At 37.0% G+C, this 144,179-nt stretch overlaps 1 protein-coding gene and 2 pseudogenes across 2 annotated transcripts; 2 read left to right on the forward strand and 1 right to left on the reverse strand.

Annotated features, from left to right (window-relative positions):
• Positions 1–12,847: 12,847 nt before the first annotated feature.
• Positions 12,848–14,422, reverse strand: LOC116859693 (annotated as a pseudogene).
• A 17,102-nt stretch (positions 14,423–31,524) lies between these two features.
• Positions 31,525–107,476, forward strand: PJA2 (praja ring finger ubiquitin ligase 2). 2 transcript variants are annotated; one of them, XM_032845201.1, is made up of 10 exons: positions 31,525–31,641; positions 54,180–54,297; positions 55,607–55,807; positions 57,255–58,308; positions 67,744–67,929; positions 79,895–80,080; positions 85,068–85,179; positions 97,841–97,955; positions 98,569–98,690; positions 106,914–107,476. In XM_032845201.1, exons 2-10 carry the CDS (start codon positions 54,267–54,269, stop codon positions 107,037–107,039), a joined length of 2,133 nt encoding a protein of 710 aa, XP_032701092.1. In that variant the 5' UTR covers positions 31,525–31,641; positions 54,180–54,266; the 3' UTR covers positions 107,040–107,476. The 2 variants fall into 2 exon arrangements, with proteins under 2 accessions (XP_032701092.1, XP_032701102.1); XM_032845211.1 differs by lacking the exon at positions 67,744–67,929.
• Positions 107,477–142,360: 34,884 nt separating this feature from the next.
• LOC116858776 lies at positions 142,361–142,614 on the forward strand (annotated as a pseudogene).
• The last annotated feature ends 1,565 nt before the right edge of the window (positions 142,615–144,179 follow it).

Genomic DNA, 144,179 nt, shown 5'->3' on the forward strand with positions numbered 1-144,179 from the left:
AACTGAATCTTAACTTCGCTCATTCCTTCAAATTAATTGCACATTTGCCTAACATTGATCATTTATCTTCCTTCTAAGTTATCACCATCTGAAAGACAAAGGTGTCAGTCTTACTCATGCAAATGACTGCACAATGTAGGCGCTTAGTAGATATTCTTGAATGTGATGGAGTAGATGGGCGAATACATTCCTTCCTAAAAGCCTCCTCTAGTGATGGTTATCTACTTATCATGTTACTCATCAGTTAAGCCATTTTTTGCGGGTGCAACACCCCGCAGATGTCAAAGCCAGGCCCAACCTCTACTCAGAAGACACTGAGGAACCTCTCTCTCTACACGTGTCAATTATGGAATAATCACTGACAATGGACTATTATGAAGACACTAGATTATCAAATAGCTACATCTGTGTCAGGTAGGCATTATAGTTTTTATAATACCTCAAAGGTTTTCTAATTCATATTTTGGAAAATAGGCAAATAGTAAAATGTACACTGAACCATCAATTTAGGTATAGGCTATATATATAAACTATATAGGATGGTCTATGAAAATAATATGTCTATTGCAGATACAGTCTTATTAACTATTAACCTCAATTTACCTGGAAGTTATATGACTATAATATACATGCACATATATACATTTTTTTAAATAATAAGTGACTGGTGTGTCTTCTACTGATCTTTAAAGGGGTTACAACCTTGGACCACCAGCTAGAAGATCCATGACTTTGTTCTTTAAGCCTTACATTTAAGGACACTTCCAGACTTCTCCTAATCTTTCTTATCACTCTCATGTCTTTTACCATCTTCTTTTATCCTATCTTGACCAATGGCTATGTTCACCACTGGAAGATTTAAACCACTTTGGTCACACAGCTGGCTCTCTCTTGGCTCCCCGATCATTGGGTTTAATGATTCCTGTGGCTTATATTTGAGAACATTGCAGATAGGTGTTTTCTGTTCCTTGTTTTGAGGCTAGGAAGAATAGCTTACAGAAGAGAGCTACTTTTTCTGAGTTCTTTTCCTCTTTCATGCAACAAGTTCCCTAGGACCCTTGTTATGACTTTACAACTAAAGGCTGCAGGAATTAAACAAAAATCTTTATCCTTTTGTCTCCCTGTTTCTCAGTCAATAGGAGCTAAGAGCTCAAAATGTGCTTTTTCCCATGTTTCTCCTTTCTTAGTTAGCTTTTGTCATCAATGTTTTTAATAGTAATGTGAGATAAGAAATCTCTTTTGTGGAATTTTTTAAAAGGTTTATTTTCTTGTTTCTTCCTCTGTGTATATATTTATTATTTTGACTAAAGTAAAACTTTGCATTACTTCCAACAATAAAGTTACTTTTTGGGATTTCACCAGTTACTTACTTGAGACTATAAAGAGTCTAGGAGCAAAGCTGGAACTCATAAATATTATACCAATGCTCAGACCTGCCAGGCCAGCTACCATATATAACCCTTATGTGGTACCCAGTAGGTCAACCCACAGACCTCAAATGACAGCTATATGGTTTGTTCCAAGTACCCTGTGTGCCAAGGAAAAGTCTAGGTAGGTTAGATATATAGCTCTTGATTCTCTTTTGTGCCCAGGATGTCTTCGCATTAATACAGCAAACCAACATCAAATATTTCAACCTTCTCAGACTACACTTTAAAGTTTGGAAAGTAAATTTTTGCTTAAAAAAAAAAAAACTTTCTGGTAGAGTTCAAAGTAGCTGGAAACTATAAAATTCGGGGACAATTTTGGTTCTTATTTTATATTTAAAATGCTCCCAGAAGAGAGAGAATTTTAAGTTATGAAAATACCTCATTTATCTCTGTGACATTTATAGAGTATTTTTATTAGATATAATTTCATTTTTGTTAATGTAGGCTCTCAACTCCATCAAATGCTTAATGCAATAAAACTTTTAAGACCATATTTATTATCAGAGGCATGCATCAGTTTTGATGGTAATATTTTCAAAAGGGAAACTAAAGCCATGATGAGAGACTCTCTCTGCTTGGCAATACTATGAACTGCTACATTCTTACATCTCTGTTCCCTCCTTATTTGCAATATCCAATCAAAAAAACAGAGGTTGACATTAAATCTTGTAGGCAGTTATAAGCCAGGGATGTTCACAAATCCCATGATTGGATGGCCAACTGTATGTAAATACATGGTCACTGTAACATTTTCCATCATGAAGAGAAGGAATCAGAGATGAGTAACAGCTATAATTTGGTTTCAGTCTTGGAGGTTGTTCTTTTCCAAGGATATCTGGCACTAGAAAGAAGTACTCTCAAAGGATTTACACTTAAAACTGCAGCAAAGGTGATCTTCATGTTCATTTTCTCTTCCTGAGCCTCAGAAAAATAACATTTTATAACTTTCCTTATAGTTAGATTGTGGGTGTGGAACTGATTCTGGTCAATGATCTGTAAGTGGAGTTCAAGGTGCCTCTGACATAGCAATCCAGGCCACATGTTGAGATGGCAAACCCACAGGATGGAAACTGCCTGGATTAGAATTTTCATAAACAGGAAATAAACCTTTGTTGTGTTACATTACAGAGAGTCCAGGATATATATATCCTGTTACTGCAGGATAGCACAGCCTGTCCTAACTCAATTGGGGAAACAGATTTTCAGGATAAATAGTATAAAAAATATTTGACTGGGACTTCATCTTAAAAAGAAAAGCAAAATCTGAAAATCAGTTTATTTTCTCTTTTGGTTAATAAAATGTAGATTATGCTGTTATTATAATTTTGTTTGAAATAGTGAATGACTCAAATCTTGGGTTTTTGATATGTTTTTTCTTAAGGACTCATATATGCCCACTAGGCTTTACAAAACTATTTGAAGATGGATTATCACCATTTGGAATTACTAAATTGAAATCTAATACACATCCATTTATACACCTGAAGGATTTCTCTTAGGTAAAATATGAAATTTAACCATCTGATGAAAATCTTACTTTTAAAAAGTTAACTATTAGGGTCTTAGAAAATCCTTTTGGAAGCCTTAGAAAAGTCAGTATAAAAAAGAACATTTTATATACTTCTTAAAAAGAAGAGGTACTAGATTTTTACTGAACTTCAGGGAATTTTACAAATTTTGGATTTTTATAAAAAAATTTTTTAAATTAGAATTTATTTCAGTCTCCTCAACTAAAATCAGTGAAAAACAATCTTCTGTTTTGATATAGATAAGCCCCAAAAGGAGATTGGATGGGTTGGGTGTCATCCTATGACCCCACAAGGGGGTCTCGATACAGAAAGCAATATCAACTAAAACAAACTGAATAAAAACATGGTGAAAGCTTTAATACACAGAAATTACCACATGTACCCAGCACGTTGAAAGAAGTTTTTCAATAGGCAGTACTAAGAATTCATAATCATAGAATACACCACATATAAACAAGAAAAAATCCTTAGCTTATCTGATGGGATCTTTTGAATGCAAACATTTTGACAAACATATCTTGAAAAGCAAAAAATTCTGTATTTTCACTGCTTCCCTGTCCCCAAACAGAAAGCTGTCTTTTTTAAACTTCTTAATTTTTAGACAAACTCCATGAAGAACATAAAGTTTTGATCACTCATTAGCTATACATAAATCTGATATTGCTGGTACACTTCACCAATTTTTACAAATGAGTCATTTCACAAATTTCATGTAAGTGTTGCTTAGATCATTTGACCCATTAAACTCAATTTTAATTTCTTATGAAAATTTTGGAAGTTTGTATATTTTGCTAATTTGCTATGAACATTAATAAGAGAGTTATAGTTAGTCTAATCAATGTTAATTTAATTTACTGAATATGTATTACATTCACATAATTCAAAACTCAAAAACTTTAGAAGGTATAAAAAATATAAAAGTCAGTCTTCTGGGGTGCCTGAGTAGCTCAGTCAGTTAAGTGTCTGACTCGTGGTTTTGGCCCAAGTGGTGATCTCAAGGTCATGAGATCAAGCCTCACATTGGGCTCCATGCTCAGAAGGGAATCTGCTTGATTCTCTCTCCCTCTTACTCTGCCTCTCCCTCTGTCTGTGCTCTCTCTCTCTCTCTCTCTAAAATAAATAGATAAATCTTAAAAAAAAAAAAAAGTCAGTCTTCCACCCATATCCCTCATCGGCTCAGAGTCTACTCTCCCCACAGATAACACTGTTCTTAGATTTTTATGAATCATTCCAATATTACTCTATGTGCTTACAAGCAGATACAGACCAATGATGGTTTTCACTTCCTAACTTAGTTGTCTTCTCCGAAGCAGTGAAAGGGCTGACCAAGCTCTGCACCTGGAAACAGTCCTTCCTTGGCTTTTTTCCTGGCTTCTTTCCTGCATTGCTAGCCCCCCCCTACTCCTTCTCCCTGGCAGGCATTCCTTCTTTCATGCATCCCTTACAAACCAGTTCTTCTGTTTTCATATGACATGTTCTTCCCAAGTGATCTCACCTAGTCCCATTGGGTCGTAAATAAAATTATTGGCAGCAAAGTACTTCTGTGTGCTAAGAAAGTCTTTTCAGAGAAGAGTATACAGGCTAAGGAGGAATTAGATAGGAAAGAAAGAGGGTGGGGAGACATCTAGAAGGAGGGAAGTGTACATAGAAAGACACAAACTGAAGAAGAGGGTCAAGATTCCTTTTTTTTTTAATTTATTTTTAAAAGATTATTTATTTATTTATTTGACAGACAGAGATCAGAAGTAGGCAGAGAGGCAGGCAGAGAGAGAGAGAGAGGGGAGGAAGCAGGCTCCCAGATGAGCAGAGAGCCCGATGTGGGGCTCAATCCCAGGACCTGGGATCATGACATGAGCCGAAGGCAGAGGCTTTAACCCACTAAGCCACCCTGGCACCCCATAAGAGGGCCAAGATTTCCAAACAGTGATCAGTTCAATGTGTAACTTAATAAGTATTTGTTGTGAATACCAAATGAAGGAATGAATAATATCTCAGGAATTTGTTTTATCGGGTTAAAAGTAATTACTTTGCTAAATCAGCCATGGAAATTGTAGAACCTGGATGAGATCGAACTAAACCTAAAAGAACTGGGTCTCTGAGTAATTTGAAGTATGAATAGAAGTGAAACCCATCACATGTTCTAACCAGTACACTTGCATCTCAGTCTGCTGGTTATTATGAACACAGTACTCTGCTTTACGTTGCTTTAATGTGGCAAGGTCATCCAGACAGCTTTGTGGGTTGAAAATCTATGAACCTGTCTCCAGATGCTTTAAAAGATTTTGCAGCAGAACTTGAAAGTACACTTCTCCGTGGGGTGGAAGACCTTCATTTCCAGTTGTACTGCTTTTTAAGTCTATCAGCCATAATGAGGGCATGTCAAAACCCAGTTGCTTTCTAATCTAATACCCCAACGACACATGAAACAGTATGAAAAGCATTTGTTCCCTTTTTGGAAACAGTTTTAAAAAATAAACATTTTCATTTTCTTATACCAGCTGAGAGAATAAAATAGTCTTCAAAAGTTACAAAGTTGTGCCCAAAAGCTAGAGTGAAAAGAAGCCACTCAGTAAATTTAGCTGAAGAACATCCCTGCCTCTGTGAGGACAGCATTTTGACAGTCTAGGTGATGGGATTTTTGCCCTTAACAGAACACTTTCTGTGGCTTAATCTTTATCTTCTTCTGAACTAATCGTTTTTATGTCTGTAGGATCCCCACAGCTTCATCAACAATAGACGAAGGGCCTGAGGAGTGGTTCCTCATGCAGAGCCAGAACTGTGATCAAGCCCTGTCACTTCATTTCTCCAGGCCTCATTGCCCTCATCTGTGTTAATGTCACAGAACCAATAAGAGACTCACATGAAATAAAGTTACTTTTTACTTTTTTAATTTTTTTGAAAGATTTAGTTATTTATGTGAGAGAAAGAGAGAGACTCTCAAGCAGACTCCCCACTGAGCACAGAGCCCAACATGGGGCTTGATCCCAGAACCCTGAGATCATGACCTGATCGGAAATCAAGAGTCAGCCACTCAATTGACTGGGCCACCCAGGTGTCCCTAAAATTGGTTTTGAATTCATATAATTCGATCACACAGTGGTTGTAAGGCTCTCTTAACTCCAAACTTGGAGTTACTTCCCGTTTGGGTTAAATTTCTATTTATTACAATGAGAAGGAATTAACATGACACTGTAGACCATTTCATACTTCCTTCAAACCTTGTGAATTCCCAATCAATAGCCACATCACCTCCATTCCTCTCCCTGAAGGTGAGAATCTTCATCTGTCTGGCTGTACTGAGCCCAGGATTGAGGTCTCTTAGCTGACAATCGGGGAGTATATGACAGACAATTTTTTCCTTGGTTTCTAAAACCAAGTCTCTGGGACCTCCACATAAAAAAAGGGTGTATCCTGACCCACTAGGCAAAACTGTGACCTCAATGAGATACTCAATTACAGCTTCATTGCAGGAGATGCACGGATATTATTCATGTACCCTCACTGCGGACATAAAGCCTCCTTTTCAGACAGGGCCCATTGACCCTGGCATACTTTGCCAAGGAACAATGGTCACGAGCTAATAATTCTATGTTCCTATAAGAGAAAAATATCATTACATGGAAATGCCAGAGGTCTCGAGCCCATTTGGAAGTTTTCAGGAAGCTCTCATAAGTAGTGTGGTGTGTTTGAACAAAACGGCCCCAAAGCGAAAAGAGCTGGAGGCTTATAATCCCATTTTTGTATTGTGTAATCCTGACAAGCCACAGCCTTTGTAGCACCTGTTTCTTTACCAGCAAGTCTATATGACTTCCAAGATCCCTTACAGCTCCAACATGCCAGGAATTTTCTCATTACAGCTTTCTTTAAATATACACATCCTGATGTGACATGTTGAAGGGGAAAACAGAATGGAGTTTGAGTCTCTCAGTCTATGTCAATGAGTTTTAAAACCTACAGTTTTTAATCAGAGAGGCAAAATCTTTAGTGGTGCTAATAAAGTCCTGATAACGATTTTCTCTTATTCATGCAAATGTGGAAAGATGCTACCTGCATATAGGCTAATTTTGTCCACCACTGAACCAGAACAGATCCGATGACTGTCTGAACGTCTATCTTAGTGAGACTGCAAAGGGCATTGATGAGAGAGATGAGAGGAGATGAGGCCTCTGTTTTGAATAAATTATCTATTTGCATCAAAAAGCTGTGGTGCCTATTCAAAAGCCATGTTTCAGAAAAGGGCATCTATTCTTTGGCTAGTCCAAGAACTATGAAGCAAATTTGGGGTTTCTATTCAATAGAAAAAAAGGCAAGAATCAAGAATTCTAACTTTGGTCCAGAATTGGAATACCCCTGAGTGTCAGCATGCTGCTAATATTGCTAAATGCATGACTTCCCAGGCATCACTATGTCTCTCAGTTTGCTCATAACCTTGAAAAATTAATTTGCTTTAGCATCAAAGATTTACTTTAAGGTAATGAGATCAGTGTTGAAGTATAGGAGAACTCATCTCACAGAAAGGTTACATTTAACAGCCAAAACGCCTTGATTTCCTGTACACAAAAATGATCTTACTAAATTCAGATAAATAAAAAATAAAAATTTTTAAAAACTAAAATCACCTGCAAACCCACTAGTCCATTACTATTTTTATGAGTCTTCTTAAATTCTTTTTCATATATAAATGGGGATTCTTACTTTTTTAACAACGATGGGACCACAGTGCATCTACTGCTTTTTAACTTGCTTTTCTTACCAATACTATATATTGAACATTTTGATCTAACCCTGGATTTTCATGTATAAAGAGACTGTTTCAAATGGGCACACTAAGGAGACCTAGAGCTTCCTGTGAGATGCAGAAGGGATTTTCAGGGTTAGGAGTGTAGCTGAGTGGGCAGAGTTCCATTCTTACTTCTCCAACCCAGATCCTACCTTCATCATGTGGAGTTTTTTGAACAGTGTGCTTTACTTATGTGCATATATATGCATACAGTTATTTTACTTTTTGAAAAAAATATAGTAAATATAGTAAAGAAATGGCAAAATATACAAGTATATTTTACTTTTTGAAAAATTCATTTGTTTAAAGATTTCTGATAAAGAGAAAACTTGAAAAGTAAGTCTCTATATTATTTTTAATGTCTATAATTTTTGGCACACATATACATACTATAGTCTGATTCATAGTTCCTTTTTGGCATAGTAGGTAAGATTCAGACTCCCCAGGTTTGAATCACAACTCTGTCACTTACCACCCATGTGACCATTGTGGTTTTAAAACACCAACAAATTCTTTGACACTCCACAAATATACAGACATAGATATTAACCAAGAACCTACATTAATCAGAATGCCTTCAAGTGCAATGACAGATAATCCAACCCAAAATGTTGTTTGTAAAAAAAAAAAAAAAAAGAAAGAAAAGAAAAGAAAAAAAAAAAAGATTGTATTTATTGGCTTACACATCTATTCATAGCAGCTTCAAAAAAGGTCTGGATCCAGGCACTCACCAAACCTCAGCCGGTATCTAACTCTTGATCTCTCAGCCATTCTTTCTTCTATGCTAACTTCATTTTCAAACAACCTATTTTCATGTCAGAACCCCTGAAATTCCAGGTCTATATCTACAGTTGTACATTTTAGTCAAGAGTTCTTACTTGTAACTACAGACTCTGACTCTGAGGATTAAACAGAATGGAAGTTTCTTAAAGACACTGAGGATTAAACAGAATGGAAGTTTCTTGTTTGTGGGCTACAGAATTGTTTTAAGGCTGGAGAACTAGACCCACAGCCAAACTTGCAAGAAGAATGGTATAAAGAGACTAACACCAGTTATCCCACCACCACCAACCACCAAGACCATCTTCCCTACCCAGGGACCCTCAGAGTGACTGTCCAGGAGTTACTGGCTTAAATATACAGCCAGTTACTATGTGGACCCCAAAGCATAGTTTTTCTCCAGGCTGCAGAGTCAGAATTTTGGTCTGTGTGAACCAAAAAACAAGATAGAAGGATGTCTTCCTTTCCAGGACCCTTCCAGCAGACAAGCTATATTGTACAACTAATATATTGTAAGCTTTTAGAAAAATGTTCTAAATAAAAGCCATGTAAGAAATGAAGTTAACTTGGCTAATAGTCAAAATATAAATTACAAATGAATTGATGGCACTTCATAATTTTAAGCTTTGCTTAATTGAAAAATAATTGAGATTTGGCCCTCTTACATGAGACTTTAAGAAAAATGATATGCAGACAATATCATCCAAATAGTTTTTAGTTGATAATAAAGTTTCTTTTATACTCCTAATGTGTTTGGGTCTTTCACTAAAATACAGGCCATGATTTTCACAAAAGGTTTTTAGGACATTGTTCACTCATTCTAGAAACAAATTTAACTTTATCTAATGCTAATCACTACTATACACTTATTAAGATAAAAATGTTTCTAATATTTAAAATCAGTTAAACCGCAAAAATACATGAGGAATGTTCCAAAGGATTTAATGCCATCTAGACTAGGAACAAATGTCTGCTTTACTTAACATACATATCTTTTGTAATTAAACTTGGCAACTCAACATTTTTGCACCTGTCTAATGCATTTCATGATATAAAGATAAAATTTTAAGGCTATTTTCCATCAGTTTCTTAAAAGTTTTTCTCCATATGGCAACAAATTGAAAGTGCTGTGCTTGTCAGAAGCTGGATGTGGTGCGTATTGAGAGCTATATATAGAAGTGGCCCTCAAGAACTTAGAAAATGAAGGAAATAGATTGCCTCATGAGAAAAATTGCAAAATGAGCGTAATTACCCTATCTTTGGTGGGCAGATCCTTCTGCAAAAGAGACAATTTTCTGGGCCTTCAGAGCTATAATGTAAAGGTGATATTTACGTATATACCCGACAGATCAGCCAAGGAAACCTAGACAAGGAGAGCCTGAGAGGGTAGTTTGAGGTTCCTCACAGCAGACACAAAGGAAAGTTATAGGGAATATTGTTGGTGGTATCCATCCCAACAGGTTCTTGATGAGAGGGAGTTTTAGGCATCATATTTTGAGTCCCTTGGTAAAACTATGTCTATGGAGACATGGACACATCTGCCCTGATAATAACAAACATTTGACTGATCTACTGACTCTTGTTTAAATTCCTGTGTTCACCAGGCAACCTTTTAATCACATGTACCTTGACTACAGAGGGAGAATAAGTTCTTCATTCCGACTGTGGGTCTTCTATTTTCTATGACAATTATTTTTCATCTGAAGTTAATAAATTCGCATTCTGATATCTCCCTCAGTCTCCTGGGTGGCTTAGGTTTAATCAGTGTCACAGGCCTTCTAGAAATTGACTGTTATTAGTGGCCTTTCCTTGAGACTACTTGCAAAAGCTGATCTATCAAGAGATTTCTATGCTGGAATCTAAGACTAAGCCACCATAGCTAGAATATTAGAAATCAAAAAGATGCCTATAAGCAAAGTGAGAAACCATAATTCACTAAGAAAAAAGGAACTGGGATGATGTTGTGAGTTGGACTTCTGCACCCACCGCCAGGTAGATGGCTGAATTCTGTGAAACCTACCAATAAGCATCTTCTCAGGGCCTAGGACAGAGATGAATGTGGCCCAAGCATCCTTTGAAGTGAAATATTCTTCCCCAAATATGTCTTAAGTTTATGGTGAACAAATTGTATGTGAGAGAGGGCAGAGACAGAGGTAGAGAGGAAGGAGGGTTGGGAGGAAGTCTTTAGTAGATTTTCCCAATGGCTGGCCTATAAATCAAATACCAGTCTGAACTTTTCACGGTGGTGGCCAATGTGATAGGTATCAATCATGGGAACAGGAAAAGGAGAGCAGTGGCAGGTGCCTCACCATGCAGTTGCATATCACATATCCTGGGCTTGATCCAATATAGCATTCCAACATATTATATGTATAAGAGAGTATGTCCTAGTATTTGTATAACTCTTCTGCCAGCATTGCTGCCTCCATTATGATCGTTCTAGTGACTATTAACCTCTTTCCAATCTCCCAGCCCTAGGAGGAGGGCCATGTTTCAGTTTCAAGCCAACCATGAATAGAAATTTTCTCAAGTGTGGATTCTGCTACAAGTCAGATAACAGTTTGTTAGCCAACAATGACTGAGTGCTTACTATGTTTCTAGTGGTTATGATAGTTTAAACTAGAACCACAGGGATGCAGCTGGGTAGAAGAACACTTTTTTTAACAAAAGGGGCCATAGTCTCCAGAAGAGAAAAAATGTTCTGAGAAGACAAAATAAGAAATGTTTTAATTTGCATTTCTCTAAACATGAGTGGAATTGAACAGCTTTTCATATAATTAAGGGAAATTTTTATATCCTCTTTGAGAGTTGTCTGTTTCTATCTTTCCCACATTTTCTAGTGATTTTGATCTTCTTCCCCTCTATTTTTTATCTTTTTCTTTAAATAGACTTCATGTTTTAGAACAATTTTAGATTTACAGAAAACTTGAGAAGATGGCACAGAGCGTTCTATACACCCCATACCAAGTTTTCCCTATTATTAACATCTTACATTAGTATGGTACATTTCTGACAGTGAGCCAGCATTGATATGTTATTATTAACTGAAGCCCATTGTTTATTCAGATGCTTTTAGTTTTTACCTAATGTCCCTTTTCTATTCTAAGATCACATCCAGGGTACAACATAACATTTTGTTGTATATTTTCTTAGGGTCCTCTGAGCTGCGCAGTTTCTCAGATTTTACTTGTTTTGGATGACCTCAACAATTTTGAAGAGTACTAGTCAGATATTTTATAGGATGCCCCACTATTATTGTCTTCTATTTTTCTTTCTTTCTCCTTCCTTCCTCCCTTCCTTCCTTCCTTCCTTCCTTCCTTCCTTCCTTCCTTCTTTCTCTTCTATTTTATTCATAGGACTGGGGTTACAGGCTTTTTGGAGGAAGACCACACAAGCAAAGTGTTATTTTCATAACATTGTATCAAGGGTGCATACTATCAGCAAATGATCTATGAATATTGATGTTGAGCTTGATTATCAGTGTGAGTTAGTGTTTGTCAGGTTTCTCCATTGTAAAGTTACACCTTATTCCCCACTTTCTGTGGAGTACTCTTTAAGAGGAAGTCACTGTGCATAAGCTACACCTAAAGAGTGGGGAGTTATGTTACCCATCATTGAGGGTGGAACATCTACATAAATTGATGAGGAGAACAAAGGTTAAAAAAAAAAAGTCATTTAAATTAAATCTCCTTACAACTTACAACCCACTGATAGATACCTGAGACATGCAGAACATGACATTCTTCAAGGAGTTCATGACTGTCTTAATGCTTTAATGTTTCTGTTTCATTAAAGACTAAAGGCAACCTTATCCTGATGATAGCTAAATCTTCATGGTGCTGTAAGACCCTGCTTTCAGCATACAGAAGTTCCTTAGAAAGCTATACTATCTCTACCACTCCTCCCTCCACAAAACTGAAAATATATAATGAGCCTCGCCTCACCCTACAGGTGCAGGTCTTTCTGCCCATGGGTCCTATCTCCGTACTATAACAAAAACACCTCTTTTGCACCAAAATTGTCTCAAGAATTCTTTCTTAGCCATTCCACTCATGAACCCTGGACTTCCAAATTTCATCAGAAATTGTTTGGAATTCTTCTGCACAGATTTGTCTATTCTCTCCCACTTACTACTTTATTTAATCATTTATTATTTCAATATGAGCTCAGATATTTATTTTATACTCTGAACTATAAACAATACTGCTTTTTTTTTTTGACCAGTTTAAACTGCAAACTGCAATTTTATTAACACTATTTTTCTTTCAAACCAAGTTCTTCATGCTGACATTCCCAGTGTTGGGAGGCACAAATACCATTAACCATCTTCATTCTTTGCATCACCAAGGAGTTCTTTCCCCATCTTGTTCTGAAGGATGAACAAAAGCTTGAGGTGTACGTTTCAGAAGATAAACTGCTGCATGAAGACCCCCTATGTTCACCCAGACAGTATGTACCTTCCGCCAAACATGTCCCATTCCAGATAATGCCTTGGTAAAGCATTTCTTGTCTTGAGTAAGTAGTGCAGCTCGGCCTGTCCCTGGTTTACAGACACGGCTCATCTCCCGTAGGCAAGCTGGATAAAGGTTCCAGTTTCTTTTTTTGGAGCCCATCCTTTTTCCAAATGGCATGTCTGTCACAATAATGTCCACAGAGCCAGTTCTCAATGGCAGATTGCAGATATCCCACTGAACAGCATCTATGGGCAAGCTCCAGGACACTTTGCCTTCTTTAATTTGGCTCTTGGTCAATAAAGATGAGATGTTATTTGCTGCTCTATTCACAGCCAACGGATTATTATCACCAGCAATATGATAACAGTTAGACCATTCAGTAGCCCCCTCTATTGGTATTGCTCCCGTTCCACACATCGGATCAACTATTATATCAGTAGGTTGAGGAGCACAGAGCCTAAGCATCCCATAGGCAAGAGTAGATCTAAGAGTTGTAGGTCCAAAATGTGTGATATTTCTTCGGTGGAGACTCTCTTCTGTCAATGCAATACCCACAACAATTTCATTATCATGGATGTTCAAAAGAACCTCCACATCAAAGTTGGTCATGTCAGCCTTCCACTTAAAGTAATCTTGAACAGCACCCCCAAAATCTCTTGCAGCCTCATTTGAGGAAAAGCAGTGTTTCTCTCCAGCCCGGTTGCATGTGACTCTAAACTTCAGCACTTTAGGATGAGTTTCTTCTTTTTCATCCTTCTCGTCTTTGGAAGATGCCAAATCATCACCTACTAATGTTGATATCTCTTCTTTGATGGCTGGATTTTCATAATAGTCTAAGATATGGGAATCTAAGGTATTATTAGTGAATCCTTTTTTATCCTCTTTCTCATCTGCTTTGTCTCCTTGTCCATTATCAACCTTTTCTCTACCTGAATTCTGATTTATCTTTTTGCGCTTTGTTTTTTTTTTTCCTTGAAACTGGTGTTAATTTTCCATACTTTTAAAGGGTCTGACCATGGAAGCTTCCCAGCCAGTTCTTCAAAATCCTTGAGAACTTCTTCCTTTGTTTCTTTGAACTGGTAATCTTTAAACTCCTTAACAACCACAAATAAGTTATCAACTGATCTCAGACAATGAACCTGAGCCAGACTTTCCACTGAAATGTCAAAATATATCTTGCCCCGGTCTCCGCTGATTTTGCATGATGACCCCAATTTCTCTCTCACTTCATCTGCAGCTGTTTGCTCAAAACCAGTAGGTACAGTGGCTCCAATAGTAACTTGGAGGTGCTCAGACTCACTTCTGGGACCACTTTCTGTCACTTGTATAGCTCTCCAGTTCTCATGAAGGTTCACATCCATAAGCTGCTTAGTGGCTTCTTGAACATCAGACATGTTGGCAGTGCTTCAAAGATGCCTACAGTCCCCGGCCACCAGCGCAGACCCTTCTCGCTCCGGAACCCCGCCAGGCCCCTGCTTTTTTTTTTTTTTTAAATTATTCCAGCTTTGGCCATTAAAACCATCTGACATGGAGGTTTTGGTTGTGGGGGGGAGATTATTTAAACTATTAATTCAATTTTTTTAGTAGTTATAGTACTGTTCATTATATATCTCATCTTTTAGTTTAAGAAATTGTCCATTTTATCAAGTTATTAAATTTACATGTGTGGAGGTTTTTTGGTAGTGATCTTCTATTATCTTTTAATTTCCACAAAGTCTGTATCTCTTCTCTTGAGTTCCTGATATTGGTAATTCATGTCTTCTATTTTTCTTTGTCAGTCTTGGTAGCGATTAATCGATTTTATTAATCTTTTTAAAGAGGTAGCTTTAATTTTCATTGATTTTTCTCTATTGTCTTATAGACAATATTATATCTTACAGATAATTAAACTTTCAATGTCACTCGTTTCTTGTCTTAATGTGATTGTCTTATGTTACGATTTATTTCCTCATACTTGCTTTGAGTATTTTGTTCTTTTTCTAGTTTTTTGAGGAGGAGGCTTTGATTATTTGAAATTTTTCCTTATATAAGTATTTGATACTATTAATTTTCCTCTAAGTACTGTTTTAGTGGTATCTCACAGATTTTGCTACATTGTATTTTCATTTAGTTTAATATTTTTTTATCCCCCTTGAGAATCATTCTTTGATGAATTTAGAAGTGTATTTTAAATTCCAGATGTTCAAAGATCTTCCTGTCATTTTTTCTTTTATGGATTTCTAGTTTAATTCCATTATGGCTAGAGGATGTATTTTGCATGACTTCCACTCTTTTACAGTTGTTCATGTTGCTTTATGAGCCAAGATATGATTTTCTGGGTAAATGTTTGTGCACTTCAAAACAATGTGTATTCTGCTGTTGATGGGAAGAGTGCTTTATCAGTGGCAACTGGGTTCTGTCAGTTGATTGGATTCATGTTCCCTTTCTCCTTGATTTCCTTTCTACTAGGTATATTCTAGGTATATTCATTCTCCTTTAATGAAAGGAGAATGTTGAGATTTCTCCTGTTTTTAGAAACAAAACTTCCAAATTATTGCTGGGCCTTTTTCTGCTGAGCTTGAGGTCACATTATCTAGCTTCTTTACAGTTGAGTGTGAACTTGTGGTTAAGTTCTGGCGATGGGATATGAGCGGATGCAATGTATGTCATTTCCTAGTTATACCAAAAAACTGATGGAACTACCTTACTCTTATCCTTACCAACTTAGTTGTCTGGGAAGAGGGGAAGAGCTAGAATAGGGCTGTCTTCATCCCACAGATGGAAATCACATGTTGAAGAGGTGAGAATAGCCTGTATCCCACCTCTGGATCATCATGTGAGAAAAAAATTATACTTTTACTTAGCTGTAAGCCTATTTATTTATTCATTAAGATTTTGTTTATTTGAGAGCTTAAGAGAGAGCGCAAGCAGGGGGAGGGGCAGAAGGAGAAGCAGACTCCTTGCTGAGCAGGAAGCCCAATGCAGTGCTCATTCCCAGGACCCTGAGATCATTCCTGTTCAAAGGCAGACCCTTAACCTACTGAGCCACCCAGGGGCCCAAGACACTCTATTTCGAGGGTGTTTGTTACTGCTATTTAGCTTATATACTATCATATACCTTTTTTTTTAAAGATTTATTTATTTATTGGAGAGACACAGAGAAAGAGAGAGAGAGCACAAAGAGTGAGAAGGAGAAGGAGAAGCAGACTCCCCTCTGAGTAGGGAGCCCAGTGTTGGGCTCGATTCCAGTCCCTGGGATCAAGACCTGAGGTGCAGGCAGATGCTTAATTGGCTGAGCCACACAGGTGCCCCAGATATCAAAATTTAAAAAAAAAATTAGTTTTATATATTTCATCATGAATAAAAGTAAAAAATACAACTTCCAGTGAAAAGAAGTAAGTTGCTGAATGATCAACTGACAGGTTTGTAGAGGTGAAAATGCGAAAAAGTTACATTGCTTAGATATAAATAAAATTAAGAAAAGTATACACAGGAATGTTACATTCAGTTTAAGAGATACATTTAGGGATTTTGTTACATTTTATTTGTTTCCAAAAATACCAAGCAAATATTGAAAATTTTATAATTTGGCAAAACTGGGTGGTAAAGATGTATATTCATGATAAATTTCTCTCAATTCGTACAGATGTTTGAGACATTTCACACCTAGAAAATAATTTAAAATAAAAGACTTCATGGAGAAAGCATTATTTGCCTTGAAAGATATATAGGTTTTATATATACATATTTTATCAGTCTTTATTAGTTTCCTACTGCTACTGTAATAAATTACCACAAGATTAAGTGCTTTAAAACCATGCATATTTATTATCTTACAATTTTGAAGGTCAGAAGTCCAATATAATTCTAGACTAAAATGGAGATGTCAGCAGGGCTGTGTTTTTCTGAAGGCTCTAGGGAAAAATCCATTTTATTATCTTTTCCAACTTTTTTAGAGGCTACCCACATTCACTAGCTCATAGTCCCCTTCCATCTTTAAAGTCAACAATAGTGGGTCATGTCTTTCTCAAGATGCATTCTCTCTCTTTTGGGCTCTTCTGCTTCCCTCATCCCATTTTAAGTACTGTGTTGTTACATTAGTTTCACTGGGAGAATCTCTTCATCTTAAAGTCAGTTGAATCCTAATTTCATCTGCAACTTAATTCCTCCTTGCCATGTAAAATAACATATTCACAAGCTCTAGGGATTAGGACATGGACATCTTTGAGGAGCCCATTATTCTGCCTATCATTGGGTCCATCATGTATTCTTTATTTACAAGCAATAGAAATTGTCTCTAACTTAAGCAGATAGGGAATTTATTAGGTGGATAAAGGTTTAACTGATAGAATTACAGAGAAGCTGAATAAGTTTGTGTTGGAAAAGATGTGGAATAACAGCTTTGGGTGTCTAGAAAGTGGGAGATAATAGACAATCTTTAATAGACACTATTATCTTAATGAATCAGCTCAAACTGTGTTTTATTCTTATGTTGCTTGAGATTCAAATTCCAAAATCTGACTGGTTTACCTTGAGTAGTGTGTCCACTCCTTGACCAGAGCTGGGATGAACATCTTGACTGAGGAACCCACCAAGTTTGTATACAATGAGGGGTGGTTCTTCCCCAATAAAAAAGAGATATTATTATTAGAAGAAGGAGAAATAGATGTCAGGCAGACAAAACAGGAGACGCCCACAATAGTACAGCAGTGTCAGCTATGTTGTTTATAGAATCATGAAACTTTGTATGTTTTATGAAAAAGTTTAGTTTGGAAGCACCTGGGTCATGGTCAGTCTGTTGAGCATTCAATTCTTGATTTCAGCTCAGGTGATCTTAGGGTGATGGGATTGAGCCCTGAGATGCTCAGCAGGGAGTCTGCTTGAGATTTTCTCTGCCTCTGCCCCTCCCCTCTCAAATAAGTAAATCTTTTTTTTTTTTTAAGGTTTAGCTTATCTAGCATAGAACATGAAATTGTACTCGCAAAATAACAACAGGAAAGTAGGCTCAGCTGTGTAGCACTGCTCCTAAGTGCACAAGTGAAAGATTTTACCTAGTGTTCCAGGGAATATATAGCAATGGAATGTTTTAGGATTGAGGAGTAATATGATTGAAACTAGTTAAGGAGGCTCAGGTTAATGGATTTGGGACCAAATGGAATAGGAAGTCAGATTCAGAGATACAATTATGCCATTAATAGTACAGAACAAATCCTACTTAGTTATTTTTACTTTCTCTTCCATTAGAAGCTGAATTTCTAGTGAAAGACGAGTCTGATTTCCTAGAAATCAATTATTTTTTTTTTCAGATCTTGGGAGAAAAATTCAAGATTTTCTGTGATGATATATCTAAAAACTCCTACAGACAGACTCAGCATCATCTCCTATAATAGCAACCAAAAAAGCAAGCATACACCAACACCTTCTTCATCATTCACTCCTCATTTTTATCTATCAGATTCCATAATTATTTACCTCATTATTCTACCTATCCAGTAGTCACTTTCCCCAGTTATTTAGCAAAAGAATTACACTTTCATCTTAACCACATCTTCAACTAGAATATGTTCCACATAAAATTTTAAAGATGATTTTCAAGGAAAGTAATAAAGTCACACATTTGAAGGTTGATGGCTAGGCTTTAAAAAAAGAAATTAGTAAAGTAAGTTGTTTGAAAGTCAAAAATGTTTGCAACTTACATACGTGATGAATATAAAAAGAATTCCTGGTCAGAACTACCAAGGAATCCTAGAAGCAATATGAAACTCATGCTGTGAATCTGAAAAGGAATGTAAAGTATTAACAAGTACTATCAATGTACCATCATCGCTGCCTAGAAATATTTTCCCCTTGCTTCTGAAGCATCATCCATTTTTATCTGGATTATAACAGCTCCTCTTCTATCTCCCTTGTTTTTCTGGCCAGTGGAATCGATGAGTCATTTCACCATCTGGGCTAGAGGAAAGGGAGATGTATGGCTGAATAAAGCTCAGTATTATCTGCGTAATGATGGCCCTGCAGTCCAAAATATCTCTCTTTCTCAGTGTCCTCATCCACACTTAGTTTCTCTCCAAAACAAAATTAGGGGGTATTCTACAAGAGCAATTTCTGGCTACTTATACCCAGTTCTAAGTCAACATTTCCCAACTCTTGGTAATAGGAAGAGTATGCAACATTGACTTCTCAAAGGTTTGGTAATGGCTGTAAAGGTTGGATTAAATTAATTTAGCAAGATATATAGCACCATATTTTTTGAACTGCCTTTCAAAATTCGAAATAACACCACTCCCCAAAAATAAGGTCAACACTTGAAAAGGAAAATGCCAGTCTTTGCTTAGAGGTAGAGTTAGGGTTGCCCAAATGCTGCAAGTTTTCAATTCATCATATGTGTGTGTGTGTGTGTGTGTGTGTACATGCATGTATACTCTGCTAAATACCAGGGTACAGTGGTGAACAAAGTTGATATTTATCTTGTCTTCATGGAGTTTATAGATGAGTGGGATCAAACATATAGACTATATATAAAATATATATGTATATATATCAAGGAATCTAAGACCTTTATTTAAAACATAATGGGGGTGCCTGGGTGGCTCAGTAGGTTAATCCTCCCACTCTCAGTTTTGGCTTGGGTCATGATCTCAGAGTTGTGGGATGGAGTCCAGTATCAGGGTCTAATGCTCAGTGTGGAGTCCGTTTCAGATTCTTTCTCCCTCCCCCTCCCACTCTGCTCTTACCACCACACCCCGCACTCCCTCTTTCTCTCTCTCTCAAATGAATACATAAAATCTTAAAAAAAAAAAAAAGATGAAACATTACAATGCCAATTGTCAAATTTTGCTTCTGTAAGATTACTTTCTTTTCACAGAGAGTTAATGCTTTATACTGCTATATTTCATATGTATGGTCTTATGCTCTGTTTTGAATTTTTAAAATATGGATAAGAATTTTGTAGAAGAAAGAAACCTACTAATAAAATAATTGGCTGAACACTGACAAGCATTGCTGAGGAAAGGTGATAGAGGCTATGGTACATCTGTTGATCAAGATACATGAGGTATAGTTGATGATACTGGTAATGTTTAGTAATAAAAACAGATGACATAGTGCATATAGAGTTTCAGAAATTTAGAGCTGAAAGGGATCTTATTAAGAAAACTTAATCCAAATATTAAGTGACTTCTTTTAGGTTAAGGAATCAGTCAGTGGTAAAATCAGAATTACAACTATTTTTCTCCAATATCATTCTAAATTTCCATGGCAGCTGATACAATTTCAGAAGGGCTGTTGTTATTAATCAATCAATCATTATCATCACCCACATTTTTTGAATGTTCACTATGTGCTGGCTACTGATTTAAGCACTAAATTATCTCCTTAGACTTTATAATAACTCTTTAGGGTAGATGCTGTTATAATCCTCATTTTTCAGATGTAGAAAACAAGAATTAAAGAGGTCACTCAGTTACTAAGAAACAAGGCCAGGATCAAATATTGGTCTGACCCCAGTAGTTAAAATAAAACCTTTAACTACTCTACTCTGTTCTGAGTAACTAGAGTTATCAGATCTAGGTCTCATGGGTGGATGTTATAAGAAGGAAATTTTCATCTTATATAAGGAGGAAATTTCTAATATTCCACTTCTAGTATTTTAGAATTGAAATGAAATCCTATTTCAATGAGCTCCCCCAATACTGTAAATGTTGGAATGGGTCTTACAGAAGGACTTCTGCATTAAGTAAGAAGCTGAACCAACTGGTATCAACTCTTCCTTATAAACCTTCAGATTTTTTATCTTTTCACTAATTGTGTGACAGTGTTGTAGATCTCAAAGCCCATTTGTTTATTTTGCAACTACTAAACTTAGAAGAATATATTTCTAAAGGTATCTAAACATTCACATTTCTGTAAGTTATACTGAATGTTGGTTCTGAATATTGGATATGTTCTCTGAAATGTCATCTAGTCTGAAGTTTCTGTGTCACTTCTTTTGGATGCCTCCGATCTCAACCTGTTTCCTGTTTGAGGAATTCCCTACTATACAAATCTTAAGGGAAGACAGAGCTTCCTATTACACTCACAGAAAAAGACAGAGCTTCCTATTACACTCACAGAAAATGCCAGAGAACTTGCTTTCCAACTCTCTACTGGCAAATGACTTGGGCTCTCATAATCAGGTGCCCTCTCCAGGGACTTTGACTCAGAAGCTAGTAGTTGCAAAAAAAGCAGTCAAGGAAGAATTTGTTTGGCAAAAACAGCAGTCAATTCTGAGTGGCAGAATTGCCACAAGCACCATTCTGTGCTGGCGTAGGCTGTGTCATACAGTGCTCAGTGGGGTCATAGCAGTGTCCTCACCTGGCTGGTTACGTGGCATGCCTCAGGCTATGGTTCTGCATGCCCAGCCTCTGTTTGTTCCCACCAGTTTCCCAAGCTTGCTTCTGCAGTCTTCTTTACAAGTCTCTATAGCTACCCAATGTTTTTTTTTCATAATTTTCTTTTTTTCTTTAATTAAGCAGTTTTTGGTCAATTACAATTGTAATTTAATGATATAGTCTCCATCATAAGGAAATAGTATTCATCACTTTCCATTTAACTGTATCGTTTCTTTCTTTTACAAGTATGAGATTCATTAGAAACTGAATCTCTACTGTTTTTAGTGCTCGGTGCCAAGCAATACTAAGGGCATACCCAGGTATATGATCTAGAGAATGTTCTCTAGGGTGAAATAATGTATTGTGTCAAAGAGTATGTTCAAACCACGAAGATTCCTCTCATGAATCTACATGAAAGTAATATTAAAGAAATTTAACAGTGTAAACCACAAATTATAAAGATAATGGGAAGAAGGGCGTCAGCACATGTGAGATCTCAAAAATTTTTAGAAAACAAAGATCAAATGGAGGAATTAACTGACTGGAGCCAGGCAGGAAAAAAAGCTAAGTACTCAAGGATACTTGGAAGGAGTTATTACAGCTGAGCTGGGAAACGAGCACACTTAAAGAACCTCAGAGACACTTGATATTTCAGAAAGCTAGGTATGAGTACTATGAAGAGCAGAAGATACAGAACTGAAGAAAGATCATTGAAAACTCTCTGTAAGGGCTGAATAGTGGAAATACACTTTGAGCCAAAGTTACGATTTTGAATATTATCAAAGACAAATTAAAAAAATAAAAAGAAACAGTGAAATTAATGTTGATGTATTTTAATTAACCCAACATATCTAAAATATTACTTCAACATGGAATAAAGATAAAAACCTAACAATTTTTGAGATATTTTCCTTTTTATTGAACTCTTATCTTTACAAACTGTTGGGTATTTTACCCTTCTGTGCATCTCAAATCAGAGGAGCTACAAAGCAGGTGTTCGGTAGCCATGTGCGGCTAATAGCTCCTATATTGCACAGTGTCGTTCTATATGAAAGCTACAGGATGAAGAAAAATAAAATAGTCAAGTATCTCTTCAAGATGAAAAAGTTAAATATGTTTTCATTCCCCCTGAAGAAACTGGATGGCCCTGGAGCAAAATTTTGGCATCTTAGTATTTATGATTCTTTCAGCAAAAGAGCTAGTGGCCCTTAAGGTGAGGTCTTCCCCTCAATGGGCCCCACTCAGATTCACTTGACTTATAATTTACTTACTACTTTCAAATAAGAACACAAATCAAGGATTATCGTATACATGAAGAAAGCTCATGTTAAGAAGAGTTGTACTGATTTAAAAATATTGTACATAACATGGAAGGAAACAGAGTTACTTCAAAGAATGGAAAGAAACTTTAAAAACAACAAAATAAGCCTCTAATTAGAATCTTTAGGATCAGTGAAATGGCAGAATAGCAGTTTTCTATTGTCATTCACCCACATAATGCTGATTTTTGACAACCACGCACAGATCAGAGTACTTTGGTAGGAGTCCACGAGTCCAGATAAGACGTTGAAGCAAAAAATCCAAGAATGTGTTGTGTCTCTTGAAGAGGGTAGGAAGAACAGCTTCATTTTACCTGTGACATCCCTCTCCCAAGGGAGAGCGCAGCTCAGGGCCAAGAGAGATCTGTTTAATCCACAATTTCTCCCATTGGGGAAAGTGAGAACATAGTGAATGAGCACCTCTGAAAATGGAATATTATTTTGCATAAAAAAATACAGAAATCCTGCTATTTGTACACCATGGATGATCTTGGAGAACATTATTCTAAGTGAAATAAACTAGATATGGAAAGACAAATATTGCATGATCTCACTTATATGTGGAAAGTCAAAAAGTCAGTTCATAGTAACAGAGAGCAAGATAGCAGTTATCAGGGTGAAAGAATTGGGGTAAAAATGTCATAGGGTACAAATTTCTAATTATATGAACAAGTCCTGGAGACCTAATGTACAGCACGGTGACTATAGTTGATAATTTTTGTATACTTGAAATTGCCGAGAGGGTATATATCAAAAAAAGAAAGAAAAGTTTATTGTATGATGTGATGGATATGTTAATAAGTTTGTGCTAATCATTTTACAATGTGTATGTATAGCAAAACATCACATTATATACCTTAAATATATATGACTTTGTCAGTCATAAAAGTGAAGAGGGGGAGAAACTTTGGAACGATTCAAGAAAAATTGTATCCCAAAAAAATAAGAACAGTATGGCAAAGGGAGAAAAGTTAGAAATTAAAAATGCGATGGCTGAAAAATTAATTCAATAGAAGGAATTAAGGATAAAGTTTAAGAACTCTAAGAACGTGGAGAAAAATAGAGAAGATGAAAGGGTGAGAGAAAAGAATTGGAAGAGATCTAAAAAGCAAAGAGAGGGGAGGAAATCAGCAATCTAGTAATATAGAAAAATTTCCCGGGACTCAAAGATTTAGTTCTCTATACAGAAAAAATTTACTGAATGCCTAAACAGATGAATCAAAATAGATCCACACTTAGAACAAATTGTTACAAAATTTTAGAACAAAAAAAGATACAGAAAATGTGCTAAAAGCTTCCAGAGAGAAAAAAACAGGTCACCTACTGTTATCATTCAAAATCAGTTTCAGAAAACTTAATACACTCTTGCAAGTTTAAGCAGAAAAAGGATTTATTGTATTCCACAAAGTGGCTGGTAGAGCAGATGAAATAGGCTCTAATTTGGGCATCCAAGAATGATCTCCCAAATCACACTGGAAAGCTGGACCACCAAGAGAACTTCTGCCATTGCCATCAGAAGAAAACAGAGCATCAAGAGCTGTTCGGTGAATCAAGGAAACCATCACTGTAGTTCCCAGCTCCAGAACCCCAACCTATGTTGGAAGGTTGGAATGAAGGCTGAAGAAGCCAGTCTTTATTGTCCATTATAGTACAGCCCACATTCACGATTAAAGTTTCACAGCTGCCATATAACTGTGTTTATTCTCTCTGGGAAAGGAGAGAACCACTATCTTTATCAATCACCACATCCACTTCTTAGTCCTATGTTGATGTCCTGAAACCCAGTGGTACTCAAATCCTAGCCTGCATTAGAATCACCCAGAGGGTTCATTAATCACAGTGCTGGGCCCCACTCCCAATGTTTCTGACTCAGTAGGATTAGGATACAAAATGAAAATTTCCATTTAGTTCCTAGGGAATGTTGATGCTGCTCGTGAGGTTTCAACAGTATGAGAACCACAGGTGTAACCCATAGAATAATTATGTCACAGGCTGTAACTGGTTAAGTATTTATATTTTCTTCTTTCAACTACCTATTTCATGTTCTTTGCTCTGTCCCTCTCTTTTAATTTAAAGTTAACTAATTGGGGCACATGGGTGGCTGAGTCACTAAGCGACTGCCTTCCGCTCAGGTCATGATCCCAGGGTCCTGGGATTGAGTCCTGCATCGGGCTCCCTGCTTTGCCCTCTGCCTGCCTCCCCCTTCCTGTGCTCTCTTTCTGCGTCAAATAAATAAATAAAATCTTTAAAATAAATAAGTACATAAATAAATAAATGCAATTAATTAACATATAATGTATTATTTGTTTCAGGGGTACGGACCTTATATAGTAACCAGTGTTCACTACAACACATAACTTCCCCTGTGTCCATCACCCAGTAATCCCATCTCTCCACCTCCCTTCCCTCCAGCAACCCTCAGTTTGTTTCCTATGATTAAGAGTCTCTTACGGTTTGTCTCCTCTGGTTTTGTCTTTTTTTCCCTCTTTTGTTCTCTTGCCTTCAAGCAGGACACAGCTGGTTAAAGTTCTTTAACTATTTGGTGGGGATTCTCAGCATAAACTTGGAACACATGACTGAAGATGGCTCCTCCTCAGCCAGCATGGGTCATTGAATCCCCCTGTAAGGAAGGACGTCTCCCCCATCACACCTCTCTGTCACCACTAGGTGGACCTTACTTCTTCAAGGAATGTACTTCCAGTGTTTCATAACAGTTTAGTCTTTGTCTGTTACATTATCTAGGGTTGCATAATTAATACATGATTTTTTGTAACAAAATATTGTAAATACATGGCAGTGACTTAGTGGTTGGTCAGTGAGTGGTGAAGCAACTGATTTCAGATGCTGGAAAGATAGAGATCATTGCTTTGCAATGTCAAAGCATTTGGTTAAAAAACAGCTATCACTGTAGTAATTTGGGAGGCGGATAAAGTGTATGCAGTCTGTAACTCCAGGGGAAAAGTTTTGAAAACAGAACGTTAGAGCTGTATATTGTTGGTACTGACTGTTTGGCAAAGTATGAGATCAAAGAGATGAGGATGGACAAAAAAAATGGTTGTATGTAAATAGAAATAAAATAGAGAAATTCCAGAAACTTTGGGGCTGCAAATGACTGGAAAAGTGGACTTTCACCAGACCCTAACCTGTAGATATATAACTAGGAAAAATTTTGATCAACACAGGACAATTAAGACTAATCTTTTGGGAGAAAAAGTCCAGTTAAGAGTATGACTTTCTCACCCAAACCTGATGGTAGTCACCATTAAATTAAAAGAGAGGCATGGAGGTTAAGATGCAAAGAATTAAACCAGACTTGAGAATTAAATCTGGCACAGAACTTTGGATATGGCTAATCATAAAACTGCATGGAAGAAAAATATCAGAACTTTCATTAAGATTTGGAAGGAATTCTATTGATAAAGAACTATGAGTTTAGACTAGAAAAACATTTCCCTGTTCGAACTTTAAAACAACCGTTTGGTAAACTTTTGGTTGCAAGCACAATGAATTAACTTCCATCCGACTAACCTTCCCACTGAAAGCAATGATGAAAACTGGGGAAACATGTAAAACATATCTTTGAAGGCATTGAAGAGTTAGCAAAGCAGGTAGGACTTGGTAGCCTATGATTCTTGAGAGAAGTTAAGCACAAGGTTAGCTTCACATTATTCTGTCTTTTTTCCTGAGTGTATACACCAAACTGTGGTACCAAGGACTAGAGTTCAAGCAGAATGTGGTATTCTTAGTACATGGTGAAGACAAGAAGTCAGAGTACAAAGTTGTCAAAATGGCTGAACTATAGTGGAACATCCCCAGGAGGAAGGAACGGCATAAAAGGAACCTCAAAACCTTCATATAAATTCCCTTTAAGTTGTTGGCTGATTCTTAAATGATGCAGGCAAAGAACAAGACTCCAAGAAACCCAGCAGAAAACAGTGACTGGGATTATAAAGAATGAAGCAGAGGTTTCAGTCCTGCCAAGAAGAGGGATCTAAGTAAATATCCCAAGTTTCCAGTTGAGACCCCCCCCCAAATGGTCATGCCCTAAGAGTCAGAACCACATCCTAGGTATAAGGTCTATATCCTAATAGTAAGGACAAAACCAAAGTAGAGTAGTCTAACAGAGCCTAAAACCAAGCCTCCATAAGTTCAAGGTGACCTGCCAGTAGATGATGATCTCTAATAACTAAGCTATATCCACGCTAGGCTAATGAAAAACCTCAGAAATCCTTCACATTCTTTCCTCCATGTTTCCTTTATTCTATTAGGTAAATGTTGGCACTCAAGCTTAAAATGAAAGCCTGTATTGAAGGTGATAGAGCTCGGGTCCTTAAATGTGAAGCAGAGCTTCCCGCCCATCCTACTGGATGTAAGTAATTTCATGTAGGTTCTATCTTAATAAGGACTTCAGTTGTTTCAATGGCTAGATTTTCTTAATATACTTAATATATACCTAATATAACCTCTCTATTACTTTATTTAAACATATGGCATAGTTTTTATTATATCTGTTTTTTAGTTGAATAAAATAAGGCTCAAGACAATTAAATGACCAACCTAAATAAAGGTCATTCAGTTCATAAATGACAAGGCAAAGGTTAGATTTTCTATTTCTTCTTGAGTCAGTTTTTGTGGTTTGCATCTTTCTAGACATTTGTCCATTTTTGTCAAGGTTTTCTACCTGTTAAGCATACAAATGTTCCTGTTTTCCCTTATAATTTTTAAAAATTTCTGTAGGCTAGTAGTTGTGTATTAGTAATTTGAGTATTCTTTTTTTCTTGTTCAGTCTAGCTAAAGGTTTGTCAATTTTGTTGATCTTTTTGAAGAAGCAACTTCTGGTTTTGTTGAAAACCAGACATTTAAAAGAAACATAATGTAGAAACTCTGGAAATCAGATTCTTCTTCCTCCCTGGGGTTTCTTGTTGTTATTGTTTGTTATAGTTGCTTTTTGTTTGTTCAGGGTTTTTCTGAACTATCTACATAAAATCTGCATTCTTTGTTGTGTGTGACCATGAAAGATTCTACTTGGTTAGTTTGGTGCTCAGCTTATGATTAGACAGATTTCCTTAAATGTCTGGAACCATTATGTCTTCCACTGTTTACTGAAGGTCTGGGTGTGTTGGGACATGACATCAACACTAAGCCATGCACTGCCAACTCTCTCTTAGCCTTCATTTCTGGCTTTTACAGAGCCTCAAGGTCAGCCTATGGTAAATGCTTCTGGCCTCCTTGGGTTTTTCCTGATCTGATGTACAGGTTAACACAGCCCTGGGTGTGTGGGGGTTTCTAGATTCCTGTGAATACACTGGAGTTTTTCAAAGCCCCTACAGACATTCTCCAACTTTTCAAGCTTTTTGTTTACTCTATTGTTTGTCCCAAATATTTCCACTGCCTAAAATGACTGGAAAGTCCATCAATTCCCTCTCATTCATTGTTTTTGACAAGTGCTTCTGGAGTAAAGGCTTTTTGCACTGGCTTGGCTCTGAATCAAATCAAATGAAGACAGCCTTGCAAGTGAGATCTTCTAGGGAACCACCAGTTAGGTGAAACTATTCTCTTAGAATTAGGTTTTGAAAGCACTCCAATCTCATTCAGCCTCCTTCGGTGGCTGCCAGGTGGCTGGTTTTCACCACGATTGTGTGCTACTGTTTTTCAGTGCAACAGCCAAGCTGGAGCTGAAGGGATTGGGTTAAAACAAGTCAAAACATCATAAAAGCTTGCTGTTCTTACTGAAAGATTCAGCTGTTTTCTTGAAAAAAAATACTTCCTGGATTGCTGCAAGCCTTTGGTTAATATCCAGCATTCAGAAGAAGTTTATTCTGACAATTTTGCCAGGTTTTTTCTCACTACTCTAGTAGAGGAAAGAATTTTCAGAGGTCCTTATGTCTCCATTCTGCTGATGTCACTGTAAGACTATATAATTAAAACTCAGGCCCTCTCGCTCCTTGACCAATCAGTCCTCTTTCTATGTTATCTGTGGTCATCAAACTTTATGTGCATCAGAATCACCTGGAAGGCTTGCTAAGCTACAGGTTGCTGGGCTCAACACTTAGCATTTCCAATTCAGGACCTAACTGAGAATATGCATTTTTAAGAAGTTCCCAGGCAATGCTGATGCTGTTGGTCTGGGGATCACTCTTTAAGAACCATTCTTTTACACCATACCTTCAACCCATTCATTGCCTTAGGGAGTGTTTCTTAACTCTAGAATCAATAATTATTATATGTATAAGCTAATAATACATATTATCTCTATATACACATAATAAAATAATACATAAGCTAATATGTATTTAGTACTTACAAGATGGTAGGTATGATATGCTTTACCTTTATGAGGTTTTTTAATCTACTCAAAGACTCATGAGTAGACATTATCACTTTTCCCATATTTAAGTTGGAAATCAAGGCCAGAGAGGTAAATAGATTGCTCAGAGGCACAAAGCTACAAATTCAGGAATTATTATAAAGAATATGGTCTGTTTGATTCTAGAATACATGCTTTAGGCCTTCACAGCAGTGTTTCCCAAAGAGTAACAAGATCATTTCTGGTGCCTTGGACGACTTCACTTGGGGCATGCATGCAGGATTTTAAAAAGTGACTCACATAGTGAGAAAGTGATTCCTATTTTATTTTATTTATTTTTTAAAGATTTTATTTGTTTATTTGACAGAGAGAGATCACAAGTAGGCAGAGAGGCAAGCAGAGAGAGAGGGGGAAGCAGGCTCCCTGCTGAGCAGAGAGCCCCATGCGGGGCTCAATCCCAGGACCCTGGGATCATGACCTGAGCCGAAGGTAGAGGCTTTAACCCACTGAGCCACCCAGGCGCCCAAAGTGATTCCTCTTTTAGCTCTAATTTTCTATCCTTTGATTACATCACAATAAAAACACCATTTGCATGCTTGATCTTTAATGTGTCTAATGCTTGGTAACCTCCCCTTTTAACAGGCTCAGAGTTTAGGCTGAGACATTAGTAGGCAATTGTTTCTAGCTATTACGTTAAAAATGGTTTTGTCAGGGGCGCCTGGGTGGCTCAGTGGATTAAAGCCCCTGCCTTTGGCTCAGGTCTGGGATGGAGCCCCACATCGGCTCTCTGCTCAGCGGGGAGCCTGCTTCCTCATCTGTCTGTCTCTGCCTGCCTCTCTGACTACTTGTGCTGTCAAATAAATAAAATCTTAAAAAAAAAAAAAAGAAGAAGAAATGGTTTTGTCTACTTTTCTTACCATTGCTTTCAACCTAGGATAGATGATGGAGATTTTCCATCATAGTCTTTTTATAAAGTTTCCCTCTTAAAGAAATTGAAAGAAAAAATACATTTAAAGAACATAGTAATACTGTTAGTAGTATACACACAGAGATATGGTATGAAAAAGATTGAAATTTGAGAAACCCTGCCCTAACAAATTTGTCAGTATATCCAATTGAATCAATACGCAACATCCCAAAGGGAGATTAGAGAAGTGTGATTAAAGTATGAATTATCTTTCAAAGAGGGAGAGACTTGGATGGAAAAGAGCCACAGCTTCTAGAGCAACATGTGTAAAGCAGAGAAACATCAAGTGAGAAACGATTCCTTGGTAAAACATGTACTACAAGGGTGGGCTGAGACTTAGATTTGATTTCACAAATGTCTATAGCAAATTCTTGTAACTGAAATTCCCATAGTAAATTTTGGATAATTTGCTCCAATCTACAGGAAAAAAAAAAGTAAAGTCTCAGTTCACTAGCAGATTTTGCAGTTGCCAGGGACAGCACAAGAAGTGGGGCGCTTAATTCTTGGGGGAGGGACGCGATAAATATATCCTAGGCACTGGGCGTGTAAGTGGAAAAAGAGTTGAGGGGGTTGGGGAATAAGGTGGGAGGAGAGCAGGACTGTAATCAGAGAAGCAGACATGTTCAGGATGGAAAAAAAAAAAAGGACATGTGTGGGACGAAGAAACAGTTTAGCATCACTGACATGATTAAGTAAACTGTTACCCCTATTTAAATTAAGCAAGATGTCCAGGGACTACAGGGGTTGTATTTATTTTGGTTGCATGTGATGGGAGCTGTTACTTCTCGGCTTGACTGCGGATTAGTCTCTAGATGCAAACTGGAAGGTTCTGGTCAGGCCAGGGCTCTAGAGAAGAACCACAGACATCTCCCATCCCCCGCGCCAAGAGAATGAGAAATGAGGATGCAAGGGTCTTACTGCAGCGTGGGAGGGGAGAAGACACTAGATAGTGTTCAGAGTCAGGGTGGGGAAAAGTGCCCTTCTTCTATTTTTTCTTGTCCCACCCATATCTGAACTGCAACGGATTGAACCTTATGCCAGGAGACAACCTTGTTACTCAGGTTTCCAGCCCAGTTAGGATTGATTTTAATGCCTCCATTTTGGTTGTTGCTTTGGGATTTCTGAAAAAGTCTAGCTGCGCCAGCCTTTTCCTTAGTTCTCCACACCCCTTTCCCTTTCCCTGAAACCCCGCCTTTTCTCCCAGGCAAACCACAAAAGGCCGCGCCGGTCCCAGCCCCAGCACGATGCTCCGCCCCCTACCCGAACGTCGCAGTGCTGCAGGGAAAGGAGGTGGACCCAGACGGGGACTCGGTTGGGGGAGTGTAGCTTCATCCTTCCGCTCTTCGGCCAATCGGTGGAATCCTTCTGAGCCAGAAGGGGTCCGGAGAGTAGACACGGTCCAAGTATATTTCCCTTTTTCTGCCACGTCCCAACCATTGACGTGAGCCCACTCCTCGGGTTCCGATTGGATAGGTGGATTTTTCCCGCAGAGGTCCTTTGAGTCTATTGGTCGGTGCTGTTCGAGGGCGGGGCTTGAATGTCCTCCTCCTTCGCCTCTACCGCGGCGCTAGGGGCGGGACGCGCCGCGGCCGCCGCCTCTGCTTCCGCCGCCGCTGCCGCCTGTCGCTACGCGTTCGGCGGGGGAGGAGTCGGAGGCGGAGAAGAAGGCGGCGGTGGCGGCTGGAGGATCGAGCGCTGTTCTCGCTCCGGAGCCGCTGCACGGTTCGGTGAGGGGATTTTTTTTTTTTTTTTAATTTAGCTTGTTCTGATGTCAGGAATGTGAGGGTCGGAGCGAGGAAATTGCTGCCTCCCCCCGCCCCTCCATTTCTTAATTTCTCTCCTCGAGAAGGAGCAGGGCCTGTCCCTGCCCGCTGCGCCGGCCATGGTGGGTGGGGTTGATGGCTGTGAGAGGCCTTCTTCGCGTCCTGGGCCCGGTCCAACCCGGACCTGAGGCAGCGCTCGAGTCCGTGGCCGCTGGGCCCGCACACCCCAACGAATGGCATCGATTGATCTGGGGGTCTCCACCGGCCGCTGTTCCCCGCTGCCTCTTCTGCTGTCCTTGGTGCCGTGGCCAAGGACCCCGCTGCCTTTCTCCCGACACTGGCGGCTGTATGAGTGTGCCCCCACCAAAGCCTCACAGCCGCCTTCTCAGCCCATTTCCAGTCATCCCGCATAGAGCTGAGCCGTCTTACGCCACAGGCCTGCAGCCCCCGTCCCCCGAGAAACCTTCCGCTGCGGCCGCTCTCTTGGCCGTATTTGCATTTTTTCCGATTGTCACCGAACCTCGGGCACGCGGACACCCAGTTCAAACCATAGCAGTCGTTCTCCCGATATTAGCACCATTCCATCAATGCTGGTGCCAGTTAGCGATGTCAGGTCAGAGCACTCTAGTACATCTGCCTTCAGTTTCGGCCTCCCTCAGATTACTGCCTGTTAAACATTTTGCGCATATTCAAAATGGTGAGTTTAAAGTCGCCCAGACCAAGTTGCAAAAAAAAAAAAAAAAGGGAGGCGGTAAATACCCTTTTTGCAAGGAGGAGGAATAATCTATTTAGGAGATTTCCCTCTCCAGGCATAAAAAATTTTTGCGTATGGATGGACGCTGCTTTGAGTCTGGTGGTTCTGTGAAGTTTACGATTAAAAAAAAAAAAGGGCTTACTGTATTCTTATTTTTATCATGACCTATTTGGTCAGTTAAATTTCCTTAAAATGGCAGTCACCTGTGCTGAACACTATAGATCATTTGAAGAGTATGTAAATAAATACGAAGATAACAAATAAACGTTTTAACTGTTTTTTTTTTTTTGAGAGTTTTTTGTCTCCTAGAATTCATGTCATTTTTATATGAAGTAAGTTTAAGTTTTGAAAATTAACCACAGACGTGCAGGCGTGATGTAAAATTGAACAATATAGAAAAAGGACTATTAGGTAAAATGTGAACATTTCTCATCCTCCAGTCTTAATTCAGTGTCTAAAGTTAACCATTTACTGTGCATCTTTATAAATGCGTTTTTAAGCACAAATATGAAGTTGGATTTTGTGGGGGAGGGAGCGCGGAGGAATACCAAACACATTGGTATATCACTTGTTTCTTTCTCTTGTTTCTATGTCTTGCACATCTTTATTATGTATAGGTTTCTCTGATACTCTATAAAGGTTAAATAGGATTTCATTAGTTTGAATGAGAGCTGTAATTATTTAACCTATTGAAAGACATTTAATTAGTTTCTTTTTGCTATCACGAATAATGCTTTATTTGAAGTCAACATTAAATTTGATTAGTTTTAATTACAAACTTTAAATCTTAAAAAATTTTTAAGAAAATTGGAGGAATGTAAGGTGAAAACTGCAGCTCTCACTTCCCCCTTGTAGTCCTACCTTTATTTTAAAAGTCGACTGTTAGGAAAACTTCCTCTGATTATTTCTGGAGCATGGATTCCTGCAAATGGAATTGCTGGGTTAAATGTTATGCATATTTTAAATTTTGATAACCATTTCTCCCTCTTTTCAGAATTATACTTGACTGTTTCTTATACATTCTCCAGATAAACTTTAGACTCAACTTAGAAGTTAAAAAAAAAAAATCCTTTGGTTTTTTTGAGTGATGTTACATTGAAATTTTAGATTAATTCGGGGCGAACTGACCTGTATGATACTGAGTCTCTCCCCTCATTGCTGTATGCATATATGGTATGCCTTTCGCTTTTATTCACATCTTGCTTTATATTATTTGGTAGAGTTTTATAGCTTGCTCCTCTCCCCCCCCCCCATATGTGTGGCATTCCTTCCTAGTATTCCTAGCTATCTTTTGATTTCCTCTAGTGGATGGAAACTTAGTGACATTTTCTCTCACTCTCTTTCTGGTTATAGGAAAACTTTTGGATTTTTTTGTTTATCATGTATCTGATCACTTGAGCTGATAATTATCTGAAAGTATTCACAGCTTTCTGGTTTACTTTTCATATTTTATAGCTTAAGTGTTTTCCTCATTGCTTTGGCTAGTATACTTCCTATATAATTTTGAAGAATAGCAGTGATAGCTAAAAATGTGTTGTGTCTGACTTTGAGAGAATGCTTCTGATGTTTTAGCATCAGGTATGATGTTTTCTGAAACTTTCTGGTAAATGGAGAATACTAAAATACTTTCTGTTCTTGGCTTTCCAAAATGATTTTTGTTCTTTTTTATTTCTGATGACATTTTTAAAAACTATCAGTGGATGTTGAATTTTATTGATGTTTTTGACTTTTTAGTGGTTATATAAGGGCATCACCAATATTCCCTGGTTAATATTTTCCCAAAGAGCTCCATTTTAAAGACTCAACTTTATAGAGGATAATTTAGATACAATAAAATGTGTTTTTAAAATACACAGTTCAGTATCTTTTGACAGATACATACATCCCTGTTACGACCACCACATTCAAGAGTAGAATGTTTTCATTACCACAGTCAAGAATATCTGTCATTCCCAAAAGTTCCCTTTGCCATGTACAGTAAGTGACATATCTTCAGCCCCATGAAATCATTGTCCTCTCTCTCTCACTATAATTTGGTTTCATTTGTTCTAGAATTTTATGTACATGGAATTACATGATATGTACTCTTATGCATTTAGCTTTTTTCTCTCAACATGATGTTTTTGAGAATCATACATGCTTTTGTGTGTTTAACTGATTCATAAGTTTTTAATTTTGAATAGTAGTCTATGGTGTTGATTTAGTGCAATTTGTTGACCATTTCACCCTATTTATAGATATGTAGACTGTTTCCATTTTGGAACAGTCTTTTTAATTTTAGCCCTTCTAGTGAGTATGTAGTAGTATCACACTGTAATTTTAATTTGCATTTATCTGATGATTAATGACACTAAAAATTTGCTCTTGGTCATTTGTATGTCTTCCTTTGTGAAGTATCTGTTCAAATCTCTTGCCCATTTTTAAACATTAAGTTGTTTGTTTCATTGAGTTCTAGGAATTCTTTATATATTTTTGTGTAAGTCCTTTGACCTACGCAGACTTGTATGTACACAATGCAGTCTGAGGCTTACCTTTTTGTGTTTCCTAACTTTTCAGATTAGAGGATCTTTTAATTTTTATTAAATTCAGGGGCACCTGGGTGGCATAGTCCATAAGCATCCAGTTCTTGAGTTTCAGTTCAGGTTGATACCTAATGGTCATGTGATCCAGCCCCTCACAGGCTCTACACTCAGCTGAAAGTCTGCTGGAGATTCTCTCTCTCCCTCTTCCTCTCGCCCTACAACGTGGGCTCCTCTTTCTCTCTCTCTCTCAAATAAAATAAATCTTGAAAAAAATTCAGTTCATCAGCCCTCCTTTTATGGTTTGTGTCTGTGTTCTAAGTTTGGTCAATGCAAAGTTATGCAGCTCTCCTCTTAATGTTTTCTTCTACAGGCTTTATAGTTTTAGCTTTTATGACAAGGTGTATTATGCATTTTGGGTTAATTTTTGTATATGGTGTAAGAAGAGTTAAGGCTCATTTTCTCAGTTCTAGCACCATTTGTTAAGAACACTTCTCTTTCCTTATTGAATCAACTTAGTCAAAAATCAGTTGACCAAATACAAATGAGTCTATTTATGGACTAACCCCTTGATCTTTCCACATATCATTTTGTCAATACCACATTGTCATGATTATGTTGTTGCTTTATAGTAAGTCTTGAAATCAGGTAGCGCAAGTCCTTGAACTTTGCTTTTTTTTTTTTTTTGAGTATTTACTTTTTTTGTTGTTTTGAAGTTTTTATTTGAATTCTAGTTAGTTAACATATGGTGTAATAATTAGTTTCAGGTATACAGTACTATGATTTGACGCTTACATACGTCACTGGTGTTCATCACAAGTGCACTCCTTAATCCCCATCACCTATTTAACCCATCCCCTCCCCACCTCTCTTCTGGTGGCCATCAGTTTGTTGTCTGTATTTAAGAGTGTTTCTTGGTTTGCTCTCTCTTTTTTTTGGTCCCTTTGCTTGTTTGTTTTATTTCTTAAATTCCACATAGGAGTGAGATCATGTGGTATTTGTCTTTCTCTAACTGACTTACTGTTTTTCAAAATCATTCCTGCTATTCTAGTTTCTTTGCTTTTCCATAAAATTCTTTAGAAGTGACTTAGTGGTTTCAGTCTTTCATGATTAAATATATTAGGGCCTTTCATCAAGTTATTATTATATATTAAGTATTATTTTGTATATATTACCATGTTAAGTATACTAGGCCTTTTATCAAGTTAAAGATGTTCTCATTCCGTTCCTTAATGTTGGGAATTTTTATGACGTGGACATGGAATTTTACCATATTTATGGAGATGATCATATGACTTATCTTCTTTGGTCTATTAATAAGTTAGATTACATTGCTTTATTTTCAGATGTTAAATCAACTTTGCATTCTTTAGATAAACCTCATATGGCCATAATGTATTATCATATTCATAAATTTGTGGATTTGATTTGCTCAGTTTGTTGAGTACTTTTTGTATTTATGTTCAGGAAGGTTGCTTTTTCATGTGATTTTTTTTTTTTTTTTGTATTAGGATCATGCTGGTCTTAACAGAGTTTTAAAGTGTTTCTTAACATTTTCTGAAAAATTTCGGATGAGTGGTATTTGTTTCATAAATCTTTGTTAGAGTTTGCAAGCTAACCCATCTGGGCCCAGAGTTTTCTTTTTGAAAGGTTTTAAAGTATTAATTTAATTACTTAAATAGTTTTAAGATGATTAGGGTTATCTGCTTGAAAGCTTTTGGTTTTTGACTACGTGAATCACTTTTATTCACTATGTGAGTGTTAGTGGTCTTTGTCTTTGAAGGAGTTTGTCTTTCATCTATTCATCTCCATAGAGTTGTTTCTTTATTATCCTTTTAGTGTCTGTAGTTACTGTAGTGATGTCTTTTCATTTATTCTTTATGTTGGCAATGTGTCCTCTCTTGTCTTTATTAGTTTGTGGCGAGGTTTATCAATTTTACTAATTTTTCCAAAGATCCAGTTTTTTGTTTTATTGCATTAAAAGAAAAACAACTTTTCAGTTTCATTGATTTATGGTCTTTACTATTTATTTTTGTATGCTTTTGGGTTTAAATCCATTCTATTAGAATTCTGTAAGGTATAAGCTTGGACCATTGATTTGAGACCTTCTTTTACTTCTAACAGTGCTTTAGATAGCCACACAAATTTTCTTAGGTTGGTATTTTCTAAGTTGTTTTTTTTTTTAAGATTTTATTTATTTAAAAAAAAAGATTTTATTTATTTATTTGACACAGAGAGAGAGCACAAGTAGGGGGAGCAGCAGATAGAGGGAGAGGGAGAAGCAGGCTCACCGTGGAGCAGGAAGCCTGATACAGGGCTGGATCCCAGGACCCCAGGATCATGATGTGAGCTGAAGGCAGATGCTTAACTGACTGAGCCATCCAGGTGCCCCAGTATTTTCTAAACTCTTATGTGACTTTCACTTTGACCCATGATTGTTTGGAAGTGTATTGTTTAATTTCCAAATACTTAGTGATTTTTGCTTAAATCTTTTTGTAATTGATTTCTTTAATTTTTTTGAGGCAGATAACATACTTTGTATAATTTCCTTAAGTTCTTTGAAGTTTGTTTTATGGCCCAGAATATGTAAATGTTTGTAATGTTACATATGTATTTCAAAATAATGTGCATTTTGCTGCTTTTGAGTGGAGTATTCTATAAGTTCTGTATTGCATATTATATATTTTACATTAAGTATTCTATAATTGTCAGGTCAAGTTGACTGATAGTCCTTATTAGGTTTTATGTTTCCTTACTGAGGTTTTGTCTACTTGTTTTGTTGATCATTGCAAGAAGAGTTGAAGTCTCCAAGTATAATTGTGGATTTGTCTATTTTTCCTTTTCTAACAATTTTTGCTTCATGAATTTTGAACCACTTTTGTTACTTGCATATATATTTAGGATTCTTATGTTTTCTTAGTAAATCGACCCCTTTATATAATATGCCTTCTTATTTCTTACCGTATTCCTTCTTCTACAGTCTGTTTTATCTGATGTTATTTGATATCACCAGTCTATCTTTTGGTTAGTGTTTGCATGATAAATCCTTTTACTTTACATCTTTGCCTTTATATTTAAAGTAGTTTTGGTTTTGATAACCAACTTTTTTTTGATCCATCCTGACCTGTCTGGCTTTTTAATTAGGTTGTTTATATTTAATGTAATTATTAATGTGATTAGGTATAAATCTACCATCTTAGTAGTTGTTTTTTAGTTAATCTATCTGCTGAATGTTCTATACTTTTATCTTCATTATTAGCTTGCTACTTATACTTATTTTGCCTCTTTAAAAGTTTTATTCTGGTTTCTCTATGATTTATATTATACAATTCCACTCTATATTCAGGCAATGTTATACAACTTCTTATATATCTTAGAGCTCCTCAGCAGTATATTGTCAATTTCTTCTTAACTATTTTTTGCATTATTATTGTCATATATTTTATTTTTCATGTGCCATAAGCTCGTAATACCTTGCTACTATGATTGCTTTAGACCTGCTTTGTCACATCATGTCACTAGCCAGTGTGACTATTTAATTTGAATTTAGAATAGTTAATATTAAGTTTAAATTAATTTTCTCTGTGTACTAGCCATTTTGTAAGTGCTTAGTAGCCACTTGTAGGTTTTAGCTTTCAGATTGAACCACCTAAGAATGTTTCCATCATCTCAGAAAGTTCGATCAGTGAGTGCTACTTCACACACTTCTGTTTTGAAATAATTAAAAAGTAAGGCAAAAATATGTTTTACATTTATCTTCACATTAAGTGCAGATAATTTAGAGTTCTGCATTTCTTTGTAGAATCAAATGTCTGTTTTCTACTCTTTCTGTAGTTTCGGTCTGTTGGTAACAACATCGTTTGGGTTGGCTAAAATGTACTCTTTTTTTTTTTTTTTTGCAGAGTACTTTGCTAGGTATAGAATTCTTTGTTCACAGTGTTTCTTACATTAAAGATGCTGTATATAATCTTTTCTTGATTGCATAGTTTCTGATGAGAAGTCCGTTGTAATTCTTCATTCCTCTGCATCAAAATGTTTCCTTTATTGTTGGGTTTTTATTGCAGGTTGAAAATGATTTATATTGAAATGTGCATGTTTTCTTTTTGTAGGGCTTTTTGTGAGTGGTTGCTGAGATTTTCTTAGATTTAAGGTATGATCTCTTAAATCATATTTGGAAATTTCTCTAGATTTTCTCTTCTAATTAATTCTTCTGCACCACTTACTCTCTCTTCTTGTGAGAATTCCATTGCATAGCTGGTAGTTTTTGATAAAGTCCTACAATTCTTGGAGGCTCTGTTTGTGTCTTCCCCACACTTTTTCTTTTTTTTTTTAATTACTTTGTATTTCAGTTTGGGTAATTTTTCATAACCCCTCTTGAAGTACATTTGTACTTCCTCCCCCCTGGTCATTTGATGAGCCCATAAAATGCTTTTTTGGGGGGAGTATCACTATTAATATGTCTTTTATTTCTTGCAGTTGCATTTCCATCTCTTGAAATCCTTGATCTGTTTCCTAGCTCTATTCCAGAAGCATTTTTTTTTTTCTTTTACTTATCCCCTAACCACAATGGAGAACAGTGATTGGTGTCCTTCTGTCACTAGTGTAAGGTTTTTTCCCCCATATGAGTGAAAGGCCCAGGTAGGACTTTATTCTTTTCTTTGTTGGAAGGCAGTATCTTCCTTCCCTTCTGAAAGATACCTCCTTAGTCTCCAGCCTGGTTCCCAATTTTTTCAGCATCCCTGGATAAGGGCCTTTGAGTGGGTGCCAACTTTCTGTGTTTCTGCAGTTCTCAGGGATTTTGTACTCTAATTCAACCCATACTTTGTCTTTACTTGCAGTATAATTACCTGAGATGAGAAAACGTAAAACACTCTTTAGGGAAGGTAAATTATCCTGATCCTCTAGGAAATAACATTCAACATATAGGAAGGATGCATTTTGTAATTTCAAGGGGAACCATTTAAAGATTGGTACCAAAAGGTACATAAAACAAGCTAATAGGTGAAGTAAAATGGAATAGTTACCAAAAAAAAATTTTTTTTTTTTGACCAGTACCAAAGTCAAGAAAGGAAGGATAAAGGAACAAAAAACAAATGAGAAAGATGATACTTAAACTCAACTATACTGATAATTATATTAAATGTACATGGACTGTGCACTTCACTGACAATACATCTATTGTTAGGCCTTATAAATAAGACCCACTTATATTATGCTTATAAAAAACACTTTAAATGCAAAAGTACAAATAAGATGAAAGTAAAAAAAATTGAGTATTATCTGCAAACACCAAAGGAAAGCTGATGTGGCTGTATTAATCCTGTACAAAATAGATAGAGGGCAAGATGTATTATAAGAAATTGAGGAATATATTATAAGTGGGTCAATTCATTAAGAAGACATAATAATTCTAACTGTGTGTTCACCTAATTATACAGCTTTTGAATGTAGAAGTTAGCATAAATAACAGGAAAGATGTATATGTATTCATAGCTGAGATTTTGAATATACATGTAAAGTCACTGATAGAACAGTTACAAAAAATATCAGTAAAGGAATACAATTGAATAATCACTTTGACATAATTGACATTGATAGAACATCATATCCAACAACTGAAGACCATACTTTTTTTTTAAGTGCACATCTGACATTTGACAAAGTAATTCTTAAAGAATTATCACATTTCAGATTGACATTACATAGTGTATGTTTTCTGATCATTGAGAAATTAATTACGATTCAGTAACAGAAAAATAACCAGAAAGCTCCAGATGTTTGAAAGTTAAGCAAGACCTTTCTAAATACTGCATTAATCAAAAACAAAGTCACAATAAAAATTAAAAAACATTTCTAAATACTGCATTAATCAAAAACAAAGTCACAATAAAAATTAAAAATCATTTAAGTCTGAAAAACAACAAAAATGTTCTATCAGAACTTACGGAATGAAACTGAAGCAGTACTTTACAAGAACTCTGTAGCTTTCTGTGCATATATTAGTAAAGAAAAAAGGTTAAAAATTATTACTCTAAGCTTGCAACTGAAGGGAACAACAAATCAAACCCAAAGAAACTAGAAGGAAATAGTATATAGAAAAGTAGAAATTAAGGAACTACAAGTTTTATAGTCAGTTTGTTGAGAAGACTTTTTAAAAACAATAAATGTGTAATGAACTGATGAAGGAAAAAATGGGAAAAGACACAAGTTACCAATACCAGGAATGTAAAAGGCGTTAATACAGACCTTTTGGATAGTAAATTGTTAATAAGAAGAAATTATGAGCAGCTTTATTTTAATATTTGATAAGTTGAATGAAAGATCATAATCTTTGAAAAACACAACTTACCAAAACTGACATGGGAAATGGAAAATGAGTTGACTAATGTCTATTAAACAAGTTGAGTTTATTGAAAACTTTTCTATAAAACCACAGGCCCAGATGGCTTCACTGGTAAATTGTAAACATTTAAGTAAGATACATTGACACTTTTACACAAATTCTTCTGAGAAAAAGTATAAACATCACCCACAATATTTTATGATTTTAGTGTAATCTTGATAGGAAAAGCTACCAAAAGCATGACAAAAAGGGGAAAATTATAGGCTAGTATTTATCATGAACATAGATACTGAAATAATCCAGTGATATATAGAAAGGATAATATAGATCAGAAATTTGTTCCAGGAATGCAAGGTTGGTTTAATGTTTTTAAAATTAATCAGTGTAATTCATCTCTTTAACAGAACAATATAGAGAAACAATAGGATCATTTCTGCAGATAAAGAGAAATAATTTGAAGTTCAACATCCATTCATGATAAAAATCCTCATCATCTTAGCAAATGAAGAAAATATCCTTTATTTCCTCAAGATAATCAGAAAATGGCAGCACCTGGGTGGCTCAGTTAGTTAAACATCTGCCTTCTGCTCAGGTCATGATCTCAGGGTCCTGGGATGGAGCTCCATGTCAGGCTCCCTACTTAGCAGGGAATCTGCTTCTCCCTCTCCCTCTGTCTCTCCCCTTCCTATTCATGCATGTGCCCGCTCTCTCTCTCTCTCTCTCTCTCAAATCTTTTTTTTTTTTCTTAGAGTATCAGAAAATGTACAGTTAACAGCATACTCAATGAAAAGTCTTGTTTCATGTCTAATATCTTTCCTTCTATTCACTGTTATATATGTTACACAAGGCCAGTATGCAAAAATGAATTTTAAGGTGTATACTAGCAACAAAATGTGTAAAATAAAATTAGAAAAGTATCGTTAGAAGAGCATTATGTAGCACCTGAGTGGCTCAGTTGGTTAAGTGTCTGCCTTTGGCAGAAGTCATGATCCCAGGACATCGGGCCCTTTGCTCAGTGGGGGTCTGCTTCTCCTTCTCCCTTTGTCCTCTCTCCCAAGTAAGTAAGTAAGTAAGTAAATAAAATAACATCAAAATATGTGATATCTCTAAGAATAAATATGATAAAAATTGAGGAAAACTTCTATGCCAAAAATGATAAAACAATGCTCAGAGACATCTTATTTTATTTTTAAAAGATTTATTTTAGAGACAAAGAGTGTGGGGGGTGAAGGGGCAGAGGGAGAGAGAATCTCAAGCAAACTCCCTGTGCTGAGCATGGAGCCTGACTCAGGGCTCAGTCTCTCTCAGCCCTTCGATCTTAACTAGAGCCAAAATCAAGAGTCAGATGTTTAATTGACTGAGCCACCCAGGTGCTCCTAGAGACATCTTAAAATACTTTAATAAAGAGAGAAATATTCCATCTTTATGTAGTAGGAAATTCAGTATTGTTACCATGTCAGTTTCCCTCATGTTGAACTATGGGTTCAATACAATCTGAAAATTCCAGATCTTTTTTTTTTTTTTTGGTCAAATGGATTCCAGAATTTATATTAAAATGTAAATGTCTCAGATGTTATGACTTATTGTGAACTTATAGTCATTAAAACCGTGTGTATTGCGGCACCTGTGTGGCTCAGTGGGTTAGGCCTCTGCCTTCAGCTTGGATCATGATCTCAGGGTCCTGGGATCGAGCACTACATCAGTCTCTCTGCTCAGCAGGGAGCCTGCTTCCCCCTCCCCCTCTGCCTGCCTCTCTGACTACTTGTGATCTCTCTCTTTGTCAAATAAATAAATAAAATCTTTTAAAAAAACCCCATGTGTATTAGAACAAGGTAGATAAAAAGGTCAATGGAAGAATATGAGTGTCTAGAAATAGCCCTTCATATAAACTGTTCTTGGTTTATGACAAGAGCTCCATGAAATTAAGAAGAGAATGCATTTACTTTTAATAAATTGTGTTACATAAAGTAGATATCCACATGATAATGAAATGAATCTTGATTTATACTTGATGCTATATCTTCAAAAGTTCATTTGAGTTTCATCATAGATCTAAACGTAAAAGCTAAAATTATGAAGCTTGTAGAAGAAAACCTAGATGAATATCTGTATCACCTTGGCAAAAATTTCTTAAGTAGAATGTAAAATTAATAAATTAGACTGTACAATTAAGAATTTCTATTTTTTGGGTGCCTGGGTGGCTCAGATGGTTAAGCGTCTGCCTTCAATTCAGGTCGTGATCCTGGGGTCTTAGGATCGAGTCCTGCATCAGGCTCCTTGCTCAGTGGGGAGCCTGCTTCTCCCTCTGGCTCTCTCTCTCTGTTTCTCATGAATAAATAGAATCTTTTTTAAAAAATTCTATTTTTGAATCTATCATTAAGAAAGGAAAAGGCAAGCCACAGACTGTTAGAATAGTTGCGATAAATAAGTCGGGTAAAGGACTTGTATCAAGAAAATACACGTAAATTACAAGTCAAAAAGAAAAAGGCATACAGCTCAGTTTTTAAAAACGTGCCAAAAAGTGATCAGATTCTTTACAAAAGAAGGTATACAAAAGGCAGTGTACACAGGTAAAGTTGCTCTATGTTATTATTCATCAAGGAAATGTCATCATCACACACCTACCAGAATGGCCAGTGTTAGAGACTCACAATAACAAGGGTTGCTAAAGATACAAAGCAACTGATATTACTGTATGTTGCTAGTGAGGACCACTTTGGAAAACTGGTAACAACTCTTACGGTTAAGCATGGCTGTGTGTACTATGACCCAGTAATTCCAGGTCATACTACCCAAGAAAGGTAAAAAATGTGTATAAGAATATTTATAACAACATGAATGAATCCCAGAAACATTGTGTTGAGCAAAAGTAGACAGACACAAAAGAGTTCATACTGTATGATTCCACTTGTTTAGTTTAAAACAGGAAAAACTAATCTGGGGTAGAAGTCCAGAAAGTGGTTGCCTATGGTTTGAGAGAAGTTTAATCAGTTGGAAGGGGTGAGAGAGAACCTTCTGAAATGATGGCAATGTTTTATATCTTGATGTAGGTGGTAGTTATTTGGATATATGACATAGGAAAAAATTCATTGAACTGTATAATGCATGCTGAAGAGTTTTGTACTTTTTAAAAAATAGTTCTTCAACAAATGATTGCAGAGAAAAGGAAAATACTTGAAAAGATTTTTTCATGAAAATTTCTAAACAAATTTCTGTGGAGTACAAGGAAACCACATTTATACAACATCTTGCATCAACATTTTGCCATGCTTGTTTCTTCGTTTCTCCAAATCCACTCATATAAGCTTTTTTTTTTTTTTTTTTTTTTTTTTTGTAGTTAAGACACTTCCAAATGTCTAAATATCATAGGTATATTAATTTGTTTTGGACACATTTTGTGAATTTTTATCATCACGTCAAGTTTGCTACATTTAATATGCACAACATTGAATTTTCTATTTTTCTTTTTTCCTGTACTTTTTTTTTTTTTTTTTTTTTTTTTTTGTTTCTTGGCTTATTGACATGGAAATAATTCTAAGCTGTTTCTTTATTTGGAACTGATTTGACTTGGCATCCCAGAGGAGGGTGGGTTGAGCAGGGCCCTTCTTAGTTAGGTCGCATTTAAATCAGATCTTCCTATCTAAATGAGAGGTAAATTTGAGGAATAGCCTTCATCCTGTTTTTTTTTAATGGATTGGTATTTTATTCTTCCATCTCAATTTGTCTTTGACTTTAAACTTTTTTTTTCCCCTTTGCCAATTATATTTGCAGTAAACCATAAAAGGTCTTTATTATTCTACTATGTTGGCTATATGCCTATTTAATTCTTTCTTCACAGATTTCTCTCTATGGATATTCATTTAAAAATAGCAGTTTGTAGCAGTTATTTATTTATTTTAAAGCTTTATTTATTTGAGAGCAAGAGAGTGCTCACATGAGAGAATGAGAGAGCATGAGAGTGTGCAGAAGTGTGGGGGGCCAGCAGGCGAGGGAGAAGCAGAGTCCCTGCTTAGCGGGGAGCTCGACATGAAGCTCCATCCCAGAACACTGAGATCAAGACCTGAGCCCAAGGCAGACCCTTAACTGAGCCACTTAGGTGCTCATTTGCATAAAACTTCTTAAAACAATTTTTTAAACAATTTTTAAGACCATTTTTGATGAGATAGAGGCTTTTCCATAACAAGTTGGAAATAGTTTTTTATCTACTTAAATATAAAAATTTTGGATTATCTAAAGGTCTGTTTCCAGTTACATATATTTTATGTTTTTTAGTGGAATTTTGACTGTATCCGTGCTGAGTTAATTAAAGCTTTTACAGTAATTGACAGAAAAGTCACGAAAATTGGTATTTAAGTAAGCTTACTAGCCTTTTATCAGATTATCTCTTTGTGTTAGTAGGGTTAGTAAACCCATTTGATCTCAGAAGTTTAACAGTTGTACTTTTAAAATTTCTCTCTGAATTATCTATTGTCATTTCTACAGTTGTTCATTTACAGAATCTAGTAGTCATGTACCGAAAGTTCTCTTGTGTATCAGCTTGTAACTTCGAAGTCTAGTGGCTGATAGTACATATTTGATTTGCTACAATTGAATCTTCTTGTTTGTAGCAATATATAGGAATAATATCACCTCAGTCCTTAATTTTTGTGTATCTGCTAGTTACATTTAGTAGAATATTTTGCAGTTGCCACTATGTACGAGCAACCTTTTGTGCTTGTGCCTAGAAGATACGAAAAATCTAGAGAAAAATTAAAAAGAATATGTAAGTATGAGAAATCATTTAAGTGTAAGCTTAGATTGTTATTCAAAGTAGATACTTTATTAATCTCTTGGAATGTTTACTTTGCCTTAGCAGCTAAAAATAGAAAGATGAGATAATGTTAGTAAACTAAGTTAAGGAGCCTCTGAGTGGCTCATTCGGTTTAGGGGTCTGTCTTCAGCTCAGGTCATGATCTTGGGGTCTTGGGATCAAGCCCTGTGTTGGCTTCTCTGCTCAGCGGTGAGTCAGCTTCTTCCTCTCCCTTTGTGATCTCTCTTGTTCTTGCTCTCTCTTGATTTTATTTTAAATAAAATCTTTAAACTAAGTTAAAATGTAATTGGTTCTATCATACACAAAACAGATTTCTGGCAATACTTGTTATAGTTTGTCATAAACTCATTTTGTCATAAAGTTTGTATTATTGGATTTATAACTCAAGTTTGATAATAATTAACCAAAATTTTGTATGACTAAGTAATTATTTTACTGAAAGGAAATACAGGCTATGATGTAATTTTAGAAGTTTGTTTTATGAGGAATTTTAAGAAACATTTTTAGGGCATTTTGTAGGCATTTTTATAAAGGCAAATATGAGAGAATATAAAACAAATTTTCCAGTGGGCTTGGAAGAGTAATCAAGACTTTGCCTTTCAAATAGTTGGATTAAATTATATTTGTTTCTCAACTTACTTTTCTATTTCTAGGAAAGATAGTTGGACAATGAGTTATTTATAAGCAGCCTGCTAATTGAGAAAAAGTAGTTGCAAATTATATACATGGTAAAGGGTTAGTATCCAAAATATAATAGGAATCATGCAACTTAATAGCAAAAATCCAATCCAGTTAGAAAATGGGCAGAGCATATGAGCAGACATTTTTGTAAAGACAACATACAGGGGCACCTGGGTGGCTCAGTGGGTTAAGCCTCTGCCTTCGGCTCAGGTCATGATCTCAGGGTCCTGGGATCAAGCCCCACAACGGGCTCTCTGCTCAGCGGGGAGCCTGCTTCCCCCGTCTCTCTCTGCCTGCCTCTCTTGCCTACTTGTGATCTCTCTGTCAAATAAATAAATAAAAGCTAAAGACAACATACAGATGGGCAGCAGGTACATGAAAAGATGCTCAGTGTCATTAATCATCAGAGACAGGCAAATCAAAACTACAATGAGATATTAACTCATATCTGTTAGAACGGCTTTTATCAAAAAGAAAAGAAATGACAAGTGTTGGCGGGGATATGAAAAGAAAAAAAAAAACAAAACCCTGTGCACTCTTGGGGAGAGTGTAAACTGATGCAGCCACTATGGAAGACAGAATGGAGGTTTCTCAAAAAATTAAAAGTAGAACTACCATATGATCCAGTGGTTCCACTTCTGGGTATTTATCTGAAGAAAACAAAAATACTAACTTGAAAAGATAACTATACCCCTATATTCTTTGTAGCATTATTTATAGTGGCCAAGGTATGGAAACAACCTAAGTGTCTATTGATTGGTGAATGAATAAAGAAGATGTGGCATAAAGCCAGGGAATGCAGAGGTTTGCTGGCATTCACCAGAAGCTAGAAGTGAGAAAGGATTCTCTTCTAGAGCCTTTGGGGGGAAATATGGCCCTTGACACCTTGATTCTGGACCTTTAATCTCTAGGACTGTGGGAGAATTTTTTAAGCAAAGAAAGAAAGACAAGAAGAAGGGATTTTCCTAGGGAAGGAAAAAGTTGCAGTGTGTGTGTGTGTGTGTGTGTGTGTACACGAACGATGGAATATTATTCAGCCATGAAAAAAGAATGAAATCCTGCCATTTGCAACAATATGGATGGACCTTGAGGGTATTATACTAACTGAAATAAGCCAGACAGAGAAAGACAAATACTGTTATGACCTCATATGGGTAATCAGTAAAAGCTCATAGATAAAGAGACCAGATAGGTGGTTGCCAGAGGTGGGAGTGGGAGGCAGGCAAAATGGGTGAAGAGGGGCAAAAGGTACAAACTTCCAGTTACAAAGTAAGTAAGTCATGGGAGTTAATGTATATCGTGGTGTCTGTAGGTAATAATACCATATCATATATTTGAAGGTTGTTAAAATAGATCTTAAAAGTTCTCATCACAAGAAAAAAATTCCTTACTATTTATGGTGATGGATGTTAACTAGATGGATGTTACTTTGATTATCATTTAGTACTGTATACAAATATCAAATCATTATGTTGTATACTCAGTACTAATATGCCAGCCAGTTATACCTCTGTTTGTTTTTTGTTTTTTTGTTTTTTTTTTTAAGTGAGTTATTTTTGGCTCCCAGCAAATATGTCACAGGGGTATAGATCCAAGCTTTTAGTTGAAACTCTTCTGGAAGTTCAGAGGATTTCTCCTTTCCTTTGCCTAAAACTTCACTTAAATCAGCTAGATTTAAATTCTGAAAGTAAGTGTTCCTGATGCAGTAGGTATGTAGTGAATATCTGTTAGAGGATAGGTAGAATATAGGAGCTAAGCAGCAGGTCTGACATTGCCCGCCAGCAGAACACCAGTATAATTCATTTTGGTACTGTCGATCCTAGCATGGCACTACCTATGCTGTGAATAAGCAGATCTTTTAAAAGGGAGAAAATATGCTTTCATGAGTTGGCGGTAGGAAATCTTTGTTCTAATAATAAGTAGAAGTATAAGAAAAATTCAGTATCTTAGTGCATGTAATCTAAAGTATTTGTGTTTGTTATTTATTGCAGGATAATTTGTTATGCTTCAATAGAACTAATACCTGGGAACATTTATTATATCTCATAGTTTCTGAGTCAGAAATTCAGGAGTAGCCTGTCTGGGTGGTCTCAGGGTCTCTCACGAGGTTGCAGTCAAGGTACCGGTTGGGACTACAGTCATCTGAAGACTTGATTGGGACTTAATGAAGATGCTGCTTCCTGGGTGATTCATTCACATGGCTGTTACCAGAAGACGTGAGTTCCTTCTGGCTCTTGGCAGAAACTGCCAGTTCCTCAACATGTGGACCTTAGGATTGCTTGAATGATCTGTGTAACAGCTTGCTTCTCCCAGAGAGAGTGAGCTGAGAGACAGCAAGGAGGAAGCCACAATGACTTTTATGCCCTCATCTTGTACATTATACATTGTCTTCGTTAGAAACAAGTCACTAAGTACAGCCCACACTGAAGAGGTGCAGATTTGGCTTTGCTATTTTGAAGAAGTATCAAAGAATTCGTAGATCAGAATTGTTTGTTCATTCATTCATCCTTTTGTTCAACAGACATTTGAATTCATACTGTGTTAGACAATGTGTTAGAACCAGTGCTTTTAATAGATTGCATTAATAGTGCATTCAAGTAAGAAGAAAAAAGCAAGGTCTTTGTCTTTAAAATCACTACTCTTTATTTATTTTCTTTAAAGATTTTTTTTATTTATTTGACACAGAGAGAGATCACAAGTAAACAGAGCAGCAGGCAGATAAAGAGGGGGAAGCAGGCTCCCCGCTGAGCAGAGAGCCCGATGTGGGGCTCCATCCCAGGACCCTGAGATCATGACCTGAGCCGAAGGCAGAGGCCCAACCCACTGAGCTACTCAGGAGCCCCTAAAATCACTACTCTTTACATTCTGCTGTGGGAGGTGTGTATCCCATAACCATGCTTTCCCTTATATTCTTTTGAAGGTTGTTTTTATTGTCTCTCTGTAGCTGCTGGCATATCTTTCCTAGTCAAAATGATAAAGTGATGACTTCCAGGTTAATAAGATCTAGAACTAATACTTTGCTGATTCACTCTTTTAATTCTTAGACAGCAGCATATTTATATAGTTTACTTGATGACAGTTCGTAAGAAATATATGAAAGTCCCAAAGCATTTGAATTGAATAATTGAATCATATGTTACTTATTACATGACTAGTACAAGGAGCAAGAGACTAATTCAGCAAAGCAAACATCTCTTCAGAAAGAACTGGGACTGAATGTTTCTGATTTGCTTGAGATACAAGTTTGGGACTGATGAATTAACTATTTTAATCTATTTTAATCTTGACACACCACTGTGGTTTTTATTTCTTGCTCTTCATCCTCTCTCCTCCCTGTTCTGCTTTTTTTTTTTTTAAATTTTCATACTTTTTTATTTGGAAACGAGATAACACTGTTATAGATACCCAACTATAGCTGGCCTTAGGTGAAATAAAAATAATTAGTATTTACAGAGGGATTCCATTCTATGTTTTATTCATAAGGCATGAGCTACTTTTGAAAATAATAAAAGAAGCAGAGAACAAGAAAGTATAAGACATTTAGAAGATTATTACAGAGAATACTGGCAGTAAAAGTAGATGAAGTTTACCAGCTCACAGAGTGAAAATGAGAAAGAAAAGTTTGCAGACAAAGGATTAATCTGTGTAGGCAAAATACAGAGAAAATACGAATTTTGAAAAAGGACATCTTTGAGACAAACTGACACGTCTTTAGAACAGCTCAATTAGGGCCATGTAGGAGAAATTTTAAAATGGCCTGCCCCTTAAAAAGTCCTTGTGGCATTATAGAATATCATTTTATTAAGAGGATAACCTAAATATTCCAGGGAGAAAAATTAGTTTACATAGGAGAAATAAATTGGCAGAATGGGATGCCATATTCCACCATGGGATGTTGGAAAACAATGTGTCTCAGAGTTTGGAGAAAGTGGTTTTGGGGCCATACCTAAAGTATGAGGGAGGGATGAAATGTTTTCAGGCATGTGACCCAGAGTTTACCTTCTTATGTAAAATTTCTGAAACAGTTACTCGATCTTCTAGTAAAGACAGACACACACGCAAATCAGGGGACTTAACTCAGAAGTACAATCAAAAGGTATCAGAGCCGGGGTCATAGGCCTTGAAAACAAGTAGACTTGTTTTCAGAAGTATAGATGAGGATATTGGAGGGCTCAGAAGAGAGTATCTTTGGGAAGCAAGTGGAATCACATTAAAGACATTTTTTAAGGGGTGCCTGGGTGGCTTAGTTGATTAAGTGTCCAACATGGTTAAGTGTCCTTGATCTCAGCCCAGGTCTTGATCTCCGGGTCTTGAGTTAAAGCCCTGCTTTGGACTCCATGCAGGGTGTGGCGCTTCTTTAAAAACAAAACAAAACAAAACAAAACAAACCCCCTTACTCAGAAACAATGGTTTTCAGATCTTTGTACTCTTTCCAGTTACAGTTCCTTTTCTCTCACTATCTCTTTATAGCATTCTGCTCAGTCTTTTACATCCACTATTCTACCAAAGGTGCCCTTGTCAGGATCTTCAGTATCCTCCATGTTGCTGAGTTCAGCGGCCAGTTATAGATCCTCCTCATACTTTACCTCTTAGCAGCATTTGGCACAGTGGATCAGTTCTTCTGTCTGAGGCACTTTCTTCATTTGGCATCCACACCACTGGGTTTTCCTTTTCTCTCATTGGCCTATGCCAGATTTTCCTGATATTTCTTTTTTCCTGGCCTTTTTGTGTTGGATCATCTCAGGGCTCAGACCTTGAAATTTTTTCCTTCACCAAGTACACTTAGATGTCAAAGTTCATGCTTCTTTGAATATTATTTACATACCGATCACTCACAAATAATAATGGCAGCTCAACATTCTTTAGTCAACTCCAGGTTCCTATTTAATATTTTCTACTCGAATGTCTGATAGATATCTCAAATTTAACCGTCTAAAACTAAACTGAATATATTTTCTCCAAACCTGCTTCTTCCACAGATTTTCCTACTTCATTTAATGGTTAACTCTTTTATGTTTCTAGTTGTCCGGACTATAAAGCTTAGAGTCAACCTTGACTCCTTCCTTACCTTATTTTATAACCTGTATCAGAAAATTTTGCTGACACTGCTTTCATAATTTATTCAGAATCTGACCATTTCTCACCACTTTTTTACCCTGGTTTAAACTACTGTCATCTCTTGCCAGTATTATTTTGATAGCTTTGCAACCAGGCTCCTTGCCTTTCACCTTGTTCCCCTTCAGTCTGTTCAAAACAGTAGCCAGAGTGTTCCTCTTAGAACAGAAGTTAGGTAGTATCTGTTCTGTGTTCAGAGCTCTTCAGTGGTTTTCCAGCTCACTTAGCATAAAACCTGCATTTCTTGCATTATCCTATAAGGGCCTAAGTGATCTGTTCCACCTAACCCTCCCCACCCACCCACCCTAACTAATTTTCTCACCTCATCTGTTGCTTTCTCTCTTATTCATTCCATCCCAGACTTCTTGCTATGATCACTTCTGAAAGTTTTCACCTCAGGAACTTCCTTTTAATCTGCCTGAAATGTTCTTTCCCTAGATTTACACATGGTTCTCTCCCTCACAGGTGTGGGATGATCAGATGATCACTTCCCAGTGAGGTTTTCCCTAACCACCGTATTTCTAATTGCATGCCCTCAGCAACTCTTCAGTCTCTGTTTTATTTTGCTCCACAGTATGTATTGTCTAACCAGGTATTTATTTACTTCTTGTTTTGTTTAGTGTCTGTACCAAATACTGTAATTTTAAGAGGTCAGGAATATTTGTCCATTGGTTCATTATCGTCAGCACTAGAAGTAGTGCCTGGGAATATGGTGAAATAAAGCTTTATTGTAAAGAAAAGACTCGGTAAAGTACTTGTGAATTTAAATCCATGGTCATGCTTTACAGTTGCCATGTACTATACTGTGAATATGGGAAGATTCAGGTTATTTCAGATTATTCAGATTCAAGTTATTTCAGATCATTTTTCTTAGTATTAAAACAATGTTAATTAGAGCTTGTTTTTGCCAGTATGGTAGCTTTGGGGGGGGTATTATTTATCCTTTAGCTGTTGCTAATAGTCTGACTTGGTTCACAGCCTGTTGCTGAATTTGTAATTTATATTGGAGAATGTGTGTGTGTACTCTTATGTATGTTAATACATAGCTTTCTATGGCTAGACAGATAACATGTACAGTTAAGCTCATTTGCAGAACTATCATCTTCTACTAAGTGGTGATAGGCAATTAACAGGTAATTAGCCATAGTTCCAATGTTTAAGTAAATAAGGTGTTTAAATAGAAATGTAAGCCCTTACCACACTTTTAAAAAAAGCACAGATTGCAACTTTTGAGATAGTAAGTGAATTAATTGCAAATCAGAAGGTCATTTTATATTTGTTACTTGATAATAAAATATTTAGTTTTAAATTAGAGTAGGTTCTAATTTGGGATTAAAATATCTGAATGAGGGTCACCTGGGTGGCTCAGTGGGTTAAAGCCTCTGCTTTTGGCTCAGGTTATGATCCCAGTGTTCTGGGATCGAGCCCCACATCGGGCTCTCTGCTTAGCAGGGAGCCTGCTTCCCCGCCCCCCTCTGTCTGCCTCTCTGCCTACTTGTGATCTCTCTCTGTCAAATAAATAAATAAAATCTTTTTAAAAAATCTGAATGATAAGTTGACTCTTTTCAAACAATATCATTATTTACATATACTAATTTTTAATTGTTACAAACCATTATGCATTTTTATTTTTTTAAATTTTTTTAAAGATTTTTTTTTTTTTAAGATTTTATTTATTTATTTGACAGAGATCGCAAGTAGGCAGAGAGGCAGGCAGAGAGAGAGAGAGGAGGAAGCAGGCTCCCTGCAGAGTAGAGAGCACAATGTGGGGCTCGATCCCAGGACCGTGGGATCATGACCTGAGCCGAAGGCAGAGGCTTTAACCCACTGAGCCACCCAGGCGCCCTCATTATGCATTTTTAAAATAAAGTTTGTATTCCTAGGGTTAACTTCTTTTAACAGTTCCAGGGCTAAAGGAATTCCAGTGCTTGATGGAGAAGCAGAGAGAGCATAGTGTGGTAGACCCCCAGATAGTTTGGTTACATACCTCAGTAAACATTTCTTCCAGTTTGTCTGCTTATTTACTTTTAAATTTTATGTGTGTTATCGTTGTCAGTCTTAAGGATGATATATACTTATAACAAGGTTTTTTAAGAGGAGATGTAACTTTTCAAATAACCATCTTGATAGTTGTAAGGTTTTTGTGGACTTGTCAGATCACGTTGTATTTTTCTGATATTATGGGGCTAACAAAGAGCTTCCCTAGGAGGAGTATTAGTTTTGCTATTTTTGTTTTGTGTTTTGTATTATTATTTTGTTTAATCCATGGTTTCTTTGTAGGAATCTTCTGCAGCTTATTCGTTGCGTGAGTAAAAACTAAGTCATATCCATAATTGCACTGAACTGGGCACAAGAAAACTGCCGTATATGTCACAGTATACTGAAAAAGAGCCAGCAGGTAAGCAGAGTTTGTCAGTTCCTCTACATTGAGGACTTTGTATTTTTCTCTCTAGATACCTTGAATAGTGTACATGACATGGAGTCATGGTCTTAATTTAAGGCCATTTGATTGGTATATTGAAAATAAAGCTTAATTTCCAATTTTTGATATGAAAATAAGTATAAATAAAAATTCTTACTTTCTTTCTGTACCCCCTTGGTTACTGTTGTGCTTTCCACTTTGGAGACTATTCCTTTGGAGGAGTTGTTAAGGGTACTGTTTCTGGAGTCAGACTCTTCAGTTACTGGATGGTTACTAAATACAGAATTTTAACTTTAATTTTTTTGATCTTTAAAATGAAGTACAGTGTCTACCTCATAAGTTTGTTTCAGGAATTAAATAACAATGTAAAACTTGATTACTCTACGTTATAAATAATGTGTTTTTTATCTGTGCTTGGAAGCAGTATATTTGTTTTAATGCAATAAAACAAAAATATGTAATTGTTCCTTTGATTATTTCATATACCGTGAGAAAATTTTTTTTACCTCTTGTATAGTATATGTAAAATCTAATTGACTAAAGAGATTTAAACCTTTTATATATAGATGTGATAATGTTCTTAATTAAAGGGGCTACTGTTTACTACTATATATCCTTCAGCCGTCAGAACTTAGTATTAAAGTTGTTCAAATGTTGATGGGTTTTGCTACCATAGTGTATACCATTGGTAGTTTTGGAAGGTGGGGTAGCATGTCTTTGACTTGGCTCATTGCTATTTTCTTTTGGAGAATTTTATCTGACCCTAATATTTGGATTATGTTTTATTATGGTCCAGTTGGTTCTTCATGATAGTACAGATGCCAGTTAAAGAAGTTACCTATTACCTTGGATAGGAATGCATTCACTTTTAATGTAATTGAAACCATCATTACATGTACTAGTAATTCAAGTAAGTATTAAGGAGTTATACATAAGGTACTTAGATAATTTGGAGGATCATTGTCCAATCCTTAATGAGCTTTTGTAGTATGGTGTATGAATTTTGCACATGAAAAATTCCTTTTATTAGGTTACATCATAAAAATCTAAAATATCTTAAAGGTACCAAACTTTAAAAGCTATTTTTGGGGGTAAAGAGGCATATAACTCTCATAATATTTAATGTTTACTTTTCAGGTATGTTTTACAATATTAATAAGGTGTACTGGATGTTCAGTAGCATATGATTTGGCAAGTAATAGCATTTATGTTGAAATATTGCCCCTACCGGTCACCAGAATAAAAGTCATTGTATGCCTCTCTTATTTTTAACTCTGTTTTTCAGCAATGGATCAAGAATCCAGCAAGGCTGCCTGGCCCAAACCAGCAGGAGGATATCAGACAATCACAGGCAGGAGATATGGAAGAAGACATGCATATGTCAGTTTTAAACCATGTATGACCAGGCATGAAAGAAGTTTAGGTCGGGCTGGTGATGACTATGAAGTGTTGGAACTAGATGATGTTCCAAAGGGAAATCCCTCAGGTGCGCAACATGGGATTATATAAGAGCTATCAGTAAGCATGTAGGAATTGATCTTGTAATACTTGAGATTGTGTGTGGGTTTTATGTGTCTATGGATACAAATATTTTACATTTCCTCTCAATTCTATTTTGATATTTTAATTGAATTTAATATTAATACTATATACAATTAAACATAGACGAAAATAGAATACATTCAGTCATTAAAATACAACTACATTTCCAGGGCAGTGATTACCTTATCACATCCTTCAGCCAGTGGAGATCATCAGCTTTCAATAAAAAAACTTTTTAATGAGAACTGAATATATTTTTCTTGCTAATATATTATGTTTAATAGCTTTTTTGTTTTAATTGTATCTCCAAATAATTTAGGTTGGCTAATTTCATTTTTAAATCATTTTATGAAATATGAATGTCAAATAATAGTTATTTAATTAAAATTTCTTAATTATTCTGTGGTCTGGGAAAGTATTTTGCATATATCCATGTACTTTAATTACGCATCTTTGGGCTGGACTGTGGTCGTCTTCTTATCCTGAGCAAATTTGATAATTCTAGATTATTTTTACTGTCGTTTATAAACAAGAGCCTAAATTATTAGCTAATAAGTTCATTCTGTTAAAGAAGCCTTTCTCTAATACGATGAGACTGCTCTTTAGTTATTTATAATTTATAAATTTTTGTTCCAACAAAACGGGACATCCTCCAGCAAAACTCAGATGTCATCATTCTTTATTATTACATTAGTAGTAATAAAAGGTAATCAAGCTTAAAGTGATTTATAGAATAGATATGATTTTATTCTTGTCTCAAGATATGCCAGACTATGGCAAAGAGATTCAACTTGTTGACTTTTTGTTGTTTTGCAGTCATAGCTGTAACATATCTAAAGTTAACTCATTATTGTAGATGCATTATAAGAATCCATTTTGGGTGTAGAAATCTAATATTATATATCTGGGAACTGAGATATAATCTTCTGAGTTAACATCAAACATAATCGAATTTCATTTCTGTTAGATCTGTAACCTGTTCTTTTATCTCTGAAAAGTACTGTTGCAGTTATTTTAGCTGCCCATAATAAAAGAAGTTAAGTTTGAATTGTGCACCCTAACAACTGGCAGGGCAGATTGGTTACCCTATGACTTGACTTATACCTCTCCTTTTAATGTCTTTTACAGAATGTTTTAGGTATCTGGATTTAGGCAAAAAACCTCCAAAAGACATCTGAGGGAGAGGGTACTGAAGGGTTATACAATGGCATAAATGAACTCATAGGGTAACTGGTGTGCCCTCTCAGTTAAGGGTGGGAGCATAGAAGTACCTGCCAGAGAAAGTCACTCATATTCAAGCGCATAATTAGTATAATATCTGCTTAAATAGTCATTAGTAAATAAAATTATATTTAATGTCTCCAAATATGTTTTCTTTATTCTCTGTGAAGGTTCCAGTCCATCGGATCAAGTTCATTCTTCTTTACCCAATGACACTTTATTTGAAAAAAGTGAAACAGAAATTCCCATTTGTGATACAACATTGAATCAAACCATTGAGAGCAATCCATCCTTTGCAGCAGTACATCATAGCGAGGAGGGCAGGGAGACTTTAGGAAGCAGTACAGATCTTCATAATCACTCTGAGGGAGAATATACTACAGAAGCTTGCAATGCTTCAAGTGTACAAAATGGAATTTCATTGATTCAGACTGACTCTTACGATCCAGATGGCACACATGGAGAGGCCAGTGACCGTCTTCAGCTTTCTGCAGAAGTTGTGGAAGGTGGTGGCTATCAGGAAGCATTGGGCAATACAATATTTGAGTTGGCAAATGGAGAGGTAGAGGCATACACTGGTCTTTCACCACCAGTTCCCTCTTTTAACTGTGAAATAAGAGATGAATTTGAAGAGCTAGATTCAGCACCTTTAGTCAGAAGTTCTACTGGTGATACTGAGTTTGTCAATGAGAACAATCAGGAATTTCAGAGGTCCTCTTCTGAAGATGAAGTTGTTAGAAAGAAACAACAAAATGATACTAGCCAGGAGAGTCAGAGAGAAAATGCAGCTGAAGATGCAGTGTGTGCTCCCGGGCATATCTGCAGTGAACAAAATACTAGTGATAAGGGAAAGAACCAGGGAAGTTTTCCTGAACAGGTAGTAAGGCCCAAAGTTAGAAAACTGATAAGTTCAAGCCAGGTGGACCAAGAAACAGGTTTTAATAGGCATGAGGCTAAACAAAGAAGCGTTCAGAGATGGAGGGAGGCTTTGGAAGTTGAGGAAAATGGCTCAGACGACCTATTAATAAAATGTGATGACTACGATGGAGAACATGACTGCATGTTCTTGGATCCACCTTACTCAAGAGTTACGCATAGGGAAACAGAACATAACCAAATAACAGCGGAAAGTGGAGCCACAGCAGGAAGGCAAGAAGTGGTGGATAACGCCTTTTGGAACGGCTGTGGAGATTATTACCAGCTGTATGACAAGGATGAAGATAGGTAAGATTTTATACTTTGTCAGATTGTGTGGTAAGCAAAGTGGTTTATTTCTACTAACCATAATGTTTGATGGATGGGCTCTTTGACATGGTCAGGGAATTAGGTACTTTGGCCAAATATTCTTATTTTCTCAGTGCTAACCACACATGCAAACTGCTGGTTATTTATTTACAGAAACTTTATTTGGGGCATTTTAGGAGTTTATAGAAATTGTAATTTCAGATAATGATGATTAGTTATTAACAAAAGGATAGAGATACTAATTATTTCAGTTCTTAGTAATAGTATTTCAGTTCATAAACTATAAAGTGAACATTTATTATATTTTTTAAAAAATTCTGTGTTAATTCATCCTGGGCTTAAAAAGTGACTTAAGATCACAGAAAATTTTGATAATATTGTATGAACTTTGCCAATATTTATTAATGTCACCTGTTTCTCTGTTCCTCCTGTTTGCTCTTTTTTTTAATTTTTATTTTTTTAAAGATTTTATTTATTTATTTGACAGAGATCACAAGTAGGCAGAGAGGTAGGCAGGGAGAGAGAGAGAGAGAGAGGAGGAAGCAGGCTCCCTGCTGAGCAGAGAGCCTGATGTGAGGCTCGATCCCAGTACCCTGGGATCATGACCTGAGCCGAAGGCAGAAGCTTTAACCCACTGAGCCACCCATGCGCCCCCTTGTTGCTCTTTTTATCATTAGGTTTATTTTTTACCTATTTATAGGTAAAATGTATATATACAAATATATACCATACCACAATGTGGTATATATTATTTCCCCCATTTATAGACCTGGAAACTGAAGCACAGGAGAGTTGACTTCCCAAGATAAGGAAGCTAGTAAATTCTGGAGTTGGAATTTGCATTTCTACTTACTGCCCAATACAAATGGGTATCTCAAGAGAACACACAACTTTTTTTTTCTTTTTTTATAAGAGGGAGAGAGAGAGAGAGAGCGTGAGCAGGGTGAGGAGTTGAGGAGTGGATGGGCAGAAGGAGAGGGGGAAAGAATCTTAAGCAGGCTCCATGCCCAGGGCAGAGCCAGACTTGGGGCTTAATCTTAACAACCCTGAGATCAAGACCTGAACCAAAATCAAGAGTCAGAAGCTTAACTGACTGAGCCACCCAGGTGTCCCACTGCTTTTCATAGAGTAAGCATTCTGTGTTCCTCGTGTATTGAATCTTTCCTACCCAAACTGTAAGACCATAAAAAGAAGAGAGAAATGGAAAATTTCTTTGTCCAGCTTCTGACTTTTCATTACCCTGGAGTCCAGATTTTCACAGACTTTGGAGCTAATTGGAACAGATCTTGCTCAGTTACAGTGCAGTTTCAAGATCTTACTGACTTGTAGAAATAATGGTTACTTTTTTTTTTAACTAGAGAGTACTACAAAGGAAGAAATTTTTCCTCTTAAATATGAATACATTTTATGTATTTCATGTCACAAAATTAATAAAATGTATTTGGTTTTCTTTGGACATATGGATAAAGCTTGTATAATGTAGCATAAGTAACTTGTAGAAACAGTTGAAATATAATTTCTACTATTGTCTTTTTTTTTTTATAAGATTTTATTTATTTATTTGACAGACAGAGATCCCAAGTAGGCAGAGAGAGAGGGGGAAGCAGGCTCCCTGCCGAGCAAAGAGCCTGATGTGGGGCTCGATCCCAGAACTCTGTGATCATGACCTGAGCCGAAGGCAGAGGCTTTAACCCACTGAGCCACCCAGGTGCCCCATTTACTACTGTCTTGAAGTTGTAAACTTCAAGGGCTAGCAGACAGTATTTATATAACCTGTTTTTTAAGTCTAAGGGTAAAATTCATTAAGAACTTCTCCCTAACTTGTTTTTTCAATTTAGGCCCACAGTCTTTTATGCAAAATCCACAAAGTTCTTTTTAAAATGGAAATTGAAATCAGAACCTTAAGTGGTACTAACTTATTTGATGCAGATCTGGATCTGAACTAATGTGAGGCTTTTTTTGAAGCATTCCTAATATTTATTGCAGAAATACGAAAGTGTTTGATTACTGAGTTTTGGGGTTAGACCCCACTGGGAATTATTAAATAATACATCTAAATCTCAACAGGAAAAAATCTGACTTTTAAAACATACTCAGCCCTAAGATTTTTGGATTGGATTATGAACCTTTACTATACCTCTTAGGTTACTATTAAAAAATAATAATAACATCAACTTACCATTTTAGATAACTTATCTTTTTCAAAGTATAAGAGTGTTGCATTTTTACTCCAGTTACATTTTTGCTTTCTTGAAGAAAATAATTTAAGTTGGACATACCTTCATCTTTGGAGACACACTAATCAAATATAACCCCCCCCCCCTTTTTTTTTTGCTTTTTATAGTCAGGCCTAATGTCATATAATAAAATTGATGAACCTTTTGCATCATTTATCAGCCTCAAAAGTAGTTTTCTTGGCTCTTTGTTTAAATTGTGTGTGTGTGTGTGTGTGTGTGTGTGTGTGAGAGAGAGAGAGAGAGAGAGAGAGAATAGGGTTAGTATTTTATTTGCCTAGAATGACTGTGGACTTTGAATGGTTATAGGGTGTTGTCTTAATATGTTTAATTATAATTTGGTTCCTTAAGTGATACACCAGTATTCTAAATAATGATAGATTTTTTTTTTTTTTTTTTTACAAATAGAATATACAGAGGAAGAAAACACAGTTAGTAGAAACTTCTTTTTCTTTCATTTTTTGGTAATATATTGATTTACAGAACCTGAAGTTGAGTTGGCCTTGAAAGATGAAACTAATTTTGGAGCAATCTTTAAGACACATTGGAATGCCAGAAACACTTAGGGATTTTTTGTTTGTTTAAAACTACCATCACAGAATAAATTCTCAAGGATAATGATTTTACCTAGGATTCCACTCCCTTTTGGATCTGTAACCCTTGAGATAGGTTTAAGACTAAATTGCAACAGTCTGGACAGATTGAGGAGTATTTCTATGCTGTTTCCAGTTCTTCTGCCCTCAGCTCCCTGCAAAGGTTCACAGTTGCCAGAATGTCTTTTACTATGCTGTCAGATAAAGGTTGAAATCTAATAACCATATATTCCTACTTAGTTTCATTTTGTCACTTGTTCATCTACTTGGTGTTGATGCTGCAGTCCTGCTGAGTTCTGATAATAGCAGACTGGAGAAATGGGGAAACAAAGTGACTACTCAATGAGTGTCTTGAGAAAGAAGGTATAAATACCCTTTATTGAGTCTGAGATTCTTTTTGAGTTTTCTTTGCTTTGTAAAACTTAAAGATGCTGTACTTGAAAATTTTTCTTGTCATGTTTATATTATAATAGCTACAAATAGGACCGTCTTATCCAGAACTTAACTAAAATCACCGTGACATTTTTAGTTATAGAAATTTTGGCCACTTTTTAAAAATATAGTTAAAAAAATACATAGTTCATATATTCTTTAAAAGTGAAAAGTATTTGAGTGAATGCATGATTGATTTCCATCCTGAAAACTTTTTTAAATGATCACTTAATCATATCTGAAACGTTACACTCTATGGAATAAGCATTGCAGCTGGTAGAATTGCTCTGAGCTGTTTGACAGGAACTGAACACCACCTTATTAAATTAGAATTGCGAGGGGAATTTTAATAGGCAGTATGTAATTACCAGACTTGGAATTAGACCAAAGAGCTAAGGTTAACATCCTGCTCTTTTGAAATATACCCTGAGAACTTTAATAACTGTTTGATGACAAGATCTTGAGTTGAACAGAACCTTTTAACCATGCCAGCACATTTTAACCTTGGGTCTAAGTGAAGGAAGAGGCATGCCATCCACTTACCATTTCTTAGAGCAGTTGAGGTTTCCTTCACATTTTTTCTGTCCCTAAGCCTTGACATTGCTTAAAAGGTTAAAAACAAAAAACTTACCTAAGATAAATGTTGGATGTTTTTGTTGTGGATGATGTTGAGAAAATAAAAGGAGTATTAGCTCTTTAGTTGATTTCAGTTTGTTATATTCAAAAAGGATTTGTTGAAATCTTCCTAAGTGTCAGACTTTCTGCCAGGTACTCTGTAAATGGAAATAATGACCCCTGTTCCCTTGGTGTTCACCAGCCTTCTGAGGAAGATAAAACATAAAGGTAATTATCATGAGACTAAATTAAGCTCCTTGCAGAAGGAGCTCCTCTGATATCCCTGTGATATCATCTGTGAGCAGCCAGCAGAGATCCTAAAGCATATGCTGTAACATTTTAGCAAACCTTTTTACCTTATTTCCAAGTTCGTACAAGTTTAGGAGGAGTAAATTAGGGATAAAGAGCTTTGTTCCTCAGGCATGTTAGGGAATTACAGATGACAACATTCTGATATTTAGGAAAAAGACTGGAAAGTTGTAAAATGCAGGCACAGTTCAGAACCATCTGGGCCTTATTTACTAAATGAAGCAGATTTATAGATTGGAACAACTACCATTTGTAGCATTGTATTACAGCATAGTTCATTGTTAATGATAAAATATCCCAGACTGCTTAGATTATTATATTCAGTATACTGTCTGAAAATGATATGTCCTAACATCATTTCCATCCAGAGTATTTTCAATAAAATTCAAAAAGTGTTTTTGATCCTCAGCTAGTCACATAACAAAATTATCCAAAATATAGTTCAGTTTTTATGGATGTGATAAATGCCACAGAAGACTAACAAACCAGTTCTTTGGGGGAATTTAAGAAATAAGACTGCTTATGGATGCTTTTACTTCTGTATCATATTTCTATCTAAGATTCGTACTATACAAATTCTTATTTGTGTAGAAAGCACATGTAATTTTATTCTATATGTGAGAAAATGTTTTTGGTTCACAATTGGATGTGTAAAATGTAACATTGAAGTTACAGTTGACTGCTTTTGAATATAGCTCTAAATGCTAATGGGAGACAGTACCAATGAGAGACCATATGAAAATCGAAGTGGTACTTAAGTTTTATTCTGAGAATTTAAAATTTTTTAACTCATTTGCTCTTAGATTCAAAAACAAATGGGTCCTCACTATTCCCATCATTGTTTTGTATCCTATTTGTTCTGTTGTTTATTCTACTTGAAAAGTTATTTTTAAATCTTTTCTCTCTCTGATTTTAGTTCCATGCACTCCTGTCACTCTCAGTAAATAACTTTGTTTCTTGCTTTCCTGGAGATGGTAAAATGATTAAATCTGAACTTTTTCTTGTTTTCCTTTTCTCCATATAGCAACATGTTAGTATCCTTTCCTGTTTTTTTCTTTCATGAAGAGAGGTGACTAGTCTCATTCTGTGTCTATAGTCATATCCGACACCTGACTTTATTAATCTTATACCAAAGTTGCTTCCCTCTACCTCATTCTGTAATTTTCTAAACCCCAAGGGGAAACCTTCACTTGATCTTGCTTTTCCTTTAACCACTTGCCTGTTTGTTTTCTGTTCCACTGCTGAATTTTCAGAATAAATATTCCATACCCACTGTTTCTGTTCCTGCACTCTGCACTTTTAAATGCCTTGAAATCTAACTCCCAGTGTTATTTCTATATTCTCTGATGTTAACAGTGACCTCTTCTTTATCACATCCAGTTGACTTTTCTTGGTACCTGTTTTTGTTTTATTTTGTTTTAATGCTTCTGTTAAGCAGTTTGTTCACCCTTTCCAGGACAGGAAAGGTGAACCTATGTTTGGTTTCTCTTTGCTGTGTCTTCTCTGAACCTCGGGGGTCTGCAAACTTTTTTAAAAGGGTGACCAGATAGTAAATATTTTAGGCTTTGTGGACCAAAAGACAAAATCAAGGATACTATATAGGTACTTACATAACTGTTTAAAAATGCAAACAAACAAATAAAAGGCAAAAGACATTCTTAGCTTCCAGGTCATTAAAAAACAGGTGGCCAGGGGCGCCTGGGTGGCTCAGTGGGTTGAGGCCTCTGCCTTCGGCTCAGGTCATGATCCCAGGGTCCTGGGATCGAGCCCCGCATCGGGCTTTCTGCTTAGCGGGGAGCCTGCTTCCTCCTCTCTCTCTCTGCCTGCTTCTCTGCCTACTTGTGATCTCTGTCAAATAAATAAATAAAATCTTTAAAAAACAAACAAACAAACAAACAAACAAAAACAGGTGGCCAGATTTGGTTAATGGGTCAGAGTATAGTTTTCTGACCCCTGATATAAAGAGAGACTAAGACTAAAGCTGATTGGGTGACCAGGAGGCTGATTTTGACGTTCAGTAAGACAAACCAAGGGTTCAGAGTAGATTTTCTTAGGTAGAGAAAACAGGAAAATGGTGGCGTGCTGGTTGGAAATCCAGTTGAAATGTCTAGGCAGACAGCTTATATAATAAAGTAGCTACCACCTTTACTAAATGTTTGTCATTTTCCAAAAATTATTCTAAACATTTTATCTACAATATTCATTTAAACATCATAAACCTGACCTGAAAAGGAAATAACAGTATTTGAGTAAAAAAGAAAAAGCTGTTAAACAAAAGATCTGCTGGGGTGCCTGGGTGGCTCAGTGGGTTAAAGCCTCTGCCTTCGCCTCTGGTCATGATCCCAGGGTTCTGGGATCGAGCCCTGCATTGGGCTCTCTGCTCAGCAGGGATCCTGCTTCCTCCTCTCTCTCTTTCTCTGCCTGCCTCTCTGCCTGCTTGTGATCTCTGTCTGTCAAATAAATAAGTAAAATCTTTAAAAGAAAAAAAAAAATTTGCTAACAGGTACTGATGGCGTATTATTTATTTTGTAGGTATTAATTCATTGACTTCTCATATGAGCTCAGTGAATTATTAGGTACTGTTACTAAATTCACCTGATGTGTGAGTGATAAAGGCACAGTAAGGTTAAGTTACTTTTTCACAACTGCTAAGTGGTGGATTCAAATCCAAGCAGACTGACTCCAGAACTTGTGTTCTTAAAAACTATACCTTAAGACATAGCATTAATGTATGACTGCAGCAAAAATAGGGAAGGCAGTAGGTAAGTGGTTTAATTTTATGAAATATTGCTTTAGTAAAGTGAAGGATTTTGGAGTAATATTATGTATGTACTATTTGATATAAATTAAAGCAATAGTGATATTTAAAATGCATCTTTTAAGTGAGGAGAGGGAATGAGATTAAATTTAGGGACACCAATTAATAATTGACTTCCAGGTCTAGGTTTGGAAAAGAATACTGGAGCCAGGGTTTTTAGGGGAAATGGAGACAAAGGAGACATTTTACAGAAAGAATGGAATGTAAAAAGGATTTAAACATAGGAGTTTATGAGATGTCAAAGACACATGATTTTCAGCTTGTGAGCAGGGAAATACCGTTAGCAGATAGAAAATCAAGAAATTTACCTGTCAAGTAAGTTTTGTTTTATAGCTTTTGAAAAGGAGGGTGAAAATCTAAAACTTTCTGGATGGCTAGGTGGTCGGGGCTAGTATATATATTTAAAAGTTACCTATTTAGGGGTATGGATTATATATAATGAGTAATAATGATACAGGGCTGGGATATGCAGATTTTTTCCCTCAAGGGCCAGATAGTATATATTTTAAATTTTGTAAGAGGTAGAATTAAAGACAAACTTATAAAAAAAGAAAAGAAAAAACATATTTTTAATCCAGAGATCCTAGGAAAAACAGGTAGAAGGGCCAAATTTGGCCAAAAGGCTGAATTTACCAATCTGTGATGTAGGCCTCTTAAAGATATTGACTATTGATCATAGGCATTCTTTTTATATTACAGTTTGGAGATAGTCCATCAATTATTTCACTAAGTTAAAAAAAATTCGGAAGTTTTTAGGTATTGTTTTTCTGGACAGGATCATAAAATGCTTAAAATACGAGGTTTCCTTTTTAAATAAGTTGCCAGAAATTAATAAAGAAAGCTTACTGTAATTGTTAATGAGATACCAAAATTGGAACTGGAATATAGCTTCAAATTTGAGAGGCTTCATAGTTGAGGAAATTTAGTTCAAGAACTCTTTTAAAACTATTATCTATGTTAGATTTTTACACTGATACAAATCTAGAAATTATTTACTTAGATTATTTTTTGGATTACAGAAAATTTTACAAAATAAAAGCAATTAGGGTCCTATTCAACTGAAGGAATATCTTTTACTTGCTATGCCAGAGCTATATAGCATTCCTTCTCCAGAATGCTTGTGCTTTGCTGCTTATCATTTACTGAAGATTGGAAGTTGATTTTTACTTTTTTACGTCTAACTTCTCAGAGCTTACATTACATTAGTGCTACTCTTTTTTAATAGCATTTTGATCTTTTCGGTTTATCTGCCTATAGAAGGAGGAACTCATTAACTAGTCTAGTTAATATATCATTATTAATATAACCACTAGTAATACATCATCATAAAGAAAAGTTATTTCCTACTAATTATAACTTCTTTCAGAAACAAACTAAAATTTATAATTTTTTTTTAAATCATGGCACCAAAGGGAAATCTTTAAGGGGATTTTTTTTTTTTAAGATTTTATTTATTTATTTGACAAAGAGATCACGAGCAGGCAGAGAAAGAGGGGGAAGCAGGCTGCCTGCTGAAATGAGACTCTAATGCAGGGCTTGATCCCAGGACCCTGAGATCATGACCTGACCTGGAGGCAGAGGCTTAACCCACTGAACCCCCCAGGTGCCCCAAAGGGGTTCTTGATCAGAATGGTTGATATGGTTGGAAAGGGCATTTAAGATTTATTTTCACCATTAATAAGTACAAGATAACTGTACTTTAAGGAGCAGTTAAATGTAACCAAATTAACCAAAGTTAAAAAATATAACCAAAAGTCATTTTCTGAGGTTCTTCATTAACCCTTCTATCATACGTTTTGGTTCCTTATCTACATATTTTCTTGCAGTGAAATTTATTTTGCGTTCACAGTTCTACCAAAAGACTTTAGTAAAGATTAGTCAGTGCAGCTTTTTATGAATTTGAATCTCATTTTACTTTAAAGTCTTTTGTAAAAAAGGAAGGAAAAAATAGTTAAGCTTTTGAAACATGGTAATAGTGGAAATTTATTCATAGAGGATATGTCCCCAGTTGTCAGTATGTAATTAGAAAGTTGTTTTAGTCGGGGTAGATGAGTAGTAAATCTGTTACTTATTTCAGAAAGCATTTAATTTATGATTACCAAATTAAAATTTTATTTAGATATACATCTAAAAAATAAAGAAGCCTGTATCTAAGCACCATGGAATTACTTACTTTAGTGAAGAAAATAATGAATTGACATTTCTGTAACTTGCCATATGCTTTATTCATCGGAAAAAGTTACATTCTGCTGAATGTATTTATTTCTGTGTTTATTTTTAAAATATTTTTTTAAAATTGACTTGGCACCTGATGAAGCATGTGTGGCATAGTCGTACACTATATACTGTGATGCCTCCAAATGACAAATGCACAAATAGTGACAGTTACTGTGTTTCTGTTCTGAATTTGCAGTTCAGAATGCAGTGACGGAGAATGGTCTGCCTCATTGCCTCATCGGTTTTCTGGTACAGAAAAAGATCAGTCATCAAGTGATGAAAGCTGGGAAACTTTGCCAGGAAAAGATGAGAATGAACCTGAATTACAGAGTGATAGCAGTGGTCCTGAAGAAGAAAACCAAGAGTTGTCTCTACAGGAAGGGTATGTTTAACAGTGAGATTTACTATTTTTATATGTATCGTCTGAGAATTGTATCCCATCACATTCAGATGTTGGGGATGCTGTTAATTTGCATGTACAAGCCCTATGTAGGACCAGTAAATCCTACTGATTTTTTTTTCATTATGCTTTTGGTATTTTACAAAGATCAGTTAGATTGAAAATTAGTAATTTCATTATCTTTTCTTGAGATACAGTATATATTTCCACTTTGCGTTAAAGAAAACTTGGACATTTAAAAGATGTTTGCTCCGGGGCGCCTGGGTGACTCAGTGGGTTAAGCCTCTGCCTTCGGCTCGGGTCATGATCTCAGGGTCCTGGGATCGAGCCCCGCATCAGGCTCTCTGTTCAGTGTGGAGCCTGCTTCCCTCCTCTCTCTGTCTCTGCCTCTCTGCCTACTTGTGATCTCTCTCTCTGTCAGATAAATAAATAAAATCTTTAAAAAAAATAAAAGATGTTCTGATTGAGTTAGGTGTGAGTGAATTAGAGCTGCTGTTGCTCTGCAGTGGAGGTGATGGTGAGGGAAGGAGTAGACACAGAGGGAAATCAGTGATTTATTCACAGATATGGAGAAAGTTATAAAAGTTCAAGTTTTAATATTTCTGTCTAACTGCAGCCGACGATAGCTCAGAAATCGGTGATTGTTGGTAAGCGCCTTTGTCTTTTCCTACTTTAATAGGAATGCCCTAGTTCTAGGGGTTGTCAGACTTAACACTGTGAAGGGTTGGATAGTAAATACTTTCAGCTTTGTGTGCCAGTCTCTATTGCAGCTTCTCAACTCCGGTGTTGTAGTGTAAAAGTAGCCGTGAGATGATATGTAAATGAATGGGTGTGGCTGTCTTCCAACAAAATTTTATTTATAAAAACAGTTGGCAGGCTGAAAATAACCTATGGGCGTGGTTTATAACCCTTGCTCTGATATTTCCCAAGTAAGAATGATTCTGGCTGATTTACACACACAAAACAGCACAGGTTGATTTCTACACACACATACACACACACACACACACAATTTTTTTTTTTCTAAATCACACTAAGGAAATATCCCTATTATTACTTTATAGGTTTTTAGCAGGAATATTTGTCAAATTTTATCAAAGTTTTTTTTAAGCATCAGTGGAAATTATCATACTGATTTTTCATTTTTCATTGACCTAATGATAATGAGAAATTATCTTTTTAAGATTTTTTACATTATTTTTTAAGATTTTATTTATTTATTTATTTGACAGAGATATACAGAGAGCCAGAGAGTACAAGCAGGGGCAGTGTCAGAGGAAGAAGGAGAAGCAGGCTCCCTGCTGAGTAGGGAGCCTAGTGTGGGGCTCAGTCCCAGGATCTTGGGATCATGACCTGAGCCAAAGGCAGTAGTTTAACCGACTGAGCCACCCAGGTGCCCAAGGAATTATTTTGTTAACAAATCTCCTGATAGTTATCCTGGCTTCTTGAAATAAACAAAAATGATCACATAGTCATAGTTTGTTGTTTTAATTTGCTGCTGGATTCTGTTTGCTAATTGACATAGGATTTTTACGTTGAGATGCGTAAGTGCGATTATGTCTTTTATCTGGGTAAGTGTGATACTTGCTTGGCTAAAACAATGTATATGTGCTTCTTTTTAGCCCTTTGATTTTTATCTTATTTATTCCTTTAAAGGTTGTTTAAATATTTTACTTAAATAGCTTATTTTAAAGATTTTTAGTATTTTCTTACGAAACCTAGGCTTGTGTCTTATTGTGAGGTAGTATCTGTTAATTTAAATGTTTTTTCTGATAATTGGTTCTAATTTTTAGTCTCTCATGGAATCTATTTTGGTAGATATATTTTCATAACTTTCACCTTGGACTAACATTAAAATTTGTACTTCTCAAAAGGTATAAATTTCCAGCTTGAGATGAATTCTGTAAGGTATAAATACCTTAGAAAATCTGTAAAGAAAGAAATTTATGAACATAATTGTTTTGACAGTGATTGAAAATGGTGGTTTTTTCCCTTATCTGATTTTATGTTTGATCTTCTTGAATCAATATTAATTTAGTAAGTATTATTAAATTGTGATAGTAATTTTTCATTCAACAAATATTTATTTAGGATTTAGTATGTACCAAGCATTGTGCTGGATTCTGGAATTAAATGAGCAAGACAAACTAAGATTCCAGCTTGAAGCTTACACGGTGGTGGGAGAGGCAGGTATTAAGCAAAATACAAACTTGATAAATTACAAATTGTGATAATGACTGTGAAGGAAAGAAAACACTCATATGATAGAAAGCAACTAATAGGCACCTATGTTTTTTTTTCCATTTTATTTTATTTCGTTTCTTTTCAGTGTTCCAGCATTCATTGTTTATGTACCACACCCAGTGCTCCATGTAATACGTGCCCTCCTTAATACCCACCCAGACCCTCCCAACCCCCACCCTCTCCCCTCCAAAACCCTCAGTTTGTTTCTCAGAGTCCACAGTTTCTCATGGTTTGTTTCCCCCTCCAATTTCCCCCAACTCACTTCTCCTTTCTATCTCCGCTGTCCTCCGTGTTATTCCTTATGCTCCACAAGTAAGTGAAACCATATGATACTTGACTCTCTCTGTTTAACTTATTTCACTCAGCATAATCTCTTCCAGTCCTGTCCATATTGATACAGAAGTTGGGTATTCATCCTTTCTGATGGAGGCATGATACTCCATTGTACATATGGACTATATCTTCTTTATCCATTCATCTGTTGAAGGGCGTCTTGGTTCTTTCCAAAGTTTGGTGACTGTGGCCATTGCTGCTATGGGGTACAGATGGCCCTTCTTTTCACTACTCCGTATCTTTGGGGTAAATACCCAGTAGTGCAATTGCAGGGTCCTAGGGTAGCTCTATTTTTAATTTCTTGAGGAATCTCCACACTGTTTTCTAAAGTGGCTACACCAGCTTGCATTCCCACCAACAGTGTAAGAGGGTTCCCCTTTCTCCACATCCTCTCCAACACATGTTGTTTCCTGTCATGTTAATTTTGGCCATTCTCACTGGTGTAAGGTGGTAATCAGTGTGGTTTTGATACGATTTCCCTGGTGGCTAACGATGATGAACATTTTTTCATGTATCTGTTAGCCATCTGTATGTCTTCATTGGAGAAGTGTCTGTTCCTGTCTTCTGCCCATTTTTTGACCTGATTATCTGTTTTGTGTGTGTTGAGTTTGAGGAATTCTTTATAGATCTTGGATATCAGCCCTTTGTCTGTAGTGTCATTTGCAAATATATTATCCCATTCCGTGGGTTGCCTCTTTGTTGACTGTGTCCTTTGCTGTAATAGGCACCTATATTAATTAGAGTGGCCAGGGAGTACTTCTCTCAGGAACTGACCTTTGAGCTGGGATCTAAAAGATAAGAATTCATGGTTGAGAAGAGCTTCCTGGGCAAAAGGAAAGGTAAGAGCAGAGGTATTAAAAAGAAAAGGGCTTGATATGTTCAGAGGTAGTGAGGCTGAAGTGAAGGAGTGAAAAGAAGAGTGATAGGAGATGATGTGGCAGGTACCAAACTATGCAGGATATGTAGCATCTGGAATTTATTCATAGAGCAGGGAGATTTAAGTGGACAGTTAATTGCATAATTGATCTGACACAAATTTTTAAAAGATTCACTCTAGTTGCTTTGTCTCCAGAACGAATTAGAAAGGTATTAAAGTATAAAAGAGAAAAGAAAGTTGGACTAGCCCTTGGACTAGTGAGGATTAAAAAAAGTAAACAAGTTTGAGAATATTTTTGAGTTATAAATAATAGGAGCGATTGAGTGTGAGATGAGGGAGAATGAGAAATCAGTTATGGCTGGGTTTTTTGGTTTGAGCAGTGGGTAGTTGTTACTGTCATTGAGATGGAAAATAAGAACTCTTTTTGGAAGTTTTAAGTGCCATTTAGACATGCAGTGTAGATGATAAGTAGATACTTGAATATTTTTAAGCTTAAAGGAAATGTCCCAGATTATAGTTAGATATAGAAATGTATGACTACAAACAGAAACATTTATGGTAGTCATCAGCTACTTGCATTGATACCGTACAATAATAAAGGCCAGTAATTCATTAAAAAAATAAAAGTGAGGGATGGTTTAACAAGCACTCCACCCTTACATAATAATGTAAGGATTACAGATATGTAATCAGTAGTTTGTGTTTGTGGAACACACAAACACAAAAAACTGAGCATGTAGTAGGCTACAAAGCACAGATTAACACATTTCAAAGAATCAGTATCCTGCAGACTATATTCTCTGACACAATGCAGTTAACTTAGAAATAAATAATAAAAATATAAAAATTTTAAAAATCCGTACATTTTAAATTGTTCATCCTTCTAAATAACCAGTAGGACAAAAAAATTATAACTGAAGTTTAAACTGCTCTCTACTTGCTGATAATGAGAATACCACCACAATTAAAATTTGAGGGATGCAGTGAAATTGGTAAACAGAAATTCATCTTTCTAAATGCTTAAGTTAGAAAAGAAAAAAACCTGAACATGGAGGAACTACGCATTTAACTTAAAATAGAAAAGGAATATGAAAATAAAAAAAATAAGGAAATAAGAATTAGAATTAGGAAAGATAAGAGCATAACTCAAGTTAGAAAAGAGTTATGATAGAAAGGATAAAAGAAATCAGAAGGTGATACTTTGAAAAGATTAAGAAAAATAGATAATCCAGTTGTATAGTGAACAAGAAAATAAAGACAAGGCACAAATAAATAATACTGAAATACAAAAGTGTACACAGCCACAAATACAATAAAGACTGGATAGAGTAAAAAAAGTACTGTGAATTTTGTACCAGTAAATTTGAAAACTTAGAAGAAACTGATAAATTTCCAGGAAAATAGAATTCACCAAAACTTATGGGAAGCCTGAATAATAATGTAAGGATTACAGATATGTAATCAGTAGTTTAAAATCTTACTGTGAAGGGGCGCCTGGGTGGCTCAATCAGTTAAGCGTCTGCCTTCAGCCCAGGTCATAATCCTGGCTCCTGGGATTGAGCCCCACATCAGGCGCTCTGCTCGGCAGAGAGCCTGCTTCTCTCTCTCCCTCTGCCTGCTACTCTGCCTGCTTGTACTGTCTCTCTCTCTCTCTCTCTCTCTCTCAAATAAATAAATAAAATCTTTTTAAAAAATAAGATAAAATCTTACTGTGGAGAAAACAACTAATCCATATGGTTTTAGAGTTAATTCTCTTAAACTAAACTTTCAAGGATCATGCCACTTCACTCTATAAGAGAAAGAAAAAGAGCTATTTCTCCAAATCATTCTAAAAGGCCAGTGTAACCCTAACACCAAAAGAGTATGTGAAGGAAAATATAAACCTGTGGCTTTCATTGGGGCGCCTGGGTGGCTCAGTTGGTTAAGTGTCTGCCTTTGGCTCAGGTCATGATCCCAGGGTTCTGGGATCAAGTTCTGCATCTGGCTTCCTGCTCAGCGGGGACCCTGCTTCTTCCTCTCCTGCTCTCCTTGCTTGTGCGTGCGCTCTCTCGCTTTCTCTTGCTTTTTCCGTGTCAAACATAAAATCTTAAAAAAAAATTAAAAAACCACATCTTTATTAAATGCATGTCAAAATCCCAAACAGAATTGGAAATCTCAATTCGTAAGTGTATATTTTGAAGATAAAACTCAATTGGCAGTCTGAGTTTATTCCAGAAATGTATAGGTGTTTTAATATAAAAATACCCGTAAATGTCATTCACCATATTAACAGAATACAGGAGAAAATCATATGATAGATTCTACAGATAAAGGGGAAAAAAAACACATAGTAATGTTCAGTACCTCAACATGATAAAAACTCAGAAACTAGGATCAGGACACAATCTCTTTGACCTCATAAAAGGTATCTATAAAAAAAATCAGTAGTAATCATTTTCGGTAATGAAGCATTAAACCCTCGCCCCTTAAAATCAAGAGCAAGACAAGGGTGCTCATAACACCATTTTAGCAGCCATCGTGGTAGAGGTCTTGGTGGGCATGATATAATGGGAGAATAAAAATAAAATACGATGGGAAAATAATAAAGGAGAAAAAGCCGTAAAAAGCAGAAACTAGCAGAAAAGAAAGAAACTAGTAGATTATATTTATAGAATATAAATTGTTAATGTGCGGGATACAAAGAACTCCTAGAAATCAGGAAGAAAAACTGACAGTCTAATTGCAAAATGTTCAAAATATTGAGCAAATAATTCACTGAAGAGGAAATATTAATGGTAAGTAAAAATACCAAAGGTACTTAGATCATGAGTAATCAAGGGAGTATACGTTAAGATCATAAGGAGGTATCATTTTTTACCTAACAAATTTCCTTGGTAGGTAAAGGAAATTTTCCTAATGTTTGTTAATAACAAACACTAGGATATTTGACAATGTCCGGTGTTTTGAGGATGTGAATGCTTGTTGAGGTGTGAAGTAGGTCACATGCACTGAAATTATGTAATAATTTTAACATGCGCATGGTAGACTATCAGCTGTATCACTTTCAAGTGTGTACTCTGAAGAAACTTCCCCATGTGGCGTAGGAGTTGTGTACAAGAATGTTCATTACAGTATTTTTCATGAAACCTATAAAACTGGATATTACCCAGATACTCATAGGAGAAAAGTTAGTGGTGTATTCATACATGGAGTATTACACAGCAGTGGGAATGCATGAGCCACACTTAAAAGCAAAAAAAAAAAAGAATGAATCTTAGATACAATGCTGAATGAAAACAGTTGTTTCTGGAAGAATAATGTGTATGACATCTGTTTCACAAAGTTAAAAAGAAGCAGAAGTTAAATATCATGTTTAAGTATACAAAACTAGTGAAAACGAATTGTTTCAGAAAACAATGGAATGACAGTGGCATCCAGATAGTACTTTCCTCTGGAGGGCGAGGCCAGGGCATAGGATAGTTGTAGGACACAAGGTGTTTGCTGTCAGTGATAATATTCTGGTTCCTGGTTTGGTTGGTGGGTTTATGGATGCTAAACAGAATATGCTTTATAGCTTAAATAGATGGTATATATTTTACATTGGGGGGGTAATTAAAGGGAATTGAAGGTGAGAGAGTAGAGACAGTCACCATACCTTCTTCAGAAAGGGAAGGAGCCGCAGGTAGATGTTGGGCCTAGGAAAATGTCCTCACCTCCCAAAACTGGAAGCATGATTGTTTGCTTATAGAATGTTGCAGAGGAGAATAACTGGCTAGTAATTAGAGGAAAGGTGGAGTTTTGGGGAAGATGAGAAGGATTAGGATCCACATCTAAGCAAAGGGCCTTCAGGAACAGAGACTGCCATTATAACTAATGAGAAGGTACAGGTGTAGGTAAGTCTGTAGGTTCTGTAGTGAGAGGAAACGATGACTCACTGGTGACTGCAGTATTCTTGTTACTAGATATTGAAAGTGGAGAGGATGGGATGATTGTGAAATTGAAGGAAAGAAGAAAAGGTGGGAAAATAGGCTTTCAGAAAGCTAGATAACAAACTTATTAGGTAAACATTAAATAATTGCTGGATAGTATTGAAATTAGTATTTTAAATTAGTATTTTTTAATGTAAATTAGTGTATCACACTTGTGTATTTTACTTTAAGTCTTTCCTGCTGTTTTGGTGACTTTACAAACTTTGTAAGTAAATATTCTTAAAATGCTTTAATAAAATTTAGTATTTTGCCTTACTATTCTATTTATTAGAATAAAGAAACAGTTCTTCAAATTAGGTGCTAGGGTTCCATCTTTGTGACTGGATGACATGGAACAGGGTACCATTGATTTTATAAGCTCTAATTCCTTTTGAAGCTTTTTTGACTTTTTAATTCAAATTTCAGTTACTTTCCTATGTACTTTAATTCCAGGATAGGGATTTGAAATCTTAAAAAACTTGCTATACAATTAGACTTATTAAAAATGAGCTTATGCCTCAAGCTTAGCAGCTACTTAACATGTATCTTGACTTAGAAAATGAAAACCAATTAATTAAATATCAGTTAATTAGGAATGCTTATTATGCTGTCCAGGATTTTATAAAGTTTCTTATAATATAGATTATTTCATGGAAACCTCAGCCCTTTAAAATGTTAGCATTAACCCAAAGGTTTAAATTTTGTGTTGCAAATAATTGATACTCAAATTGCTCATCAGTTAGCTAAAGGAAACCACTCAGAATGTAAAGTCAGAGTAGTATTTTCAGAGGTTTTATTTGATATTTCTGCCTTTCATTTTCTTCATTTCTCAGAAGATTCTGTGAAGCATGGTTATATAATAGCATATTCTAAAACTTTTAAATGAAAATTTCTTTAAAATATTCCATGTTGACTTACTAATATATTTTGGTAATTTTAATATTGTTATTCACATGTTATTAAATTTCGTTTCTATTATTGAGGAATGGGGATTTTTAATCATATATCATGAAGAGAACATCAGTCTATTTATCTGAAGCTTTGAGTTAAAGCATAGTCAAGAAATTCGATGATCTGATGGTCTTCTAGGATTTTAACTGGAAGTAGGTTGTGGGGATACATTTTGAAGCATTTTCAAAGCAGCATTCATTTCCTCCACTGTGCTGGAAGGGCTCAAAAGGACAACCTGGCAAATTCCCTTCCCAGTTGGAAACACCAAGGGACTTTAGTGGTGGTTGTGGTAGGCACAGGCTTCCACATCTTCCATCTACTGGAATTCTTTTTTAGAATTGAGCATTTGGAGACATGATTAGATAATATGTCTTTTTAAATCTCATAAATTACTATTTAACATGACAATGGCATCTTATTAATTTTTGAGTTACCAAAATGAAGAAAGGTCTAAATTTTTGTGAATGTGTTAACAAATGGTATGTCTGGTGTGTGTGTAAATGTGTATGTGTAAGGAGAGAGAGAGAAGACTAAGATACTGCTTTAAATATTTTCAAGGTTTCTGAAGCATTTGAACTTACCTTATATGCTTACCTTCCTATATTTGTTTCTTTTATTAGCTCACAAAATGAAAGATACTTTTGACCCTATTTGTCAGAATTTTTTGTTGTTGTTGGGGGTAAAGAGCAAAATTCCTTTTGTTACAATATCAAGCCAACTTTCTGGCCCAGCATAGTGCCATGCTTCTAGCCTGGTAAATTTTGTGTAAATGATATGAACTTTAGGTAATATCTTGCAAGTATATACTGTATACTACTTATTTTCTGTTACTGTGACTACATTATTATGAGGCATTAAAGACAGAATCAAATGTTTAAGCAAAATATGTAGCCAAGAATTCCTCATATGGTAAAAGAGTATTAATGAGTGTTGTAAGTTACTTATATTCAGACATAATATTTATTTCTTATACTGAATCATTTTTACCAGCATATTAGAGTTTTATGTTCTGTGTCCAAGTACAGAGTAGTAACTGAGTCATTTTGATGTCTGTATAATAGGAAAAAGAAAAGCATTTTTTGTAGGAGTACATTAGAAATAACAAAAATTTCCAAGAACTATTCCAGGCTTAATCCCCAAATTATTTATTTATTAAAAGATTGTTTTTCAAGGATTTATTCTTAATATTTGCAACACAAATAGAGTACCTATTAAGTGCTAACCATTTATTGCAAAGGGGTGAAGCTACAATGATGAGAGACAGCACTATATGCCTTTGGAAAACTCTCAGTCTGGGAAGAGACAGGTGAGTCGCCAGAAAGGTTATAAAACAGTATGGTGACTGCTTTCATAAAGGTATAAACAAAGAACTATTGGTTAGGAATTCTTGATTTTGTATTTTAAATCCATTTTGGGTTTCGTTTTTCTTTGGACCTAAGTGTAATGCATGAAAGGGAAATATCCACTATCTTTATATATTAGGTATTAAACCTTCAACAAATTAAGCATGTTTTGTTACGCTGATTTCTCTCATTTTACTAGACAGGCAATATTAGATACTAAATCTTATAAGCCTATTATTTTTGCAGTGTTGCTTAGGACCTGAGTTTAAAGAAACATGTATGGGTTTAGGTGTATAAAGAGATACTAATTCTGTGTCTTTAAAATGTGTTGATTCTTAATATGTGGGCATCATCTACATCTCTTTCATAAATGTTTTTATCCCCATAGTTAAATTTGCACATTAGAATGAATAAAATTCTAATTAGAACTGCTCTTGCAATATATATTATTGTATAATATTTTTCTTCTTAAAATCCAAAAATTAAAATTCATCTTTGTCAGAATTATGCTCTTATAATTAACCTCCTTTTGATATACTAAGCACTGTTTTCTGTTAAATAAAATAAATATAAATAAAATCCTGCCAGTATAATTTTCTTAGTTATAAATTCATAAAGTACCTTTTGTTTAGTCATTGCAACCTTAACTTTTGTTGCTCATGTGTTACAGTTAATTCTTCTCAGTGTGATCTTTGTGTCCATACTTTAATGTATGAGTTGTGTAATTTAACAGTCTTGTCTGTGGCTTCTAGGTTTTACGTCATGCTTACAATGACACAGAGATTTTTGTAAAAATTTCTCTCATAATTCTTCCAGTACTTTTATTGTTTTAGAAATGGTAGTGGGTGCACATGCATTTTTAAAATGTAGATTTAGAATTTGCTAACAGATAAATAATGACATAGGGATTTAACCTCCTTCCCTCCATATGAATACTCAGTTGTCCTAATGTCATTTACGGAATAATTCTTTTTTCTGTTGTTTTGAAATGCTTCTTTTTTCTCTTCCTTGTTTTTTTTTCTTAAGATTTAATTTATTTGACAGAGATCCCAAGTAGGCAGAGAGGCAGAGAGAGAAGGAAGCAGGCTTCCCTGCTGAGCAGAGAACCCGATGTGGGGCTTGATCCCAGGTCCCTGATCATCACCTGAGCCAAAGGCAGAGGCTTAACCCATTGAGCCACCCAGGCACCCCACTTTTTTGTTGTTGTTGTTTTTTTAATCTATACAATTGGTTTGTTTGTCCCTGTTCCTATGAGCTTATTTTCTAGTGAGAGAAAGACTAACAATGAATAAGAAAATGATAAGTAGAAGTAAGTTCTGTAATGAAAATAAGCAGATTTATGTGGTTAGTGACTGGACAGCTACTTAAAATGAGTGGTTAAGACAGGCCTTTCTGAGGAGCTGAAGCTGACATTGACTTAGACCTGAATATCGAGGAGGGAATAGCTGTGCAAAAAGCTGTTGAAAGAACATTTCAGGTAGAGGAAATGGCCCCAAGGTGGAAATGATCTACAGGTGTTCCAAAGGTAGAAAGCATAATAAGAATATAGTAGATAGGGGGAAGAATGGTGAGAGGTAACAGTTGGAGAAGAGGGCCAAAGAGAAAGCATGTTATGATGTAGGGATTTATAGGCCAGGCTGAAGAATTTGAACTTCATCTGTGATGGGAAACTACTCAAGAGCAGTGTTTATTTTTATTACTTATTTATTCATTTTTAAGAGAGATATTGAGCATACATGAGCAGGAATGAGGGTGTCAGGGTGTGGGGAGAGGCATGGGGGAGAGAGAATCTTAAGCAGGTTCCATGAGGAGCCCAGTGCGGGGCTCAGTCTCACAATCCTGAGATCATGACCTGAGATGAAATCAGCAGTTAGACGCTTAACTGACTGAGCCATGTAGGCACCCTCAAGAGCAGTGTTTAAAAATTAAAATAGTCTAGAATAAATTTTTCTTATTTTTTTTTCTGCACGAAGAGGGAATACAGGAACATAGGTGATTTGTGTGTCAAATAAATAGGTTCTTATGTAATTGGGATCTATTTCTACATACCTATGACCCTGTAACAAATTTGCTTACCTTTTAAACAACTTTGCAGTTAAAGAAATCAGACTTTTAGAATCATGTAAGTGCCAAGAGTTTAGAACTCAAAGAATAAAGAATCTGTTTGCCCTAAATAGAACTCTTTTTAGAGAACAATTTTATAATGTGTTTCAAAATAATATTTTTTTCTTCCCTTAAAATGTTTGTATTAGGGAACAAACATCCTTGGAAGAGGGAGAGATTCCTTGGTTACAGTACAATGAAGTCAATGAAAGCAGCAGTGATGAGGGTAATGAGCCTGCCAATGAATTTGCACAGCCAGAAGCTTTTATGCTGGATGGGAACAATAACCTTGAGGATGACTCCAGTGTGAGTGAAGACTTAGATGTGGACTGGAGGTATGTAACACATGTTATTACCATGATTAATTGTTAATTGAGTAGAATTTGTTCATGATTCTAAATTATGAAAGCTGTGTCTCGGATCTCTCAAACGTGTTCACATTTTCCCATCTGTCAGTCTTCTTCAGGGCTCATTCTGATGTCACTTCCTACATAGACTCCCTCCTACTTACTCCAGGTAGTGACCTCTTTTCCTCTTTGACCTTTAACTCTCTTGAAGCCCACCTTATAGCCTAGTTGTTTATAAACTCCTGGTTTGAGGTTTCTAACTTTTAAATGTAGCACTTCATATAATCCTTAAAAAAAAAAAAAAGAGTCCTTAATAAATACTATTTGAAGAATTTTAAAACCTGTGATTAAATCAGAAGAATCATAAGAATATAGTTATCCTTCTCTGTAATACGGAAAAATAGTTGTACCTTCCCAGAAATGCTGAAAGTATTATTTACTTTATAATAATGAACTTCAAATAGAAGAAGCCTGTAAATTAAGTGGATTATAGAATTGTTATGTCTCATGATGTAATGGTCAGAATTTAATTGGTTTGGCTTACAGTTAGATTTATCTTTCAAATGTGCAGGAGGCCTCTGGAAGCAACTAGTTTTGAGATATAGAAAGGATATACAGTCCAACTAATCTCTTGTTACTTTTTCTGAAGAAAAATATGGCTTGGTACTACCTTTGTTTCCATCTCTACACAGATATATTTTTAAGAATTTGTTTTCTTTTTTTTCTAGCTAAAATTCCATTACAGAAAATTTAGAAGAATAAAGATACAAAAAACTCATTCATATGCCCTGATAACTGCAGACCTCTAGAATTTACGTTTTTGAGTCCTCCTATGTATCTTTAGTGTCTCTTTCTGTGTGTATAGTTACTTCTTTGTACTTCTCCAAATTGTTCCAGATATGAAACTCCGCATCTCCTTGAAATCCTTACCGTTTCCTATTCTCACTTCCCAGGGGGCAAAACAATTCTATGTGCAGAGCAGACTTTCGTTAACCATTTTGTGAAGGTACGAAGTAGTGTTTCCATCACAGCCACACAAACAATTTATAGTTCCATTTTGAACATTCCTGGCTCCAAAACCCATGTTCTGGCTTCCCAAACTTTATGGAAAAGCAGTGGCTCACCTGGTCCTGGTCTTAACTGATCCTGGTGTTCTCATCTCCCCTCCCCCATGCCTGTCTGTTACCCTCTTACTGAACTCCTTTATGCAAAGTCGTTTCTCATAATGCTCAGCAGATGACAGAATTGTTGATTTAGTTAGCATCATCTATGCATGTTGGGAGGCAATTACAGTTTAATATGAAGAAATGTTTTCTTTTGCACATTTTCAAATTTTTATGAAAATAATTTTCTTACAGCTCCATTATGTAGATGCTCTACTCTATAGTTGCACTAAAATTTAATTGATCATTTCTCTATTGAAATAGTGCAGTAAACCTTTCCTCTCATATAACTTGTTCTGTACTTCAGGTTATTTCTTTAGGGCTGCTTAGTAGAGGTAACATTACTAAGATAAGTGGTATTTATTAAGATCTTGATACAAATTTTAAATACCTTACAAAACACATAAAAATTTAAAGAAATAATTGAGGTCTTTCTTGAATATAATTTTTAAAGTTGAAAACTTTAAACTTTAAACTGAAAAACTTTAAAGTTGAAAACTAATTCATTGATGATCTTTCCAGACACAGCTGTTGTGTTAAGATTTTAGAGATGTTGCTGATTGTTCCCAGATTGTTCCCAGATTCAGGGTAGTTGTGCTTTTTGGTTTTGTTTTGTTTTGTGTTGTGTTGTGTTGTGTTGTGTTGTGTTTTGTTTTAAATATGGAAAGCATTTTAACTTTGATTTTTAAGACAAAATTCTGAAGGTTACTCTTTTGAATTTTACATAGATTTGCCAATACCTCATTATTTGCTTATGTGGTACTATGTTAATTTATGTGGCAATCGCTGCAAGTTGATGAAGTGAAAATATGATTTGATTTTCACACTAAAATAATGTCATTTTGATAACTAAAAGGAAAACTCATGGCAAACAGTAGCAATTCTTATCTCTAAAGCCAAAATTTAACATATTTTTTTTTGTTGTTCCACCACAACTTAAAAAAAGTTTAAGCTTTTTGATTCTCTATTTTAGTATAAAAAAAAATTTAAAAAATACTCTATCAAAGTTTATTTGTTTTGATGATGTCACAGAAATGTTGTAGAATACCCAGAGAGTACATAAACTAGTGTGGTGGGAGTTGTTTTGGATTTAGACAAATTCCAGCTATACCATTTATTTATTTTTTGATAACTACTTAACTTCTCTATCTTCCTATAAGAAACTAGGGTTATAATTATTAACCTAGTAAGATTGTGGGAAATTAATTCCCTGTGGATGTGACCATGAATTTTTTAAACCAGCTTGAAATTACTTCAAACGTATAGAAAAGTGACAAAAATAATAACAAAGCATTTCCATATACTCTTCACTAATATTCCCTAAATGTTAACATTGACCACATTTGTGTTACCATTTTCTCTTTCCTTTCTTTCTCTGTATTTGTGGTGTTCCCCTCCCCCCTTATGAGTAAGTTGTCTCATTACCCATAATCTAGAATGAAGTCCTGAAGAACAAGAACATTTTCTTACATTAGAAAGTAAAATCTGTAAAATCAGGAAATTCATACTGATAACAATACTGTTCGCTAATCTGCAGACATTGTTCAAATGTCTGTAGTTGTCCTACTAATGCCATTAGAGAATTTTTTTCTAGTCCAACCAAGACCACTCATTGTTCTTGTGTAACATGTTTCTTCACTTTTAATCTAGAACATTTCCTCAGTTTGTCTTTCATAACCTTGACATTTTTGAAAAGTACAGGCTGTTTATTTTGTAGAATGTCTCTTAGTTTAGATTTGATGTCATGATTAGGTTCGAGTTAGATTTTCAGCCAAACCACCAAAGAAATGACATTTTGTTTTTCTTAGTTCATATCAGAAGGCACAAAGTGTCCCACTACTGGTGATGCTAATTCTGATCAGTTGGTTAAGGTGTTATCTTTCAGGTTTCTTCACTATACAGTTGCCATATTTTTAAATAAATAATTGGCCTCTAGAGGGAAAATACTTTGAGACTAGGTAAATAACCTGTTTCTTCTCACACTATCAAATTTCCATCTACTAGTTTTATTATCATTAGTGATTTTTATCTGAAAACAATTACCATGGTGATTGGCAGATGAATACTAGAATTTTTAATATTAGCTGATTATTTTGCAGTGACCAAATTTACAAGCAGATATTCTTCTTTGAATGTCTAGCTTTGTTTTACTCTAAAGAAGAAAAGAAATAGCAGATAGTTGACTCTAACCATTTGAAGGACTTTTCCGCAAAGGAAAAGTAGACATAATTTGTGTTGCTTCGGCAGGCAGAACTAGAGCACTTACTTCACATGAGTCAAATTTCTGATAGGGTTCTTCCACATGGAAGAAATAGTTTTGCTGTTTCTTGAATGCCTTCTCTGGTGCGATCTCTGTGCCAGGCATGTGTATGCATTGACTCATTAATTTGTTTTATAGATGAAGAAATAGAGTAACAGTTAAATAAAATGTTCACATTGTCTAGCTCTGAGTTAAATGTGGAATAAAATCCCTATTTTATTGACTCCGGGGCTCTTTGTCTTTTCACTGTATCTCACTCACTGCTAGGTGAAGGAGTTCTAGTGTTCCAGGGGAGGTTGGATTCACTAACTTCTAGTTTTAATTTTAAAATCTGTGATTATATGAGAATGATTCTTCATACTATGTGGCCTCTGCTAGTTTTTAAATACTACTGAGGTTTCATCTTCATAAGAATATGTTTGTATCTTTTGGCAATAGATTTGTAATTTTAATGATGGCACGAAAGTTGACATCAAAATTATTTTGAGCTAACTTGTATAATTGGATATTCCTGACTGTATTTGACTTCTCATAGGAACACAGAAGTCAACGGAAGTTTGCCTTTAGGTAGACAAAATAAGCTCAGTTTTGGAGATACTGGATTTGAGGTGACAGGAGTTAATCAAGGTAAAGTGCCCCTCAGAAAACTAAAAATGTAGGTCAAGAGCTGAAGAGGGTTTGGAATTAGATAGAGGTTTAGGAATTAACCTATAGAGAGGATAACTGAGGAAATGGACTTTAATTTCCAAGGAGGCAAGATTAGAAAGAAGAGGACTGAGGTATACTGTGTTTTCCAAATTTTGAAGTATATGGTATTTCCAAGACTAGAGGAAAAGGAGTAATCTATGGTCTAGGGGTGGAGGAAGGAGATTAGGACCAGAATAAAACTTACTTTCTACAAGGAGATTATAGTCCTTTAGTTTAAAAAAGGGTGGGGGGGAGCAGTTAAGAGCTAAATATTTTTTAGTCTGAATAATGACAGAGGAGGCCTACTTCTCAGGAAAATAGAAGAGAGATTAAAGAGAGAGACTTGAGAAAATAAAATATTTTTTTAAGGCCTCAGTAATCAAGCAATAAAAGGTGAGAAAAGAAAAAGAGGCTTTGACTATGATAGAATTGAAATAAATGCAATAACTGTCTTTACCATGAGCTCGTGTAAATTTAGGTTGGCAGTTCAAAGGAACAGAAGGGGAAATATATGGGAAAGATAGGAGGGAAAAGTACTACCTTTATTCCTGCCCTAAGCTATCCCTGTAGTTAGAACTAGAAGCATAAGAATTTTCCTATAAATTTTATGTCATGAATATGGCAGCTTATTGGGAGAGATTATGGTATTCTAACTTCTTATGCTTAGTATTTTACTTTTCTGTTGGGTTTTTCCTGCCCCTTCTCACACAAGATTTCTATTAAAGTATTTTGTTTATTTTAAAATATTTTTATATTAAAATATCATTAAAATATTTAATGTTTTCTGCTTACACTATTGGTGTGCTAATATAATTATGTCTTCATAAAGATTTCCCAAATCATGTTTGTATTTTTTTTTTCCCAGCCTGTTTGATGGTTTTGCAGATGGACTAGGAGTTGCTGAAGCGATTTCTTATGTGGATCCTCAGTTCCTCACCTACATGGCATTGGAAGAACGCTTAGCCCAGGCTATGGAGGTATTTTAGTGACTCACACTGATGCCCATATTTTAAGTTGGTGGGATGCAAAATAATAAAAATTGAAGGTTTTTATAACTGCTTTTAGGAAAAGGTGAATAGTTTTTCGTCAGTAACACTTACTGAATAGTGATTGCCACTAGTATATGTACAAAAATTACTCTAGACATTGTGCCAATTTGCCTGTAATTTGCAGTATTTCCTAGTTAGTGCAGAATAGAAAATGTTTTGTTTACATTTAGAAAATACACTTTTCCTTTATTGAATTATCTGAGTTTGTGAATCTGAATATTTTATACACACACACAGGTATATTTGTGAAATGAAATTGACAATCTCTAAGGATATATTACAAATCACTTCTCTTTTTTTGTCTTCATGGCTTCTAATGCCACTTAACAAAGTTAGAAATTTTACTCCCATTATCTCCATACATGTATATACTTAAATAAGTGTGGCACATAATTTTGTCTTGCCTTCTTTTCCTTATTTGACTAAAACACAAATACTTACTTGTAATTGTATTTGCATAAGGTCAGAAGCCCAAACTTTTCATGTTTGGAAACTTCCACTGCTCTAGTGGATTCCATTATTAAAAGTCTTTTTTCAAATTACTATTTCTGAAGTGATTTCCAAAGTAGAAAAATAATAATGTGAATCATTCAAAAGTGAGAGAACAAAAATGAATGAGAAAACTTCCAGAGACATAACAGCATCTTATCTTGAAATTTTCTGAGGTTAGAAAGTCCAATTTAAACTCATAAATTAGACAGTAGGTAAGTAGGTGGTTGGGTAGATAGACTGACCTATCTATCTACACATACACACACTTAAGATAGGTCTGTTTTGGCATCACTTTTTTTTTTACATCTTGTGTAATCTTCCATAGAGATCATTGATCAGTTATATGTTTTGTTTGGTATCTCTTTTTTTAAAGTAACCATAGCAGGAATACTGTGTACTAGGAGAAAAGTCAGAAAGAACTTCATAAGACAGGACACTTGGAACTTTTTGCGGATTATTTCTTGCCTTACTAGAGTCCGACACATGAAATAGTGGCACAGTGTGATAGCTTGTATCAGAAATAGAATATGTAAAGATCAAGGATCACTAACTTCCTTGAGTTCAGTAATTTTAAGTGACTACAATGGAATATATATATCCTAGAGTCTGGTTTCATAGTTCTTAAAAACAGTTTTTCCCATTAGTATACTAGTGGTTTATGATTTCCTGCAGTATAGAGATATCTTTAAAAAGAAACCTTGAGAATTAAAATAGAAGTTTTATTATTTGTTAACAGTAGGAAGTGTGACATTTGATTGGCTTCTCCAAAGAAGCAGCAGAAAGATTAGTCATTCTGTGTAGAAGCATTAGCAGAGCGGGCGTTAAGAAGAAGCATAGTGTGTCCAGGGAACTTACAGTCTCCACAGTGTTGGCTGATGCTCTTAGGGAACCCAGTGACAGGTCATTCCAACCTATCTGTTCTTCTGCTTCTGACTGATGCTCTTAAGTATCTCCTTTCACTACAGTTTAACAGCTTCCTCAGCTTTAATGCTCAGCTTTATTTTATTTGAATTCAGTTGACAATGAATACAGTTCAGTCTTCTTACCATTCTAGAAATCTTTCTTTTTCTATGTCTAGTATCCAGTTATTTAATCATGAAATAATTTATCATTTATGTTATTATAAATTATAATAATTTATCTGAAATAATTTATAATTTATGATTTTTCCTTTTAAATTTAACGACGGTCTTTAAATGAAACAACAACAGCTAAAAACACAAACTGTGTGCTTTTATTTGTTTTTTTCTCAAGCAACCTGATCTCTTTGCGGCACTGGTTGTTTTCATTTCTGTTATTTTCCTAATACCAGACTGATCTGTTTTTCCAGATAGAGGCTTTTGGTGAAAATATTGACAATAAACATGTGTCTCCTATCTTGTCTCAAATTTGGGTGTGAACAGGATGAAATATTTAAGATCTTTAACTGTTTGATACAATGATAATAAAGCTTTTTATTCCAAACCAGTTTTGGAAAAAAAATATTTCCCTTTATACATTTATGTTGACATCTAAAATTTTTTAACATAAACCCTAAACAATATTGTTTACCCTATCATATCTTTTTGCAATAAAAACATGTTCAAGATGTTTGGGTGGCTCAGTGGGTTAAAGCCTCTGCCTTCGGCTCAGGTCATGATCCCAGGGTCCTGGGATCAAGCCCTAAATCGGGCTCTGTGCTTAGCAGGGAGCCTGCTTCCTCCTGTCTCTCTACCTGCCTCTCTGCCTACTTATGATTTCTGTCTGTCAAATAAATAAATAAAATCTTTAAAAAAAAAGAATTTAAATACACAAAATTGGTTTAGATTGAGTTAAAATTGATTGTTGCATCCAGCTGATCAAAAACAAATTTATAAATGTTGATAAATATTGAAACATAAAGTAAAAGTTTACCAGAAATATATTTCTTAATTTCCTTCCTTATTAAATTTTATGTAGTTCTAAAATGAGATATAGTTCAGCATCAGTTTTGTTTTTCATCTTTATAAGCTTGAGAAACCTCGTTCACATAATTGGTGGGAATGGAAGGAGTTTATCATAGTAATGTCATTTAGTTTTTCTGAGCAATTTGCCAGAGTCACATCAACTTGACAGATTATCTAGATCCTCCAGTTTTCTTGAAAGCAGGTGACTGGAGCCTACCTACAAAAATGTTACTGATGGGGCGCCTGAGTGGCTCAGTGGGTTAAAACCTCTGCCTTTGGCTCAGGTCATGATCCCAGGGTCCTGGGATAGAGCCCTGCATCGAGCTCTCCGCTCGGCAGGGAACCTGCTTCCTCCTCTCTCTCTCTCTCTCTCTCTGCCTGTCTCTCTGCCTACTTGTGATCTGTCAAAAAAAAAAAAATGTTACTCAGTCATTACTTCAGTTTGACCCCAGTATTTCATATTGCCCCTTTGAATGGGTAAGAAGTATGCTTTTATTTATGAGGTGAGAGAAGATTAATATAAAAAGGAATATGGGAATGTAGAACCAGCAATGATACTTTGACTGCAGGTACATTTTTAGGCAGATCGGTTTAAGGAAAGGTTATGAAAGAAAGTTAATTGAATTGAAATTGAGTCTCTTAAGACTCTCCATGCCCATGGGCCCCTGGAAAGTCTTTAAACACTTACAGAGCACCTCATAATATACTGAGTCATCAGCCTTAAGAAAGTAGTTCATGAGGAAGAGCACGTGCTTTTGAGTTAGATGGATTGATTTAGGCTGTGTGACCTTGCACCATTCATTTAACCTCCTCAAGTTTCAGGTCCTCATCTACAAAATGGGAATAAAAAAATTTACCTTATGGATTATTTCGACATTACGTTAAAGCACATAGTAAAATAGCTGGTGCAGTGTAAGTTCTCAGTAAATGGCTATATTGAAAATTTATTCAAATCAGTCAAACAGGTGGTAATCATCTGGCGAATCTGGATTCAATTATTCAAAAATCAGTATTAAATCACTTGTTATAAGTCTTCATTCTTTCAAAACTAAATAGTGTTTTATTCCTTAAAAACCAGATTTTGTACTGGCAAAGGATTATGCTACTTTAAACCTAAGTATATTCCAATTGTGCTGTTTAGTCTATTTTGTTGTCTTTCTGACGTTTGGACTAATTTACAAAAATATATTATACTGTTTGAGGTGTAGATAGATTTTTGTATTTTTATGGATTTTCTCAGCAGTGGTTTTAAAGGAGTCTCTCTTACTCTTAGTACTTGTAAGTGACTCTAGATCACCTTAAGTATTTGTCAGTTCCAAGCCAATAAATTATTTTTACATATGTGAAATTCCAGGTATGTATTAGCACTGCAGATGGGCAGATAATCATCATAAAGGAATAATGAACCTATAGAGACAAACATGTATCAAAGCACAAGTATCTTACCAAAAATGGAACTTGCTTTAAATAGTACCGCCCCCCTTTTTTTAAAAACTTGTGGTACTAGTACATATGAATTGCATTCTGTCTTGAGAAGTATGCAGGGAATTGGTGGAGATTCATGATTATAGTTATATGAGAAAGAAGGGAAGAGTAATAGGCTATTACTTTCCATTTTCTGTTTCCTGATGGGGAAGTTTAATATAAAGAATTGTTAACTATAATTGGTGATTAGAGTAATAAGGATTTACTTAGTAAGAAATAAAGATACTTCTAAAGAATATAGAAAAAGCACATATAAGGAATGGCCGCCACATGTTGGGCTCAGATCACCTAAGAAAGAGTCCCCACTCCACTCCAGGGCTGGGATTCAAACTTTGATGGAGTTGGCACAGCTGTGACTTGCTGAATGGCAGAGAACTCTAGTGCTGCACTGGCAGAACTTGCTGGAAATCAGCCCTGGGGTGCTGCCGGGGAAGGCTATTTATAGGGAGATGTCTAACTGGAAGCAGTCCGCTACAGAACTGTCCAAGGTGGATGCTGGGGGAGCTGCTGGCCCCTGAGTGCTGCTGGCAGCATGCATTACAAGAGCTAGATGCTGGAGAAGCTGTGGGCATTGCCAAAGTCTGCTGCTGGAGAGAACCACGCATGCCATGGAAACCCGTGTCAAGTAGACACACTGGGATTAGAAGCAGAGCCCTTTTCCTTCTGCAGTGTCTCTGCAGCATCTTCTGTGAACAAAGCTTAATTAACAGTGTGACAGCTATCAGAGGAAAATACTTAAATAGCCCAAATCCATTTTCACAGAGCTGACAAAAACAGTGAACTTGGATTTGAGGAGCAGTAATAACTGGAGAACAGTCCAGTTGGATCCCATACACCTTTCTACGTGCATTTGAGCTCCTTTCAACAGCAGTGCAACTATTCCACCTAACGAGATACACCTATTCCTAAAATGGAGAGGTTTTCACCCTTTCTCAAGAATGAACAGATGAGCAGACCCCCAAGGGTCATTATATCCATCACTAAATATTAATTACTCTACAAATTCAGTCACATTGAACATTCTCTTATATAAAGATTAAATTGTAAAGTTAACTGCTATATGAAATAAAAATGAGAAGGAAAAAGAAAATGGTTAGCAGATACAAATAAACACATAACAAGCTCATAGAAAATATGCAAAGCCTACTAGTCCTTGTTTTTATATTTGGTCTCAGGCTATAGTTGAGAGCTGTGGTTTCCTTCTTCAGTAACCCATTCTGTATTTTGTGTGCCTTCAGCAAGAATCTCAGCTGGTTAGGAATCTTCACCTGATGGAGTAACCTAAACCTACATTCCTGAAGAGTATGTGTTCTCGATCATACTGCCCTTTTTTTGGATGATGTTGTTTTTGATAATTCACTGTTGGACATAGAAGTAATAAGAGATACACACTCCAAGCGAGATTATCACAGGATTCTTAAGATGAGAAAAGCTGGTCTATGGAAGGTATGCTACTTCTACTGGAAGAAGGAGGCTCTGAGTGACTTGGGAATTCAAAATAGTCTGTTTCCACTGAGTCCAACCAGATGTTCCCATTTTAAGTATCAGAATCCTGATTAAGCCAGTCAGTGACACAACTTTCGAGAAACTTGACAAGACAGAATTAAACTCTCATTTTAATTTAGCAGTTCACACAATTAAATTTTGTGTTTGATTTTTAGAGATAAGATATTTGTTCTAGGGCTACAATGGAAACTGTGGTTCTTACACAGTACCTTGCTCTGAGAGTTAGTGGCCCTGAGTTTGTCTTTTCTCTTCGTATGTGAGCAGGGACACTCTAAAGGATCTCATCCCACATTAGATTTTACAGTCATCATAATTGCCATAAGGTCAAGTGCAGCAGGCACCTGGGCTCCCAAGACACATGTATTAGTTGGCACTTCATTGCAGTGGACCCCAGTCGTAGTTTGATTGTGATTAATGTGATTACTTGTAATCAGGCTTTGTATTGATAACATTTCATTTCTGTTGGCCAGAAGCAGGAATAGCAGATTTAAGGAATAACCTTAGGACGAGCGCACATACCCCACCCCACCTCCGCTTGGGGCTGAGATCCAGGGTGTTAGGAGGGCATAGCTATGGCTCTTAGAGAAGTGCTTGTGCTACTCTGCTGGCAGAACTTGCTGGAAATCTGCCTTCGGGAGTGCTAGAGAAACTGTTTACAAGGATGTGACTAACTGGAAGCACACTGCTGCAAAGCCACCCAAGATAGGTGCCAGGGGAATCTGCTGGCTACCTTATACAGCATCTGTCAGGCGCTGGAGAAATGACATGTGCTTCTGGAGCCAGGTGATGGAGAAGCCCCTGGCGCTAGAGGTGCCTCATGCTGGAGAAGTCATCTGTGACACAGAAGCCCACCACAGAAAACCCTTCCACACCCCAGCAAGCCCACTAGAACCAAGAAGCAAAGTACTTCTGTGAAATCTCGCCAGAGCTCTCTACTGACAAAACCTAAGGTCATGTAGGCCAACAAGGGAAAAATATTCAAAAGGCCCAGATCTATTTTAACAGACAGAAATGAAAGGTGAATTTGGAGCTAAGTAATTCCTTTTCTGGCACACAGTTTTTCTTTTTGTAGTCTCTACAAACTCAGAGTCAAATTGGTGTTCAGAATTATTAGGTGTATTTACTAACTCTTACGATGAACCTTTTTTGCTTTCTCCTTTTCTTTGTTCTAACTTTACTTAGGCCTTGGCCATATTGTCTGTTGTAAGTTACCTCAAATTCTTTTTGGAAAGACATAATTCATTGTGAGATTATCCAGGCTAAATCCTGAAGAGTATACAAAAGGTTATGTCTGCCATCGAAGAGAGGGCAATGTTAACTGTCAGGTAGAATCCTCCTACGTGGGAAGCCCAGCTTCCTTCTTATTGTGTAAGTCCCTGCTCCTTCCTTTCCCCAACCCATGGCAACTACCATTCTTCTTATGTCTCTGAGTTTTACTACTTTTGGTACCTCGTTTAAGTGGCATCTGTATTTATCCTTCCGTGACCAGTTATTTCACTCAGCATATGCTTTAAAGGTTCATCCGTGTTGTAGGATGTGTCAGAATTTGCTTTTGAAAGCTCAGTAATAGTTCATTGTATGTATATACCATATTTTTCTTGGCTTTATTGAGGTATCAGTGACATAGAACATTTTATAAGTTTAAGGTGTATAAGGTGTTGGTTTGATACACTTATATTGAACAAAATGATTATCACTGTAGGGTTAGTTAACACCTGCATCACCTCACATAATTTCCATTTCTTTCTTGTGGTAAGAACATTTGAGATTTTTACTCTCAGCAACTTTCATGTATATAATACAGTATTGTTAATTATATCACCCTGTTGGCATAGATCCCCAGAATTTATTGATCTTATAACTGGAATTTTGTACCCTCTGGCCACCATCTCCCTGTTTCCCCTACTCCTCACCATTCTACTGTCTTTTTGTGAGTTCAGGTTTTTTAGATTCCACCTGCAAATTATATGATTGGGTACTTATGTTCTCTGTCTGACTTATTTCAGGTAGCAGGAATTTTTTCTTTCTTATGGCTGAATAATATTCCAGTGTGTATATATAGGTACCTCATCTTTATCTGTTCATCTGTTGATGGACACTTAGGTTATTTCCATATCTTGGCTATTGTGAATAATACTGCAGTGAACATGGGAGTACAGATATTGCTCCAAGATCCTGACTTCATTTTCTTTAGATGTATACTCAGAAGTGAAATTGTAGGATCATATGGTAGTTCTGTTATTTTTGGAGGAATTTTTATACTATTTTTCATGATGACTGTACCAATTTATATTCTCACCAAAAGTTCCCAAGGGGTTCCCTTATTTCCACATCTTTGCCAATACTTGTTCTTTCTTGTCTTTCTGGTGATAGCCATTGTTAACCCTTGTGAAGTGATACCTCACTGTGATTCTGATTTGCATTTCTCTGATGATTAGTGATGATGAGCATCTTTTTATGTACTTAACTTGTTTGTATGTCTTCTTTGGGAAAATATCTGCTCATTTCCTCTACCCATTTTTAAGTCAGTTTTTGGTTTTGGTTTCTTTTTTACTGAGTTGTAAGAGTTCCTTTTATGTTTCAGGTATCAATGTCTTATCAGATACATGATTTGCAAATATTTTCCTCTACTCTGTAGTTTGATTTTTTCATTTTGTTAATGGTTTCTTTTGATATGCAGAAGCTTTTTAATCTAATGTAGTCCACTTAGTTATTTTTGCTTTTGTTGCTGTGCCTTTGTTGTCATACTCAAAAAATAGTTGGCAAGATCAGTGTCAAGGACCAGCGTTTTCTTCTAGAAAGTTTATGGTTTCAGGTCTTACGTTTAAAAAGTCCTTAGTCCATGTGGAGTTAATTTTTGTGAGTGGTGTTAAGGTAGTGATACAGTTTAAATATGCAGTTATCCTTCTGTGTGTGATTATCTGGTTTTTCCAATATCATTTATTAAAGCCATTATCCTTTCCCCAGTGAAAATTCCTGGCTCCCTTGTCAAAAATATTAATTGTCCATATATGCCAGGATTTATTTCTGGGTTCTTGATTCTGTTCCACAGGTCTAAGTATTTTTATGCCACTACCATACTGTTTTCGATTACTGCAGTTTTGTAGTATAGTTGGAAATGAGAAAGTGTGATACCCCCAGCTTTGTTCTTTGCTTTGGCCATTCAGGGCCTTGGTGGTTCCATATAAATTTTAGGAATTTTTTTTCTATTTCTGTCAAAAATGCCATTGGAATTTTGATAGGAATTGCATTTAATCTGTAGATTGCTTTGGGTAGTGTGGACATTTTAATATTAATTCTTCCAGTTCCTTAACATGGAATATCTTTCCATTATATCTTCATTCTTTTTCATCTTTCAGTTTTCAGTAAATGGAATCTTTCACCTTCTTGGTTAAGTTTATTCCTAAGTACTTTATTGCTTTTGATGCATTGTGATTGGGATTGTTTTATCTCTTTTTCAGATATTTCTTTGTTAGTGTACAGAAACATAACTGATTTCTATATCTTGACTTTATACCATAGAGCTTCCCTGAATTTGTTGATTAGTCCAAACAACTTTTTGGTGGAGTCGTTGGGATTTGCTACATAAAAGATGAAATCTGCAAACAAAGACAGTTTTACTTCCACCTTTCCAATTTGGATGCCTTTTATTCCTTTTTCTTGCCTGAATGCCCTGTCTAGGACTTTCAGTACTGTATTGAATAGGAGTGCTGAGATTGGGCACCCTTACCTTGTTTTTGAACTTAAAAGCACTTAGCCTCTCACTGTTGATTGTGAGATTAGCTGTGGTCTTGTCATACATGGATACCTTAATTATGTTGAGGTACGTTCCTTCTGTACCTAATTCATTGAGAGCTTTTATTGTGAAAGAATGATAGTTTTGTCAAATTTTTTTTTCTGTGTTTATTAAGATAATCATATGATATTTATCTCTTACTCTGCAATACCACATTTATTGACTTGCATGTGTTGCGACCATTCTCGCATCCAGGGATAAATCCCACTTAATTGTGGTGTATGAACCTTTTCAGGTGCTGTTGAATTCAGTTTGCAGGTATTCAGTTGAGGATTTTTGCATCTATGTTCATCAGGGTGATTGGGCTTTAATTTTCTTTCTTATGTCCTAATCTGACTTTGATGTCAGGATAATGCTGGCTTTAAACAGTGAATTTGAGGGTGTTCCCTGTTTCTCATTTTTTTGGGAGAGCTTGAAAAGGATTGGCTTTTAACTCATTAAATGTTCGATAGGATTGTCCAGGGAAACCATCTGATCCTGGGCTTTTTTGGGGGGGAAATTTTTGACTACTGATTCAATATTCTTACTTATGTTAGTCTGTTCAGATTTTCTGTTTCTTCTTGATGTCAGCATGTTGTGTACATTTCTAGGAATCTACCCATTTCTTACAGGTTATCCATTTTGTTGGTGTATAATTATTCATGATAGTCTCCTATGATCCTTTGTATTTTTGTAGTATCAGCTATAATGTCTTCTTTCATTTCTAATTTTACTTGAGTCTCTTCTTTTTTTCTTAGTCTAACTAAAGATTTAGCATTTTGGTTTATTTTTTCAAAAAACAACATTTAGTTTTGTTGATATTTTGTATTTTTCTGATTTGTTTCATTTATTTCTGCTCTAATTTCTGCCAACTTTTGACTTTGTTTGTTCTTCATTTTCTGTTTCCTTGAGTTGTAAAGTTAGATTGTTTATTTGAGATTTTTTTTTTAATATGTAGCATATTTAGGCATTTATCACTATAAACTTCCCTCTCAGAACTGCCTTTGCATCATCCTGTAGGTTTTGACATGCTGTTGTTTCCATTTGCTTTTATTTCAAGATATCTTTCGATTTCTTCTTTGACCCATTGGTTTTTCAGGAATGTGTTTTTTAATTTTTCACATATTTGTAAATTTTACCATTTTCTTTCTGTTATTGGTTTTTTTTGTTTGTTTGTTGCCATTTTGGTCAGAAAGAAAGTTGGTACAATTTCAGTCTTCTTAAATTTGCTAAGACTTGTTTTGTAACCTTCCATATGATCTATTCTAGAGAAGGTTTTATGTGCAGTTGAGAAGAATGTGTAGTCTTTTGCTGTTATGTGGAATTTTTTGTGTATTCTTGGATCTATTTTAGCTGAAGTGTAGTTCAGGTCTAATGTTTTATTTCTCATTTTCTATCTGGATGATTCATTCTTTAAAGTTAGGTATTGAAGTCCCCTAGTATTATTTATTGTTGTGTAATCTCACTTCAGATCTACTTTTATTTGCTTAATATACTTAGGTGCTCTAATATTGGGTGCATATTTATTTGTCATTATTTTATTCTCTTGATGAATTGACCCTTTATCATTAGAAAAATTACCTGGTCACTTGTTAACAATTGTTGGCCTGAAGTCTATTTCTTTTTTTAAAGATTTTATTTATTTGATAGAGATCACAAGTAGATGGAGAGGCAGGCAGAGAGAAAGGAGGAAGCAGGCTCCCTGCTGAGCAGAGAGCCCAAGGCGGGGCTTGATCCCAGGACCCTGGGATCACAACCTGAGCTGAAGGCAGACGCTTAACCCACTGAGCCACCCAGGCACCCCGGCCTGAAGTCTGTTTTTTCTGATACAAATGTAGCTACCCCTGCTCTCTTTGGTTTCTGTTTGCATGGAATATCTTTTTCTGTCTCTTTACATTGAGCCTGTGTGTCCTTAAAGCTGAAGTGGGTCTCTTGTAGGCAGCATATAGTTGGGTCTTGCTTTTTCAATCCAGCCAGCTACTTTCTGCCTTTTGCCTAGAAAATTTGGTCCATTTACATTTAGAATAATTGTTTGTAAGTAAGGACTTTACTTATACCGTCTTACTAGTTGTTGTCTAGTTATTTTTTAATTCTCTTTTTCCTTTCTCCCTCTCTTGTTGCCTTCTTTTGTGACTTGATTTTCCATAGTGGTATTGTTTAATTTACTTTTCTCTATCTTTTGTGAATCTAACATAGATTTGTGCTTTGTGGTAACCATGAGGCTTATGTAAAATATCTTAACACTCTATTTTGGTATGGTATAACAACTAAACTTATATTACATACAAAAACTCTACTTTTGGGGTGCCTGGGTGGCTTAGTGGGTTAAGCCTCTGCCTTCAGCTCAGGTCATGGTCTAAGGGTCCTGGGATCGAGCCCCACATCAGGCTCTGCTCGGCAGAGAGCCTGCTTCCTCCCTCTCTCTGCCTGCCTCTCTGCCTGCTTGTGATCTCTGTGTGTCAAATAAATAAATAAAATCTTAAAGAAAAAAAACACTCTACTTTTATTCCTCCCTTTTATGTATTTGATGTTACAGTTTATGTCTTTTTATATTGTATATTATTAACAAATTATTGTGCTATAGTGGTAAGTCTTTTCCTTTAACCTTATACTAGAATAAAGCAGTTAACACATTACATTATAGTATCAAAGTACTCTGAATTTGACTATACACTTTACCAACCATATTTTGTTTATCCATTCATCTGTTGATGGGTGTTTGGGTTTCTACCTTTTGGATCCCATGAATATAAGTCCTACCTGTAGTTCTAATTGTAGCTGGAAGGGCTAATCAATCCACAGAAGGATTATACTAAGATGTTGTATGATCTCTTGTTCCTTTCATCTTTGTTAGAATGGTAAATTTATATAGACACTGAACCCCTAATTAAAGTTCACATCTCAGATAACCCAGTTATGTTAGTAAAAATAGTCATGTGGGTGTGCTTACTCTTTGCCAGTGATAGATACAGCCATTCAGAAATACATTATTTGTTTGCTTCTATAACTTGAACATCATCTGGTAACCTCGGTCACATTTTATCTTTCATATGTTGAGCCTGTCCAAAAGTGTTCACTTTGTTTCATCTTACTGCTTTCACACAGGAACTCATAAGTTGGAAGAGGTAACCACTCTTCTGAAGATACAGATATGGTGGGCAAGTAGATGATTCTTGAGACAAGATAGATTTTTGTTGTTCTTGTGAGAAGTACGGTGCTTTTTTGGATACTTTTTGATGTTTTGGTATGGCGATGATTCCTTTTAGGAGGAGACAAAAAGGGCAGGGGACTGAATGAAGCAAAAGAGACTAGGGGTGCATATAATTTTGAAAGATACCTTAAAAAATTGTTTTTTATTACTGTTTTAAAGTTTTTTCCTAACAAGGAGCTATGACTTCTTTTTCAGACTGCACTGGCACATTTAGAGTCTCTGGCAGTGGATGTTGAGGTGGCCAATCCACCTGCCAGTAAGGAAAGCATTGATGGTCTTCCAGAGACCCTTGTTCTTGAAGACCACACTGGTAAGGGCAAAGTTGATCTCTCATGTCAGATAACACATTTCATGTTTTCATATATTATCAATGTACCTGAAAGATAAAATACTGACTACTAGAAACTTTCCTTAGTTTTTCTATGGAGGCAGTTTCTGACAAACTTTCAACTAATGGAAGAATATTTTTAATTTATTAAGTCATGGGCTGGAACAAATGTGCCCCAGCCAACTTTTCTACAAAAGCAGTATTTAGGGACGCCTGGGTGGCTCAGTTGGTTAAGCAGCTGCCTTCGGCTCAGGTCATGATCCCAGCGTCCTGGGATCGAGTCCCACATCGGGCTCCTTGCTTGGCGGGGAGCCTGCTTCTCCCTCTGCCTCTGTCTGCCTGTGCTCGCTCGCTCTCTCTCTCTCTCTCTCTCTCTCTGACAAATAAATAAATAAATAAAATCTTTAAAAAAAAAAAAAAGGCAGTATTTATTAAATTCCAAATTGTCATGTATTACAGAAACATGTTTGGCAATTACTTTTTCAAAGATGGCTCTTCTGTCTGTCATAGGTATCATCTGTGAGTTAATATGTTGGTTTTCAGTTATATTAAAATTGAACTCTATGGGATTGATCAAATTATTTTTGATTTTCAGCAATTGGTCAGGAGCAGTGCTGTCCAATCTGTTGCAGTGAGTATATTAAGGATGATATAGCAACAGAGCTTCCCTGTCACCATTTCTTTCACAAACCTTGTGTCTCAATTTGGCTACAGAAGGTGAGTTTTATTTTTACTTTTTTTGAAATTAATATTTTAATAGTATCTTTTAAGCCTATTTTATTCAGCTATATACTTGTACTTTTTAATTAAGTGTTAAAGATTGATTACAACTTAATGATTACAGATTAATGATAATGTGAAACTATTTTACTTTACTAACATTTCTGAAAAACAATATAGATAACACTAATTGCTTGGCATATTTAATCACTTTTGGAAATGATTAAATATCAAAAAATCATTTTAGGATAAACCTAGTAGATCTTTAATCATATTCCTGAAATTTGTGTTTTCAAAAATCTCACAAGCAAAAAAAAAAAAAAAAAGCCTTTGGCACCTCTCAAAGTACTGTAATAATATATATATATTCTGCTAATATAAATCAAGGTCTTTGAAAATGTATATGAGAAATATGTAATCACCTACAAGAAACCTCCTATTCCAACTATATATATTCTCCCTAAATATTTACCCAATAATTTTTAACTATATTTGAATTACTTAAGAAAAAAACAAAGAGTCTTATTTAAATCTTCTCTGTGAACCCTGTTTTTACACAAAGTATTTTTATAGGCAGTAAGGTAGAAATTCCCAAATCACTTTCACAGCTTATGTACTTAGGGATATAACTCCCTCTGTTCCCTATAGCCACTCCCTCCCTTCTCCCCTTTTTTCTTCCTCCTCTCCTTCCTCCTTTCCTTTCTTTCCTTTTGCTTTCTTTGCTGTTGCTACCCTTTTACTGCCACTTCATGGTTGTCAAAGTTCTACTTAAGATTTGTAAGATCCAGAAGTAGCAGACTGAGACGACATCAGGTAGCAGGAGATCAGCTAGATAGCTTATTAACCATTGCGAACACCTACAAATCCAACGGGAAATTGAAGAGAAGAAGGGTAACAATTCTAGAAACAGAAAATCGATCACTTTCTGAAAGGTAGGACTTGTGGAGAAGTGAATCCAAAGTGACAGGAAGATAGACCTCGGGGGGAGGGGCCAGCTCCCGGCAAGCGGTGGAGCAACGGAGCACAAAATCGGGACTTTTAAAAGTCTGCTCCACTGAGGGACATAGCTCCAGAGGCTAAACCAAGGGGAAGCCCACGCGGGGTCAGCGTAACCCCAGGTCCCGTGGGGTCACAGAAGGACCAGGGGTGTCTGAGTGTCGCAGAGCTCGTAGGTATCACAGCGGGAAAGCCGGCCACAGCAACAAAGCCGAGGAGTGAGCTCTCAACTTGGGCTTACCTTGAACCAGTCGTAGGCTGGGTGAGCTCGGAGCGCGGCAGGAGGCCACGGAGATGGAAGCGACCGGGCGCTTTTCTCCCAAGTGCCAGCGATTGAGCGCTTTCCTCCAAGCGTGACCAGAGGCCAGGGAGACGGGGGTGGTTGGGCGCTTTTCTCTTGAGGGAGCACTGAGGAACAGGACCCCGACCTCTCGGCTCCTCCTGGCCACAGATTGGGAGGCCGCCATCTCCATTCCCGTCCTCCAGAACTCTACGGAAAGCATTCAGGGAACAAAAGCTCCCAAAAGCAAACCCGAGCAGATTACTTAGCCCGGCCCCTGGTAAGGGTGGTGCAATTCCGCCTGGGGCAAAGACACTTGAGAATCACTACAACAGGCCTCTCCCCCAGAAGATCAACGAGAAACCCAGCCAAGACCAACTTCACTCACCAAGAAGAACAGCGGAATTCCAGAGGAGGAGAAAGCAAATCTTATCTGGACAAAATGGCAAGGCGGAAAAGCTCACCACAAAAAAAAGAGCAAGAGGAAGTACCGAAGGTTGGGGACCTAATCAATACAGAAATTGGTAATATTACAGATCTAGAGTTCAGAATGACAATTCTCAAGGTTCTAGCCGGGCTCGAAAAAGGCATAGAAGATATTAGAGAAACCCTCTCTGGAGAGATAAAAGTCTTTTCTGGAGAAATAAAAGAACTCAAATCTAATCAAGTTGAAATATAAAAAGCTATTAATGAGGTGCAATCAAAAATGGAAGCTCTTACTGCTAGGATAAATGAGGCAGAAGAAAGAATTAGTGACATGGAAGACCAAATGACAGAGAATAAAGAAACTGAGCAAAAGAGAGACAAACAAATACTGGACCACTAGGAGAGAATAAAAGTGACACCATAAGATGACACAATAGAATAATTCGATTCCAGAAGAAGAAGAAAGAGGGGAGCAGAAGGTATATTGGAGAGAATTATTGTAGAGAATTTCCCTAATATGGCAAAGGGAACAAACATCAAAATCCAGCAGATGCTAAGAACGCCCCTCAAAATCAATAAAAATAGGTCCACACCTCGTCACCTGATAGTAAAATTTACAAGTCTTAGCAACAAAGAGAAAATCCTGAAAGCAGCCCAGGAAAAGAAGTCTGTAACATACATGGGTAAAAACATCAGATTGGCAGAGGACCTATCCACAGAGACCTGGCAGGCCAGAAAGAACTGGCATGATATATTCAGAGCACTAAATGAGAAAAACATTTAGCCAAGAATACTATATCTAGCTAGGCTATCATTGAAAATAGGAGAGATAAAAAGCTTCCAGGACAAACAAAAACTGAACGAATTTGCAAACACCAAACGAGCTCTACAGGAAATATTGAAAGGGATTCTCTAAGCAAAGAGAGACCCTAAAAGTAGTGGATCAGAAAGAAACAGAGACAATATACAGTAACAGTCACCTTACAGGCAATACAATGGCACTTAATTCATATCTCTCAGTAGTTACCCTGAATGTTAATGGGCTAAATGCCCCAATCAAAAGATACAGGGTATCAGAATGGATAAAAAATCAAAACCCATCAATATGCTGTCTGCAAGAAACTCATTTTACACCCGAAGACACCTCCAGATTTAAAGTGAGGGGGTGGAAAACAATGTACCATGCTAATGGACATCAGAAGAAAGCTGGGGTGGCAATCCTTATATCATATCAATTAGATTTTAAGGCAAAGACTATAATAAGAGATGAGGAAGGACACTATATCATACTCAAAGGGTCTGTCCAACAAGAAGACCTAACAATTTTAAATATCTATGCCCCTAACATGGGAGCAGCCAACTATATAAACCAATTAATAACAAAATCAAAGAAACTGATCGACAATAATACAATAATAGTAGGGGACTTTAACACTCCTCTCACTGAAATGGACAGATCATCCAAGCAAAAGATCAACAAGGAAATAAAGGCCTTAAATGACACACTGGACCAGATGGACATCACAGATATATTCAGAACATTCCATCCCAAAGCAACAGAATACACATTCTTCTCTAGTGCACATGGAACATTCTCCAGAATAGACCACATCCTGGGTCATAAATCAGGTCTCAACCGGTATCAAAAGATTGAGATCATTCCCTGCATATTTTCAGACCACAATGCTCTGAAGCTAGACCTCAATCACAAGAGGAAATTTGGAAAGAACCCAAATACATGGAGACTAAACAGCATCCTTCTAAAGAATGAATGGGTTAACCAGGAAATTAAAGAAGAATTGAAAAAATTCATGGAAACAAATGATAATGAAAACACAACGGTTCAAAATCTGTGGGACACAACAAAGGCAGTCCTGAGAGAAAAATGTATAGTGGTACAAGCCTTTCTCAAGAAACAAGAAAGGTCTCAAATACACAACCTAACCCTACACCTAAAGGAGCTGGAGAAAGAACAACAAAGAAAGCCTACACCCAGCAGAAGAGAAATCATAAAGATCAGAGCAGAAATCAATGAAATAGAAACTAAAAAAACAATAGAACAAATCAATGAAACTAGGAGCTGGTTCTTTGAAAGAATTTATAAGATTGACAAACCCCTGGCCAGACTTATCAAAAAGAAAAGAGAAAGGGCCCAAATAAAATCATGAATGAAAGAGGAGAGATCACAACCAACAACAAAGAAATACAAACAGTTATAAGAACATACTATGAGCAACTCTATGCCAACAAATTTGACAATCTGGAAGAAATGGATACATTTCTAGAGACATATAAACTACCACAACTGAACCAGGAAGAAATGGAAAACCTGAACAGACCCATAACCAGTAAGGAGATTGAAACAGTCATCAAAAATCTCCAAACAAACAAAAGTCCAGGGCCAGACGGCTTCCCAGGGGAATTGTAGCAAACATTTAAAGAAGAATTAATTCCTATTCTCCTGAAACTGTTCCAAAAAATAGAAATGGAAGGAAAACTTCCAAACTCATTTTATGAGGCCAGCATCACCTTGATCCCAAAACCAGACAAGGATCCCGTCAAAAAAGAGAATTACAGACCAATATCCTTGATGAACACAGATGCGAAAATTCTCACCAAAATAGTAGCCAATAGGATCCAACAGTACATTAAAAGGATTATTCACCACGACCAAGTGGGATTTATTCCAGGGCTGCAAGTTTGCTTTAACATCCGCAAATCAATGTGATACAATACATTAATAAAAGAAAGAATAAGAACCATATGATACAATAGATGCTGAAAAGGCATTTGACAAAGTGCAGCATCCCTTCCTGATTAAAACTCTTCAAAGTTTAGGGATAGAGGGCACATACCACATATTATCAAAGCCATCTATGAAAAACCCACTGCAAGTATCATTCTCAATGGAGAAAAACTGAAAGCTTTTCTGCTAAGGTCAGGAACACGGCATGGATGTCTGTTATCACCACTGCTGTTCAACATAGTACTGGAAGTCCTAGCCTCAGCAATCAGACAACAAAACGAAATTAAAGGCATCCAAATCGGCAAAGAAGAAGTCAAACTATCACTCTTTGCAGATGATATGATACTATATGTGGAAAACCCAAAAGGCTCCACTCCAAAACTGCTAGAACTTGTACAGGAATTCAGTAAAGTGATATAAAGTCCGTGCACAGAAATCAGTTGCATTTCTTTACACTAACAACAAGACCAAGGCATGAGAAATTAAGGAGTCAGTCCCATTTACAATTGCAGCCAAAACCATAAGATACCTAGGAATAAACATAACCAAAGAGGCAAAGAATCTATACTCAGAAAACTATAAAATACTCATGAAAGAAACTGAGGAAGTCACAAAGAAATGGAAAAATGTTCCATGCTCATGGACTAGAAGAACAAATACTGTGAAAATGTCTATTCCACCTAAAGCAATCTACACATTTAATGCAATTCCTATCAAAATCCCATCCATTTTTTTCAAAGAAATAGAACAAACAATCCTAAAATTTATATGAAACCAGAAAAGACCTCGAATAGCCAAAGGAATATTGAAAAAGAAAGCCAAAGTTGGTGGCATCACAATTCCAGACTTCAAGCTCTATTACAAAGCTGTCATCATCAAGACAGTATGGTACTGGCACAAAAACAGACACATAGATCAATGGAACAGAATAGAGAGCCCAGAAATAGACCCTCAACTCTATGGTCAACTAATCGTCGACAAAGCAGGAAAGAATGTCCAATGGAAAAAGACAGCCTCTTCAACAAATGGTGCTGTGAAAATTGGACAGCCACATGCAGAAAAATGAAATTGGACTATTTCCTTACACCACACACAAAAATAGACTCAAAATGGATGAGGAACCTCAATGTGAGAAAGGAATCCATCAAAATCCTTGAGGAGAACACAGGCAGCAACCTCTTTGACCTCAACTGCAGCAACATCCTCCTAGGAACATCGCGAAAGACAACAGAAGCAAGGGCAAAAATGAACTATTGGGATTTCATCAAGTTCAAAAGCTTTTGCCCAGCAAAGGAAACAGTGAACAAAACCAAAAGACAACTGACAGAATGGGAGAAGATATTTGCAAACGACATATCAGATAAAGGGCTAGTATCCAAAATCTATAAAGAGCTTAGCAAACTCAACACCCAAAGAACAAATAATCCAATCAAGAAGTGGGCAGAGGACATGAACAGACATTTCTGCAAAGAAGACATCCAGATGGCCAACAGACACATGAAAAAATGCTCCACATCACTCGGCATCAGGGAAATACAAATCAAAACCGCAATGAGATACCACCTCACAGCAGTCAGAATGGCTAAAATTAACAAGTCAAGAAATGACAGATGCTGGCGAGGATGCGGAGAGAGGGGAACCCTCCTGCACTATTGGTGGGAATGCAAGCTTGTGCAACCACTCTGTAAAACAATGGAGGTTCCTCAAAAAACTGAAAATCCAGCTACCCTATGACCCAGCAATTGCACTACTGGGTATATATCCTAAAGATACAAACATGGTGCTCCGAAGGGGCACGTGCACCTGAATGTTTATAGCAGCAGTGTCCACAAAAGCCAAACTATGGAAAGAACCTAGATATCCATCAACAGATGAATGGATAAAGAAGATGTATATATACACAATGGAATACTATGCAGCCATCAAAAGAAATGAAATCTTGCCATTTGTGACGACGTAGTTGGAACTAGAGGGTATCATGTTAGTGAAATAAGCCAATCGGAGAAAGACAACTATCATATGATCTCCCTGATATGAGGAAGTGGAGATGCAATGTGGGGGGGGTTGGGGGTAGGAAAAGAAAAAATGAAAGAAGATGGGATTGGGAGAGAGACAAACCATAAAAGACTCAATCTCAAAAAACAGACTGAGGGTTGCTGGGGTGGGGGGACGGGAGAGGGTGGTGGGGATATGGACATTGGGGAGGGTATGTGCTATGATGAGTGGTATGAAATGTGTAAACCTGGCGATTCACAGACCTGTACCCCTGGGGATAAAAATACCTTATATGTTTATTTTAAAAAATAAATTAATTAAAAAAAAAAAAGATTTGTAAGATCCAATGTGGAAATGTTCACCATTCCATTATAAAATCTAAAATTTGTCTCTTGGCTTTCAAGGCGTTCTGTGATCTAGCCCCCAGCCTGTCTGTTCACATTGACTCCTGTGTACATTTGTTTATATTTGCTTAGCTGGTGTAGTTTTCCCCCATACTATCTGCAGGATTAGATGATCTAGGAAGGACCAGCTTAAATTCCACCTTTTCTGTCCTTCGTATCTCCTTTATTTAAATTCCCATGTATTTAAAATCCCACGTATTAAGTATCTAAGCCTTAAGAAGGATCTAAATGTTCCTGCTATGTGTCAGGAACTGGTAGACGACTTGTATATTTTCTCATTTAATTCTCACAATAACTCTGGGACATATCCTTATTCATTTTGCAGTGATTGTTACTCATCCAGGGCTACACAGCTTGTATAGGGTTAATTGAGACCACATTCATCTGACTAAAATGTTGTTCAGGCTCAGTCCATGTGGCTGGTACACAATGAATTCTTGTTAAATTAAATCCTTGAATTATAACATTTTATATGTTGTACAGCTTTGAATTATCGTTGACTTGGTTATAACCCAAAGTAATAATCTCCTCGGTCTCTTTCCGTCAAGAAAAAGCCTTTCCTCTGGGGAAAAGATCCCCAAGATACAAATCTTTGTTCAACAGCATGATTTCTATCAGGGCTATCTCTTTGGGGGAAGAAACATATTCTCAAGAGGATAATTGTCGCCAGGTGACACATCTTTATAATCTTTGGCCCAGAGATGTACTCACAGTATGACTGTTTTCCCTCTCCCATCTTTCTTCCTAGTTCTGCTGTTGATTTCTTTCATCATTTAGAAGGCACTTAACTCCCCATATCTTTTTGAAAAGGGGTTATATGGTTAATAAAGAAGGTCTAAAGTCTATCTGTTTTGACACACACTTAAGTGAGGCTTCGGCATATGTAAGGAAAGTCCGTTTTAGGGGTTGGTTTGGTGTTACAAATATGTGAATTGATTTGATTAGGTCTGTGGTTTCTCTAATGTAAGCATCACGGAGTAAATATAAAAACTAACTCAGTTCGGGTGAGGACATGTGCTTTGACTTCTTGCTCACATTGCACAGCACTGAGCAAGGAATGTAGTAGACTCTCCACTAATCCTGAGTGAAAGATGACTGACCTGAAAGATACAAACATGATTAGGAGATGCTGTTCACCCTCAAAGAAATTAGAATCCGATTGGGATAAAGAGGAAATAGCATCACACTTTTGCTTCTCTGGATTATGTGGGTTTGAAGTTCATTCAGGTTTTGTTTTTAAGTTATTTGATTTGATTTTAGGATAACAGATACCATTGTTTCTTTGGGGTTTTTTGGGTTTTTTCCTTGCTGAGATACTGTGTGGCAGTTAAGACCTTTTCTTTGGCTCTGACCTTGTTTTTCTCCCCCTCCAGTCTGGAACGTGCCCCGTGTGCCGCCGCCACTTCCCACCCGCCGTCATCGAAGCATCGGCAGCTCCGTCCTCTGAGCCTGACCAGGAGGCCCCCCCTTCCGCTGACAGCTCTGCAGAAGCCCCTTAAACTTTAACCCTTGAATGAGATCACTATGTCTAAAAGTCAATCTGCAAATTCCTTCTCAATCTGATGTGCAAATAATTATATATAAATAAATTTAAAATCCTATATATAGTCTATACCATAGTTTAGAAAGAAGAATATTAACCTTTCTAAACTAAATTTAGGTTCGCAGAAAGTACTAAACATTTTCAAGCTGAATGTTGAAGCAGTGCATCCATTTTCTTTCGTTGAACATGTTGGTATTAATTGTTAAGTCAAGCTTACCAGTTAACTCTCTCCAGAAGAAATAATCATGTATGTGGCACATATTACTGGTTTTGTCTGAAGTACTGCCACTAAGTGATTATAATTAAACTCTCCTATTTGCATCAAATGTGAAGACTGTGATCACAACAGTAGTAAAATTTGGTTTCTTTGGAAATAAAAAGAATTCTAAAACATGCTTTTTTCATTGGTCGCTTTGCTTTTGCTACATCAGAACCTCTTGGTTCATAATACTGAGTGGTTTTTTTAGGAAGGTATCTACTCTTCCATCTTTGTTTAAAATTAGGACTTTCTAGAATCGAAACAAAGGCCAAAATTTTGGCTTAATCACCACAAAATTTTAAGATCTTAAATGTAATCCCCTTGGAATGGTTAGATAGTAAAATACGTTTTTTTTTTCCTTTTTCTTAATGGTGGATGTGCTTAAAGTAAGGTTAGCAAAGCATGAGTGTTTTACTATGGTTGATGCTTGAGGTAAGGTTAGTAAAGCTTATGAAACAATCTAGTGTGCTCAGTGTTTGATATGATGAGGTGAATTAGATGGCCTTATGAAATCCTTTTTCCCTTTCTACCTGGTTACAATTATACTTGAGAACATTCATGGCACATTTCTTAGATAAGTGTTGTTTTTTTAATTTATAAATTTATAAATATGCTTGTTTATAAATTTATAAAAATTAGATACAGTTTGTTTAAAGTAATTTTGGTTCAGAAATATTTTAGAAAGTCTGAAAACATGCATCACATGTTTAAACATTCATTCTGTTGTATCCCAAGAGGAAATCTGATCCTTAAAAAACTGGAAGGTTAATTTTACCAACTTGTGTAAAGCATAAAATTAATGGGGTATAGGACAGATTTGGCCACATCTTTTTATAACATATCTAAACCTTACTGTGTTATAATTTATTTCTTTAAAGTATTCCTGAATAAGGATTATTCATAGTACATTTGTTTCTTTACACTAATTTATTTTGATAAAATTATTCACCTGGAAATAAATAATAAAAATGGGTTGTTTCATATTAAACCAAATTAAGCCCTGGGTGAAAAAGGAGTAGAGTGATCACCTAGTGACTGTAAGCAGAACTGAACATGTAACATGGTTCCTTTCTTATTTTCCTTTCTCTAAAAGAGAAAAGAAGACCCTGACCCCAGATTTGCCCTCCAAAAGAGTTCCGTTCAGATTCTTCTATAAAAGTGAGGAAATGAGCTTTGTTTAGTTGTTTTTTATGGGAAATTTGGCCTTTAGGGTCATCCATAATTATATAACTCCAAAATAAGATTGCATAGCTTTCCGTTTAGGTGATCACACCCAGTAGGCAAATATGTACAAAGATGGACATAATATTTAACTTACAGATGTGATTTGCTATCAGTACCAGAGAATGATAGGTGTTAGAATACCGCATTTGAGCAAGTAAAATTGTAAAGCATGTAGCGAGTGTACATCCATCTGAGTGGTACATTGGTAATTTAATTGGGACACATAAGAGGAATATTTATATGGCTTCCCAAATGCAAAATTATATTTTATTTGTGTAATTTCTCTGAGTATTTATATTCCATCTCTTTTCTTCGTTCTTAAATGAATTTTCACTGTTGGCACATTTGAGGCTTAACTATAAGGAACATAACACTTGCATTCTAATTTTTGCATATATTGTAAATGTGTGTCTGGTATTTACAGCAAAATACTGTGTATCCTTTTATGGGTAAAACAAAACTGAACATTGCATGCATGTAATGTGGTGACTTTGTAATTTAGGGGTTCTTTGGGGCTTCTGTGACTTTGGAAATGCTTACATTCAGGCCTTAATGTTGCATTAGCTAGCATGTTTTCCTTCTGATGTATATAGTCACTGTTGTATAAACTAATCTTTGCTTGTTTTCTACTCTGTGATCTTGCCATACCATATTTCATTGACGATCAGTTAGTGTCGAGGAGTCAAATCAGATTAAACTTAATTCTCATGTGTATATTGTGGAACTTTGTGGCTAGTGTGATTTTTAATTTTTTTTTTCTTTCTTTTTCTTGTTTCTTTTTTGTTGTTGTTTGTTTCCTTTAAGTAATATTGATCAGTTGTGATGCTTATTGGTTAAACTGACATTGCTACAGATTGCTCTGTAGTAAGCCATAAATTATATTTAGGCAGTTTTTTTTTTTTTTAAGATTTTTTTTTCTTAAATTTGACAGAGATCACAAGCAGGCATAGAAGCAGGCCGGGGGGGGGGGCGCGAGAAGCAGGCTCCCCGCTGAGCAGAGAGCCCGATGCGGGACTCGATCCCAGGACTCTCATGACCTGAGCCGAAAGCAGAGGCTTTAACCCACTGAGCCACCCAGGCGCCCTGTTATATTTAGGCTGTATTAAGGGATGTCAGTTTTCTTCTCCTAGTAGCAGCTGTCCCAAAGAAAATATTTCTTCTTTGCCTGTTAAGATTTAGCTATTATATGCCAGTTGTTAAGAGGTTTTGGTTCCAAACTCAACCAGTAGTGTTGAGAGCTGAACTTAAGATAGCAGTTGTACTTTTTGCTTTCCATCTGTTTCTATCCTTCATTCTTGGCTCCCTACTATCTATAAACAGCTGCTGTGAAGGAGAAAAGTTGAATAAGAGTTGGCTTAAAATTTTTTTTAAGAAAATTGAAATTTTAGGATTTTCATTGTAACAAGTTAATATAAGCAGAAGTGGAAAAGTTCAGATACCAAAATATTGTTTGATTCTCTGAAATACTGTTTGGATCCTTTTGGAAAAGTTAATATATGAAGGTAAATTAGGAATAAGTATAAATATTGATAAAAAATATTGTTTCTCTTCTCTATGTTAAGTGACTTGACCTAATAATTCTATTTTTTTTTAAACATTTTCTTCTTCCTTGTAATATGAATGCTGATATTTAAAGGTAGATCCATGTGGTTTTCTATTGTGTTCCTTAATTGTTTATCTCTGAGCTAACTAACTCTTAAGATTATTTGTGATTTGGATTTATATATAAGCTGTTAAATATATATGAACTGTTAAAATGGAATGCAAGTTTTCAAAAGCCCAGGTCTAAATGTAATGATTGGTTTATTGTTCAACAACCCCAGTCCATCATTTTCCGTGTAAATCATAAACAATAAACAGGATGTACTCTGTGGCCATTTCTAATATTTAATTGTGCAGTCACATCACTTCTATAATTTAAACCCCTGGAGGATTTAGCATTAATGGCAAAGAACACAGCTATTAAGGAAGTCTCGAATAGTCTCCTGGGCACATGATTTCATTGTCCTTGAATTGTGGCCTAAGAAGGCCCTAACAAATAGCCCAGCTATACGGAAGTGGTTGATGGACTTTGGAAAGGGCTCTGAAGGTTAGTCACTGCCTTCTCCTGCCTAATGTTCTCAGCAGGCCTGTGGGTTCAGCAGAGCCTGATTTCCACACTGACTCAGGACTGCAGAAACCCTCAGAGTTCCCAGGTAGAGGCCCACCTTCCTTCAGTGGCTTCCTCCAGATCAGGCATAGGGCTGTCACCAAATCTACCTGTTGAGGAAGATTTCTCATGACTTCCAAAGGCTTCAAAGTCTTCACCCATTTCAGAAGGGTAAATTGAGTGCTGATAGGTTATGCGCACATTAAATTAGAAAAATCATTTTGTTTAGAAGCTTTAGAATGTTTAGAATTGTGATTCCCACTTAATAGAATAGATACGTACTAGAAAACTAGTCTTGGAGCTAGAGACAGAGTTGGCACACCTCTTCCCTAATGCCTTATCCTTTTGTAACTGTCATGTGATTTTTATCCAACCCCTGCTTCCAGAGTTAGAGCCACTCAGCACTCCTACAAGGGATGGGTTTCATTGTTAGAAGTGTGTCACCTACATGTGTTGCACACTTGTGACACTGGACAGAAAGGTCCTATCTCTTCAGTGTGGTCACCTCTTCACAACTTCTCTCAGATTTCACATTTTTCTCAGTTCTTAAATGTTGTGCATTCCAGCCCAACCTGGCATTGGTCCTTTCAATCCCTCTCTCAAGTACACTGACTGCTCAGCACTAAACACCGTTCTTCTGTGGTCTGACAGCAGGGTCCAGAGGCTGTATTGCCGACGTCAGAATGACTCTCGTGACTGTTAGGATTGGAGTATATTGATGTTTTCTGTTACCAACACCATTAGATAAACATATCCTCCTGTTACCTCTTGTTGAACTTTACAGGCATTGCTGGCAAGCCAAATCCATTCCTTAAATTACTTAAACAATTTCTCGGTAACCTAATTGAAGCACTGAATTTGTCCTTATTTGATATAACTTGTAAAGGTCCTTAGAAAGGAGTTCTGATTCTTTCTCTTTGCCTTGTGTCTGTTTCAGTTTTGATGAAGCATGCCTTTAGTATTTAGTGGCTTTGTTCAAGTTAATGATAAATGACAAGATGAAATGCATGCAGACCCTCGTGAGAATGCCACCGTAGGCTGTGTGCCAGGTGACTTGGATCCCTTAATCAGTACTTTAGGTCCAGTTGTTGAAGCAACTGCCAGTCACTGATGTGCTTAGGGTTCTTCATCTTCCCTAAAAGAACACCATAAGAAATTTTATCATGTATGGCAGACAAGCAGATTGCACTGTCTATGGAAGTAGCCTAATCTGCTAATATATTAAGTCAAGAACGGAAATGAAGTTAGCTGGAAATGCCTTTATTCTTAGTGAAACGACACTACCTCCTTTTCCAACTGCTCACATGCCATCTGTTTATTAATCCGCCCTAGAATTTGATAAGTGATAATATCAAGCTCATTTTTATAATTTTTTAAAGATTTTATTTATTTATTTATTTATTTGACAGAGATCACAAGTAGCCAGAGAGAGAGGGGGAAGCAGGCTCCCTGCTGAGTGGAGAGCCCTATATGGGGCTCGATCCCAGGACCCTGAGATCATGACCTGAGCCGAGGGCAGAGGCTTTAACCCATTGAGCCGCCCAGGCGCCCCTCATTTTTATACTTTTTATAATCTATTTTTCCTCTCAAAAATTGTGATATTTGATGTAACATGACCTTGACAAGACGCTTAGTTGTTCTGCTTGTTTTCTCTATAAAGTACTGAATCTAAATTACAGGTTCAGTATTACTGTTTATGCATGGGAAAAGGTTTGAAAAAAAGTTCTTTGTTGATCTGCAAAGTCACGGAAATTTCCATCATTGTTTGATTTTGGTACTACCTTTGAGGATTGATGAACATTTCAGATGAAAATCATAAAAGCATCTTAATCTCTCAGAAGTTGAAAGATTTTGACAGGGGAACTTTATTAAAATAAGTAAAATTTAACCAATAATAATTTTACTAAAAGGCTGCATGCCTGGCTATGGCAATTTATTCCATCTTGTATTTTTAGTTCATAATCAATATACAGTTTTTATAGTGAAAATTGGAAGGAGATCTTTATCTTTTTAGAAAGATAGCACCTGTTAGCCATTCACTGCAGTAAGAAATTCTGTAAGCACTGTGATTTCTTTTGATTATAACACAGCATCTCTTCTTACTAAGATTCATTGAGGAAAATGCATTTTTATTTATACTTTTTAGTTATTTATTTGAGAGAGAGCATGAGCTGGGTGCGGGGCTAAGGGAAGGGGCAGAGGGAGAGGGAAAAGCAGACATCCCCGCTGAGCAGAGAGCCCCAGGTGGGGCTAGATCCCAGGACCCCAGGAACATGACCTGAGCCAAAGGCAAATGCCTAACTGCTGAGCCACCCAGGTGCCCAGAAAAAAAAAAAAAAATGCACTTTTACATTATAAGAATAGTTTCATTTGGGGTGCCTGGGTGGCTCAGTTGGTTGATCAGCTGCCTTCGGCTCTGGTCCTGGAGTCCTGAAACTGAGTCCCACAATGGGCTCCCTGCTCGGCGGGGCGTCTGCTTCTCCCTCTCACCCTACCCCCTCCTCTCATGCTCTCGCTCTCATTCTCTCTCTTTCAGATAAATAAATAAAATCTTTTTTTTTAAGTTTCATTTATGAAGTGCTAAGTATTAGACATTGTGTTAGGCTCTCTGTTTTAATCTTAGTAATGAATTTGCAAAGTAGGTTGTTTTGTTCTGACTTTACAAATTAAAAAATTGAGTCCTGGTTCTCAAGAATTCAAGGGTTCTTTGTTGTTCATGCCACCTTCCTGGATAGGAGCAGCCTATCTGATCATTGTTAATATTCAAAAATAACTTTTTTGGGATGCAGTCTGAATTTTAAAAATGAGGAAAAGAAATGGTACGGGGTGGGAGGCCATTCAAATTTCTGAAAAAAATATTTTCTTTGCCATATTATTTTGCTAAATTGTTAGAGATATTTTTGCCTTAAGTTGTGTACTGCTGACCAAAGTTCTAATGTCCTGGCTCGTAAAGTTTCTTAGTCACTATTAAGATCTGATGAAGGGCACCTGGGTGGCTCAGTCTGTTAATTGTCTGCCTTCAACTCACATATGATTTTAGGGTCCTGGGATGGAGTCCTACATCAGGCTTCCTGGTCAGCGGGGAGCCTGCTTCTCCCTCTCCCTCTGCTGCTTGTGTTCTCTCTCTCTGTGTCAAATAAATAAAATAAAATCTTTTTTAAAACAACAATGAAAGATCCGATAAGAACCTCCTAACTGCCTGATAATTTGGGATCCTGAAATTATTCTGTGAGTGGCCCAAGATGGTGTCATGCTAGTATATTAGTTATTATATTAATTATTATTATAATATTGTATAATTATATATAATATACTATATTATTGTTTATTATATATTATTATATAGTATAATAGTGTCTTCAGCCAGTAAGTCCTCACTAATGTAGATACCTGTCTATAAGTGACTCAACCCCATCTTTTTCAAAAGTCTGTGGAAGTCTTCCTTAAGACTAGTATAGTCTTAGTATATTGGGAAATCACAGTTGAATCCCTTAGTTACGACCCACATCTAAACAAGTAGCACCTGAAAGAAGATGTTTAAAGTTTTGTGTTTTTTTTTTAATAGAAATTAGTCCGCTTCTGGAAATAGTATATTAGGACACATCAGTCTGGCATCCTTCCAGAATCTGCTGATAAAATGGCTTCAGCAAACCCAACAGATGACCTGTTTGCAATATCCCAAGCTACTATCTGCTTAACAAACGGTTACCAAGTGCTGCTCTGGCACAACTATAAACAAGATATTCAAATTCTCTGACCTCCTGAAGTCTCCATTGCCATGAGGAGGCTCTATTCCATGCCTGTCCACCTTTCCCAAGCCACTGGAATCACTAGATGGGAAGGGTTTCATCTCGGCCCGGGGAATGCCTGGCTCACAGAGCTTTAAGAGCTCTTTTATGGGGGCACCTGGGTGGCTCAGTGGGTTAAAGCCTCTGCCTTCGGCTCGGGTTATGATCCCAGGGTCCTGGGATCGAGCTCTGCATCGGGCTCTCTGCTCAGCAGGGAGCCTGCTTTCCCCTCTCTCTCTGCCTGCCTTTCTGCCTACTTGTGATCTCTGTCAAATAAATAAATAAAATCTTAAAAAAAAAAAAAAAAAGCTCTTCTATGGTTATCAAAGCTAGAAACAAACCAAACTGAGAAAGAGCAACAGATACTGAGTCCCAAGGTGACTAGCTCTCCCAAATCCCCTCAAGCTGAAAGAAACTACAGCAATGGTGCTATGTGTACAGGTTGAAGATCTCTTTGGAGGGATTGGCCCTGTGACTCCCAGCAGCAGGTCATGGTATCTCACAATCAGAGAAGTTAGAAAATTGATTTTCCAGAGATAGGGCTAAGCAGAATGGAGGGAAATAGCAACATTTAAAAGTGTTTTACCTCTTTCCTGTGCTATATTTGTATTCCCTTTCCCTTCTAGCCCTGGTGTTCTATGGCACGTACACATAAGCCTTCAGTGTGTTTTTCCCTGATATTGGAACAAGAAGTAGGCAGTTCTGAAGCCTGGCTTTCCTGCTGGCTGCGTGGCATCTGGGTCAAAATATCTTACACGTTTTGGTTACTGTGCTAGCGGGCCAGAAATAACAGACCCTGGAAACTGCCTTACTTGGGGCTTGACAAGGAGTAAGCACCACTGTCAAACTGTCAAATTTGCTACACTGTAACTCACAAGACCTGAATGCTGTTTGGGTTATAAAGAACAGAGGAGGAAAAGAAAGGTGTAGGATAGTGAGTAAATCAGCTAATATTTGTTGAGTGCATACTATATGCCAGGAACTTTTATAGGCAGATTTATATGCATCATCTTAGTTAATCCTAATAAAAAGTGTTAGAGGTAGGGGCGCCTGAGTGGCTCAGTGGGTTAAAGCCTCTGTCTTTGGCTCAGGTCATGATCTCAGGGTCCTGGTATGGAGCCCTGCATCAGGCACTCTGCTCAGCGGGGAGCCTGCTTTCCCCTTCTCTCTTTCTGCCTGCTTCTCTGCCTACTTGTGATCTCTGTCTGTCAAATAAATAAAATATTTTTACAAATTGTTAGAGGTAGACTGTTTTAATCTATAAAAGACATCAAAAGGTCCAGTAGCCGCTAAGGGCCACATACGTAGCTAGGAAGTAGGGGAGTCAGGATTTGACTCCAATGCTCTGTTATATTGCCTCCTGCCCAGTGAGTGAGTTAACGTTCAAGTATCAATAAGGTAACTTCCAGCTGCAGTACTGATAGTCCTTGCAGACTCACCTACAAGTTCAGTAACCCTTTGTAACACTGTTTCAGTGGAGATGAAAACATTACATCTGGATCAAAAATGATTTGGAAGTTGGGAATTACCCATATTACACAGAGAATACACCCAGAGAGGAGCCTAAACATATTACATCGATTCATTCTCCTACCTGCAGAACATGATCTCAGCAGATGCAGGTGTTTATGTAACTCTCAGATCCACTATGGAGAGAATTCTGTCTCCACCATTTTTTTCTCTTATCAGTGTCTGTGGCCCCACAGCGTCAGTGACCACTGTCCACATCTCCAAGCAAGATCAGTGATGTGGTCAAAGGAAGCCTGGTGTATTTCTACAGACTGGTAAGGCCTAAGTAGAAAGCAAATAACTGAATTAGTGTAAATATTGAGTCCCTACTGTTATTTGTGCTAAATCCACTCTACATGGTCTTGCTCTGCCCTAGTTTGTCCCAGACAGCTAATCCTTTTGGTTAATGAAAACCCATGGCCTCATCATCTCCAGTAACAGATACCATGGAGGCTGGGAGAGCATTGCCAAAGCAACTTGACAGAAGGAGCTTATCTATTTATAGACTGCTTTGTACTTAGGATCATTGAATAGTTAACGATTAAATCACTGATACATGACCTCCCTTAAGGAGGAGGCAGTGGCTGGCCCATGTGCACACAGTCAGAAAGTGCTAGAGCTAGGACTTAAATTCAGGTGTTCTGACCACAAACAGTTGTCCTACTTGGCCAAAAGCTGTGCGCCTACTTTCTTGCCCAGTGTAATCCTTTGGTGAATCAGAGCAGCTACTAAGGTGAAATGAGAAATCGGTTGCATATGCCTGCTTTGTGCACAGGTCCTCAGCTGCAAGCCCACCAAGGGGGAAAATAATGCCGAATGAGCAGATCGAGACATTTACTTCTGAGTTCCTTTTATTTCTGCTTCCATTTTGGGGTCAGTTTTAAGTTAGGAAAGTCTTGACATGGGGAGAGAGAATGGGTGTGCAGAGCAGGAGAGCAGGAGAACTACAATGAGACAGAAAACAAAAGCAAATGTCAGTGTTTCTCTAGGTTCCAGCAACTGAGACTTTCTCCACAGGTATTTGCCACATTTGCAGAGCACAAATGTTAACCTTCTAAGGGATTTTTAAAAAGATATGTCAATATTTAAAAAAAAAAAAAACCTCAACATTTTAATAACATTTCAAAAATACACGAGCAATTGGAAGACTATATAACAAACCCCAGTGTATCCATCATCTACCTTTATGGCTTTAAAAAATTTAAGAATTATTAACATTTTATCATATTAGCAAAAAATGCACATGTGTATATTTATGTAGGTATAATTGTACATTTGCCTCAAAAAAGTGCAGCATCCCCTAGGAAAGTTGACTTCAACCTCCACAACCTGACTCCTCACCTCTGATCAGTTGGCTGCAGGGTATACTGTTGAATATTGGCTCAGAAAGCAAGTGCCAGGACTGGGAATGTATATCCACCTGAGGTTCAGGAAAGGCAGGGTAGGGGCCTGAGATCTAGCCCTGCTTACAGCTCTACTTCATTACTCCCCACCATGTCTCCGTTCACAGAGGGATGTGCCACAGTCCTTCACCAGGGAAACAAGAGAACCTTCCTTCCCTCCGTGCTTTAAGAGACTGCATTGTTGTAACGCTCTGCTCTCAAATCACTGAGAAAGTTGCGTCACACTGCATTCAGGAAGACATCCATAATTCATGTCTGAAAAAAACGAGCTTGTCCTTCTCTGGTTGGACTCTCTCTGCAGAAAATTCCACCATCTAACCTCTGGTCTGGTTGCTGCCACCACAGTTCACCCCTGCAAAGTCAGCAGAAGGCCTCATGGGAAACCCTGTTTCTTCAGCTCTGGGCTTGAAGGTTAAGCGCATCTCATCTATTCTAGACCAGAGTCTAGCCTGCCTTGGCATTCCTGACAGCTTGCTCTGCAGCAGGCCTTCCATTAAAATGAAAGTACAGGGTGAAATTTGGCGCTTTTTAAGTATGACAATACTGATTAATAATCCCTAGGAGCCCGGTGATTGCTTCATGGTCCTGAAGTAGGAAACCTGCTGGGTGGGGAAAAAAAAATCACAATGAAGAGAACATTTTGTCTTGTAGATTGGGTAACAGCGTTCCTTAGTGACCTGTTAAGGTCAAAGATGATGTCTACAAAAGTGAGGATAAGGTTCTTTGCACCCGGGAAGAATATTTTTTCTTTTCAAATTTAAGGTTGTTCTGGGCAGACTTTCTTGAAAGAGCCTGAAAAGAGGGAAGCTGCAGCAGTATTGACACGCTCAATACGGCCCGTTACTCCGGAGGCCACAGGTCCTATCCTTTGCTTACTCTCCTCTGTCCCCTCTTTCCTCCCTCTTCTTTGTTTGCTCTTTCTTTCCTCCCTCAGCCAGGTCTCCAGAGTTTAAATCCCAAGTCTGACCACGTACTAGCTGGGAGCTCACCAGTGGCTTGACCTCCAGGTGTCTGCTGCCTCCATCGATAAAACAGGGGGCAGGTGGCACGTCTCTTGTGGGGCTGAGCGAGTTCAGACATGCGCAGTCCTTAGAATCTTGTCAGGTACACAGTCTGGGTGAGGTGGAAACACTTAGTCTGCACCCCCCGGGTTTCCGTGTACGGGGAGGGAACCCTACGGCTGAGACACGCCTGGGCTCTCTCCACCCCTCACTTCTGGTTAGAATCAAGGTGAGTCAAGCTAAAGCTCCTTTCCTCGCTGGGAAGTGAGCCCTTGCCTCTGCTCTCCCCAGGGCAGCGCTGCTTGGAGATTGCTAACGCTGGAAGGACCGCTCGGTCACGCTAACTCCGAGGTTCACCACTGAGGCACTGCCCTCACACCTCTCCCCTCCCCGCAACTCAGGGGGTCCCGCGCCTCCAAGTCTCTTTCTCAAAACGGGAGGTCCCTTTCTCCAAGTCCCCCTCCAGGGCCTGGGACTGGCCAGGCAGGTGGTGCCATCTGAGCAGGGGTGAGTGTGGGCCCCACCCCTGTGTCTGTCTCAGGGGTGCCCTCTGCTCCTCTCCCGTGCACATGAGCTTAAAGGGACGTTCCCAGGGCTGCCCTGGACTCCCACGCCTGGGGGCATTCCGGGGCCCCGCAGCCAGGCTCTGGTTCCAGAATGGCGTCCTCGGCAGCAAGTCTCCCGCTGACTGGCAGGATGTTTCTTTTCCAAGAGTAGGCAAGATCAGGCCCCCAGAATCAAGCTGATCTGGATAAGCGGCAAACCAAGTTGAAGTCTTGGCTTGAGCTCCATGTGTGGACCTACATCACCAAAGTGCCACCTGGTCTACCTGACTCAAGGTGGGGGCCGCAGGTGTCCTTTCCCCTGTTCCACCCCCACCGCTAGCACCCAGGGTGCCAGCTCCCAGCAGGTATGCCCATCCTCTCCGAGGACACAACACCAGCAGGCCCTTTCCATTCATGCCCTCTCCTGCCTCCAACAGGGGCGATGAAATGCTCTCACCAGTTGGTTTTAAACCGTGCTGGATGAGGGAACTGCTTGTCACCCCTCCTCCCTGCTCATGGTGTGTGGAAGGCAGGGGTGCTGTCCCCAGGGAAAGAGAGCACATTCTAGAAATGCAGAGACTATAGCCTAAGGAATTCAAGAGAGGATGTAGTTGGAAGACATTAATGTTCTGTTTATGCTGTAAGATTCACAACCCTACATGTAACGAATTTGGAAAGTGAAATTATTCATATTTTCCTGCATATTCTCAATGAGGGTCACATATGTGGTCATCATCAACAACGCACAGTAATGACCTTTGATATTGTCTATCATTGGATGCTGCTATTCTCAGGTGACACTTTGGCTGATGCAGCATCAGAAGTAATGATGTAACCAGCATTAAGTAAATGGAATTAGGGAACTGCAGAGGCAAGACGACCTGTATTGTTTCAATACAAACAGGTTCTGAAAGGCTATGGCATCATGAGTAATAATGCTATTATCATTTCCTCAGTGTAAGAGATATGAAATTAGCTAGGAACATCGCATAGGACAATAAAGAACATGGACCTGGACAGGAAGAAGTGATGCCTGAATTGTATGAAAAATCCTCACGTTCACTGACAGGACCACAAACAAGTATGTAAGTACGTCTTCTCTATTCATTATTTGTTCTAAATCTTGATTGATAAATCACAATACTGCACTTGGACCCATGAATTTTATGATATTTTTAAATTCAAATTGTCTATATAGACAAGAGCCCAACAAAAATATTTTCCAGGGTCTTGCCCATCCTAGGGGTGGCCCTGGAGAGAAGTATTTGCTCATAGAAACAAGCCATTTCCTGCCCCCTTGCCTCTATCTGTAACAAGGTGCTACTTTGGCCACTATCAGCCACTCTTTTGTCTTATTTCTCAGTTTGTTTAGAATTTGATCAGGGAAAAGGAGTGCTATTTATTCATATCCTCTCTAAGTTCCCAATTGTAAGCACTCCAATGTTAGCATTTTTTCCACATTTGGGTTACATTTTTTAAATAAGGTATAATTGACCTATGACGTTACTTTCAGGTATATGGCATCGTGATTCAAACAACATATATTTGCATATATTATGAAATGATGACCACAATAAGCCTGGTTAATGTTTGTGTCATACACAGTTACAAATTTATTTTTCCTTGGGATGAGGCCTCTAAAAATGTATTAGGAACTTTCAAATATGCAGTACAGTATTATTCACTAGAGCACAATGCTGTGCATTCTATTGCCAGGACTTGTTTATTTTATAACTGTGAGTTTGTACTCTTTAACTTTGTGTACCTGTTTTGCCCTTACCCCAAGGCCCTCCCACCCCTGCCAACCACCAGTCATTTTTCTATATCTCTGAGCTTGGGGCTTTCTTGAATTTTGGTTTTTGAACTGTTTTAGATTTCACACAGAAGTGAGATCGTATGGTTTATGTCCTTCCCTGTCTGATTTATTTCACTTGACATAATGCCCTCTAGGATTCATCCATGTTGTTGCAAATAACAAGATTTCCTTCTTCTTTATGGCTGAATAGTATCCCAGTTTGTGTGTGTGTGTGTGTGTGTGTGTGTGTGTGTGTTTATACATTATATTTATTCATTCATCAGTCGATGGACACTTAGGTTGCCTCCAGGTCTTGGCTATTGTAAATAATGCTGCAGTAAACATGGAGGTGCATATATCTTTTAGAATTAGTTTTCATATTCTCCAGATAAATATCCAGAAATGGAATAGCTGGATCATATGAAAGTTCTGTTTTTCAACTTTTGAGGAAACTCCATACTGTTTTCCATAGTGGCTGCATCAGTTTATATTCCCACCAAGAGTAAGGGTTTCCTTTTCTCTGAATCCTTGTCAGCACTTATTATTTCTTATCTTTTTGATGATAGCATTTCTTATTTTTTCTTTGTATGTGGTTTTTTTGTGTGTGTTTTTTCTTTTTTTAAAATTTGAATCCAAATTAGTTAACATGTAGTGTACTATTAGCTTCAGGGGTAGAATTTAGTGATTCATCAGTTGCATATAACACCCAGTGCTCATTACATCAAGTGCCCTCCTTAATGCCCACCACCCCCTTACCCCATCCTGCCAACTCCCTCCCTTACAGCAACCCTGTTTGTTCCTATGGTCAACAGTCTCTTATGGTTATCCTATTTTATTTTTCCTTCCCTTCCCCTATGTTCATCAGTTTTGTTTCTTAAATTCCATACATGAGTTAAATCACATGGTGTTTCTCTGATTTATTTCACTTAGTATAATACCTCTAGTTCCATCCACACCACTGCAAATGGCAAGCAATGATTCTTTTTGATGGCTGAGTAGTATTCCATTGTCTGTATATACCACATCTTCTTTAATCATTCATCTGTCCATAAACCTCTGGGCTCTTTCCCTATTTTGGCAATTGTGGACATTGCTGTTATAAACATTGGGATGCATGTGCTCCTTTGAATCACTATTTTGTGTCCTTTGGATAAAATACCTAGTAGCTCAATTGCTGGGTCGTAGGGTAGCTCTATTTTTAACTTTCTGAGGAACCTCCATACTGTTTTCCAAACTGCACCACTTTGCACTCCCACCAACAGTATAAGAGAGTCTGCCTTTCTTTGCATCCTCATTAACATCTGTTGTTTCCTGAGTTGTTAATTTTAGCCATTCTGGGGACACCTGGGTGGCTTAGTTGGTTAAGCATCTGACTCAGGCTCAGGTCATGATTTGGGGTCATGGGATTGAACCCTGTGTCCATCTCCCTTTGCTGCTCCTCCAGCTTGTGCTTGCTTGCTCGCTTGCTTGCTTGCTTGCTCTCTCTCTGTCAAATAAATAAATAAAATTTTAAAAAAACTTTTAGCCATTCTGACCAGTGTGAGGTGGTATCTCATTGTGGTTTTGATTTGTATTTCCCTGATGCTGAGTAGTGTTGAGCACTTTTTCATGTATCTGTTAGCCATTTATATGTCTTCTTCAGAGAAATGTCTGTTCATATCTTCTGCTCGTTTCTTGACTAGATTATTTGTTTTTTGGTTGTTAAGTTTGAGAAGTTCTTTATAGATCTTGGATACCAGCCCTTTATCTGTAATATCATTTGCAAACATCTTCTCCCATTCCGTGGGTTGATTTTTAGTTTTGTTGATTGTTTCCTTCACTGTGCAGAAACTTTTTATCTTGATGAAGTCAGTAGTTCATTTTTGCTTTTGTTTCCTATGTTTTTGGAGACATGTCTAGCAAGAAGTTGCTGTGGCCAAGGTCCAAGTGGTTGCTCCCTACATTCTCCTAGGATTTTGATGGAATCCTGTATTACATCTAGGTCTTTCATCCATTTTGTTTTTGTTTGTTTTGTTTTAATATTGTGTTATGTTAGTCACCATACAGTACATCATTAGTTTTTGTTGTAGTGTTCCATGATTCATTGTTTGTGTATAACACCCAGTGTGCCATGCAATCTCTGCCCTCCTTAATACCCATCACCAGGCTAACCCATCTCCCTACCCTCCTCCCTTCTAAAACCCTCAGTTTGTTTCCTGGACTCCATAGTCTCTTCTCTCATGGTTTGTCTCCCACTCTTATTTCTCCCCCTTCATTTTCCCCTTCCTTCTCCTAATGTCCTCCATGCTATTCCTTATGTTCCACTAATAAGAGAAACCATATGATAATTGGCTTTCTCTGCTTGACTTATTTCACTTAGCATAATTTCCTCCAGTCCCATCCATGTTGATGCAAAAGTCGGGTATTCATCCTTTCTGATGGCTGAGTAATATTCCATTGTATATATGGACCACATTTTCTTTGTCATTCATCTGTTGAAGGGCATCTTGGTTCTTTCCACTGTTTGCTATTGTAGACATTGCTGCTATAAACACTGGGGTGCATATGGCCCTTCTTTTCACTACATCTTTATCTTTGGGGTAGATAACCAGTAGTGCGATTGCTGGGTCATAGGGTAGCTCTATTTTTTAATTTTTTGAGGAACCTCCACACTGTTTTCCAAAGTGGCTGGACCAGTTCGCATTCCCGCCAACAGTGTAAGAGGGTTCCCTTTTCTCCATATCCTCTCCAACATTTTCTGTTTCTTGCCTTATTGATTTTTGCCATTCTAACTGGTGTAAGGTGATATCTCAGAGTGGTTTTGATTTGAATTTCCCTGATTTCTAATGATGATGAACACTTTTTCATGTTATCTGTTAGCCATTTGTCTTCTTTGGAGAAGTGTCCATTTGTGTCTTGTGCCCATTTCTTGACTGGATTATTTGGTTTTTAGATGTTGAGTTTTAGAAGTTCCTTATAGATCTTGGATATCAGCCCTTTGTCTGCAGTATCATTTACAAATATCTTCTCCCATTCAGTGGTTTGCCTCTTTGTTTTGTTGAATGCTTCCTTTGCTGCGCAAAAGGTTTTTTATCTTGATGAAGTCCGAAAATTTCATTTTCTCTTTTGTTTCCCTTGCCTTTGGAGGTGTGTCTTGAAAGAAGTGGCTGTGGCTGATGTCAAAGAGGTTACTGTCTTTGTTCTCCTATAGGATTTTGATGGATTCCTGTCTCACATTGAGGTCTTTCATCCATTTAGAGTCTATTTTTGTGTATGGTGTAAGAGAGTGGTCCAGTTTCATTATTCTGTATATAGCTGTCCAATTTTCCCAGCACCATTTATTGAAGAGACTGTCCTTTTTCCATTGGATATTTTTTCCTGCTTTGTTGAAGATTAATTGACCATAGAGTTGAGAGTCCATATCTGGGCTCTCTGTTCTGTTCCATTGGTCTATATGTCTGTTTTTGTGCCAGTACCATGCTGTCTTGGTGATGACAACTTTGTCATATAGCTTAAAATCGGGCAACATGATGCCCCTAGGTTTGTTTTTTTCTTTTTCAATATTTCCTCAGCAATTTGGGGTCTTTTCTGGTTCCATACAAATATTAGGATTGTTTGTTCCAACTCTGTGAAAAATACCAATGGTATTTTGATTGGGATGGCATTTAAAGTATAAATGGCTCTGGGCAACATAGACATTTTAATGATTTTTTTCATCCAATCCATGGGCATGGAATGTTTTTCTATCTTTTTGTGTCTTCTTCAGTTTCTTTCATGAGTGTTTTGTAATTCCTAGAGTATAGATCCTTTACCTCTTTGGCTAGGTTTATTCCAAGGTATCTTATGGGTTTTGGTGCTACTGTAAATGGAATCGATTCTCTAATTTCTCTTTCTACTGTTCCATTGTTAGTGTATAAGAAAGCAACTGATTTCTGTGCATTGATTTTGTATCCTGCCACATTACTGAATTGCTGTATGAGTTCTAGTAATTTGGGGATGGAGAGTATCATGTCATAGAGTATCATGTCATCTGTGAAAAAAGAGAGTTTGACTTCTTCTTTGCCTATTTGAATACATTTTATTTCTTTTTGTTGTCTATTTGCTGTTGCTAGGATTTCTAGTACGGTGTCGAACAATAGTAGTGAAAGTGGGCATCCTTGTCATGTTCCTCATCTCAATGGGAAGGCTCTCAGCTTTTCCCCATTGAGAATGATATTCACTGTAGGTTTTTCATAGATGGATTTTATGAAGTTGAGGAATTCCCTCTTATACTCTAAAATGTTTTAGTCAGGAAAGTATGCTGTATTTTGTCAAATGCCTTTTCTGTATTAATTGAGAGGATCCTATGGTTCTTTTCTCTTCTTTATTTGTGTGTTCTATCACATTGTTTGATTTGTGAATATTGAACCACCCATGCATCCCAGGGATGAATCCCACCTGGTCATGATAGATAAACCTTTTAATCTACTGTTGGATCCTATCACCTAGGATCTTGTTAAGAATTTGGCATCTGGATTCACCAGGTATATTGGTCTGAAATTCTTTTTGGTGGGGTCTTGATACCTTTCAAGGTATACCTTTCAATGGGATCATTACCTGGGATCAAAGTAATGCAGGCCTTATAGAGTCTGGGTTTTCTTTCTGTTTCAATTTTTGGAAACAGCTTCAGGAGTATAGGTATTATTTCTTCTTGGAATGTTTGTTTGAATCCATCAGGCCCTGGACTCTTGTGTTTTGGGAGGTTATGCTTCAATCTCATAACTGGCTATTGGTCTATTCAGGTTGTCAATTCCTTCCTGTTTCAGTCTTGGTAGTTTATATATTTCCAGGAATGCATCTGCTTCTTCCAGGCTGCTTAATTTATTGTAATATAGCTGTTGATAATAATTTCTGATAATTGTATTTCTATCCTTGGTGTTAGTCATGATCTCTCCCTTTTCATTCATAATTTTATTGATTTGGGTTCTTTCTCTTATCTTTGGATAAGTCTGGCAGTGGTTTGTTGATCTTATTAATTCTTTCAAAGAACCAGCTTCTAGTTTCCTTAGTGTATTCTATATTTCTCATTTCTAATTCATTGATCTCTGCTCTATCCTTAATTATTTCCCGTCTCATGTGTGAGTTAAGTTTAATTTGTTGCTGATTCTCCAGATATTTAAGGTGTAAAGATAGTTTGTATATTTGAGATTTTTCTGTGTTTTTGAGTGAGGCTTAGATGGCTATATATTTCCCCCCTTAGGACCACCTTTGCCATGTACTATAGGTTTTGGATCAATGTGTCTTCATTCTCATTGGTTTCCATAAATTGATTAAGTTCTTCTTTGATTTCCTGATTGACCCAAACGTTCTTGAGCAGGATGGTCTTTAGCTTCCATGTGTTCAAATTTCTTCCAAACTTTCTTGTGATAGAGTTCTAGTTTCACAGAATTGTGGTCTGAGAATATGCAGGGAATAATCTCAGTTTTTTGGTATTGGTTGAGACCTGATTTGTGACCCAGTATGTGGTCTGTTCTAGAGAAAGTTCCATGCACACTTGAGAAGAATGACTATTTTGTTGTTTTAGGGTGGAATGTTCTGTGTCTGTCCAAGGTCCATCTGGTCCAGTGTGTCATTCAAAGCTCTTGTGTCTTTGTTGATTTTCGGCTTAGTTGATCTGTCTATTGCTGAGAGTGGAGTGTTAAGGTCTCCTACAATTAATGTATTATAATCAATATGTCTCTATTTTGGTTAACAGTTGGCTTATATAGTTGGCTGCTCCCATGTTGGGGGCATAGATATTTGTAACTCTTAGATCTTCTTGTTGGATAAACCCTTTAAGAATGATAAAGTGTCACAGACAAAGGGCTGATATCCAAGGTCTATAAAGAACTCCTCAAACTCAACACACACAAAATAGATAATCACATCAAAAAATGGGCAAAAGACATGAATGGACACTTCTACAATGAAGACATACAGATGGCTAACAGACACATGAAAAAATGTTCATCATTAGCACCAGGGAAATTCAAATCAAAACCGCATTGATTACCACCTTACACCAGTGAGAATGGCCAAAATTAACATGACAGGAAACAACAAGTGTTCGAGAGGATGTGGAGAAAGGGGAACCCTCTTACACTGTTGGTGGGAATGCAAGTTGGTGCAGCCACTTTGGAAAACAGTGTGAAGATTCCTTAAATTAAAAATAGAGCTACCCTATGATCCAGCAATTGCACTACTGGGTATTTACCCAAAAGATACTGATGTAGTGAAAAGAAGAACACTGGGGTACAGAACACTGTACCCCAGAGTTCATAGCAGCAATGTCCACAATAGCCAAATGATGGAAAAAACCAAGATGCCCTTCAGTGGACGAATGGATAAAGAAGATATGGTCCATATATACAATGGGGTAGTATGCCTCCATCAGAATTGATGAATACCGAACTTTTGTATCAACATGGACAGAACTGGAAGAGATTATGCTGAGTGAAATAAGTCAAGCAGAGAGAGTCAATTATCATATGGTTTCACTTACTTATGGAGCATAAGGAATAACACAGAGGACATTGGGAGATGGAAAGGGGAAGTGAGTTGGGGGAAATTGGAGGGGAAGACAAACCATGAGAGACTGTGGACTCAGAAACAAACTGAGGGTTTTGGAGGGAAGGGGCATGGGGGGTTGGGTGAGCCTGGTGGTGGGTATTATGGAGAGCACATATTGCATGGAGCATTGGGTTTGGTGCATAAACAATGAATGCTGGAACACTGAAAAGAAATAAATTAAAAAAAAAAAGATATAGTGTCCTTCTGTATCTCTAACTACAGTCTTTAGCTTAAAATCTAATTTGTTTGATATGAGAATTGCTACCCCGGCTTTCTTTTGATGTCCATTGGCATGAAATATAGTTCTCCATCCCTTCATTTTCAGTCTGGATGTATCTTTAGGTCTCTTATAGACAGCATATGGATGGGCCCTTTTTATCCATTCTGCAACCTGTGCCATTTTATGGGAGCATTTAGGCCATTCACTTGAGAGTGATTATTGATAAGATTTTATTGTCATCATATTGCATGCGAAGTCCTTGTTACTATGGATTGTTTCTATATATTTCTGTTCTGTATCACTTCGGGGTCTTTCTCCTTTTATAGAGCCCTTCCTTAATATTTCTTACAGGGCCACCTTAGTGATCACATATTCTTTCAGTCTCTGCCAGTCCTGGAGGCTTCTTATGTTTTCATCTGCTATGAATGACAGCCTTGCTGGATAAAGAATTCTTGGCTGCATATTCTTCTCATTTAGTACCCTGAATATGTCTTGCCAGTCCTTTCTGGCTTTCCAGGTCTCTGTGGACAGGTCTGCCATTTTTCTGATGTTCCTCCCTCTGTACATAAGGAATCTCTTCCCCCTAACTGCCCTTAAAATTGTTTCCTTGGCTCTAAGATTTGCGAGTTTTACTATTACATGATCTGGCCTCATTGATCTTAGTGGGTGTCCTCTCTGCCTCTAGGACATGATTACTTGTTTCATTCCCCAGATTAGGGAAGTTCTTGGCTACAATTTGGTCAAATATATCTTCTAGTCCTCTCTCTCTCTCTCTCTCTTTACCTCCTCAGGGATCCCAGTAATTCTGACATTGGAACTTTTCATAGCATCATTTACTTCTCTAATTCTGTTTTCATGAATTTTAAGCTGTTTGTTCCATGCCTCCTCCAGATCCTTCTTTTCTATCAGTTTGTCTTTAACATCACTAATTTATTCTTCTGCCTCATTTAACCTAACTCTTAAGTGTATCTAGATTAGATTGTATCTCATGAATAGCATTTTTAAAAAGATTTATTTATGTATTTATTTGACAGAGAGATAAATCACAAGTAGGCAGAAGTAGGCACGGAGGTAGGCAGATAGAGAGGGAGAAGCAGGCTCCCTTCTGAGCAGAAAGCCTGATGTGGGGCTCGATCCCAGGACCCTGGGATCATGACCTGAGCTGAAGGCAGAGGTTTAACCTACTGAGCCACCCAGGTGCCCCTCATTAATAGCATATTTAAGTTCTGCCAGACCTGCTCTCACTTCTGCCCTTAACAAATTTATGTTGCTATTAATAGTTTTCTCCAGTCTGACTATTGTCTTCATAACTGCCACCCTGAAGTCTATTTCTGACATCTTGCTTAGCTCCATATCCATTAGAACTGTTGGAGAGGCCATTGTCTCTACATCTTTTCTTTCTGGGAATTCCTTCTTCTTGTCATTCTATTGAGTTGTGGTTGAGCAGATGTACAGCCAAAAATATCAAACACTATCTAGGCAGGGTTCACCATGGGGAGTTTTGAAGCAATCAGGATTCACCGCTAAAAAGAAAAGAAAAAAGAAAAAACCAAAACCCTAGCCAAAATGAGCCCTAAGAGTAATATTTATAAAGTACAAAAACAAACAAATAAAAAGACTTACAAAAGAAAAAGAAAAAAAAATAAAAAGATTGGGTGATGGGAAGGTTGTTATAATCCCTCAATATGGGCGAGAAAGGGTAGTTCAGTTCTTCCTGGTGTATCTTGTTATCTTTGTTAGAGAACTCAACTTTCCAGAGATACGGGAAATTAAAACTGGTGTATATATATATAAAGGTAATATTGAATAGGGAAAAAAGGACTACATTGAAGCTTGAAGCTTATTTCTATATATATAAAAACAAGGGAAAGAAAAAAGTGTATGTATGAAAAAGTTCAAGTTAAAAAGTTTCTATGGAATATGTTGTCTTAAACATCTAGTTGAGATGATAAGTGAGCAAAAAAAAAAAAAAATCATGAGAAGGAATTTAAAAGAGAGCGAGAGAAGAGTTGTATCTAAGAAATATATATGCTGTGAGGAAATACCAGGAGCTTAATATACTGTTTTCCCCCTGGTGTTGGGGTTTTGCAGTATTATGGGGACCCTGTGGTTGTTGTCCACTTGTTCTTTCAGTCTGTGTTCTAGAAGAGGGGCCTGCCTCATTGTTTTTCAGTCTGTCCTGCTTGGACGAAGTTGCCCTGCCCTGTATCAAAGGGCTGGGCTCTGTGGAAACCAGTTTTTCTGGCTTTAGTTCTCTGGAGGCTTTTGTTCTCTGATGGCTTTTTGGAGGGTCGGAGCAAAATAAACTATCTGCACCCTGACCTCTGCCTCAGAGAGAAGCCAAAGACTGCTTTTCTCTGAATCCTCCAGAATACACAGTCTCCCCGCTGCAAGCCCCACTGAATACCACAGCCTCCCACAGGCAGTGCGTTCCCCAGTGACCCTCTCAGTGGTCGACCTAGACCCCTGCTTGTCTCTGCACCCCCCGTGCCACCAAAACCACGAGCAGTACCCATCCAGGCAAGCCTGGCCACAGGGTCTGCTATTCCCAGGACCACTGACTCATGCTGGGTCTTCTCAGATGCTGACAGGCTGCAGCTGCAGCCATTCCTGGGGCCATGGGGTTAGGTCCGTTCCTGTGACCACCTGGTCCCAGCAATTGTCCCTTAAGTCCCTTTGTTCTGTTTGAGTGCTGTTATCAGTCCCTTCCCATCTCACATCTGCTGGTCTCCAAGCTATCACTGGTCCCCAAGCACAGGGCACTTTTCCTTTGGGGTATTACTTTCCAATGGCTTGCTTCTGGTGGCTCCCTCCCCTTCTTTTTATCATCCCATATCTTTCGGCTCAATCCTAACTCCGTTTTTTGTACCTCTCAACTGATGATCCTCTGCCCCCATAGAGATCCAAAAGTATATAATCTTACATCTCAGACTGGTTTCATGGATGTTCAGAGTGCTCTGGTAGATATCCAGCTCAATTCAGGAGACCAGTTGAAATAGAGTCACCTACTCCCCTGTTATCTTGCCCCCTTCCCCACTTTCATCCATTTTGAATTTGTTTTTGTTTATGGTGTAAGAAAGTGGCCCAGCATGTTACTGTCCAGTGTTCTCAATAGCATTTGTTGAAGATACTGTCTTTTTCCCATTGTATTATTTCCTGCTTTGTTGAAGATTAGTTGGCCATAGAGTTGAGGGTCCCTCTATTCCATTCCATTCCATTGATCTGTGTGTCTCTTTTCATGCCAGTACCCATATAGTCTTGATAATTACAGCTTTATAATACAGCTTGAAGTCCAGAATTGTGATGCCTTCAGCTTCAGTTTTCTTTTTCAACATTACTGTGGCTATTTGGGATCTTTTCTGGTTCCATATGAATTTCAGAATTTCAGAATTGTTTGTTCCAGTTCTATGAAAAATGCTGGTGTTATTGCATTTCAAACAGGAGGCATGAGGTGATATGTCATGATTTTGATTTGCATTTCCCTGGTGATTGATGATTGGTGATGTTAAGCATCTTTTCATATACTTTTTTACTATCTGTATATCTTCTTTAGGAAAAAATGTCTGTTCAGGTCCATTCTGCTTTTTAAAACCAGATTATTTATTTTCTTTCTAAGTTGTATCAGTTCTTTATATATTTTCCACATTACCTCCTTATCAGAAATACAATTTGAAAATTCTTCTCCCTTTCAGTAGTTTTCCTTTTCTATTTGTTGATCATTTCCTTTGCTGTGTAAAAGATTTTTGATTTGATACAATCCTGCTTGTTTATTTTTGCTTTTGTTGTCCTTGTTTTTAGAGTCAGATTCAAAAATTCATCTCCAAGACAAGTCAAGGAGCTTACCACCTATGTCTTCTTCTAGGAGTTTTGTGGTTTCAGGTCTTATGTTCAAGGTTATCTTTTGATCAATTTTGAGTTAATTTTTGTGTATGTCTTAAGATAGGGGTCATGTTATTCTTTTCATGTGATTGTGTAGTTTTCCCAACACCACTTATTAAAGAGACCGTCTCTTACATACTGTATATTCTTGGCTCCTCTGTGGTAAATTGATTGACCATATATTCATGGATTTATTTCTGGGCTCTCCTATTTCATTGATCTATGTATTTATTTTTATGACACTATAATACCATTTCAATTGTTATAGCTTTTTAGTACAATTTGACATCAGGGAGCACAATGCTTCCAGCTTTGTTCTTTTTTAATAACATTTATTTAGTTAGTTGAGAGAGAGAATGGGAGCAGGGTGAGGGCCCTAGGTAGAGAGGAGAGAGAGAATTGCAAGCAGACTCCCTGCTGAGAGCATGAAGTCTTTTGTGGGGCTTGATCCCATGACCATGAGATCATGACCTGAGCCCAAATCATGAGTTGGACCCTTAACCTAATGAACAACCAAGGCACCCCTCTCCCTAGTTTGTTCTTTCTCAAGACTGCCTTGGGTATTCATGGTCTTTTGTAGTTCTATACAAATTTTAGAATTTTTTGTTCTATTTCTGTCAAAAATGCCATTGGAATTTTGATAGAGATTGCATTGAATCTATAGATTGCTTTCAGTGATATGGGTATTTTAACAAATACTAATTCTTCCAATCCATGAGCACAGAATATCTGTCCATTTGTTTGTGTCTTCTTCAATTACCTTCATCAGTGTCTTATAGTCTTTGGCATACATGTCTTACACATGTCTTTCACCTTCTTGATTAAATTTATTCCTAGGTGTTCTATTCTTTTTGATGCAACTGTAAATGAGTTTGTTTTTTAAATTTCTCTTTCTGATAGTTTGTTATTAAAAATGCAACAGATTTTTATGTATTGATTTTGTATCCTGTGATTTTTTTCTGAATCCTTTGATTAGTTCTAACACTTTTTTGGTGGAGTCTTCAGGGTTTTTCTATATATAATATTATATCATCTGTAAATAGTTACAATTTTACTTTTTCCTTTCCAATTGTGATGCTTGTTTCTTTGTCTTGCCTAATTTACCTGGTGAGTTCTTTCAGTATTATGTTGAACAAAAGCGGCAACTGTCTTACTGTCTTATTTCTGATATTAGAGGAAAAGTTGAATGACTTTCCTTTTATCTCATGTTGTAAACTAAAAGGCTCAATAAAAAGGTATTCAGTGTCTTGAAAAAAAGAAAGGAAGAAAGAAAGAAAGAGAGATTCTTGCTGTGTTTTTCCATGCCTCTCCCAAGTTTAGTCACTGTCTTTAGACCATTACTTTAAACTCTTTATCGGGTAGTTAATTCTCTCCATTTTATTAACATTTTTTCCTGACATTTTATCTTGTTCTTAGTTTCCTCTTTTTGCTTGACTCTCTGTGTTTGTTTTATGTATTAAATGGAACAGCCATCTGTCCTCGTCTTCAAGGAGTGGCCTCATGTAGGAGATAAACCTTATCCTTTACCTTGTCCTAGCTTTTCATTGTCTCTCAGGCTTTCATGATTGTCCAAGCAGCCTATTTGGTTTTTAGTAGCACCCAGTAGTTGAGGGTGTGCTAAGATTTGTCAGTGTCCCAAAGAGGGAGATTCTGAGTAAGCACCTAGATTCAAGCTGATTAGAAGTCAGACTCTTAGGCGGCAGCCTGTAGAGTGTGCAAATATATACATTCCTGTGGGACTGCAAGTGTAAGCCCTGGAAGTCAGCAGACCAGGTAATCTGGAGGTATCCCCTGGGCAACAGTCACAAAAATCAGGGCTCCTGATTTATTATTATTATTATTATTATTATTATTTATTATATGACAAGCATATAATCTCCTTTCTTAGAAACTAATAAGGTCTAATGTGGCAGAGGGGGAGCACAGAAATGGTGTGTCACTTGGCCTGTGTTCCCTGAGAACCCCTCCTTAGGCCTCTAGATGTGCTCCAAACCTGAACCCTGTCCCCCAGGCTCCAGAATAAGCAAATAGGTCTCTTTCTTTGAACATCCGGGGTTGTATTTCAGTCTGCTATCTGTGCAATGCCCTGGAGGGTGGTAGTCTGCCAAAAACTATCTTTCCAATTATTACAGTCCCAGGAGACCCAAGAAGGCAAGCTCCCCTGACCTCCAGAACTGTATCATCAACGGTCATCCCTGGCCTGCAGCTGCAAAAATCAGGGCATCAGACATAAGAACCAGGGCTTCAGACATCTATAAAAGCTCCCCTGTAGAAGATGCAGAGGGAGAGTGCAAAGATGGAACTGGCTGGTTAAAGGGTAAAGATGCCACCCACTGAGGAGAAAGGGAGTTAAAGTGTTTAAAAAAAAAAAAAAAAGATATTCTGCCAGCTTTAGCAAAGTGGAGCAAAAGTTTGAAAAAGGTGCCTGCCATCTCCTTCATCCCTGGAGAGTATCCCAACAGACCCTGCGTCTCTGGTTGATGCTTTAATAAGATTAGCAAATTAATCCCTTTCACATAAGGTCTGGGCACTTTTCAAATAGCTGCTTCTGCACTGAGCCTAGGAGTGAGTGAGTCCACACATGAGACCTTCAAGAGACATCACTAAGTTCACCACAGCCTCTTGGATCTTGAGAAAGTGAGTCCCATATTGGTTTTCATGTTTTGGGGGCTCATCTGTCAGGTGCAGGTCTTAAAAATCTGGAGTGTCTGATGTGGGATGTGAAAAGTTCACTCCTCAGGTTGAAGCTCTGGGTTTGTGAGTTCCCTCCTGATTGTGGGTCGCTGTGCTGGGCAGTTGGTTTATGGTGAGATTGTGTCTCAGCCCCTTCATTGTGGCCCACTTCATTGTGGCCTTCTTCTTGTTTGCCCACGCGTAGGAGCTATTCAGCTAGTTTTCAGAGGAAATTGTTCCAAATGCAGGTGTAGACTCGGTGTGTCCACAGTGGGGTTGAGTTCAGGATCTTTCTACAGCACAGAGCCAGAAAAATAAGTGATCAGCAAATGATGAAGATAGGTCACAAAGACTCAGAAACAAGTGAGATGGGCTAAATTGGGACAATTTGTGCTTCAGAAGAAATAATGAACATGAAAAACTATAACCCCTGAAACAAAATAGGAAATTATGAATCCATTCAGATATAAATAAGTAAATGAGTTTGATTTATAAAAAATAGTACTTCAAAGTACTCAGAGCACTTATTAATTGCAAAGGGGGAAAAAGGTAAGCTTATAGTGAAAATATCTGGGAGATGTCACCTTTTCAAGTTGCCAAAGAGAGCAAATATCAACAGTGAGACACATTGAAATCCTGTGCCACCTGATGCAAGGCCTTTAGAAGAACTTCTGTGATATTCCTGCAAAAGATACACAATCTCAATCCAACTGTGAGGCAATATCAGAAAAACCCAAGTCGAGGAAAATTCCAAAGGTGACTGGCCTATAATCTTCAAAAGATTCGAGGTCAGGAAAGCCAAAGGAAAGCTGGGAAACTGTTCTACACTAATAGGGACTTCTCAGACATGACAAATGCAGTGCATGATTCAGAACTGGACCTTTTTGATTAAACTGGAGTGAGGTCTGAGGCTTAGATGGTAGCAATATATCATACTTGAGTTTCACAAGATGGTGCCTGGTACAGCTACTACAGCAGTTACATTATCATACCCTCCTAGGTTTGAGTCTAGAGAAAGAGGACTGTTTTCAGTTGCATCCCTAGCAGCCCAGACATTCAATATTATTACCATACTGTGGTCATACTCATTACTCTTCCAATCACTGTGGCTAAAAGGAAGAGCTGCTGTAATTTGTCAGGCCCGAGTTACATATTTGAGCACAAGGACACCCGCGGAGCTCTGGATGGACTTCCATAGACCTATGGACTAACAGTGGGGAAGGGAGGATCCCAGTGGAAAAGTAGGAGAAAGAAGGGAAAATGAATGCTGGGAGGGCAAATGTCCACTAATGTTCAAAATGAGCACTACTACATGGTCATGAAAACCTATCAATCTCTTTCAAAACTATTAATTTACTTTCAAATGGTGCCATTTGGAAAATCTGTGATTTTCATAGGCTCCTGGTAGTTTGACAATAAGAAATAATTTCTTCTTATTGTCAGTTACTTACTATTTCTGTCCAATTTGAATCTTAATCCTAGCATATTCTAGAATTAGTAAACTATGCTCTTTGTCTTTCCAGACAGGTTAGGTTGTTTTGTTCATATGATTTTTTCATACCTGTAAGGAATCAGGTCTGATCAGGAGTCTAACAAATGGTCTCTCCAACCCCTTTAAAAAACAAAAAAATTTCTCTGGCTGAGAAAGTACATCAGTAAATCACTTTAACAAATATTTGTGTTCTAATTTTTTATTATATTTGAATTAATTTACTCTCTATAACTGCTTCAAGTCTTTCCATACATTTTTTAAGGCCCACATTGATAGAGGGGTAGGTTCTATTTGCCTATGAATGCTAAATAAAAAATATAAATGATTTTCCTGCAGTCCTGGGCCTTAGCCTCTCGACTGCCAAATATTGTCAAGATTTTATACACACTAATGCAATAATGTCATACCAGATTTCCCCATCCTGAATTCTTGATGAGTAAATAAATGAGACTCAGATTTTTTTAATCCAATGAAGAAGATTCTAAAGAGTCCTAAAAGTGGAACTGATGTCATCAAAGCAATTTTCCTATTTTTCTTTTCTATTTGTTGTTACAAAAATATCATATTGAGGTGTCTTTAAAGTTCAAAAGGTAAATTTGATATTTAATAAAGTTATAGCTATGATGATGTCAAGATTTAGGATAGCTGTTTTAAAGGACCAGTTACTACAGCTTTCAGAAACCCTATTTGCTCTGCCCACATCAGATAGTATGTGTCATTTTCTATCTTTCCAACTCTGATATTTGCAATGATCTTAGTCATAATTAATTACTAAAATAGGTTGGTAATTATTTAGTGATGTTTCAAATCCTTAGATTGAACTGAGTGTCCAATATTTCTTTAACAATTTGCACATACATCATTAAATCTTTTCTATAACATTTTGCCTTCTCTGAAACAACAAACTTGAAAATCTTTAATTTAGTTTCTCCAAACAAGCTTCCAGGGTTTGCTGGGAGGTGGATCATTGGGTAGAATTGATGGATTACCTACGTATATTTTGGCACTAATTACTGGTAAACATTTACAGATTTTTTTTTTTCCTGTGGCCTTATCCAAGCTTCTACTTTCATTCCCTATAGATAGTTTTACCCAGGGAAAATCAGAAATCAGAGAATGTGAAAGCTGGAAGCAGCTTTAGAGATCATGTGAGATACTTCATGATTACTGGTTTAGATTCTTAATGAGAATTGAAAGGAACATGAGCACACTCCCTGAGAGCACGCACATTTAAAAATATATGCAGAACTTCTTAGATCCCAGAAAAAGAATCTGGGTGTTTTAGGCTTGTAAGATTATTGAGATGAAGTGGCCACCTCAAGACCACCGATCAAGTTGATGGAGTTGGGGCTCAAACCTGAAGTCGGGGAGTCCTGGCTGCCTGGGATTATTACCTAAGACCCTGCTCCTACATAGTTGCCATGGGGGCCTTCAAAGGAAGATACTGTCTATGGACCAAAGAGTCATAAAGTTATTCCCTTTCAAATATTCTGCTCCATGTAGTGTTGATTCCCAGCACATCGATGTCTTTATTGATTGGATTCCAGGATCATTTGTTGTTTAGAATAACCAGCAATTCATTGTTAATACAGTACACATTGATTGCAAAGAGAAAAGGCAAATCTTACCAAAGATAGGGATTTCATGAAGTTGATGGAGGTGATGTTAGATGAAGTTGATGTTAGGTGAAGTTGTTGGAGGTGATGTTAGAAAACTGCTTACAATCACACAAGCTAAGACTTTGAGAAATGAGGCCCTGATAGAGTTAGACTTATTGACAGCTGAGAGGAGAGAAGGACATAGAGACTGTAGCTAAGAATATTTGGATATGAACGTGTGGAGGAGACTCCATGTCTCCTCTCCATGAGAAGACCCATGAAGCCCTCACACATTTTTATTGAGAAATCCTCCTTATGGTCATTTAAAGATCAAATGAAATATGGTACATGCTGAAGTACGGTTTTGATGGAAAGTTACACCAAAATCTGCAGGTTTTAATTTCTTGAATGCTATGAAAACTTTTCACTTACTGTACAATTTTTTCTCTGTTTTAAGTGAGCTCACTTTAGATGGCTGTTTTTTTCTTTTGCCCATTATTCTTAGATAATGAGTGTGTCCTTTACTTCATTCTAACTTCAAGAAGCAGAAACTTCTTTCATGTGTTGATCTTTAATTTCATTCTTCTGATCCCTCCCGAAAAACAAAGTTACTTGAGGACTGTCATTTTGCAAGTCTCCCTCTAGGATTTTTTCAACCAGGTTCATAGATACAGAGTGTCAATAATGACCTCTGGGCAATAAAATTGTTGTGCTACAAATTGAGTAAATTTTGATTAACTGGGAAGAACTTTTCTGAAACTCCATGTGCAGTGTAACTCAATATTGTTTTGAAAAATGAGAATGTCATTGAAACCAAAGGGCATAGACATGAAATAGATGAATTCTGGGTTATTTATTGAATGCCTCTCATAGATGGAACTTTATAAAGTCTTATGTGGTTTGAATAATTTGTAACTATACATGCTTCTGTGCCCAGACATTTTAATCATTAATGATACTGAAGCATAAAACACCCTCCAAGACATTTTTACTCCTTTTGGTAATCTAAGAATGAATTATAAAATTAACCTTTATAATTAGATTATTTTGGCTTATCCAGAGGAATGGAATTACTGTTAATTTAGACAGCCGATCAGTTTCTTACTAGGACTTTACAATGGCAGTCAAAATCAGGGACTCTTATTTAGGCACCTTTTCTGCTTAGTTAGCTGTCCAACATCTATGTAGTCTTTGCCCCAATATTTTTAAGGCTGAATAACAATGGGAACATAGGGCTATTGATAGGGTGACCATATAATTCATCATTTGAACTAGGGCAATTTTGAGGGGGGCACTTTTAATAAGTGCACTGGGACAACAGCTATAAACAAGGATTATCCCAGTATACGAGACATGCGCCCACCATACCTACTAAGGGCCTGTTTGTTCTTGTTGCTCAGAAACCAGGGACTCGTGACTCATTATTTACAAACCTCTCCAACAAAGATCTCCAACTCGTGACTCATTATTTACAAACCTCTCCAACAAAGATTCTGACTTATCAGAACACACTTATCCCGGAGGCAGCTTCCCCAGGCGCCCACTGTACCCAGGAGAAGGCAAGCTCTGCTGTAGATAGTCAGACCAGGTCTAGCCCTCAGGACCCTCACCTCTACTTACTTCCTTGTCGTGTTGGTTAAATTTTCCTTAATAGAATAAGGCTGAAATGAGATTCCAAGGATGAAAATGGAGTAAATTCCATCTAAGCACAGAACACTGAGCCGTGCTGTGTGTGTGTCTGTTTGTGTGGAAGAGACAGAGAGAGAGAGATGATAGTGAAGAAATGGGGGACTGAAATGGAATCTTGTCATGAGTTCTGCCCTCTTCCTGACTAATGATGTGATCTTTAATCTCCTTGAGCCCCAATTTCTCCATATATAAAATGAAAATAATACTAATCTTTACTTAGAGTTGTTGTTATTAGACCTATTATCCTTCACATCTAGTCTCCCTTTCTTCCTTTTAGTAATAGAATTTGTCAAATTTTGATTGGGCACACACTCTCCAAACCAACTGTTACATCCATCAGCTTTTCTTGTAGCTCTGGTGAAGGGGATGCATCTTCACAAGGAAGATCACATCTTCACAAGGAAGCTGTGGCCCTCCCTTCCCTCTTTCTCCCTTTATTCTGGTGAGGAAATGGCAATAACCAGAATGAGTAACGGGGACCCAGAGGTGACACCTTCCATCTGGTGGAGACATTCACTTCTATACTAACACATGAGAGAAAAATCAGTGTTGACCTCACTTAGGACTACACTTGGGGGCCATAACTCATGTGTAGTGGCTTTGAAAGCTCAATAGAGCTTGAGTCTAAAGGTGAGTGTAGTCCTGCTCTATTGCTTGGGTGACCTTGAGCATCTCTAAATGTCATTTTTCTCATCTTGAAATATAAATAGAAATAATACCTGAGAGATAGGTGATATTAAATAATGAATAAATATACCATACCGTTACTACTTTTCTTTCTGAACGAGGGCTCATCTCCATGAGTTTATTCATTCATTTGCAAAGATTTAAGGATCCAGACACTATCCAAGACATGGGGTTATCTAGCATTGCATAAGGCAGGGAAAGTTTCCAAGTCTTTTGTGGACAGAGGGTAAATAAACCAACAAGGTGAGTGTTACAGTGATCATAAAACAAGATGATGTTCTATAGATTGAGTAGGAGGGCATTATGAGACATGGTCAGAAAAGGAATCTGACATTTCTGTTGAGACTGACTAACAAAAGGAGCCAGTTTGTGAAGACTTGTGGGGAGAAGATTCTAAACAGAGAGAACACCTAGGGTAAATAACCTATGGTGAGAAGAGCAAAGCTTATTCAAAGACGAGAAAGAAAGCCAGTGTGGCTGGAGCAGAGTGAGTAAGTGATGGATAGTAAGAAATCAAATCAGACGTAGGAGAAGCCAGATCATTTGCCCAAATAGTTCAAAGAATTAATTCCAAGCATAATGAGAAGTCATTAGATGGTTTTCCATAGGAAAGATACAACAAAAGCACTTCCGTTCAGACTTCCTTAGAGGCCCATACTGTCACTAAGTGCAGGCAGCACTTTTGAAAACACAACCTATTATAAGTCAAGCAGCTTCTTAAAAGAGGGAGAAAGTTCTAACTACCAGTTATCTGAGAAAACACAAGGGTGTTACCAGGACAATGTTTATACCCAAGGCAGGCACCACTGCTGAGTTCCTTATTGTCATTATTTAAAGAGATTAGTAGCTTAGAATTTTATGTCAGAAATGCCTAGCTTTGAATCCCAGTTTCTCTAACACCAGGTGTCTGACATTAGATAAGTCACTCCACCTCTTGGAATTTCATTTATTTTCATATGTAAAATATGAAAAATAACACTCATTTTAGCACTCATTGTAGGGCTTCCATGAGATATTACATATGAAATAACTGATTGTAAGTACTCAGTTAAAAAAAAAATGGTACATATATTTAGTTTTTATGTAGTCCTAGAATTCATGGAGAAATCACAAGGCCAGTCCAGTCCATTGCTCCATAGAGGTACTGAGGTGAAGACTAAAGGATTTGAGACTCTTCCTTGAGTCCCACAAAGCCCTGTTAAAATCCTCTTATGTTTCCCCGGAGCCTACCTTCCCTCAGCACCCACACTGACTGCCCCACCTCTGATACTCTCTGCCATACTATTACTCTCAGTGAGATTTTGTCTTATGAAATTCCACATAGGTATGTCTTGTTTGAACATTCAATAAAAAATAAAAGCTCCATGAAAGAAGAGACAACTTCTCATCCTTCACCTGTCTTTTCCAAAGTGTTTTCACGTACAGAAGGTGCTTAACTAATGTATGTTTGATGAATGAAAGAATGAACAAAGAGATGAATAAGAGCATTCATTTGATTACCCTAGCCTCCCTCAATTTCCGTCTACTAATATCTTCTCTTTGCCCCGGAATCCATTGTCCTCCCTTCTACATTCTGCCCTAGGAGGCCAAATCAATGTGTCCCTTTGTTATCTGACTTCTGAAAGATTCGGCCAATGAGACACAGTGGCAGGAGACTGGAAGGTTGGCAAGAGAGTGAGGTCTGGACTAGGAGGTTCTCTTTATATAGCTACTTTTTCTGCATTTCTATAACTGTTCCATCTAAGGCCCAGGTATGGCGACTCCCTGCTGTTGCTAGCCCTGGGAATTTCCATACTAGCTCCCCAAACACTACCCTCACCATTGTAAGTAATCCATTTTTAAAACTACCTTCAAATTACCCACTTTGGATCTGCCATTCCCCCACCAAGGACACTAATATATCTCAAATACATGAACTTGGCTAGATCTAAGTCTATCCTATTCCAGATCAAGACTTGGCCTCTATTTGTTCTAGAAGAGCAGATACTACCACTCCCCTTGGTAAACTTCCATTGTTTCACAACCACACCAAATGCTCTGAGCCTGCTGTAACTTGGGCAAACAAATTAATGAAGCTGTCCATTGTCTTGAAGAACTAAGCAAATTGTTCATAGGAATTATAGCACTTACCAGACATGAACCATTGCTGACAGTTAAATGTTTTTAAGAAGAGTAAAAGAAAATGTCACTTCATGGAAGAAACTAAAAATACTTTTTGAAAGTGTATATTGTGCATGAGTTTTTTTTCCTACTCTTAGTTGCCAGGCTGTGGGTGTTGAAAACTCTTTGGAAGATTTGGTCTGTCATGTTTAGATGGTAGGTGGCAAAAGAAATTCTTTTAAAATTTCAAGATGTTCATTCAATTGTCTCTTGTTTAAGTGTGAATAATAGAATGTTGAATCCAAAAATAATTTGTGCTGGTGCAGTGAAGGCCGCTTGGCAGCTCCCAGGGAGGACAGGTTACCAGTGGAATGGTGACTCCAAACTACCCCTTCCTGGCTCTCAGACCACCACCTAGATCACTCCTGCAACTGATTCTCATGAACACAGAGCATTCTCTGTCAAATACAAGCTTAGAAATGGAGAGGTAGTTTCAATAAATCGGAATTTTTATAGGAAAAAGCAATAAAATATTTTTCATTTGCAACACTGATATGTCCAAAGAAGAAAACTTTACTAATACAGATAAATGAGAAAGTAAAACGAGGATTTGTGCCCAGCTATAGCTACTCCTGTCTTGAGAGACAGACGACAGCTGGGCTGGTGCTGAGTGGCCCACAACATTTGCTTGTAGTTGAGATGAGTTTGCTCCTCGATCCCAAAACTTTCCTCAGGGATTCATGGGAAAGCCAGTATGGTGAAATTCAAGTGAGGAATGGAGTACAAAGTGACCTGGTATCTATAGCTATATGAACATGCAGGTTGCAAACACAGAAGAATACATAGATGAAGCATTGTCTGGACATTTGGGTGAAGTTTTAATAAGATGTAATCGTGTCCTTTGTATCAGGGATGTTGAAGAAGAGGAAGAAGATGGGGAAATGAGAGAATAACATCTTTTGTGAGGAATTTTTAAATATATATTTCCAGACAATAAGCATGTTTTTTCCTGAAAAAGAAGAGAAGGAAGGAGGGAGTGGGGGACAGGAAGGAGGAGGAGGAAAAACAGAAAGAAGAAGAATGTAGCAAAAGGAAGAGATTGAAAGGCTTCTAATTGGTTGATCTTGTTCTACTGATACCACTAAGCATCTGTCTTTGGTTCCCTGATTTCACAACATGGAGTTTCTTGGACACTCCCATGGAACATCTAGATATTCTGTGTAGTGAACAGCCCTTCACACTTTGCATAACACTCACACCTTCCCAGCCCCTGGCAGGATGGTATTCACTGGTCTGTGACTTTGTTGAAGTTAAAGACCTCAAAAAAATGACCTTTTCCCAAGGCAAGCACAGCTTGCAGACTTTTTTTGGTATTCATCATTCTGAGAATCACCTGCCAGAGTTTCTCTCCCCAGAAGGGAAGAGAGACACCTTGTGCTTGGTCAGGTGGACCAAGTGCGTGCAAAGTCTCTGCCTAGAAAGTAAGCAACATCTATAATTTGGCCATGAATCTCCCTACTGTTTCCAGTTTTCAAACCAATTACTTTTCTGATTTATGCATTCAACAAAAGTTATAGGTATTGGATATACATCCTTGAACTAATCAAACAAATTTAACTCTCTCATTCTAGAGAAGGAAGTTAAGTAATAAACTAAAGAATGAATGAAACAACTACAAAAGTCCAATCCTCTTCCTGTATCCTGGTTTCAAAGAAAACCATGACAATGAAGGTTCTTTATGAAAATTGAAGCCACACCTTGGGCCACACCACTATTACAACCCCTTGCCACTAGGTACATACACACCCTATCCCAGAGAGACACTGAAGCTAGACCTGAGAAAGATGTTGGAGTTGCAGATGCATTTGGGGGTTGAAAGTTAATACAAAATTAAGGGTGGTAAGAGTCTCTGACCTGTAGATAAGACTCAGTCCTCTTGGATGTGTAGGATCCCACCTGGTTTCCAGAGATTCCTGGAAAGGAATGTTTGCATATACCCATAGTAGAATATTCCAGGTGTGATGCCTTTTAGTGACACCATGCTTGTCATTGTATCTAAACCAAACTTAATTTACCTTGTACTATTCTCAGGTTAGCAGCTCATAATTCTTTAAAAATTCCTTCCAGCTTAGTTTCATGTTTCTATTCCTATTATGGGAAATCTAAGATTTTGGCAAATGAGTATTACTTGGAGGAACCATGTGTTAGTTGTCAGCTTATCATCCCTTGGAGAGATCCTGGCTGAAAGTGAATCTAAGATGGAGGAAAGCAAAGCGTAAATGTGGGAAGAGGAACAGATATCTGATCACAAAGGTATTATTTTTATGATTGTTACTGCTGTTGCAGTCACTGTGGATACATGGGTAGAAGTTCAATTTGAAATGGCATCTGAGAGTTCTATGTTCCAAGTGCTACCCACTGCTGGTGCACATCTGAGCCACCTGTAGAGTTTAGGACAGAACATATATTAAGGACTTTCCCTGGGATCTTCACGCTTGATCTTAGCCAAAAGGCCGAG

The sequence above is a fragment of the Lontra canadensis genome, unplaced genomic scaffold (assembly GCF_010015895.1).
Source record: "Lontra canadensis isolate GAN:19392208 unplaced genomic scaffold, GSC_riverotter_1.0 scaffold4, whole genome shotgun sequence".
Lineage (NCBI taxonomy): Eukaryota > Metazoa > Chordata > Mammalia > Carnivora > Mustelidae > Lontra > Lontra canadensis.

Bases quoted from the DNA above. Each gene is read 5' to 3' on its own strand.
- PJA2 (XM_032845201.1), top strand. From the start codon at position 54,267: ATGTCACAGTATACTGAAAAAGAGCCAGCAG. The intron at 67,930-79,894 runs GTATGTTTAACA...TGTTTGTATTAG, and splicing joins GAGTTGTCTCTACAGGAAGG to GGAACAAACATCCTTGGAAG. The intron at 98,691-106,913 runs GTGAGTTTTATT...CTCCCCCTCCAG, and splicing joins TCTCAATTTGGCTACAGAAG to TCTGGAACGTGCCCCGTGTG.